Source organism: Martes martes, assembly GCF_963455335.1.
Source record: "Martes martes genome assembly, contig: scaffold_139, whole genome shotgun sequence".
Taxonomy (NCBI): Eukaryota; Metazoa; Chordata; class Mammalia; order Carnivora; family Mustelidae; genus Martes; species Martes martes.
In genome coordinates, this window is record NW_027666521.1 from 6,895 (window position 1) to 146,650 (window position 139,756).

The 139,756-nt window shown below is 61.9% G+C and overlaps 8 protein-coding genes across 8 annotated transcripts; all 8 read right to left on the reverse strand.

The window, feature by feature from the left end:
• Positions 1-14,099: 14,099 nt before the first annotated feature.
• LOC308337966 (testis-specific Y-encoded protein 10-like) lies at positions 14,100-21,623 on the reverse strand (the record flags this gene model as incomplete). The annotated part of the gene is made up of 7 exons (XM_080831520.1): positions 14,100-14,297; positions 14,999-15,083; positions 15,178-15,323; positions 15,423-15,534; positions 15,674-15,751; positions 16,182-16,484; positions 21,618-21,623. The coding sequence occupies 7 exons, from the start codon at positions 21,621-21,623 to the stop codon at positions 14,275-14,277; spliced, it is 753 nt and encodes a 250-aa protein (XP_080687646.1). The 3' UTR covers positions 14,100-14,274.
• An 8,754-nt stretch (positions 21,624-30,377) lies between these two features.
• Positions 30,378-37,909, reverse strand: LOC308337956 (testis-specific Y-encoded protein 10-like; the record flags this gene model as incomplete). The annotated part of the gene is made up of 7 exons (XM_080831511.1): positions 30,378-30,575; positions 31,277-31,361; positions 31,456-31,601; positions 31,701-31,812; positions 31,952-32,029; positions 32,460-32,762; positions 37,904-37,909. 7 exons carry the CDS (start codon positions 37,907-37,909, stop codon positions 30,553-30,555), a joined length of 753 nt encoding a protein of 250 aa, XP_080687637.1. The 3' UTR covers positions 30,378-30,552.
• An 8,661-nt stretch (positions 37,910-46,570) lies between these two features.
• On the reverse strand, positions 46,571-59,314 carry LOC308337957 (testis-specific Y-encoded protein 10-like; the record flags this gene model as incomplete). The annotated part of the gene is made up of 7 exons (XM_080831512.1): positions 46,571-46,768; positions 47,470-47,554; positions 47,649-47,794; positions 47,894-48,005; positions 48,145-48,222; positions 48,653-48,972; positions 59,236-59,314. The coding sequence occupies 7 exons, from the start codon at positions 59,312-59,314 to the stop codon at positions 46,746-46,748; spliced, it is 843 nt and encodes a 280-aa protein (XP_080687638.1). The 3' UTR covers positions 46,571-46,745.
• A 3,441-nt stretch (positions 59,315-62,755) lies between these two features.
• Positions 62,756-70,279, reverse strand: LOC308337958 (testis-specific Y-encoded protein 10-like; the record flags this gene model as incomplete). The annotated part of the gene is made up of 7 exons (XM_080831513.1): positions 62,756-62,953; positions 63,655-63,739; positions 63,834-63,979; positions 64,079-64,190; positions 64,330-64,407; positions 64,838-65,140; positions 70,274-70,279. 7 exons carry the CDS (start codon positions 70,277-70,279, stop codon positions 62,931-62,933), a joined length of 753 nt encoding a protein of 250 aa, XP_080687639.1. The 3' UTR covers positions 62,756-62,930.
• An 8,754-nt stretch (positions 70,280-79,033) lies between these two features.
• On the reverse strand, positions 79,034-86,567 carry LOC308337959 (testis-specific Y-encoded protein 10-like; the record flags this gene model as incomplete). The annotated part of the gene is made up of 7 exons (XM_080831514.1): positions 79,034-79,231; positions 79,933-80,017; positions 80,112-80,257; positions 80,357-80,468; positions 80,608-80,685; positions 81,116-81,418; positions 86,562-86,567. The coding sequence occupies 7 exons, from the start codon at positions 86,565-86,567 to the stop codon at positions 79,209-79,211; spliced, it is 753 nt and encodes a 250-aa protein (XP_080687640.1). The 3' UTR covers positions 79,034-79,208.
• An 8,661-nt stretch (positions 86,568-95,228) lies between these two features.
• On the reverse strand, positions 95,229-102,731 carry LOC308337960 (testis-specific Y-encoded protein 10-like; the record flags this gene model as incomplete). Its single annotated transcript, XM_080831515.1, has 7 exons — positions 95,229-95,426; positions 96,128-96,212; positions 96,307-96,452; positions 96,552-96,663; positions 96,803-96,880; positions 97,311-97,613; positions 102,726-102,731. 7 exons carry the CDS (start codon positions 102,729-102,731, stop codon positions 95,404-95,406), a joined length of 753 nt encoding a protein of 250 aa, XP_080687641.1. The 3' UTR covers positions 95,229-95,403.
• An 8,662-nt stretch (positions 102,732-111,393) lies between these two features.
• On the reverse strand, positions 111,394-124,114 carry LOC308337961 (testis-specific Y-encoded protein 10-like; the record flags this gene model as incomplete). Its single annotated transcript, XM_080831516.1, has 7 exons — positions 111,394-111,591; positions 112,293-112,377; positions 112,472-112,617; positions 112,717-112,828; positions 112,968-113,045; positions 113,476-113,795; positions 124,036-124,114. 7 exons carry the CDS (start codon positions 124,112-124,114, stop codon positions 111,569-111,571), a joined length of 843 nt encoding a protein of 280 aa, XP_080687642.1. The 3' UTR covers positions 111,394-111,568.
• Positions 124,115-127,559: 3,445 nt separating this feature from the next.
• LOC308337962 (testis-specific Y-encoded protein 10-like) lies at positions 127,560-135,089 on the reverse strand (the record flags this gene model as incomplete). Its single annotated transcript, XM_080831517.1, has 7 exons — positions 127,560-127,757; positions 128,459-128,543; positions 128,638-128,783; positions 128,883-128,994; positions 129,134-129,211; positions 129,642-129,944; positions 135,084-135,089. 7 exons carry the CDS (start codon positions 135,087-135,089, stop codon positions 127,735-127,737), a joined length of 753 nt encoding a protein of 250 aa, XP_080687643.1. The 3' UTR covers positions 127,560-127,734.
• Between the last annotated feature and the right edge of the window lie 4,667 nt (positions 135,090-139,756).

Genomic DNA, 139,756 nt, shown 5'->3' on the forward strand with positions numbered 1-139,756 from the left:
TTGGCCCAGAAGCCAGGGATGCCCCGGATGAGGGCGCTTCGGTGGTCCAGGTGACGCCGTCGCCTCTGCCAGAACCTGAGCTTGAGCCCAGAGTAGGCCCTGCTGGCGTCTTTGTTCATGGGCTCCAGCTCTGACTGCAGGGCCTCGAGGGCCTGGAGCAGGGACGGGGGCGGACCTGGCCGTGCCTCTGGCCGTTCTTCCCCTTCCTGCTTCTCCTGCAGCTCCTGCGCTTCTCGCTCCTTCTGGCTCTCCTCCCAGGCCTCTTCCCTCCTGTCTTCCTCCTCCTCATCCTCCTCCTCCTGCACCTCTGGTACCTCTGCAACCTCATCCTCAACAGCCTCATCCTCCTCCTCCCTCTGCTCCTCCTCCTCCTCCTCTTCCTCCTCCTCCTCCTCTTCCTCCTCCTCCTCTTCCTCCTCCTCCTCTTCCTCCTCCTCCTCCTCAGTCTCCTCGCCCTCCTCAGCCTCCCCCTCTTCTTCAGCCTCACTGCCAACCTCCCTAGCCTCGTCGTCCTCGTCCTCGTCCTCCTCCTCAGTCTCCCCGGGGTCCTCCGCCACCTGGACCACCGCAAGCTGCCACACCAACATTACGTCATCCCCCACTAGCACAAGCTCCACCACCAGGATGGCGCCCTCTCTCTCCCAACGGCCCTCCTCGTCCTGCGCTGGCTCTGCCGCCATCCCCACGCCTAGGCCCAGCAGCACCTTCACCTCTCTTCTGGGGGTGGGGCTATATGTCCGCGGACAGCCGCGTCCCGATGGACCCCTCCCTCGACGGAGTCGGTCAGGATTGGGGGGCAGTCCCGCGTCCCATGTGGCCCCCAGCTGGGGCAGCTGCGGAGGAACGGAGCAGGAGGGGTGAGCACGCGGCTCCCGCAGGCGGCCCGGCAGTGGAGCTCCGCGGCCCAGCGAAGGGGGGACGTCAGCCGTCTCCTCGCAGAAGCCACCGGAGTCTGGGACGCATGCGCACAAGGGCTTCCGGCCAGGAGGCCACGGGGCCGAGGTGGAGGTGGCACGCGTGGGGCCTCGGCGCGAAGGAGGCCTGATCCACGCCCAGGACAATGGCCGGACCCCAGGTGCTGCCAGCGGCAAGGCCGTGGGCGTGGCCGCCACAGGCCCCGCCCCTCACCCCCTGCGGGAGCCGGCCAGGGAGGCAGCCAGTGCGCCTCCTCCAGGGTGGCCTCGGGCTCTACCTAAGGCGCCCCAGGCCCCAGGGCCCACAACCCCCTCCCCTCCATCCCGTGGCCTCCTCCAGCCCGCTCTCCACCCGGTGTTTGTAGCCTGTCAATGCGAAACCGTCCCTTGCCCTTCCCCAACACGATCGTCCAAGACTGAGGACAGCGTATGCACCACCGGGAACCCTGGCCTAGCGTGCGTGGAAACGTCAGCCCAGGCATTGCGGAATAGGGCCATTCCAGGAGACAGAGGTCGGAAGCGGTCTGCCTGTTCGGGGCACGGGGCTAGGGGGCGGGGGTTCGGCCACAGTTTGCCCCCAGGCCACGTCCTTGGCTGCTCAGGAGAAGAGGGACCGAGAGTGCTCAATCCGTCTCTCCGCCTGTCCTTTCCCCATGCTCTGCTCTCCCTCTTCCCCCGACTCGGTGTTTGTCTTCAGGGCGCTGTTTCTCTGCCCACTCTCTGGCCACAGGGTCTCTGGAAGATGAAGGCTTCAGGAAGCAAGATGCAGAAGCCTGTCCGAGCACCTCCTTTCCCATGAAATAAAAGCCCTCTTCTCCTCTGTGACTAGCCACTGGTCACGTGACCAGGGAAAGGGTCCCAAGCTGGGTGCCCCCGACACAAACACACACAGACACACACACACACACACACACTTACCCACAGACACTCAGTGTGTTTGGCATGGAGCACAGAGGGAGGCGTGCCTTTCGTGCAGCCAAGGGCATCCGGCAACGTGAATCCGGATGCCCCTCCCCTGAGACAATGTCTGGGTGAACCCTGTGGATGGGCAGTTGGGCATTCTGTCTGGCGGCCAGGTGACTACAGTGTGCACCCTTTGGAGGCCGGAGGCAAGAAGCTGGGGCTGGCTCCCAGGTGACACAGCACGTACGCACGTACCTTCACTTCAAGAGACTGAGTGTCTTCCGTTGCATTCGGGCGAAACCACAAATGCCGTGGGGAAGGCCTGCAGAGGAGAACACATCTTCTCTAGCCTTCCCCTGCGGGCCACCAGGTCAGACCGTGAGCAGAACTTGAGGCTGGGCCGTCACGTCCCCAGGGCTGGCCCGTCACGTCCCCAGGGCTGGCCCCCACACGTGGAGAGAGGATACCCAACGTGTGGCTTTGGGCCAACAAGGTAGGCTTGGGGCAATTTTGGTGTGCAGCCAGTGCAAGCCGGTCTCCCCCAGCATTACAGGAACAGACGGGTTTCTTACACCACACCTCAGTCATCTCAGTCGTCAAAGGGCCACACGTGCCGCGTCCTGTACACGGAGGTGCCTGTCGTGGTTGCTCCGGCGGTTCTTCACCCTCCACGTGTCCCCGGCAGGTCCGTACCGACTCTTGAGGCCACGGCATCTTCTGTGCCCTCGCACAGGTCTTCTTCGGCTCCGTCTCCTGAACCGGCGGTGGATGCGTGGCTCTGCGCCATGGCTCCACTCCATGGGCGGCTGGACTAATGTTATCGCGGGGGTTCGAGCTGCGCAGAGTTCATGCCGGCTGCCTTCTAAGGTGCCAGCGGTGTTCAGTACAGCCGAGTGCTTACACACCCGTGTGTTCAGACCAAGGTTTCTTTGCGTGCCCACAGGTACCCGTGTGGGCAGCTGGCTGTAACACCGAGGGAAAGGGGTACACAGGCGTGGCCTTCCATGTACACACACGTGCATGTGGAAGCGCGTGCACGGACAGACCTATTCCGTTCCCGGCCGGGTCTGCGGTGGGTTTGCAGTGGACCGGATTTCATACGCACCCCCACGGCCTTGGACTGTGGTTTCCACGTGTTCGGCCATCATGTGGATGATCTCCACGTCCACTCGCAATCCAGGGAGACAGACATTCATGCAATGACAGACATCTGGCATTGCCCCTGCTAGGGAAGGAACAGGAGAGGGGCCAAAGGACAAGAGGTAAGCAGCCTGGAACGGAGACCTCACGGGAGGCTGGGTTTCAAGGGCACCTCCCTTGTTTCTTGTCCCGGTCGCCTCGACACACGTACACTGGAAAGCACACACGCATTCTGGGCGCCCCATCCCTTGCCTGCGAGACCACATCCGTGGAAGACCGTTGCCCTGGGTCCTCCAGTCCCGTAGCAAGCGTCCGTCTCCCAGCAGCTCTGGCCATTAAGCCCCTGGAGCGGGCGGTCTTCTTCAGGAGGCGCTCAGCCCTCTTGCGCCACGTACGTGTTTGCCCTGAAGCTGCCCTGAACTCCAGGCAGATGTGCACGAGCCACATCCCCTGGTTTGCACCCTAAGGCCCTGGGAGGAAACCCGATGTCCTTATGATGCGCCCAACAGCTTAAGCCATGCGACCTGCGGCAGGGGTCCAATCCTAAACACCTCTTTCCGGGGCAGGCGGGGCATCCCCCAGTCAAGGAAGCGGAGCGCCTGTGTTTATGGGAGATACCTGGGAGGCGCTTTAGCGGCACCGTCCAGCCTTTCCTCTCCCCTGTAGAGCTCGGCAGGCCCTTCCTAAAAGCCCCGAGGAGCGAGCCGCAGAGGGCTCTAGGGAAAGTGGGTGGGGCGAGCGCAGCACGTTCTGGGGTCCTCCACGTCCGGATCCCCGCGGGCAGCCCCGCTGCAACCGTCAGCATGCCTGGGACTTCCCCTCCATCTTGTCGACACGATGAATCCCACGGACTGGCCTGGGGGAGCTGTGAGGCTACTCTCCAGCTTAGGCGACAAGGAGACCAGAAGACGTGACGATGGCCCCAGCAGTCTTCCTTTGGCCCGTTGCTCTCCACCACCCTAGAATTCTCCCTGAGGGGCTGTATCGGACTTGAGATCCCCAACTTGAGATCTGACCAACCGCGGGCAGACTTGCTGACGTTCAGGCCCGAACCGTGAAGCCGGCAGGGTTCCCGAGCCCGAAGGCCAAACCCTCCTCGACCTACACCTAGCTGCCGGGGCCGCCAGGAGGGAACCCAGTTCCCCAAGGCAATGAGGTCAGGACTCCACAAACAGCATGAGATGTCGGCATAGCACCACAGGGGCCGCTGGGAGGCTCTGCCGGGATCCATTCGTGGGCACACGTTGCCAGATCCCAAGCCCAGCTGAGGTGCAGGCGGTGGGGAACGTCGAAGACGGGGTGAGTGCAGGGCGAGCGGACGGGGAGGGGCGAGCCCCGGACTGGTGAGAAGTGGTGCTGGGAAACCCCTGTTGGCTCAGGGAGCAACAAGCTGGGTGCCCCTCGCTGAGGCAGGGAACACGTGCCTGTGGGTTCAGCTCCTCTCCTTTTCGTCCTCCCCGCCTGGTACACAGGAGGTGGACAAGACCGGCCCAAACAGGAGAAGAACAGAGTCCAGGATGGCCTTTCTACTGGGAGGAGAGCTCCCCGCAGGGCTCTTTCCTCTGGAGGAACGTGCTGCTCACGGATTCTTTCTTATTCTTTGCTGCCTTTGGCTAATCAACACAGAGGCGGGTACAAGGTTTGAGCCCCTCTGTAACACACACTGAGACCCCTAGGGTTTTCCCACACCGGCACCATCCGTGCAAGCTGCCTCGATGGGTGGTGTGCTTGACACGTGCCTGCCTTGCCTTGGCCCGTGTGCGTTTTGCGGCGAGAGGGGACAGAGAACCCTGAGTAACCATGGAATGCACACAAGGTCTGTGTGTCAGGAGGGACGTGGCTGCACTCCGCCACTGGCCCCTTTCTCCATAATCAGCAGAGCGGGAAGTGCCATGGGCCCTCTCCTTTCCCGACCAGGGACTCCCAACACACTCATACACACGTGACCCTGTCCAAAGGCTTGGGCACACATCACAGACACACACACTCACACACACACACAGACTCTCGACACCCAGACGTGCATGAGGCCACACAAAATCACACTCACGTGTTCTTCTAAACACAGAGAAACACGTGATGCGTCTGTGCTCGTCCAAACACACGCACATACCCTGCACACCCACACATGATCCCTGAAACCAAGTCATCGAGATGGCACATGCATACCCCCCCCACACACAGACTCACGGCACCCAGGCGTGCATGAGGCCACACGTAACCAGACTCACATTTTCATCTAAACACAGAGTGACATACAAGACACGTGTGTTCGTGCAAACACATGCACATGCTACACGCACCCACACATTATCTCTGATACAAAGGCGTGGAGATGACACATGTGCACAGACACACACACACACACACACACACGAAAATGCAAACACACACCCACAAGCTCCATTCACACACACGCACACACACAAACACACACACGCTCAAGGAAACCTACTGAACACACTAAACTCACACTCATCGGTATTAAATTCAGGCTTGTAACAGCAGCCCTTGCATACAGACACATAGGGGCTTGTAAACACGAACACAGACACACACACACAATGCATACGACTCACAGAAGGTCTCCGGCAAAGGCCTACACATACAGTCCCGGCCCCAAAATACATACACACGTGTGTCGCGGAACCATCATACTCACACACGGAAATGACCACATCAAAAACCCCTGGCACAGAGGCATACACAACTGACGCCAACACATCTGAGCATGCACACTCACACACACACACACAGAACACACGCAACCACACACACACTCCCCTGAGGATAGAGAAGCACGTAAGCAAAACCCATGGTCTACGTCATCCTGGAACACACAAGTAGCCCATCAAGTGTGCACACACACACACACACACACACACACACATACTCTCCTCGAACCCACTGTACACACTGTGTACACACTCGCTCATATTGATCTGAAGCATGCACACCATCCCTTGCCTGCAGACACATAGGTGCTTGCAAAAACACCCAGAACAGACCCAATTCACACGAGGTGTCCGGCACAGGCATACGCATGTGGCACCACCATAAAAACCATTACACGGGTGTGCCCAAGAACACTAACACACACACCCCAACACATCCACAAACTCCAGCACGCAGGCATACGCTACTCACGACGTTACATCTGAGCACGACACACTCACACATAGTCCTGAGGGTACAGAAGCATGTAAGTAAAACACATGGTCTGTGTCATACAGGAACACACACGTAGCCACTCAAACAGGCACACAAACACACACACACAGGTTCATGCTTCTGCAATCACACAGAGCACACCACACACAGTACACCAAACACACACACAGAGCACACTCAGGCATGCATCCCTGCCTTCCCAAACACACACGTGCGCTTGCAAGCACACGTACACACAGACAACCCATACAAGGTCTCCGGCACAGGCGTACGCAGTTGACCTGCTCAAAAAGGAAGTATGCCCGTGATCCCCCGCAATCCAGAAACATCCACAGAATCTGACACGCAGGCATTCTCAAGGGTCCAAAACACACACTCATACGCGCACGCCCTGAGGATTCAGACACATGTGAGAAAACCACACGTCCTCCCTGATATAGAAATGCACAGTCAACCGCTACACTCACACGCACGTACGTGCACACGCGCTTAAGCCTGCCTAGGAAGGGTGGGGTTCTCTCCCCAGGCCCAGCCCTGCTGCGCCCGGCCCCCAAGCTCTCCATCACGCCCACCCATGGAATCCAACAGGATGGGGGCTGGAGGATCCCACCAGGCTGATTTCCTCCTTGCCATTTCCCGTGCCCCCGACAGAAGCCGACACATGGACCCAAAGGGCTCTGTAACTTGTTTATGGCCCTTCCCCCTGTCCCTGCAGCATTGGGCAGGATACTCTCTAGCGCCGCCCCTGCTGATCCTTGTCCCTGTTTCTGTCCCGTGCAGGCAGAGCACCACGGAGACGAGCCCATCCATGTCTCTCAACGGTGGAGGCCTCATCAAATTCGTCTCGGTGGTCAAACTCGGGTGCTCTCTGATGTCCACTTCCACACAGCGGCCATGCCCCGACACATACACACACGCATCACACACACACAGAGACAAACAGGAAAACACACACAAAAATCTTAGCTATTTGTGAAAACACATGCTGCCGGGATCGCCAACGTGATGTTGCGAGCCCGCCTCGTCCCCGTGGGATCCCTGTTCCTCCCCAGCGAGGGCGCCACGACCCTCCTGTGGACGGCCTAGGGCCATTTCCCAGGATGTCCGTATGGCTGCGGGAGGCCAGGCAGTGCTCAGGAACGTGGAGGGCAGCCCGGGAGTCGTGGCCCACGACGGGGACGGGACAAGGAGCCCGACTCCCCAAGATAGGCCGGCCATCCCCAACTGAAGGCGTTGGCAGGAGGACCGAGAGAGGGGCCGACAGCCACGGGAGACAGTTCAGGAAAAGGCGGTGGCGAAGCCTTGCTTCGCCCGATTGAGCAGGGATTTGCCGGCACACAGCATGGGGGGCAGGCACCTGCCGGACTAGACACCTCCTCCGCCCTGTGGGTGTGCTCTGAGTGGCCCCAGGCTCACTTCCCACCCTGCCAGCTGCTGCGTGGGCCCAGGCTCCTCTGAGCCTCAGTTTGCGCGCCATGAAACTGACTGTCCCCGGGCACCCTCCCCACACAGTTCAGGACCCAGCCCTCGGGGCTCCTTACCGACAGGTCTTCCTCTCAGCTCACTCCCATGGGCCGCCTTCCGGCCTAGGGTAGTACTGCAAGGGATTGGGCCACAGCTCTTCGATGATGATCTGGGAGGGGAAAAAAGGCCAGGTGAGCGTGGGGCCCCCGGCCCCGGTCCCCAGCAGCCGGGGCCCCAGCATCACCGTTGCGGACGAAGGCCGCAGGGGCCTCACCTCGGCCATCCTGTTGGGCCCCGGGCAGCTGGGGTCACACAACCAGTTGAAGAAGTTCAGGCTGCTGCTGTCTCGCCTGCGGCTGGCACCTCCACGTTCCTCATCCCAGAACCACTGGACTGGGGTGCAACGAGTCGCCCTATATCCTGCAGGACGAGGAAACTTAAGGGAGGCCGTCCATGGCCAGGGCCCCACGCCCGCTCTCGCTCCCAACCTACAACCTCTCCCCCTCCTGTGCCAAATCCCTCCCCCGCCCCCAGGACCCCATACACCTCCCTTCCCGTTCCCGGGGCCCACGTGCCCGGCGGCCCTCCGCCAGCTCCCCTGAAGCTCAGGCCCACTCTTACCGGCGATGCTAAGGTGATACTCCTTAACGATCACGTCGTTCTGGAAGTAGGGGTTGCTCCCAAAGGAAAACATCAGCCTGCAGCGGTACTTGGGATGACCCAGCTCCTCCACCTGGCCCAGCAAAGCGAGAGGAGGGGTAGGGGGAAGGGGACTGAGCGCGGCTCTGAGCAACCCTGCCGCAGCCCCTCCAGCTGCAACCCCACTCCCAAGGCACCACCGCCGGCCTCCGTCTCCAGGGCTAACCTCTAAATTGGTCATGTAGCTGAGCAGGTCTGCGTCCTGGTCACCTGTCACGGCTGATATCTGCGGGTGATTCAGGATCTGCCTTGGGTCAAGGAGCCTCGACGGCAAGTGCTCCGGAAAGAGAACCGGGAACCACCCGGGAACCCCCCGGCCCTTCCCGACCGAGAGCCAGGGACCGAATGGGGCCTGTGCACAAACAGAAGGCACCGCCACACTCCCAGCCTCCTCAGCGCTTGCCCTTTCGTCACCCATGCTCTGCCCTGGGGCGGCAATGGGCTTGGAGGATCAACAGGGTGAGGCCAGGAGCCTGCCTGCTTTGCCTTCCCACGTCCGTCTGGCCTGTGCCCGGGGCCGGCTGGGCCAGGAGGCGGTCAGTCACCACGCTGGATGTCTGGATGGGCTCGGTCCCCCGCTCACGGCCGTGTTTGCTTGTGTGCTCCCCTGAAGCCCTGGGCTCTTGAGGGACCTTCTGTGCCCACAAGGGGGCTGCTCCGCTCACTTGCAGCATGGCTGCACAGCCAGGGTGCCAAGCAAGAGCCTGGCAGGGTCAGCAAGAGAGGGAGGAAAGGGGTAGTGTGGGAGGACGGGGTGCGAAGGAGGAGAGAGAGAGAGACAGAGACACCCAAACCCCGAGGAAGAGACTTGCAGAGGGACGGCAGGCGGGGAGAGAGCGAGCCAGGGTGGGGGACGTGGAGACGGAGAGGCAGGGAGGCAGGAAACGTGTCTGTGAGCACCTGGGCCAGGGGCCTCGGCCCGCCTCAGTAGGACCTGCGGAGACAGAGTTTGTAGCACCCCTGCACCGTGTCCAGGGCCCCGGGGGCCGCTGAAGTCGGCCAGCCCGCTGACTGACCCTCAATGAGTGCAAGCGCACAGAACTCTAGGTCTGCCGTGACCTCGCCAAAAAGACAGGTTGGGAAGGACCGGGAAGGAGGCGCGCAGCCTCTCCATCTGCCCCACGCACCCCCCAAATCCTTTCCTTGCAGCATCTGCTCTGAGCCAAGTGGGACCGGGCTTCACTAGGAGTCCAGAGTGTTGACCCGGGTTCCGCGACCGCAGAGGCCTGTTGGGGTGCTGCAGCCCCAAAGCACTGGCCCGGACCTTCTGCTCAGGCAGCAATGCACAGGTCCCAGCCCCTGCCTTTCCCCCCAACGGCCCACTCCCTCCCCGCACCCACCTCCTCCGGGACCACCCTCTGCTGGCCCCTGCCCCTCTGCTGTGCAGGAGAAGGCTGGGGCCACTGCTCCCGCCTTGGGCCCACTGCTGCCTGGGCGGCCTACTGCCGCGAGGTGCCCAGCGCTAGAGGCCTGGGGCCCACGGCTGGGGGAGCGAGGCCCATCCCCGCAGCTCTCCTGCCCCTGGCTGAGGCTCTGCACCCTGCTGCCCTGCTCCCACTCTCCTCCACAGGTGCCCAAACCCAGCCAGCAGGCTGAAGGATACGGCGTGTGCCCAGAAGCCAGGGATGCCCTGGATGATGGCCCTTCTTCGAGCCAGGTGACCACTGCGCTTCCGATTCCTCCTGCGCTTCAGCCGCAAGTAGGCCCTGGAGGCTTGGGCATCCACAGAGCGGAGCGCTTCCTGAACCACCTCCAGCGCGGCAAGTGCGGCCCCGGCTGGGTCGGGCCGGGGCACCGGCTCTGCCTGCCACAGCTCCTTCGGCCTCTCGACCTGCTGTGCTTGCGCCGCCTCCTCGTCTTCCGCCGCCAGCACGTCCTCGACTTCCGCCGCCAGCACCTCCTCGACTTCCACCGCCAGCACCTCCTCGACTTCCACCGCCAGCACCTCCTCGTCTTCCGCCGCCAGCACCTCCTCGACTTCCACCGCCACCACCTCCACCACCAGCACCAACTCCGGCCCCGCGCCGGCCTCCTCTGTGCCCCCCTGGGCCTCAGCTGCCCGCACAGCCTCTGCCACCACACCCGCAGCCTCGAGGGCCAGAAGCGCCCCCGCGTGCCCGCAGGAGCCGGTCTCCCTGAGGGCCCCCGCCTCCTCACCGCCCCCGTCTGCGACCAAGGTGCTCCAGGATTCTGGGGCAGCCCCGCCTTCCCCGGACCTCGACTCACTCTCCATGTGGCCCTGGCCCTGAGCGCCGGCCGCTGGGGACTGAAGGCGAGGGAGGCGGCACCGGCAGTGTTCAGCTGCAGCGCCCTGGAACGCCGCTGGGCGGCAGCGCCTAGCAGAGTGCGCGGGCCTGGGGCACGCATGCGCACAGGCCCCCGGGGCGGGCGGTGACGGGGCAGACACGGGCGGGGCAGGGGTGTGGGGCGGGGGGAGGCACGCATGCGGCCTGGGCCGGATGGAGCCCCCGAGCCCCGCGCAGGACGCGGCGTGCTCCCGGGTCTAACCCGTGCCAGGGCAGTGGGCGTGGCCACCACCCGCCATGTCCCTTGGCCGCGCCAGAGCCCGCCTGGGAGCCCGCCCGAGCCCCTCCACCGCGGTGGCCTCCGCGCCTCTCAACCCCAAACGTTCTCTTCAGAGACCCCTGTCAGGCCTTTCCCGCAAGTGCCGTGGTATCCCAGCCCCACTCGTCCCTTTCTCGTCCGTCCGTCTGGGGCCCCTCGGCTGGCGCCAGGAATTGAAATCCGGCGGCTGAATGCCGTGTGTGCCCGCCGCGCGAAAGCCTCCCGCGCTCCTTCTTAGGGGACCTGGGGGAGAGCCCGGGGGGCATCAGCTGCTGCCCCACCTGCGCCCCGTCACTGCCACGTGGCTTTCGCCCTGGGCCTGCCCGGTGGTGCACGGCGCCAGGAGCCCGCCGCCAAGGTGCTGCGTGCAGGGGCCATCCGCCTCCCCAGCCCCCCACCCCCCATCCCCCGCCCCAGCTTTCCGGAAGAGAAGGGAACTGCACGCCAAGTACTTTCCCTGAAGTTACTCTGCAAAGAGCCGAGGTCCCTGGCCACCGGGGTGCCTACAGAGCTGCTAAGCCGGCCCCGGTGAGGTCCGTGATTGCGACTGGGCAGCATGCGACTGGGCCAGGCTTTCAGTCCAAAGAGAAACTCTGCAAATTCCTCTGCCCAAGCCAGTGGTAAAACTTGCTCCCAAGGTGCTTTCCTCTGAGCGGCCCCTTTCGCTTTGTTTCTGTGTCTCTTTTCCTCGTTGCGTTCTCCTTCTCCACCTGACTTGCATGCAAGGGCTCTTGTGTCTTTCTTCCAGCTCCGCTCCAAGTTCTCCCTTAGACTGTGTCGGTGGCTGAGTGGAGTACCGTGCGGGGAGGGGATGGCCAAGTGAGCATGCACAGCACAAGTGCCCTTTCTCTGGTACTCCCCACGTCCTTTGAGACAAGACCACACCTCACTGAGGTCTGCTCCGGGGGGCGGGGGCGGGTGCTGTGGCGGGATAGGATGCTTGCCGCCTGAGGTGTCAGGGAAGGCCTCGTGGGTGATGGCAAGGCCACCAGCGTTGCGGTTGCATCGTGGGAGGGCCTCCATTAGAAGGAGTGGGTCGGTGTGTCCTGGGGGATTTTGACCAGAAAGACGCAGGAGGAACTCCCTTGGCGTTAAGTGCAGGGGCTGTGGTCGCAACAAGTGTCACAAACGCCCCTGCAGGGAGTAAGATGCATGGCTGTCTATGGGGAGAAGAAACAAATGTCTGAGACAGTCCGTGAGACAGCTCAGACTTTGGAATTACTGGTATAATCCAAACTGACCCAGCACTTGCAACCTTGCCCAAACCACTAGAGGAGGCTCCTCTGGTGTTACCGCAGGAACAGGAGCACAGCCTTGGAGAGGGAGAAGGCTGGGGTGGTGACAGGGGGAGGGGGAGGAGAGGGAGACTGGGAGGAGAGGGAGAGAAGCCCAGAAGGAGAAGAAGAGCTGGGGGAGAGAGGGGGAATGGGAGGGAGGGAGAGAAGGGAAGAGAGGGACAGGGGCAGGAGGGAGAGCCGTGCGCAGGGATGGGGAGGGAGAGACAGGCAGGGCGCGGCGAGGAAGGGCGGAGGCGGGGAGGCAAGGACTGGTCTGCCCCCAGCTGAATTCATACTTTGCGAGGCATGTAGACCCAAAGGACACATCGCCTGTGAGGAAGGGGCCACCCACGCGTGGGGAAGCAACAAGTCGGCTGAGCAGAGCTGAATCCAGTGGTGTCAACCAGGGCAGCTGTCACGTTTCCCGAAAACATGAGACAGCAAATGGGGAAGTCACGGAGGAATAGAGGGTGGAAACAGCCAGGGAGTACACAGACACCAAGTACTGTGATTGTGGACTGCCCTGTGTCAGTAACGGGGCTGGTCAGTAACGGGGCTTCACAGCACTGGAGTAAGATGTGGACGACAGCAGAACGGGCAGGTGTTGAAAAGCTGGCCACATCTATGCTCCGTGCAAGAGACTGGCCTCTGAGTCCCAAAGTCACAAAGAATTTGAAAGTGGGAGGAGAGAGGCCAAGACCTCAGAAGATGGACGGTGCCCTACACGGTCAAAGCAGCCTGCGCGCACTTGGCCCTTAACCAGGGGAGCGTGCTCCGTGGGGTGTTGGTGAGGACTAGGGGTGCCCTTTGGTGGCATTTCCCTTTTGGGGTCTAACCGGATAGAGGGCATTGGGCACCTGCCTTCAGACCACGGAGAAGGAGGCAGATCAGCCTCGGGGTCAGCACGGGACAGACAGCACACGGGCGGGTGTCCTGGGTCTCGCATTCAGCAATACTCTGCCCTCTCCTCTGCTGACCATCTGGGGGACCCCAAGCCAACGTCCTAGGGAAGCCGGGAAGTGGGGATCACGGGGCTGCGTGGGGTTGTCAGTATGTGAGCGTGTCTCTGGACATGTGAGTGGGTGAAGGTTGTGTGCCTGGGAGGGTGAGTGAGTGTGTGCGTGTCAGGACATGAGGGTGACTGAATCACTGTGTGTTGGCTGGGGGGTGTTGGCTCTGCTCCTGAGTGGATGTGTCAGTGTATGTGAGTGGCTAAATATTCTGTGGCTTAGGGCGGTTGGAACCCGATGGTGTTCGTGTGTGTGCGCGCGCGCGTGCGTGCGTGTGCGCGCCCACGCGCGCGCGCGCGCCTTTCCCTGCAATTTATGCTTCCGCCCAGCTACCTGGGCCAGAACGACAGGGTGATCTTTCCTACCTTCCCTCCTCCCACTTTCCCCTCTCCGACAGTCCCTCCACAGGGCCTGGCCCCCACTCGCTCCCGCTGTATCTGGGGCTGAGAGGATGACTGTGTCAGCAAGGGCCTGGGCCCCTTGTTTAGAAGAAAGGAGAGCCCTGGCACTGGGGTTCAACGGAGTAATGAAACTACAGTCCCACCCGTGCTGTGTCTGAGGTCATCCACCAGGGAGCATCTCTGGGAGACGGTCATCGCCATCCACCAAAAGTTGACACTGGACATGTTTGGCCCTGGCTCGTCCTTCCCTTTCTTTGACCTCTGTCATTTCCCCAGGGAAGGCATGGGCCCTGTTAGCTGGCCTTTCGCTCATCTCCTCTCCCTGCCCACCTCCACCATCCCTAGGGGAAGGACCTCTGCCACGCTGGGATGCAGTCCCAGAGCTCGTGTGACCTGGACCTCTGGGCCAGCATACGGCCCCACCCCTTCCACGGAATAAGGATGCCGGGGCAGAGTAGTAAGCATCGACGGGAATCCCATGAGCTCAGGCTCCCCACCTGCCCCTTTCCATGAAGACGACCGTGTGTGAGCGTACACACAGTAACACACATAAACACGGTTGACGTCGTTTTTCCACATTTCAGTATTTTTACAGGGGGCCTCAATCGGCCCTGTGTTTCTCCCAGGCACCAGACTGGAGGTGTTCCCTGTGGGAGGGACCAGGCTGATCATCCGGCTCCATCTGAAGGTCCTGGACTCTTTCCGGGTCAAGGGCAAGGCTTCTGCGTATTCACCTCAACATGCTCAAGTTCCCTGGGAGAGACGGAGACACAGACACAGACACACGGGCACACAGTCACCCGGGCACACATGAGGCGGCCGGTGAGTATCCTCTACGGGCCACACGCAGGTTTGCTTGAGGGTTTCAAGGCCCTTTCGGGGAACGGAGGCCATTCTCCCCTGCCCCTCTCCCCGGCCCTTGATGGCGATCCCCCTACATTTCCTCCACCCACATAGCAACGGTATCTGTGCACGCTCTCCAGTGTTCTCTGGCTGATTGCGGTGGGCACAGGAGATTGCCCAGGGAGATGACTGGGAGGACTCTACCGATGAACACACAAAAGTGACGGGGTGACGCATGAGCCTTTACGCCAGGGAACGCAGACATCTGCGCCAAGGCTGGCAAGAGGTGCTTAGGTGGGCTCAAAGCTGAGGCGGTGGCGAGGAGACCTGAGGGCAGGAGTTCACGGCCAGGGAGTGGCACTTCCCGCAAGGCAGCTGCTGAGCCGACTGCTTCTCCGGCTCTGCTCACTGGTGTTGCCGGACCCGCCTGCCTCAAGCTTCCCAGGCAGAACCAGTTTGACACCGCCCTCCCCGACTCACGGTGATGCCCTTTGGACACGGGGTCACCGCCTCTTGAGTGTTCCTCTAAGCCTCCGTTTCTGCATTTGCGGAGCCCAGCTCCCACGGAGCCGCACGGAGCATTTTCAGCACCCACGCCCTGGGCGTCTCACCTGCCCTCCTCTCAGTTCCCTCTGCTGGGGCCTTCTTCCTCACGTAGTACTGCAGGGGATCGGGCCACAGGTCGTCCATGATGATCTGGCAGGGGAAACGGGGCAGGGCTCAGATGCACATCCCAGTCCGCTGGGGAGCACAGGCAGGTTCACGTGCGCGGTTTGTCACAGGGACCCACCTCAGCTATCCTGCTAGGCCCGGCAAAGCTGTGGTCAGAGAACCAGCTGAAGAAGTTAAGGCTGCTCTTGTGGCGTCTGCGGCTACAGGCCTCCTGTTCGTAACAGTGGTGCCACTGGATGGGAGTGGAATGAGACGGCTCGTACCCTGCAGGAAGAAGGGTCCGTGCGAAGGCGCTGGATGATGCATCAGGTTCAACCCTGCCGCCTCCACCTGCTGCCGCCCATCCACGCAGAGGCCCCTTACCAGCAGCCCTGAGGACATACTCCTTCTCAACGACGTCGTTGCGGAAGTAGGAGTTCTCGCGAAAGAAGAGCAGGATCTTGCGGCCATCACGGGGAGACTCGAGTTCCTCCACCTGCCGGGCGGCAAAGTGGGGGAGAGGGTTGAGATCTCTGTCCAGCAGACCCTTCCCCTCCTGGCCTTGGGGAGGAATCGCTTCTGTTACCCCCTCTTCTCCCATCCCCCAGGCCGGGCCTCCATCTCCCGGGCCAGACCTTCAAATCCGTCATGGAGCCAAGTATGCCTTCATCTTGCTCACTGAGCATGGCTGACATCTGCGGGTGGTTCACAAACTGCTTCGGGTCAAGGACTCTCCGAGGGCTGGAGAAGAAAGAGCTACAACAACAGAGCAGGTCTGCACAGCAAGTGCGCCCTGCATCTCCCCTCCTACCACCGGGACCCACTCCACCTCACAGATTGTGTCAAGGGCCCCTGCGCCCCCGCACGGCCTGCTGCATTAGCTAGTTAGGTAATTCCCTGCTGGGCACTAACACAGAAAGCTGGAAATCCTCGGTGACCTCCCTGCCCACCCACGGCCCCCTCCCCGGCACATCGAGGGCAACCTGCGGCCCCACCAGGGACCCCCACCCGGAAGCAGGGATTCGAAACTGTCGTGATCACCGAGGCATGAGCCAGGCCACCACAACGCAGGCCCCCTGCCACAGGAGTCTCCTGCGCTAGCCCGGCCACATCGGGGTCCCTCCGTGAAGGTATCAAGGATACAGCCTTGGCCCAGAAGCCAGGGATGCCCCGGATGAGGGCGCTTCGGTGGTCCAGGTGACGCCGTCGCCTCTGCCAGAACCTGAGCTTGAGCCCAGAGTAGGCCCTGCTGGCGTCTTTGTTCATGGGCTCCAGCTCTGACTGCAGGGCCTCGAGGGCCTGGAGCGGGGACGGGGGCGGACCTGGCCGTGCCTCTGGCCGTTCTTCCCCTTCCTGCTTCTCCTGCAGCTCCTGCGCTTCTCGCTCCTTCTGGCTCTCCTCCCAGGCCTCTTCCCTCCTGTCTTCCTCCTCCTCATCCTCCTCCTCCTGCACCTCTGGTACCTCTGCAACCTCATCCTCAACAGCCTCATCCTCCTCCTCCCTCTGCTCCTCCTCCTCCTCCTCTTCCTCCTCCTCCTCCTCTTCCTCCTCCTCCTCTTCCTCCTCCTCCTCTTCCTCCTCCTCCTCCTCAGTCTCCTCGCCCTCCTCAGCCTCCCCCTCTTCTTCAGCCTCACTGCCAACCTCCCTAGCCTCGTCGTCCTCGTCCTCGTCCTCCTCCTCAGTCTCCCCGGGGTCCTCCGCCACCTGGACCACCGCAAGCTGCCACACCAACATTACGTCATCCCCCACTAGCACAAGCTCCACCACCAGGATGGCGCCCTCTCTCTCCCAACGGCCCTCCTCGTCCTGCGCTGGCTCTGCCGCCATCCCCACGCCTAGGCCCAGCAGCACCTTCACCTCTCTTCTGGGGGTGGGGCTATATGTCCGCGGACAGCCGCGTCCCGATGGACCCCTCCCTCGACGGAGTCGGTCAGGATTGGGGGGCAGTCCCGCGTCCCATGTGGCCCCCAGCTGGGGCAGCTGCGGAGGAACGGAGCAGGAGGGGTGAGCACGCGGCTCCCGCAGGCGGCCCGGCAGTGGAGCTCCGCGGCCCAGCGAAGGGGGGACGTCAGCCGTCTCCTCGCAGAAGCCACCGGAGTCTGGGACGCATGCGCACAAGGGCTTCCGGCCAGGAGGCCACGGGGCCGAGGTGGAGGTGGCACGCGTGGGGCCTCGGCGCGAAGGAGGCCTGATCCACGCCCAGGACAATGGCCGGACCCCAGGTGCTGCCAGCGGCAAGGCCGTGGGCGTGGCCGCCACAGGCCCCGCCCCTCACCCCCTGCGGGAGCCGGCCAGGGAGGCAGCCAGTGCGCCTCCTCCAGGGTGGCCTCGGGCTCTACCTAAGGCGCCCCAGGCCCCAGGGCCCACAACCCCCTCCCCTCCATCCCGTGGCCTCCTCCAGCCCGCTCTCCACCCGGTGTTTGTAGCCTGTCAATGCGAAACCGTCCCTTGCCCTTCCCCAACACGATCGTCCAAGACTGAGGACAGCGTATGCACCACCGGGAACCCTGGCCTAGCGTGCGTGGAAACGTCAGCCCAGGCATTGCGGAATAGGGCCATTCCAGGAGACAGAGGTCGGAAGCGGTCTGCCTGTTCGGGGCACGGGGCTAGGGGGCGGGGGTTCGGCCACAGTTTGCCCCCAGGCCACGTCCTTGGCTGCTCAGGAGAAGAGGGACCGAGAGTGCTCAATCCGTCTCTCCGCCTGTCCTTTCCCCATGCTCTGCTCTCCCTCTTCCCCCGACTCGGTGTTTGTCTTCAGGGCGCTGTTTCTCTGCCCACTCTCTGGCCACAGGGTCTCTGGAAGATGAAGGCTTCAGGAAGCAAGATGCAGAAGCCTGTCCGAGCACCTCCTTTCCCATGAAATAAGAGCCCTCTTCTCCTCTGTGACTAGCCACTGGTCACGTGACCAGGGAAAGGGTCCCAAGCTGGGTGCCCCCGACACAAACACACACAGACACACACACACACACACACACACTTACCCACAGACACTCAGTGTGTTTGGCATGGAGCACAGAGGGAGGCGTGCCTTTCGTGCAGCCAAGGGCATCCGGCAACGTGAATCCGGATGCCCCTCCCCTGAGACAATGTCTGGGTGAACCCTGTGGATGGGCAGTTGGGCATTCTGTCTGGCGGCCAGGTGACTACAGTGTGCACCCTTTGGAGGCCGGAGGCAAGAAGCTGGGGCTGGCTCCCAGGTGACACAGCACGTACGCACGTACCTTCACTTCAAGAGACTGAGTGTCTTCCGTTGCATTCGGGCGAAACCACAAATGCCGTGGGGAAGGCCTGCAGAGGAGAACACATCTTCTCTAGCCTTCCCCTGCGGGCCACCAGGTCAGACCGTGAGCAGAACTTGAGGCTGGGCCGTCACGTCCCCAGGGCTGGCCCGTCACGTCCCCAGGGCTGGCCCCCACACGTGGAGAGAGGATACCCAACGTGTGGCTTTGGGCCAACAAGGTAGGCTTGGGGCAATTTTGGTGTGCAGCCAGTGCAAGCCGGTCTCCCCCAGCATTACAGGAACAGACGGGTTTCTTACACCACACCTCAGTCATCTCAGTCGTCAAAGGGCCACACGTGCCGCGTCCTGTACACGGAGGTGCCTGTCGTGGTTGCTCCGGCGGTTCTTCACCCTCCACGTGTCCCCGGCAGGTCCGTACCGACTCTTGAGGCCACGGCATCTTCTGTGCCCTCGCACAGGTCTTCTTCGGCTCCGTCTCCTGAACCGGCGGTGGATGCGTGGCTCTGCGCCATGGCTCCACTCCATGGGCGGCTGGACTAATGTTATCGCGGGGGTTCGAGCTGCGCAGAGTTCATGCCGGCTGCCTTCTAAGGTGCCAGCGGTGTTCAGTACAGCCGAGTGCTTACACACCCGTGTGTTCAGACCAAGGTTTCTTTGCGTGCCCACAGGTACCCGTGTGGGCAGCTGGCTGTAACACCGAGGGAAAGGGGTACACAGGCGTGGCCTTCCATGTACACACACGTGCATGTGGAAGCGCGTGCACGGACAGACCTATTCCGTTCCCGGCCGGGTCTGCGGTGGGTTTGCAGTGGACCGGATTTCATACGCACCCCCACGGCCTTGGACTGTGGTTTCCACGTGTTCGGCCATCATGTGGATGATCTCCACGTCCACTCGCAATCCAGGGAGACAGACATTCATGCAATGACAGACATCTGGCATTGCCCCTGCTAGGGAAGGAACAGGAGAGGGGCCAAAGGACAAGAGGTAAGCAGCCTGGAACGGAGACCTCACGGGAGGCTGGGTTTCAAGGGCACCTCCCTTGTTTCTTGTCCCCGTCGCCTCGACACACGTACACTGGAAAGCACACACGCATTCTGGGCGCCCCATCCCTTGCCTGCGAGACCACATCCGTGGAAGACCGTTGCCCTGGGTCCTCCAGTCCCGTAGCAAGCGTCCGTCTCCCAGCAGCTCTGGCCATTAAGCCCCTGGAGCGGGCGGTCTTCTTCAGGAGGCGCTCAGCCCTCTTGCGCCACGTACGTGTTTGCCCTGAAGCTGCCCTGAACTCCAGGCAGATGTGCACGAGCCACATCCCCTGGTTTGCACCCTAAGGCCCTGGGAGGAAACCCGATGTCCTTATGATGCGCCCAACAGCTTAAGCCATGCTACCTGCGGCAGGGGTCCAATCCTAAACACCTCTTTCCGGGGCAGGCGGGGCATCCCCCAGTCAAGGAAGCAGAGCGCCTGTGTTTATGGGAGATACCTGGGAGGCGCTTTAGCGGCACCGTCCAGCCTTTCCTCTCCCCTGTAGAGCTCGGCAGGCCCTTCCTAAAAGCCCCGAGGAGCGAGCCGCAGAGGGCTCTAGGGAAAGTGGGTGGGGCGAGCGCAGCACGTTCTGGGGTCCTCCACGTCCGGATCCCCGCGGGCAGCCCCGCTGCAACCGTCAGCATGCCTGGGACTTCCCCTCCATCTTGTCGACACGATGAATCCCACGGACTGGCCTGGGGGAGCTGTGAGGCTACTCTCCAGCTTAGGCGACAAGGAGACCAGAAGACGTGACGATGGCCCCAGCAGTCTTCCTTTGGCCCGTTGCTCTCCACCACCCTAGAATTCTCCCTGAGGGGCTGTATCGGACTTGAGATCCCCAACTTGAGATCTGACCAACCGCGGGCAGACTTGCTGACGTTCAGGCCCGAACCGTGAAGCCGGCAGGGTTCCCGAGCCCGAAGGCCAAACCCTCCTCGACCTACACCTAGCTGCCGGGGCCGCCAGGAGGGAACCCAGTTCCCCAAGGCAATGAGGTCAGGACTCCACAAACAGCATGAGATGTCGGCATAGCACCACAGGGGCCGCTGGGAGGCTCTGCCGGGATCCATTCGTGGGCACACGTTGCCAGATCCCAAGCCCAGCTGAGGTGCAGGCGGTGGGGAACGTCGAAGACGGGGTGAGTGCAGGGCGAGCGGATGGGGAGGGGCGAGCCCCGGACTGGTGAGAAGTGGTGCTGGGAAACCCCTGTTGGCTCAGGGAGCAACAAGCTGGGTGCCCCTCGCTGAGGCAGGGAACACGTGCCTGTGGGTTCAGCTCCTCTCCTTTTCGTCCTCCCCGCCTGGTACACAGGAGGTGGACAAGACCGGCCCAAACAGGAGAAGAACAGAGTCCAGGATGGCCTTTCTACTGGGAGGAGAGCTCCCCGCAGGGCTCTTTCCTCTGGAGGAACGTGCTGCTCACGGATTCTTTCTTATTCTTTGCTGCCTTTGGCTAATCAACACAGAGGCGGGTACAAGGTTTGAGCCCCTCTGTAACACACACTGAGACCCCTAGGGTTTTCCCACACCGGCACCATCCGTGCAAGCTGCCTCGATGGGTGGTGTGCTTGACACGTGCCTGCCTTGCCTTGGCCCGTGTGCGTTTTGCGGCGAGAGGGGACAGAGAACCCTGAGTAACCATGGAATGCACACAAGGTCTGTGTGTCAGGAGGGACGTGGCTGCACTCCGCCACTGGCCCCTTTCTCCATAATCAGCAGAGCGGGAAGTGCCATGGGCCCTCTCCTTTCCCGACCAGGGACTCCCAACACACTCATACACACGTGACCCTGTCCAAAGGCTTGGGCACACATCACAGACACACACACTCACACACACACACAGACTCTCGACACCCAGACGTGCATGAGGCCACACAAAATCACACTCACGTGTTCTTCTAAACACAGAGAAACACGTGATGCGTCTGTGCTCGTCCAAACACACGCACATACCCTGCACACCCACACATGATCCCTGAAACCAAGTCATCGAGATGGCACATGCATACCCCCCCCACACACAGACTCACGGCACCCAGGCGTGCATGAGGCCACACGTAACCAGACTCACATTTTCATCTAAACACAGAGTGACATACAAGACACGTGTGTTCGTGCAAACACATGCACATGCTACACGCACCCACACATTATCTCTGATACAAAGGCGTGGAGATGACACATGTGCACAGACACACACACACACACACACACACGAAAATGCAAACACACACCCACAAGCTCCATTCACACACACGCACACACACAAACACACACACGCTCAAGGAAACCTACTGAACACACTAAACTCACACTCATCGGTATTAAATTCAGGCTTGTAACAGCAGCCCTTGCATACAGACACATAGGGGCTTGTAAACACGAACACAGACACACACACACAATGCATACGACTCACAGAAGGTCTCCGGCAAAGGCCTACACATACAGTCCCGGCCCCAAAATACATACACACGTGTGTCGCGGAACCATCATACTCACACACGGAAATGACCACATCAAAAACCCCTGGCACAGAGGCATACACAACTGACGCCAACACATCTGAGCATGCACACTCACACACACACACACAGAACACACGCAACCACACACACACTCCCCTGAGGATAGAGAAGCACGTAAGCAAAACCCATGGTCTACGTCATCCTGGAACACAGAAGTAGCCCATCAAGTGTGCACACACACACACACACACACACACACATACTCTCCTCGAACCCACTGTACACACTGTGTACACACTCGCTCATATTGATCTGAAGCATGCACACCATCCCTTGCCTGCAGACACATAGGTGCTTGCAAAAACACCCAGAACAGACCCAATTCACACGAGGTGTCCGGCACAGGCATACGCATGTGGCACCACCATAAAAACCATTACACGGGTGTGCCCAAGAACACTAACACACACACCCCAACACATCCACAAACTCCAGCACGCAGGCATACGCTACTCACGACGTTACATCTGAGCACGACACACTCACACATAGTCCTGAGGGTACAGAAGCATGTAAGTAAAACACATGGTCTGTGTCATACAGGAACACACACGTAGCCACTCAAACAGGCACACAAACACACACACACAGGTTCATGCTTCTGCAATCACACAGAGCACACCACACACAGTACACCAAACACACACACAGAGCACACTCAGGCATGCATCCCTGCCTTCCCAAACACACACGTGCGCTTGCAAGCACACGTACACACAGACAACCCATACAAGGTCTCCGGCACAGGCGTACGCAGTTGACCTGCTCAAAAAGGAAGTATGCCCGTGATCCCCCGCAATCCAGAAACATCCACAGAATCTGACACGCAGGCATTCTCAAGGGTCCAAAACACACACTCATACGCGCACGCCCTGAGGATTCAGACACATGTGAGAAAACCACACGTCCTCCCTGATATAGAAATGCACAGTCAACCGCTACACTCACACGCACGTACGTGCACACGCGCTTAAGCCTGCCTAGGAAGGGTGGGGTTCTCTCCCCAGGCCCAGCCCTGCTGCGCCCGGCCCCCAAGCTCTCCATCACGCCCACCCATGGAATCCAACAGGATGGGGGCTGGAGGATCCCACCAGGCTGATTTCCTCCTTGCCATTTCCCGTGCCCCCGACAGAAGCCGACACATGGACCCAAAGGGCTCTGTAACTTGTTTATGGCCCTTCCCCCTGTCCCTGCAGCATTGGGCAGGATACTCTCTAGCGCCGCCCCTGCTGATCCTTGTCCCTGTTTCTGTCCCGTGCAGGCAGAGCACCACGGAGACGAGCCCATCCATGTCTCTCAACGGTGGAGGCCTCATCAAATTCGTCTCGGTGGTCAAACTCGGGTGCTCTCTGATGTCCACTTCCACACAGCGGCCATGCCCCGACACATACACACACGCATCACACACACACAGAGACAAACAGGAAAACACACACAAAAATCTTAGCTATTTGTGAAAACACATGCTGCCGGGATCGCCAACGTGATGTTGCGAGCCCGCCTCGTCCCCGTGGGATCCCTGTTCCTCCCCAGCGAGGGCGCCACGACCCTCCTGTGGACGGCCTAGGGCCATTTCCCAGGATGTCCGTATGGCTGCGGGAGGCCAGGCGGTGCTCAGGAACGTGGAGGGCAGCCCGGGAGTCGTGGCCCACGACGGGGACGGGACAAGGAGCCCGACTCCCCAAGATAGGCCGGCCATCCCCAACTGAAGGCGTTGGCAGGAGGACCGAGAGAGGGGCCGACAGCCACGGGAGACAGTTCAGGAAAAGGCGGTGGCGAAGCCTTGCTTCGCCCGATTGAGCAGGGATTTGCCGGCACACAGCATGGGGGGCAGGCACCTGCCGGACTAGACACCTCCTCCGCCCTGTGGGTGTGCTCTGAGTGGCCCCAGGCTCACTTCCCACCCTGCCAGCTGCTGCGTGGGCCCAGGCTCCTCTGAGCCTCAGTTTGCGCGCCATGAAACTGACTGTCCCCGGGCACCCTCCCCACACAGTTCAGGACCCAGCCCTCGGGGCTCCTTACCGACAGGTCTTCCTCTCAGCTCACTCCCATGGGCCGCCTTCCGGCCTAGGGTAGTACTGCAAGGGATTGGGCCACAGCTCTTCGATGATGATCTGGGAGGGGAAAAAAGGCCAGGTGAGCGTGGGGCCCCCGGCCCCGGTCCCCAGCAGCCGGGGCCCCAGCATCACCGTTGCGGACGAAGGCCGCAGGGGCCTCACCTCGGCCATCCTGTTGGGCCCCGGGCAGCTGGGGTCACACAACCAGTTGAAGAAGTTCAGGCTGCTGCTGTCTCGCCTGCGGCTGGCACCTCCACGTTCCTCATCCCAGAACCACTGGACTGGGGTGCAACGAGTCGCCCTATATCCTGCAGGACGAGGAAACTTAAGGGAGGCCGTCCATGGCCAGGGCCCCACGCCCGCTCTCGCTCCCAACCTACAACCTCTCCCCCTCCTGTGCCAAATCCCTCCCCCGCCCCCAGGACCCCATACACCTCCCTTCCCGTTCCCGGGGCCCACGTGCCCGGCGGCCCTCCGCCAGCTCCCCTGAAGCTCAGGCCCACTCTTACCGGCGATGCTAAGGTGATACTCCTTAACGATCACGTCGTTCTGGAAGTAGGGGTTGCTCCCAAAGGAAAACATCAGCCTGCAGCGGTACTTGGGATGACCCAGCTCCTCCACCTGGCCCAGCAAAGCGAGAGGAGGGGTAGGGGGAAGGGGACTGAGCGCGGCTCTGAGCAACCCTGCCGCAGCCCCTCCAGCTGCAACCCCACTCCCAAGGCACCACCGCCGGCCTCCGTCTCCAGGGCTAACCTCTAAATTGGTCATGTAGCTGAGCAGGTCTGCGTCCTGGTCACCTGTCACGGCTGATATCTGCGGGTGATTCAGGATCTGCCTTGGGTCAAGGAGCCTCGACGGCAAGTGCTCCGGAAAGAGAACCGGGAACCACCCGGGAACCCCCCGGCCCTTCCCGACCGAGAGCCAGGGACCGAATGGGGCCTGTGCACAAACAGAAGGCACCGCCACACTCCCAGCCTCCTCAGCGCTTGCCCTTTCGTCACCCATGCTCTGCCCTGGGGCGGCAATGGGCTTGGAGGATCAACAGGGTGAGGCCAGGAGCCTGCCTGCTTTGCCTTCCCACGTCCGTCTGGCCTGTGCCCGGGGCCGGCTGGGCCAGGAGGCGGTCAGTCACCACGCTGGATGTCTGGATGGGCTCGGTCCCCCGCTCACGGCCGTGTTTGCTTGTGTGCTCCCCTGAAGCCCTGGGCTCTTGAGGGACCTTCTGTGCCCACAAGGGGGCTGCTCCGCTCACTTGCAGCATGGCTGCACAGCCAGGGTGCCAAGCAAGAGCCTGGCAGGGTCAGCAAGAGAGGGAGGAAAGGGGTAGTGTGGGAGGACGGGGCGCGAAGGAGGAGAGAGAGAGAGACAGAGACACCCAAACCCCGAGGAAGAGACTTGCAGAGGGACGGCAGGCGGGGAGAGAGCGAGCCAGGGTGGGGGACGTGGAGACGGAGAGGCAGGGAGGCAGGAAACGTGTCTGTGAGCACCTGGGCCAGGGGCCTCGGCCCGCCTCAGTAGGACCTGCGGAGACAGAGTTTGTAGCACCCCTGCACCGTGTCCAGGGCCCCGGGGGCCGCTGAAGTCGGCCAGCCCGCTGACTGACCCTCAATGAGTGCAAGCGCACAGAACTCTAGGTCTGCCGTGACCTCGCCAAAAAGACAGGTTGGGAAGGACCGGGAAGGAGGCGCGCAGCCTCTCCATCTGCCCCACGCACCCCCCAAATCCTTTCCTTGCAGCATCTGCTCTGAGCCAAGTGGGACCGGGCTTCACTAGGAGTCCAGAGTGTTGACCCGGGTTCCGCGACCGCAGAGGCCTGTTGGGGTGCTGCAGCCCCAAAGCACTGGCCCGGACCTTCTGCTCAGGCAGCACTGCACAGGTCCCAGCCCCTGCCTTTCCCCCCAACGCCCACTCCCTCCCCGCACCCACCTCCTCCGGGACCACCCTCTGCTGGCCCCTGCCCCTCTGCTGTGCAGGAGAAGGCTGGGGCCACTGCTCCCGCCTTAGGCACACTGCTGCCTGGGCGGCCTACTGCCGCGAGGTGCCCAGCGCTAGAGGCCTGGGGCCCACGGCTGGGGGAGCGAGGCCCATCCCCGCAGCTCTCCTGCCCCTGGCTGAGGCTCTGCACCCTGCTGCCCTGCTCCCACTCTCCTCCACAGGTGCCCAAACCCAGCCAGCAGGCTGAAGGATACGGCGTGTGCCCAGAAGCCAGGGATGCCCTGGATGATGGCCCTTCTTCGAGCCAGGTGACCACTGCGCTTCCGATTCCTCCTGCGCTTCAGCCGCAAGTAGGCCCTGGAGGCTTGGGCATCCACAGAGCGGAGCGCTTCCTGAACCACCTCCAGCGCGGCAAGTGCGGCCCCGGCTGGGTCGGGCCGGGGCACCGGCTCTGCCTGCCACAGCTCCTTCGGCCTCTCGACCTGCTGTGCTTGCGCCGCCTCCTCGTCTTCCGCCGCCAGCACGTCCTCGACTTCCGCCGCCAGCACCTCCTCGACTTCCACCGCCAGCACCTCCTCGTCTTCCGCCGCCAGCACCTCCTCGTCTTCCGCCGCCAGCACCTCCTCGTCTTCCGCCGCCAGCACCTCCTCGACTTCCACCGCCAGCACCTCCTCGACTTCCAGCGCCAGCACCTCCTCGTCTTCCGCCGCCAGCACCTCCTCGACTTCCACCGCCACCACCTCCACCACCAGCACCAACTCCGGCCCCGCGCCGGCCTCCTCTGTGCCCCCCTGGGCCTCAGCTGCCCGCACAGCCTCTGCCACCACCCCCGCAGCCTCGAGGGCCAGAAGCGCCCCCGCGTGCCCGCAGGAGCCGGTCTCCCTGAGGGCCCCCGCCTCCTCACCGCCCCCGTCTGCGACCAAGGTGCTCCAGGATTCTGGGGCAGCCCCGCCTTCCCCGGACCTCGACTCACTCTCCATGTGGCCCTGGCCCTGAGCGCCGGCCGCTGGGGACTGAAGGCGACGGAGGCGGCACCAGCAGCTTCAGCTGCAGCGCCCAGGAACGCCGCTGGGCGGCAGGCCTATCAGAGTGCGCGGGCCTGGGGCACGCATGCGCACAGGCCCCCGGGGCGGGCGGTGACGGGGCAGACACGGGCGGGGCAGGGGTGTGGGGCGGGGGGAGGCACGCATGCGGCCTGGGCCGGATGGAGCCCCCGAGCCCCGCGCAGGACGCGGCGTGCTCCCGGGTCTAACCCGTGCCAGGGCAGTGGGCGTGGCCACCACCCGCCATGTCCCTTGGCCGCGCCAGAGCCCGCCTGGGAGCCCGCCCGAGCCCCTCCACCGCGGTGGCCTCCGCGCCTCTCAACCCCAAACGTTCTCTTCAGAGACCCCTGTCAGGCCTTTCCCGCAAGTGCCGTGGTATCCCAGCCCCACTCGTCCCTTTCTCGTCCGTCCGTCTGGGGCCCCTCGGCTGGCGCCAGGAATTGAAATCCGGCGGCTGAATGCCGTGTGTGCCCGCCGCGCGAAAGCCTCCCGCGCTCCTTCTTAGGGGACCTGGGGGAGAGCCCGGGGGGCATCAGCTGCTGCCCCACCTGCGCCCCGTCACTGCCACGTGGCTTTCGCCCTGGGCCTGCCCGGTGGTGCACGGCGCCAGGAGCCCGCCGCCAAGGTGCTGCGTGCAGGGGCCATCCGCCTCCCCAGCCCCCCACCCCCCATCCCCCGCCCCAGCTTTCCGGAAGAGAAGGGAACTGCACGCCAAGTACTTTCCCTGAAGTTACTCTGCAAAGAGCCGAGGTCCCTGGCCACCGGGGTGCCTACAGAGCTGCTAAGCCGGCCCCGGTGAGGTCCGTGATTGCGACTGGGCAGCATGCGACTGGGCCAGGCTTTCAGTCCAAAGAGAAACTCTGCAAATTCCTCTGCCCAAGCCAGTGGTAAAACTTGCTCCCAAGGTGCTTTCCTCTGAGCGGCCCCTTTCGCTTTGTTTCTGTGTCTCTTTTCCTCGTTGCGTTCTCCTTCTCCACCTGACTTGCATGCAAGGGCTCTTGTGTCTTTCTTCCAGCTCCGCTCCAAGTTCTCCCTTAGACTGTGTCGGTGGCTGAGTGGAGTACCGTGCGGGGAGGGGATGGCCAAGTGAGCATGCACAGCACAAGTGCCCTTTCTCTGGTACTCCCCACGTCCTTTGAGACAAGACCACACCTCACTGAGGTCTGCTCCGGGGGGCGGGGGCGGGTGCTGTGGCGGGATAGGATGCTTGCCGCCTGAGGTGTCAGGGAAGGCCTCGTGGGTGATGGCAAGGCCACCAGCGTTGCGGTTGCATCGTGGGAGGGCCTCCATTAGAAGGAGTGGGTCGGTGTGTCCTGGGGGATTTTGACCAGAAAGACGCAGGAGGAACTCCCTTGGCGTTAAGTGCAGGGGCTGTGGTCGCAACAAGTGTCACAAACGCCCCTGCAGGGAGTAAGATGCATGGCTGTCTATGGGGAGAAGAAACAAATGTCTGAGACAGTCCGTGAGACAGCTCAGACTTTGGAATTACTGGTACAATCCAAACTGACCCAGCACTTGCAACCTTGCCCAAACCACTAGAGGAGGCTCCTCTGGTGTTACCGCAGGAACAGGAGCACAGCCTTGGAGAGGGAGAAGGCTGGGGTGGTGACAGGGGGAGGGGGAGGAGAGGGAGACTGGGAGGAGAGGGAGAGAAGCCCAGAAGGAGAAGAAGAGCTGGGGGAGAGAGGGGGAATGGGAGGGAGGGAGAGAAGGGAAGAGAGGGACAGGGGCAGGAGGGAGAGCCGTGCGCAGGGATGGGGAGGGAGAGACAGGCAGGGCGCGGCGAGGAAGGGCGGAGGCGGGGAGGCAAGGACTGGTCTGCCCCCAGCTGAATTCATACTTTGCGAGGCATGTAGACCCAAAGGACACATCGCCTGTGAGGAAGGGGCCACCCACGCGTGGGGAAGCAACAAGTCGGCTGAGCAGAGCTGAATCCAGTGGTGTCAACCAGGGCAGCTGTCACGTTTCCCGAAAACATGAGACAGCAAATGGGGAAGTCACGGAGGAATAGAGGGTGGAAACAGCCAGGGAGTACACAGACACCAAGTACTGTGATTGTGGACTGCCCTGTGTCAGTAACGGGGCTGGTCAGTAACGGGGCTTCACAGCACTGGAGTAAGATGTGGACGACAGCAGAACGGGCAGGTGTTGAAAAGCTGGCCACATCTATGCTCCGTGCAAGAGACTGGCCTCTGAGTCCCAAAGTCACAAAGAATTTGAAAGTGGGAGGAGAGAGGCCAAGACCTCAGAAGATGGACGGTGCCCTACACGGTCAAAGCAGCCTGCGCGCACTTGGCCCTTAACCAGGGGAGCGTGCTCCGTGGGGTGTTGGTGAGGACTAGGGGTGCCCTTTGGTGGCATTTCCCTTTTGGGGTCTAACCGGATAGAGGGCATTGGGCACCTGCCTTCAGACCACGGAGAAGGAGGCAGATCAGCCTCGGGGTCAGCACGGGACAGACAGCACACGGGCGGGTGTCCTGGGTCTCGCATTCAGCAATACTCTGCCCTCTCCTCTGCTGACCATCTGGGGGACCCCAAGCCAACGTCCTAGGGAAGCCGGGAAGTGGGGATCACGGGGCTGCGTGGGGTTGTCAGTATGTGAGCGTGTCTCTGGACATGTGAGTGGGTGAAGGTTGTGTGCCTGGGAGGGTGAGTGAGTGTGTGCGTGTCAGGACATGAGGGTGACTGAATCACTGTGTGTTGGCTGGGGGGTGTTGGCTCTGCTCCTGAGTGGATGTGTCAGTGTATGTGAGTGGCTAAATATTCTGTGGCTTAGGGCGGTTGGAACCCGATGGTGTTCGTGTGTGTGCGCGCGCGCGTGCGTGCGTGTGCGCGCCCACGCGCGCGCGCGCGCCTTTCCCTGCAATTTATGCTTCCGCCCAGCTACCTGGGCCAGAACGACAGGGTGATCTTTCCTACCTTCCCTCCTCCCACTTTCCCCTCTCCGACAGTCCCTCCACAGGGCCTGGCCCCCACTCGCTCCCGCTGTATCTGGGGCTGAGAGGATGACTGTGTCAGCAAGGGCCTGGGCCCCTTGTTTAGAAGAAAGGAGAGCCCTGGCACTGGGGTTCAACGGAGTAATGAAACTACAGTCCCACCCGTGCTGTGTCTGAGGTCATCCACCAGGGAGCATCTCTGGGAGACGGTCATCGCCATCCACCAAAAGTTGACACTGGACATGTTTGGCCCTGGCTCGTCCTTCCCTTTCTTTGACCTCTGTCATTTCCCCAGGGAAGGCATGGGCCCTGTTAGCTGGCCTTTCGCTCATCTCCTCTCCCTGCCCACCTCCACCATCCCTAGGGGAAGGACCTCTGCCACGCTGGGATGCAGTCCCAGAGCTCGTGTGACCTGGACCTCTGGGCCAGCATACGGCCCCACCCCTTCCACGGAATAAGGATGCCGGGGCAGAGTAGTAAGCATCGACGGGAATCCCATGAGCTCAGGCTCCCCACCTGCCCCTTTCCATGAAGACGACCGTGTGTGAGCGTACACACAGTAACACACATAAACACGGTTGACGTCGTTTTTCCACATTTCAGTATTTTTACAGGGGGCCTCAATCGGCCCTGTGTTTCTCCCAGGCACCAGACTGGAGGTGTTCCCTGTGGGAGGGACCAGGCTGATCATCCGGCTCCATCTGAAGGTCCTGGACTCTTTCCGGGTCAAGGGCAAGGCTTCTGCGTATTCACCTCAACATGCTCAAGTTCCCTGGGAGAGACGGAGACACAGACACAGACACACGGGCACACAGTCACCCGGGCACACATGAGGCGGCCGGTGAGTATCCTCTACGGGCCACACGCAGGTTTGCTTGAGGGTTTCAAGGCCCTTTCGGGGAACGGAGGCCATTCTCCCCTGCCCCTCTCCCCGGCCCTTGATGGCGATCCCCCTACATTTCCTCCACCCACATAGCAACGGTATCTGTGCACGCTCTCCAGTGTTCTCTGGCTGATTGCGGTGGGCACAGGAGATTGCCCAGGGAGATGACTGGGAGGACTCTACCGATGAACACACAAAAGTGACGGGGTGACGCATGAGCCTTTACGCCAGGGAACGCAGACATCTGCGCCAAGGCTGGCAAGAGGTGCTTAGGTGGGCTCAAAGCTGAGGCGGTGGCGAGGAGACCTGAGGGCAGGAGTTCACGGCCAGGGAGTGGCACTTCCCGCAAGGCAGCTGCTGAGCCGACTGCTTCTCCGGCTCTGCTCACTGGTGTTGCCTGACCCGCCTGCCTCAAGCTTCCCAGGCAGAACCAGTTTGACACCGCCCTCCCCGACTCACGGTGATGCCCTTTGGACACGGGGTCACCGCCTCTTGAGTGTTCCTCTAAGCCTCCGTTTCTGCATTTGCGGAGCCCAGCTCCCACGGAGCCGCACGGAGCATTTTCAGCACCCACGCCCTGGGCGTCTCACCTGCCCTCCTCTCAGTTCCCTCTGCTGGGGCCTTCTTCCTCACGTAGTACTGCAGGGGATCGGGCCACAGGTCGTCCATGATGATCTGGCAGGGGAAACGGGGCAGGGCTCAGATGCACATCCCAGTCCGCTGGGGAGCACAGGCAGGTTCACGTGCGCGGTTTGTCACAGGGACCCACCTCAGCTATCCTGCTAGGCCCGGCAAAGCTGTGGTCAGAGAACCAGCTGAAGAAGTTAAGGCTGCTCTTGTGGCGTCTGCGGCTACAGGCCTCCTGTTCGTAACAGTGGTGCCACTGGATGGGAGTGGAATGAGACGGCTCGTACCCTGCAGGAAGAAGGGTCCGTGCGAAGGCGCTGGATGATGCATCAGGTTCAACCCTGCCGCCTCCACCTGCTGCCGCCCATGCACGCAGAGGCCCCTTACCAGCAGCCCTGAGGACATACTCCTTCTCAACGACGTCGTTGCGGAAGTAGGAGTTCTCGCGAAAGAAGAGCAGGATCTTGCGGCCATCACGGGGAGACTCGAGTTCCTCCACCTGCCGGGCGGCAAAGTGGGGGAGAGGGTTGAGATCTCTGTCCAGCAGACCCTTCCCCTCCTGGCCTTGGGGAGGAATCGCTTCTGTTACCCCCTCTTCTCCCATCCCCCAGGCCGGGCCTCCATCTCCCGGGCCAGACCTTCAAATCCGTCATGGAGCCAAGTATGCCTTCATCTTGCTCACTGAGCATGGCTGACATCTGCGGGTGGTTCACAAACTGCTTCGGGTCAAGGACTCTCCGAGGGCTGGAGAAGAAAGAGCTACAACAACAGAGCAGGTCTGCACAGCAAGTGCGCCCTGCATCTCCCCTCCTACCACCGGGACCCACTCCACCTCACAGATTGTGTCAAGGGCCCCTGCGCCCCCGCACGGCCTGCTGCATTAGTTAGTTAGGTAATTCCCTGCTGGGCACTAACACAGAAAGCTGGAAATCCTCGGTGACATCCCTGCCCACCCACGGCCCCCTCCCCGGCACATCGAGGGCAACCTGCGGCCCCACCAGGGACCCCCACCCGGAAGCAGGGATTCGAAACTGTCGTGATCACCGAGGCATGAGCCAGGCCACCACAACGCAGGCCCCCTGCCACAGGAGTCTCCTGCGCTAGCCCGGCCACATCGGGGTCCCTCCGTGAAGGTATCAAGGATACAGCCTTGGCCCAGAAGCCAGGGATGCCCCGGATGAGGGCGCTTCGGTGGTCCAGGTGACGCCGTCGCCTCTGCCAGAACCTGAGCTTGAGCCCAGAGTAGGCCCTGCTGGCGTCTTTGTTCATGGGCTCCAGCTCTGACTGCAGGGCCTCGAGGGCCTGGAGCGGGGACGGGGGCGGACCTGGCCGTGCCTCTGGCCGTTCTTCCCCTTCCTGCTTCTCCTGCAGCTCCTGCGCTTCTCGCTCCTTCTGGCTCTCCTCCCAGGCCTCTTCCCTCCTGTCTTCCTCCTCCTCATCCTCCTCCTCCTGCACCTCTGGTACCTCTGCAACCTCATCCTCAACAGCCTCATCCTCCTCCTCCCTCTGCTCCTCCTCCTCCTCCTCTTCCTCCTCCTCCTCCTCTTCCTCCTCCTCCTCTTCCTCCTCCTCCTCTTCCTCCTCCTCCTCCTCAGTCTCCTCGCCCTCCTCAGCCTCCCCCTCTTCTTCAGCCTCACTGCCAACCTCCCTAGCCTCGTCGTCCTCGTCCTCGTCCTCAGTCTCCCCGGGGTCCTCTGCCACCTGGACCACCGCAAGCTGCCACACCAACATTACGTCATCCCCCACTAGCACAAGCTCCACCACCAGGATGGCGCCCTCTCTCTCCCAACGGCCCTCCTCGTCCTGCGCTGGCTCTGCCGCCATCCCCACGCCTAGGCCCAGCAGCACCTTCGCCTCTCTTCTGGGGGTGGGGCTATATGTCCGCGGACAGCCGCGTCCCGATGGACCCCTCCCTCGACGGAGTCGGTCAGGATTGGGGGGCAGTCCCGCGTCCCATGTGGCCCCCAGCTGGGGCAGCTGCGGAGGAACGGAGCAGGAGGGGTGAGCACGCGGCTCCCGCAGGCGGCCCGGCAGTGGAGCTCCGCGGCCCAGCGAAGGGGGGACGTCAGCCGTCTCCTCGCAGAAGCCACCGGAGTCTGGGACGCATGCGCACAAGGGCTTCCGGCCAGGAGGCCACGGGGCCGAGGTGGAGGTGGCACGCGTGGGGCCTCGGCGCGAAGGAGGCCTGATCCACGCCCAGGACAATGGCCGGACCCCAGGTGCTGCCAGCGGCAAGGCCGTGGGCGTGGCCGCCACAGGCCCCGCCCCTCACCCCCTGCGGGAGCCGGCCAGGGAGGCAGCCAGTGCGCCTCCTCCAGGGTGGCCTCGGGCTCTACCTAAGGCGCCCCAGGCCCCAGGGCCCACAACCCCCTCCCCTCCATCCCGTGGCCTCCTCCAGCCCGCTCTCCACCCGGTGTTTGTAGCCTGTCAATGCGAAACCGTCCCTTGCCCTTCCCCAACACGATCGTCCAAGACTGAGGACAGCGTATGCACCACCGGGAACCCTGGCCTAGCGTGCGTGGAAACGTCAGCCCAGGCATTGCGGAATAGGGCCATTCCAGGAGACAGAGGTCGGAAGCGGTCTGCCTGTTCGGGGCACGGGGCTAGGGGGCGGGGGTTCGGCCACAGTTTGCCCCCAGGCCACGTCCTTGGCTGCTCAGGAGAAGAGGGACCGAGAGTGCTCAATCCGTCTCTCCGCCTGTCCTTTCCCCATGCTCTGCTCTCCCTCTTCCCCCGACTCGGTGTTTGTCTTCAGGGCGCTGTTTCTCTGCCCACTCTCTGGCCACAGGGTCTCTGGAAGATGAAGGCTTCAGGAAGCAAGATGCAGAAGCCTGTCCGAGCACCTCCTTTCCCATGAAATAAGAGCCCTCTTCTCCTCTGTGACTAGCCACTGGTCACGTGACCAGGGAAAGGGTCCCAAGCTGGGTGCCCCCGACACAAACACACACAGACACACACAGACACACACACACACACACACACTTACCCACAGACACTCAGTGTGTTTGGCATGGAGCACAGAGGGAGGCGTGCCTTTCGTGCAGCCAAGGGCATCCGGCAACGTGAATCCGGATGCCCCTCCCCTGAGACAATGTCTGGGTGAACCCTGTGGATGGGCAGTTGGGCATTCTGTCTGGCGGCCAGGTGACTACAGTGTGCACCCTTTGGAGGCCGGAGGCAAGAAGCTGGGGCTGGCTCCCAGGTGACACAGCACGTACGCACGTACCTTCACTTCAAGAGACTGAGTGTCTTCCGTTGCATTCGGGCGAAACCACAAATGCCGTGGGGAAGGCCTGCAGAGGAGAACACATCTTCTCTAGCCTTCCCCTGCGGGCCACCAGGTCAGACCGTGAGCAGAACTTGAGGCTGGGCCGTCACGTCCCCAGGGCTGGCCCGTCACGTCCCCAGGGCTGGCCCCCACACGTGGAGAGAGGATACCCAACGTGTGGCTTTGGGCCAACAAGGTAGGCTTGGGGCAATTTTGGTGTGCAGCCAGTGCAAGCCGGTCTCCCCCAGCATTACAGGAACAGACGGGTTTCTTACACCACACCTCAGTCATCTCAGTCGTCAAAGGGCCACACGTGCCGCGTCCTGTACACGGAGGTGCCTGTCGTGGTTGCTCCGGCGGTTCTTCACCCTCCACGTGTCCCCGGCAGGTCCGTACCGACTCTTGAGGCCACGGCATCTTCTGTGCCCTCGCACAGGTCTTCTTCGGCTCCGTCTCCTGAACCGGCGGTGGATGCGTGGCTCTGCGCCATGGCTCCACTCCATGGGCGGCTGGACTAATGTTATCGCGGGGGTTCGAGCTGCGCAGAGTTCATGCCGGCTGCCTTCTAAGGTGCCAGCGGTGTTCAGTACAGCCGAGTGCTTACACACCCGTGTGTTCAGACCAAGGTTTCTTTGCGTGCCCACAGGTACCCGTGTGGGCAGCTGGCTGTAACACCGAGGGAAAGGGGTACACAGGCGTGGCCTTCCATGTACACACACGTGCATGTGGAAGCGCGTGCACGGACAGACCTATTCCGTTCCCGGCCGGGTCTGCGGTGGGTTTGCAGTGGACCGGATTTCATACGCACCCCCACGGCCTTGGACTGTGGTTTCCACGTGTTCGGCCATCATGTGGATGATCTCCACGTCCACTCGCAATCCAGGGAGACAGACATTCATGCAATGACAGACATCTGGCATTGCCCCTGCTAGGGAAGGAACAGGAGAGGGGCCAAAGGACAAGAGGTAAGCAGCCTGGAACGGAGACCTCACGGGAGGCTGGGTTTCAAGGGCACCTCCCTTGTTTCTTGTCCCCGTCGCCTCGACACACGTACACTGGAAAGCACACACGCATTCTGGGCGCCCCATCCCTTGCCTGCGAGACCACATCCGTGGAAGACCGTTGCCCTGGGTCCTCCAGTCCCGTAGCAAGCGTCCGTCTCCCAGCAGCTCTGGCCATTAAGCCCCTGGAGCGGGCGGTCTTCTTCAGGAGGCGCTCAGCCCTCTTGCGCCACGTACGTGTTTGCCCTGAAGCTGCCCTGAACTCCAGGCAGATGTGCACGAGCCACATCCCCTGGTTTGCACCCTAAGGCCCTGGGAGGAAACCCGATGTCCTTATGATGCGCCCAACAGCTTAAGCCATGCGACCTGCGGCAGGGGTCCAATCCTAAACACCTCTTTCCGGGGCAGGCGGGGCATCCCCCAGTCAAGGAAGCGGAGCGCCTGTGTTTATGGGAGATACCTGGGAGGCGCTTTAGCGGCACCGTCCAGCCTTTCCTCTCCCCTGTAGAGCTTGGCAGGCCCTTCCTAAAAGCCCCGAGGAGCGAGCCGCAGAGGGCTCTAGGGAAAGTGGGTGGGGCGAGCGCAGCACGTTCTGGGGTCCTCCACGTCCGGATCCCCGCGGGCAGCCCCGCTGCAACCGTCAGCATGCCTGGGACTTCCCCTCCATCTTGTCGACACGATGAATCCCACGGACTGGCCTGGGGGAGCTGTGAGGCTACTCTCCAGCTTAGGCGACAAGGAGACCAGAAGACGTGACGATGGCCCCAGCAGTCTTCCTTTGGCCCGTTGCTCTCCACCACCCTAGAATTCTCCCTGAGGGGCTGTATCGGACTTGAGATCCCCAACTTGAGATCTGACCAACCGCGGGCAGACTTGCTGACGTTCAGGCCCGAACCGTGAAGCCGGCAGGGTTCCCGAGCCCGAAGGCCAAACCCTCCTCGACCTACACCTAGCTGCCGGGGCCGCCAGGAGGGAACCCAGTTCCCCAAGGCAATGAGGTCAGGACTCCACAAACAGCATGAGATGTCGGCATAGCACCACAGGGGCCGCTGGGAGGCTCTGCCGGGATCCATTCGTGGGCACACGTTGCCAGATCCCAAGCCCAGCTGAGGTGCAGGCGGTGGGGAACGTCGAAGACGGGGTGAGTGCAGGGCGAGCGGACGGGGAGGGGCGAGCCCCGGACTGGTGAGAAGTGGTGCTGGGAAACCCCTGTTGGCTCAGGGAGCAACAAGCTGGGTGCCCCTCGCTGAGGCAGGGAACACGTGCCTGTGGGTTCAGCTCCTCTCCTTTTCGTCCTCCCCGCCTGGTACACAGGAGGTGGACAAGACCGGCCCAAACAGGAGAAGAACAGAGTCCAGGATGGCCTTTCTACTGGGAGGAGAGCTCCCCGCAGGGCTCTTTCCTCTGGAGGAACGTGCTGCTCACGGATTCTTTCTTATTCTTTGCTGCCTTTGGCTAATCAACACAGAGGCGGGTACAAGGTTTGAGCCCCTCTGTAACACACACTGAGACCCCTAGGGTTTTCCCACACCGGCACCATCCGTGCAAGCTGCCTCGATGGGTGGTGTGCTTGACACGTGCCTGCCTTGCCTTGGCCCGTGTGCGTTTTGCGGCGAGAGGGGACAGAGAACCCTGAGTAACCATGGAATGCACACAAGGTCTGTGTGTCAGGAGGGACGTGGCTGCACTCCGCCACTGGCCCCTTTCTCCATAATCAGCAGAGCGGGAAGTGCCATGGGCCCTCTCCTTTCCCGACCAGGGACTCCCAACACACTCATACACACGTGACCCTGTCCAAAGGCTTGGGCACACATCACAGACACACACACTCACACACACACACAGACTCTCGACACCCAGACGTGCATGAGGCCACACAAAATCACACTCACGTGTTCTTCTAAACACAGAGAAACACGTGATGCGTCTGTGCTCGTCCAAACACACGCACATACCCTGCACACCCACACATGATCCCTGAAACCAAGTCATCGAGATGGCACATGCATACCCCCCCCACACACAGACTCACGGCACCCAGGCGTGCATGAGGCCACACGTAACCAGACTCACATTTTCATCTAAACACAGAGTGACATACAAGACACGTGTGTTCGTGCAAACACATGCACATGCTACACGCACCCACACATTATCTCTGATACAAAGGCGTGGAGATGACACATGTGCACAGACACACACACACACACACACACAGACACATGAAAATGCAAACACACACCCACAAGCTCCATTCACACACACGCACACACACAAACACACACACGCTCAAGGAAACCTACTGAACACACTAAACTCACACTCATCGGTATTAAATTCAGGCTTGTAACAGCAGCCCTTGCATACAGACACATAGGGGCTTGTAAACACGAACACAGACACACACACACAATGCATACGACTCACAGAAGGTCTCCGGCAAAGGCCTACACATACAGTCCCGGCCCCAAAATACATACACACGTGTGTCGCGGAACCATCATACTCACACACGGAAATGACCACATCAAAAACCCCTGGCACAGAGGCATACACAACTGACGCCAACACATCTGAGCATGCACACTCACACACACACACACAGAACACACGCAACCACACACACACTCCCCTGAGGATAGAGAAGCACGTAAGCAAAACCCATGGTCTACGTCATCCTGGAACACAGAAGTAGCCCATCAAGTGTGCACACACACACACACACACACATACACACATACTCTCCTCGAACCCACTGTACACACTGTGTACACACTCGCTCATATTGATCTGAAGCATGCACACCATCCCTTGCCTGCAGACACATAGGTGCTTGCAAAAACACCCAGAACAGACCCAATTCACACGAGGTGTCCGGCACAGGCATACGCATGTGGCACCACCATAAAAACCATTACACGGGTGTGCCCAAGAACACTAACACACACACCCCAACACATCCACAAACTCCAGCACGCAGGCATACGCTACTCACGACGTTACATCTGAGCACGACACACTCACACATAGTCCTGAGGGTACAGAAGCATGTAAGTAAAACACATGGTCTGTGTCATACAGGAACACACACGTAGCCACTCAAACAGGCACACAAACACACACACACAGGTTCATGCTTCTGCAATCACACAGAGCACACCACACACAGTACACCAAACACACACACAGAGCACACTCAGGCATGCATCCCTGCCTTCCCAAACACACACGTGCGCTTGCAAGCACACGTACACACAGACAACCCATACAAGGTCTCCGGCACAGGCGTACGCAGTTGACCTGCTCAAAAAGGAAGTATGCCCGTGATCCCCCGCAATCCAGAAACATCCACAGAATCTGACAAGCAGGCATTCTCAAGGGTCCAAAACACACACTCATACGCGCACGCCCTGAGGATTCAGACACATGTGAGAAAACCACACGTCCTCCCTGATATAGAAATGCACAGTCAACCGCTACACTCACACGCACGTACGTGCACACGCGCTTAAGCCTGCCTAGGAAGGGTGGGGTTCTCTCCCCAGGCCCAGCCCTGCTGCGCCCGGCCCCCAAGCTCTCCATCACGCCCACCCATGGAATCCAACAGGATGGGGGCTGGAGGATCCCACCAGGCTGATTTCCTCCTTGCCATTTCCCGTGCCCCCGACAGAAGCCGACACATGGACCCAAAGGGCTCTGTAACTTGTTTATGGCCCTTCCCCCTGTCCCTGCAGCATTGGGCAGGATACTCTCTAGCGCCGCCCCTGCTGATCCTTGTCCCTGTTTCTGTCCCGTGCAGGCAGAGCACCACGGAGACGAGCCCATCCATGTCTCTCAACGGTGGAGGCCTCATCAAATTCGTCTCGGTGGTCAAACTCGGGTGCTCTCTGATGTCCACTTCCACACAGCGGCCATGCCCCGACACATACACACACGCATCACACACACACAGAGACAAACAGGAAAACACACACAAAAATCTTAGCTATTTGTGAAAACACATGCTGCCGGGATCGCCAACGTGATGTTGCGAGCCCGCCTCGTCCCCGTGGGATCCCTGTTCCTCCCCAGCGAGGGCGCCACGACCCTCCTGTGGACGGCCTAGGGCCATTTCCCAGGATGTCCGTATGGCTGCGGGAGGCCAGGCGGTGCTCAGGAACGTGGAGGGCAGCCCGGGAGTCGTGGCCCACGACGGGGACGGGACAAGGAGCCCGACTCCCCAAGATAGGCCGGCCATCCCCAACTGAAGGCGTTGGCAGGAGGACCGAGAGAGGGGCCGACAGCCACGGGAGACAGTTCAGGAAAAGGCGGTGGCGAAGCCTTGCTTCGCCCGATTGAGCAGGGATTTGCCGGCACACAGCATGGGGGGCAGGCACCTGCCGGACTAGACACCTCCTCCGCCCTGTGGGTGTGCTCTGAGTGGCCCCAGGCTCACTTCCCACCCTGCCAGCTGCTGCGTGGGCCCAGGCTCCTCTGAGCCTCAGTTTCCGCGCCATGAAACTGACTGTCCCCGGGCACCCTCCCCACACAGTTCAGGACCCAGCCCTCGGGGCTCCTTACCGACAGGTCTTCCTCTCAGCTCACTCCCATGGGCCGCCTTCCGGCCTAGGGTAGTACTGCAAGGGATTGGGCCACAGCTCTTCGATGATGATCTGGGAGGGGAAAAAAGGCCAGGTGAGCGTGGGGCCCCCGGCCCCGGTCCCCAGCAGCCGGGGCCCCAGCATCACCGTTGCGGACGAAGGCCGCAGGGGCCTCACCTCGGCCATCCTGTTGGGCCCCGGGCAGCTGGGGTCACACAACCAGTTGAAGAAGTTCAGGCTGCTGCTGTCTCGCCTGCGGCTGGCACCTCCACGTTCCTCATCCCAGAACCACTGGACTGGGGTGCAACGAGTCGCCCTATATCCTGCAGGACGAGGAAACTTAAGGGAGGCCGTCCATGGCCAGGGCCCCACGCCCGCTCTCGCTCCCAACCTACAACCTCTCCCCCTCCTGTGCCAAATCCCTCCCCCGCCCCCAGGACCCCATACACCTCCCTTCCCGTTCCCGGGGCCCACGTGCCCGGCGGCCCTCCGCCAGCTCCCCTGAAGCTCAGGCCCACTCTTACCGGCGATGCTAAGGTGATACTCCTTAACGATCACGTCGTTCTGGAAGTAGGGGTTGCTCCCAAAGGAAAACATCAGCCTGCAGCGGTACTTGGGATGACCCAGCTCCTCCACCTGGCCCAGCAAAGTGAGAGGAGGGGTAGGGGGAAGGGGACTGAGCGCGGCTCTGAGCAACCCTGCTGCAGCCCCTCCAGCTGCAACCCCACTCCCAAGGCACCACCACCGGCCTCCGTCTCCAGGGCTAACCTCTAAATTGGTCATGTAGCTGAGCAGGTCTGCGTCCTGGTCACCTGTCACGGCTGATATCTGCGGGTGATTCAGGATCTGCCTTGGGTCAAGGAGCCTCGACGGCAAGTGCTCCGGAAAGAGAACCGGGAACCACCCGGGAACCCCCCGGCCCTTCCCGACCGAGAGCCAGGGACCGAATGGGGCCTGTGCACAAACAGAAGGCACCGCCACACTCCCAGCCTCCTCAGCGCTTGCCCTTTCGTCACCCATGCTCTGCCCTGGGGCGGCAATGGGCTTGGAGGATCAACAGGGTGAGGCCAGGAGCCTGCCTGCTTTGCCTTCCCACGTCCGTCTGGCCTGTGCCCGGGGCCGGCTGGGCCAGGAGGCGGTCAGTCACCACGCTGGATGTCTGGATGGGCTCGGTCCCCCGCTCACGGCCGTGTTTGCTTGTGTGCTCCCCTGAAGCCCTGGGCTCTTGAGGGACCTTCTGTGCCCACAAGGGGGCTGCTCCGCTCACTTGCAGCATGGCTGCACAGCCAGGGTGCCAAGCAAGAGCCTGGCAGGGTCAGCAAGAGAGGGAGGAAAGGGGTAGTGTGGGAGGACGGGGTGCGAAGGAGGAGAGAGAGAGAGACAGAGACACCCAAACCCCGAGGAAGAGACTTGCAGAGGGACGGCAGGCGGGGAGAGAGCGAGCCAGGGTGGGGGACGTGGAGACGGAGAGGCAGGGAGGCAGGAAACGTGTCTGTGAGCACCTGGGCCAGGGGCCTCGGCCCGCCTCAGTAGGACCTGCGGAGACAGAGTTTGTAGCACCCCTGCACCGTGTCCAGGGCCCCGGGGGCCGCTGAAGTCGGCCAGCCCGCTGACTGACCCTCAATGAGTGCAAGCGCACAGAACTCTAGGTCTGCCGTGACCTCGCCAAAAAGACAGGTTGGGAAGGACCGGGAAGGAGGCGCGCAGCCTCTCCATCTGCCCCACGCACCCCCCAAATCCTTTCCTTGCAGCATCTGCTCTGAGCCAAGTGGGACCGGGCTTCACTAGGAGTCCAGAGTGTTGACCCGGGTTCCGCGACCGCAGAGGCCTGTTGGGGTGCTGCAGCCCCAAAGCACTGGCCCGGACCTTCTGCTCAGGCAGCACTGCACAGGTCCCAGCCCCTGCCTTTCCCCCCAACGCCCACTCCCTCCCCGCACCCACCTCCTCCGGGACCACCCTCTGCTGGCCCCTGCCCCTCTGCTGTGCAGGAGAAGGCTGGGGCCACTGCTCCCGCCTTAGGCACACTGCTGCCTGGGCGGCCTACTGCCGCGAGGTGCCCAGCGCTAGAGGCCTGGGGCCCACGGCTGGGGGAGCGAGGCCCATCCCCGCAGCTCTCCTGCCCCTGGCTGAGGCTCTGCACCCTGCTGCCCTGCTCCCACTCTCCTCCACAGGTGCCCAAACCCAGCCAGCAGGCTGAAGGATACGGCGTGTGCCCAGAAGCCAGGGATGCCCTGGATGATGGCCCTTCTTCGAGCCAGGTGACCACTGCGCTTCCGATTCCTCCTGCGCTTCAGCCGCAAGTAGGCCCTGGAGGCTTGGGCATCCACAGAGCGGAGCGCTTCCTGAACCACCTCCAGCGCAGCAAGTGCGGCCCCGGCTGGGTCGGGCCGGGGCACCGGCTCTGCCTGCCACAGCTCCTTCGGCCTCTCGACCTGCTGTGCTTGCGCCGCCTCCTCGTCTTCCGCCGCCAGCACGTCCTCGACTTCCGCCGCCAGCACCTCCTCGACTTCCACCGCCAGCACCTCCTCGACTTCCACCGCCAGCACCTCCTCGTCTTCCGCCGCCAGCACCTCCTCGACTTCCACCGCCACCACCTCCACCACCAGCACCAACTCCGGCCCCGCGCCGGCCTCCTCTGTGCCCCCCTGGGCCTCAGCTTCCCGCACAGCCTCTGCCACCACCCCCGCAGCCTCGAGGGCCAGAAGCGCCCCCGCGTGCCCGCAGGAGCCGGTCTCCCTGAGGGCCCCCACCTCCTCACCGCCCTCGTCTGCGACCAAGGTGCTCCAGGATTCTGGGGCAGCCCCGCCTTCCCCGGACCTCGACTCACTCTCCATGTGGCCCTGGCCCTGAGCGCCGGCCGCTGGGGACTGAAGGCGAGGGAGGCGGCACCGGCAGCTTCAGCTGCAGCGCCCTGGAACGCCGCTGGGCGGCAGCGCCTAGCAGAGTGCGCGGGCCTGGGGCACGCATGCGCACAGGCCCCCGGGGCGGGCGGTGACGGGGCAGACACGGGCGGGGCAGGGGTGTGGGGCGGGGGGAGGCACGCATGCGGCCTGGGCCGGATGGAGCCCCCGAGCCCCGCGCAGGACGCGGCGTGCTCCCGGGTCTAACCCGTGCCAGGGCAGTGGGCGTGGCCACCACCCGCCATGTCCCTTGGCCGCGCCAGAGCCCGCCTGGGAGCCCGCCCGAGCCCCTCCACCGCGGTGGCCTCCGCGCCTCTCAACCCCAAACGTTCTCTTCAGAGACCCCTGTCAGGCCTTTCCCGCAAGTGCCGTGGTATCCCAGCCCCACTCGTCCCTTTCTCGTCCGTCCGTCTGGGGCCCCTCGGCTGGCGCCAGGAATTGAAATCCGGCGGCTGAATGCCGTGTGTGCCCGCCGCGCGAAAGCCTCCCGCGCTCCTTCTTAGGGGACCTGGGGGAGAGCCCGGGGGGCATCAGCTGCTGCCCCACCTGCGCCCCGTCACTGCCACGTGGCTTTCGCCCTGGGCCTGCCCGGTGGTGCACGGTGCCAGGAGCCCGCCGCCAAGGTGCTGCGTGCAGGGGCCATCCGCCTCCCCAGCCCCCCACCCCCCATCCCCCGCCCCAGCTTTCCGGAAGAGAAGGGAACTGCACGCCAAGTACTTTCCCTGAAGTTACTCTGCAAAGAGCCGAGGTCCCTGGCCACCGGGGTGCCTACAGAGCTGCTAAGCCGGCCCCGGTGAGGTCCGTGATTGCGACTGGGCAGCATGCGACTGGGCCAGGCTTTCAGTCCAAAGAGAAACTCTGCAAATTCCTCTGCCCAAGCCAGTGGTAAAACTTGCTCCCAAGGTGCTTTCCTCTGAGCGGCCCCTTTCGCTTTGTTTCTGTGTCTCTTTTCCTCGTTGCGTTCTCCTTCTCCACCTGACTTGCATGCAAGGGCTCTTGTGTCTTTCTTCCAGCTCCGCTCCAAGTTCTCCCTTAGACTGTGTCGGTGGCTGAGTGGAGTACCGTGCGGGGAGGGGATGGCCAAGTGAGCATGCACAGCACAAGTGCCCTTTCTCTGGTACTCCCCACGTCCTTTGAGACAAGACCACACCTCACTGAGGTCTGCTCCGGGGGGCGGGGGCGGGTGCTGTGGCGGGATAGGATGCTTGCCGCCTGAGGTGTCAGGGAAGGCCTCGTGGGTGATGGCAAGGCCACCAGCGTTGCGGTTGCATCGTGGGAGGGCCTCCATTAGAAGGAGTGGGTCGGTGTGTCCTGGGGGATTTTGACCAGAAAGACGCAGGAGGAACTCCCTTGGCGTTAAGTGCAGGGGCTGTGGTCGCAACAAGTGTCACAAACGCCCCTGCAGGGAGTAAGATGCATGGCTGTCTATGGGGAGAAGAAACAAATGTCTGAGACAGTCCGTGAGACAGCTCAGACTTTGGAATTACTGGTACAATCCAAACTGACCCAGCACTTGCAACCTTGCCCAAACCACTAGAGGAGGCTCCTCTGGTGTTACCGCAGGAACAGGAGCACAGCCTTGGAGAGGGAGAAGGCTGGGGTGGTGACAGGGGGAGGGGGAGGAGAGGGAGACTGGGAGGAGAGGGAGAGAAGCCCAGAAGGAGAAGAAGAGCTGGGGGAGAGAGGGGGAATGGGAGGGAGGGAGAGAAGGGAAGAGAGGGACAGGGGCAGGAGGGAGAGCCGTGCGCAGGGATGGGGAGGGAGAGACAGGCAGGGCGCGGCGAGGAAGGGCGGAGGCGGGGAGGCAAGGACTGGTCTGCCCCCAGCTGAATTCATACTTTGCGAGGCATGTAGACCCAAAGGACACATCGCCTGTGAGGAAGGGGCCACCCACGCGTGGGGAAGCAACAAGTCGGCTGAGCAGAGCTGAATCCAGTGGTGTCAACCAGGGCAGCTGTCACGTTTCCCGAAAACATGAGACAGCAAATGGGGAAGTCACGGAGGAATAGAGGGTGGAAACAGCCAGGGAGTACACAGACACCAAGTACTGTGATTGTGGACTGCCCTGTGTCAGTAACGGGGCTGGTCAGTAACGGGGCTTCACAGCACTGGAGTAAGATGTGGACGACAGCAGAACGGGCAGGTGTTGAAAAGCTGGCCACATCTATGCTCCGTGCAAGAGACTGGCCTCTGAGTCCCAAAGTCACAAAGAATTTGAAAGTGGGAGGAGAGAGGCCAAGACCTCAGAAGATGGACGGTGCCCTACACGGTCAAAGCAGCCTGCGCGCACTTGGCCCTTAACCAGGGGAGCGTGCTCCGTGGGGTGTTGGTGAGGACTAGGGGTGCCCTTTGGTGGCATTTCCCTTTTGGGGTCTAACCGGATAGAGGGCATTGGGCACCTGCCTTCAGACCACGGAGAAGGAGGCAGATCAGCCTCGGGGTCAGCACGGGACAGACAGCACACGGGCGGGTGTCCTGGGTCTCGCATTCAGCAATACTCTGCCCTCTCCTCTGCTGACCATCTGGGGGACCCCAAGCCAACGTCCTAGGGAAGCCGGGAAGTGGGGATCACGGGGCTGCGTGGGGTTGTCAGTATGTGAGCGTGTCTCTGGACATGTGAGTGGGTGAAGGTTTTGTGCCTGGGAGGGTGAGTGAGTGTGTGCGTGTCAGGACATGAGGGTGACTGAATCACTGTGTGTTGGCTGGGGGGTGTTGGCTCTGCTCCTGAGTGGATGTGTCAGTGTATGTGAGTGGCTAAATATTCTGTGGCTTAGGGCGGTTGGAACCCGATGGTGTTCGTGTGTGTGCGCGCGCGCGTGCGTGCGTGTGCGCGCCCACGCGCGCGCGCGCGCCTTTCCCTGCAATTTATGCTTCCGCCCAGCTACCTGGGCCAGAACGACAGGGTGATCTTTCCTACCTTCCCTCCTCCCACTTTCCCCTCTCCGACAGTCCCTCCACAGGGCCTGGCCCCCACTCGCTCCCGCTGTATCTGGGGCTGAGAGGATGACTGTGTCAGCAAGGGCCTGGGCCCCTTGTTTAGAAGAAAGGAGAGCCCTGGCACTGGGGTTCAACGGAGTAATGAAACTACAGTCCCACCCGTGCTGTGTCTGAGGTCATCCACCAGGGAGCATCTCTGGGAGACGGTCATCGCCATCCACCAAAAGTTGACACTGGACATGTTTGGCCCTGGCTCGTCCTTCCCTTTCTTTGACCTCTGTCATTTCCCCAGGGAAGGCATGGGCCCTGTTAGCTGGCCTTTCGCTCATCTCCTCTCCCTGCCCACCTCCACCATCCCTAGGGGAAGGACCTCTGCCACGCTGGGATGCAGTCCCAGAGCTCGTGTGACCTGGACCTCTGGGCCAGCATACGGCCCCACCCCTTCCACGGAATAAGGATGCCGGGGCAGAGTAGTAAGCATCGACGGGAATCCCATGAGCTCAGGCTCCCCACCTGCCCCTTTCCATGAAGACGACCGTGTGTGAGCGTACACACAGTAACACACATAAACACGGTTGACGTCGTTTTTCCACATTTCAGTATTTTTACAGGGGGCCTCAATCGGCCCTGTGTTTCTCCCAGGCACCAGACTGGAGGTGTTCCCTGTGGGAGGGACCAGGCTGATCATCCGGCTCCATCTGAAGGTCCTGGACTCTTTCCGGGTCAAGGGCAAGGCTTCTGCGTATTCACCTCAACATGCTCAAGTTCCCTGGGAGAGACGGAGACACAGACACAGACACACGGGCACACAGTCACCCGGGCACACATGAGGCGGCCGGTGAGTATCCTCTACGGGCCACACGCAGGTTTGCTTGAGGGTTTCAAGGCCCTTTCGGGGAACGGAGGCCATTCTCCCCTGCCCCTCTCCCCGGCCCTTGATGGCGATCCCCCTACATTTCCTCCACCCACATAGCAACGGTATCTGTGCACGCTCTCCAGTGTTCTCTGGCTGATTGCGGTGGGCACAGGAGATTGCCCAGGGAGATGACTGGGAGGACTCTACCGATGAACACACAAAAGCGACGGGGTGACGCATGAGCCTTTACGCCAGGGAACGCAGACATCTGCGCCAAGGCTGGCAAGAGGTGCTTAGGTGGGCTCAAAGCTGAGGCGGTGGCGAGGAGACCTGAGGGCAGGAGTTCACGGCCAGGGAGTGGCACTTCCCGCAAGGCAGCTGCTGAGCCGACTGCTTCTCCGGCTCTGCTCACTGGTGTTGCCTGACCCGCCTGCCTCAAGCTTCCCAGGCAGAACCAGTTTGACACCGCCCTCCCCGACTCACGGTGATGCCCTTTGGACACGGGGTCACCGCCTCTTGAGTGTTCCTCTAAGCCTCCGTTTCTGCATTTGCGGAGCCCAGCTCCCACGGAGCCGCACGGAGCATTTTCAGCACCCACGCCCTGGGCGTCTCACCTGCCCTCCTCTCAGTTCCCTCTGCTGGGGCCTTCTTCCTCACGTAGTACTGCAGGGGATCGGGCCACAGGTCGTCCATGATGATCTGGCAGGGGAAACGGGGCAGGGCTCAGATGCACATCCCAGTCCGCTGGGGAGCACAGGCAGGTTCACGTGCGCGGTTTGTCACAGGGACCCACCTCAGCTATCCTGCTAGGCCCGGCAAAGCTGTGGTCAGAGAACCAGCTGAAGAAGTTAAGGCTGCTCTTGTGGCGTCTGCGGCTACAGGCCTCCTGTTCGTAACAGTGGTGCCACTGGATGGGAGTGGAATGAGACGGCTCGTACCCTGCAGGAAGAAGGGTCCGTGCGAAGGCGCTGGATGATGCATCAGGTTCAACCCTGCCGCCTCCACCTGCTGCCGCCCATCCACGCAGAGGCCCCTTACCAGCAGCCCTGAGGACATACTCCTTCTCAACGACGTCGTTGCGGAAGTAGGAGTTCTCGCGAAAGAAGAGCAGGATCTTGCGGCCATCACGGGGAGACTCGAGTTCCTCCACCTGCCGGGCGGCAAAGTGGGGGAGAGGGTTGAGATCTCTGTCCAGCAGACCCTTCCCCTCCTGGCCTTGGGGAGGAATCGCTTCTGTTACCCCCTCTTCTCCCATCCCCCAGGCCGGGCCTCCATCTCCCGGGCCAGACCTTCAAATCCGTCATGGAGCCAAGTATGCCTTCATCTTGCTCACTGAGCATGGCTGACATCTGCGGGTGGTTCACAAACTGCTTCGGGTCAAGGACTCTCCGAGGGCTGGAGAAGAAAGAGCTACAACAACAGAGCAGGTCTGCACAGCAAGTGCGCCCTGCATCTCCCCTCCTACCACCGGGACCCACTCCACCTCACAGATTGTGTCAAGGGCCCCTGCGCCCCCGCACGGCCTGCTGCATTAGTTAGTTAGGTAATTCCCTGCTGGGCACTAACACAGAAAGCTGGAAATCCTCGGTGACATCCCTGCCCACCCACGGCCCCCTCCCCGGCACATCGAGGGCAACCTGCGGCCCCACCAGGGACCCCCACCCGGAAGCAGGGATTCGAAACTGTCGTGATCACCGAGGCATGAGCCAGGCCACCACAACGCAGGCCCCCTGCCACAGGAGTCTCCTGCGCTAGCCCGGCCACATTGGGGTCCCTCCGTGAAGGTATCAAGGATACAGCCTTGGCCCAGAAGCCAGGGATGCCCCGGATGAGGGCGCTTCGGTGGTCCAGGTGACGCCGTCGCCTCTGCCAGAACCTGAGCTTGAGCCCAGAGTAGGCCCTGCTGGCGTCTTTGTTCATGGGCTCCAGCTCTGACTGCAGGGCCTCGAGGGCCTGGAGCGGGGACGGGGGCGGACCTGGCCGTGCCTCTGGCCGTTCTTCCCCTTCCTGCTTCTCCTGCAGCTCCTGCGCTTCTCGCTCCTTCTGGCTCTCCTCCCAGGCCTCTTCCCTCCTGTCTTCCTCCTCCTCATCCTCCTCCTCCTGCACCTCTGGTACCTCTGCAACCTCATCCTCAACAGCCTCATCCTCCTCCTCCCTCTGCTCCTCCTCCTCCTCCTCTTCCTCCTCCTCCTCCTCTTCCTCCTCCTCCTCTTCCTCCTCCTCCTCTTCCTCCTCCTCCTCCTCAGTCTCCTCGCCCTCCTCAGCCTCCCCCTCTTCTTCAGCCTCACTGCCAACCTCCCTAGCCTCGTCGTCCTCGTCCTCGTCCTCCTCCTCAGTCTCCCCGGGGTCCTCCGCCACCTGGACCACCGCAAGCTGCCACACCAACATTACGTCATCCCCCACTAGCACAAGCTCCACCACCAGGATGGCGCCCTCTCTCTCCCAACGGCCCTCCTCGTCCTGCGCTGGCTCTGCCGCCATCCCCACGCCTAGGCCCAGCAGCACCTTCACCTCTCTTCTGGGGGTGGGGCTATATGTCCGCGGACAGCCGCGTCCCGATGGACCCCTCCCTCGACGGAGTCGGTCAGGATTGGGGGGCAGTCCCGCGTCCCATGTGGCCCCCAGCTGGGGCAGCTGCGGAGGAACGGAGCAGGAGGGGTGAGCACGCGGCTCCCGCAGGCGGCCCGGCAGTGGAGCTCCGCGGCCCAGCGAAGGGGGGACGTCAGCCGTCTCCTCGCAGAAGCCACCGGAGTCTGGGACGCATGCGCACAAGGGCTTCCGGCCAGGAGGCCACGGGGCCGAGGTGGAGGTGGCACGCGTGGGGCCTCGGCGCGAAGGAGGCCTGATCCACGCCCAGGACAATGGCCGGACCCCAGGTGCTGCCAGCGGCAAGGCCGTGGGCGTGGCCGCCACAGGCCCCGCCCCTCACCCCCTGCGGGAGCCGGCCAGGGAGGCAGCCAGTGCGCCTCCTCCAGGGTGGCCTCGGGCTCTACCTAAGGCGCCCCAGGCCCCAGGGCCCACAACCCCCTCCCCTCCATCCCGTGGCCTCCTCCAGCCCGCTCTCCACCCGGTGTTTGTAGCCTGTCAATGCGAAACCGTCCCTTGCCCTTCCCCAACACGATCGTCCAAGACTGAGGACAGCGTATGCACCACCGGGAACCCTGGCCTAGCGTGCGTGGAAACGTCAGCCCAGGCATTGCGGAATAGGGCCATTCCAGGAGACAGAGGTCGGAAGCGGTCTGCCTGTTCGGGGCACGGGGCTAGGGGGCGGGGGTTCGGCCACAGTTTGCCCCCAGGCCACGTCCTTGGCTGCTCAGGAGAAGAGGGACCGAGAGTGCTCAATCCGTCTCTCCGCCTGTCCTTTCCCCATGCTCTGCTCTCCCTCTTCCCCCGACTCGGTGTTTGTCTTCAGGGCGCTGTTTCTCTGCCCACTCTCTGGCCACAGGGTCTCTGGAAGATGAAGGCTTCAGGAAGCAAGATGCAGAAGCCTGTCCGAGCACCTCCTTTCCCATGAAATAAAAGCCCTCTTCTCCTCTGTGACTAGCCACTGGTCACGTGACCAGGGAAAGGGTCCCAAGCTGGGTGCCCCCGACACAAACACACACAGACACACACACACACACACACACTTACCCACAGACACTCAGTGTGTTTGGCATGGAGCACAGAGGGAGGCGTGCCTTTCGTGCAGCCAAGGGCATCCGGCAACGTGAATCCGGATGCCCCTCCCCTGAGACAATGTCTGGGTGAACCCTGTGGATGGGCAGTTGGGCATTCTGTCTGGCGGCCAGGTGACTACAGTGTGCACCCTTTGGAGGCCGGAGGCAAGAAGCTGGGGCTGGCTCCCAGGTGACACAGCACGTACGCACGTACCTTCACTTCAAGAGACTGAGTGTCTTCCGTTGCATTCGGGCGAAACCACAAATGCCGTGGGGAAGGCCTGCAGAGGAGAACACATCTTCTCTAGCCTTCCCCTGCGGGCCACCAGGTCAGACCGTGAGCAGAACTTGAGGCTGGGCCGTCACGTCCCCAGGGCTGGCCCGTCACGTCCCCAGGGCTGGCCCCCACACGTGGAGAGAGGATACCCAACGTGTGGCTTTGGGCCAACAAGGTAGGCTTGGGGCAATTTTGGTGTGCAGCCAGTGCAAGCCGGTCTCCCCCAGCATTACAGGAACAGACGGGTTTCTTACACCACACCTCAGTCATCTCAGTCGTCAAAGGGCCACACGTGCCGCGTCCTGTACACGGAGGTGCCTGTCGTGGTTGCTCCGGCGGTTCTTCACCCTCCACGTGTCCCCGGCAGGTCCGTACCGACTCTTGAGGCCACGGCATCTTCTGTGCCCTCGCACAGGTCTTCTTCGGCTCCGTCTCCTGAACCGGCGGTGGATGCGTGGCTCTGCGCCATGGCTCCACTCCATGGGCGGCTGGACTAATGTTATCGCGGGGGTTCGAGCTGCGCAGAGTTCATGCCGGCTGCCTTCTAAGGTGCCAGCGGTGTTCAGTACAGCCGAGTGCTTACACACCCGTGTGTTCAGACCAAGGTTTCTTTGCGTGCCCACAGGTACCCGTGTGGGCAGCTGGCTGTAACACCGAGGGAAAGGGGTACACAGGCGTGGCCTTCCATGTACACACACGTGCATGTGGAAGCGCGTGCACGGACAGACCTATTCCGTTCCCGGCCGGGTCTGCGGTGGGTTTGCAGTGGACCGGATTTCATACGCACCCCCACGGCCTTGGACTGTGGTTTCCACGTGTTCGGCCATCATGTGGATGATCTCCACGTCCACTCGCAATCCAGGGAGACAGACATTCATGCAATGACAGACATCTGGCATTGCCCCTGCTAGGGAAGGAACAGGAGAGGGGCCAAAGGACAAGAGGTAAGCAGCCTGGAACGGAGACCTCACGGGAGGCTGGGTTTCAAGGGCACCTCCCTTGTTTCTTGTCCCGGTCGCCTCGACACACGTACACTGGAAAGCACACACGCATTCTGGGCGCCCCATCCCTTGCCTGCGAGACCACATCCGTGGAAGACCGTTGCCCTGGGTCCTCCAGTCCCGTAGCAAGCGTCCGTCTCCCAGCAGCTCTGGCCATTAAGCCCCTGGAGCGGGCGGTCTTCTTCAGGAGGCGCTCAGCCCTCTTGCGCCACGTACGTGTTTGCCCTGAAGCTGCCCTGAACTCCAGGCAGATGTGCACGAGCCACATCCCCTGGTTTGCACCCTAAGGCCCTGGGAGGAAACCCGATGTCCTTATGATGCGCCCAACAGCTTAAGCCATGCGACCTGCGGCAGGGGTCCAATCCTAAACACCTCTTTCCGGGGCAGGCGGGGCATCCCCCAGTCAAGGAAGCGGAGCGCCTGTGTTTATGGGAGATACCTGGGAGGCGCTTTAGCGGCACCGTCCAGCCTTTCCTCTCCCCTGTAGAGCTCGGCAGGCCCTTCCTAAAAGCCCCGAGGAGCGAGCCGCAGAGGGCTCTAGGGAAAGTGGGTGGGGCGAGCGCAGCACGTTCTGGGGTCCTCCACGTCCGGATCCCCGCGGGCAGCCCCGCTGCAACCGTCAGCATGCCTGGGACTTCCCCTCCATCTTGTCGACACGATGAATCCCACGGACTGGCCTGGGGGAGCTGTGAGGCTACTCTCCAGCTTAGGCGACAAGGAGACCAGAAGACGTGACGATGGCCCCAGCAGTCTTCCTTTGGCCCGTTGCTCTCCACCACCCTAGAATTCTCCCTGAGGGGCTGTATCGGACTTGAGATCCCCAACTTGAGATCTGACCAACCGCGGGCAGACTTGCTGACGTTCAGGCCCGAACCGTGAAGCCGGCAGGGTTCCCGAGCCCGAAGGCCAAACCCTCCTCGACCTACACCTAGCTGCCGGGGCCGCCAGGAGGGAACCCAGTTCCCCAAGGCAATGAGGTCAGGACTCCACAAACAGCATGAGATGTCGGCATAGCACCACAGGGGCCGCTGGGAGGCTCTGCCGGGATCCATTCGTGGGCACACGTTGCCAGATCCCAAGCCCAGCTGAGGTGCAGGCGGTGGGGAACGTCGAAGACGGGGTGAGTGCAGGGCGAGCGGACGGGGAGGGGCGAGCCCCGGACTGGTGAGAAGTGGTGCTGGGAAACCCCTGTTGGCTCAGGGAGCAACAAGCTGGGTGCCCCTCGCTGAGGCAGGGAACACGTGCCTGTGGGTTCAGCTCCTCTCCTTTTCGTCCTCCCCGCCTGGTACACAGGAGGTGGACAAGACCGGCCCAAACAGGAGAAGAACAGAGTCCAGGATGGCCTTTCTACTGGGAGGAGAGCTCCCCGCAGGGCTCTTTCCTCTGGAGGAACGTGCTGCTCACGGATTCTTTCTTATTCTTTGCTGCCTTTGGCTAATCAACACAGAGGCGGGTACAAGGTTTGAGCCCCTCTGTAACACACACTGAGACCCCTAGGGTTTTCCCACACCGGCACCATCCGTGCAAGCTGCCTCGATGGGTGGTGTGCTTGACACGTGCCTGCCTTGCCTTGGCCCGTGTGCGTTTTGCGGCGAGAGGGGACAGAGAACCCTGAGTAACCATGGAATGCACACAAGGTCTGTGTGTCAGGAGGGACGTGGCTGCACTCCGCCACTGGCCCCTTTCTCCATAATCAGCAGAGCGGGAAGTGCCATGGGCCCTCTCCTTTCCCGACCAGGGACTCCCAACACACTCATACACACGTGACCCTGTCCAAAGGCTTGGGCACACATCACAGACACACACACTCACACACACACACAGACTCTCGACACCCAGACGTGCATGAGGCCACACAAAATCACACTCACGTGTTCTTCTAAACACAGAGAAACACGTGATGCGTCTGTGCTCGTCCAAACACACGCACATACCCTGCACACCCACACATGATCCCTGAAACCAAGTCATCGAGATGGCACATGCATACCCCCCCCACACACAGACTCACGGCACCCAGGCGTGCATGAGGCCACACGTAACCAGACTCACATTTTCATCTAAACACAGAGTGACATACAAGACACGTGTGTTCGTGCAAACACATGCACATGCTACACGCACCCACACATTATCTCTGATACAAAGGCGTGGAGATGACACATGTGCACAGACACACACACACACACACACACACGAAAATGCAAACACACACCCACAAGCTCCATTCACACACACGCACACACACAAACACACACACGCTCAAGGAAACCTACTGAACACACTAAACTCACACTCATCGGTATTAAATTCAGGCTTGTAACAGCAGCCCTTGCATACAGACACATAGGGGCTTGTAAACACGAACACAGACACACACACACAATGCATACGACTCACAGAAGGTCTCCGGCAAAGGCCTACACATACAGTCCCGGCCCCAAAATACATACACACGTGTGTCGCGGAACCATCATACTCACACACGGAAATGACCACATCAAAAACCCCTGGCACAGAGGCATACACAACTGACGCCAACACATCTGAGCATGCACACTCACACACACACACACAGAACACACGCAACCACACACACACTCCCCTGAGGATAGAGAAGCACGTAAGCAAAACCCATGGTCTACGTCATCCTGGAACACACAAGTAGCCCATCAAGTGTGCACACACACACACACACACACACACACACATACTCTCCTCGAACCCACTGTACACACTGTGTACACACTCGCTCATATTGATCTGAAGCATGCACACCATCCCTTGCCTGCAGACACATAGGTGCTTGCAAAAACACCCAGAACAGACCCAATTCACACGAGGTGTCCGGCACAGGCATACGCATGTGGCACCACCATAAAAACCATTACACGGGTGTGCCCAAGAACACTAACACACACACCCCAACACATCCACAAACTCCAGCACGCAGGCATACGCTACTCACGACGTTACATCTGAGCACGACACACTCACACATAGTCCTGAGGGTACAGAAGCATGTAAGTAAAACACATGGTCTGTGTCATACAGGAACACACACGTAGCCACTCAAACAGGCACACAAACACACACACACAGGTTCATGCTTCTGCAATCACACAGAGCACACCACACACAGTACACCAAACACACACACAGAGCACACTCAGGCATGCATCCCTGCCTTCCCAAACACACACGTGCGCTTGCAAGCACACGTACACACAGACAACCCATACAAGGTCTCCGGCACAGGCGTACGCAGTTGACCTGCTCAAAAAGGAAGTATGCCCGTGATCCCCCGCAATCCAGAAACATCCACAGAATCTGACACGCAGGCATTCTCAAGGGTCCAAAACACACACTCATACGCGCACGCCCTGAGGATTCAGACACATGTGAGAAAACCACACGTCCTCCCTGATATAGAAATGCACAGTCAACCGCTACACTCACACGCACGTACGTGCACACGCGCTTAAGCCTGCCTAGGAAGGGTGGGGTTCTCTCCCCAGGCCCAGCCCTGCTGCGCCCGGCCCCCAAGCTCTCCATCACGCCCACCCATGGAATCCAACAGGATGGGGGCTGGAGGATCCCACCAGGCTGATTTCCTCCTTGCCATTTCCCGTGCCCCCGACAGAAGCCGACACATGGACCCAAAGGGCTCTGTAACTTGTTTATGGCCCTTCCCCCTGTCCCTGCAGCATTGGGCAGGATACTCTCTAGCGCCGCCCCTGCTGATCCTTGTCCCTGTTTCTGTCCCGTGCAGGCAGAGCACCACGGAGACGAGCCCATCCATGTCTCTCAACGGTGGAGGCCTCATCAAATTCGTCTCGGTGGTCAAACTCGGGTGCTCTCTGATGTCCACTTCCACACAGCGGCCATGCCCCGACACATACACACACGCATCACACACACACAGAGACAAACAGGAAAACACACACAAAAATCTTAGCTATTTGTGAAAACACATGCTGCCGGGATCGCCAACGTGATGTTGCGAGCCCGCCTCGTCCCCGTGGGATCCCTGTTCCTCCCCAGCGAGGGCGCCACGACCCTCCTGTGGACGGCCTAGGGCCATTTCCCAGGATGTCCGTATGGCTGCGGGAGGCCAGGCGGTGCTCAGGAACGTGGAGGGCAGCCCGGGAGTCGTGGCCCACGACGGGGACGGGACAAGGAGCCCGACTCCCCAAGATAGGCCGGCCATCCCCAACTGAAGGCGTTGGCAGGAGGACCGAGAGAGGGGCCGACAGCCACGGGAGACAGTTCAGGAAAAGGCGGTGGCGAAGCCTTGCTTCGCCCGATTGAGCAGGGATTTGCCGGCACACAGCATGGGGGGCAGGCACCTGCCGGACTAGACACCTCCTCCGCCCTGTGGGTGTGCTCTGAGTGGCCCCAGGCTCACTTCCCACCCTGCCAGCTGCTGCGTGGGCCCAGGCTCCTCTGAGCCTCAGTTTGCGCGCCATGAAACTGACTGTCCCCGGGCACCCTCCCCACACAGTTCAGGACCCAGCCCTCGGGGCTCCTTACCGACAGGTCTTCCTCTCAGCTCACTCCCATGGGCCGCCTTCCGGCCTAGGGTAGTACTGCAAGGGATTGGGCCACAGCTCTTCGATGATGATCTGGGAGGGGAAAAAAGGCCAGGTGAGCGTGGGGCCCCCGGCCCCGGTCCCCAGCAGCCGGGGCCCCAGCATCACCGTTGCGGACGAAGGCCGCAGGGGCCTCACCTCGGCCATCCTGTTGGGCCCCGGGCAGCTGGGGTCACACAACCAGTTGAAGAAGTTCAGGCTGCTGCTGTCTCGCCTGCGGCTGGCACCTCCACGTTCCTCATCCCAGAACCACTGGACTGGGGTGCAACGAGTCGCCCTATATCCTGCAGGACGAGGAAACTTAAGGGAGGCCGTCCATGGCCAGGGCCCCACGCCCGCTCTCGCTCCCAACCTACAACCTCTCCCCCTCCTGTGCCAAATCCCTCCCCCGCCCCCAGGACCCCATACACCTCCCTTCCCGTTCCCGGGGCCCACGTGCCCGGCGGCCCTCCGCCAGCTCCCCTGAAGCTCAGGCCCACTCTTACCGGCGATGCTAAGGTGATACTCCTTAACGATCACGTCGTTCTGGAAGTAGGGGTTGCTCCCAAAGGAAAACATCAGCCTGCAGCGGTACTTGGGATGACCCAGCTCCTCCACCTGGCCCAGCAAAGCGAGAGGAGGGGTAGGGGGAAGGGGACTGAGCGCGGCTCTGAGCAACCCTGCCGCAGCCCCTCCAGCTGCAACCCCACTCCCAAGGCACCACCGCCGGCCTCCGTCTCCAGGGCTAACCTCTAAATTGGTCATGTAGCTGAGCAGGTCTGCGTCCTGGTCACCTGTCACGGCTGATATCTGCGGGTGATTCAGGATCTGCCTTGGGTCAAGGAGCCTCGACGGCAAGTGCTCCGGAAAGAGAACCGGGAACCACCCGGGAACCCCCCGGCCCTTCCCGACCGAGAGCCAGGGACCGAATGGGGCCTGTGCACAAACAGAAGGCACCGCCACACTCCCAGCCTCCTCAGCGCTTGCCCTTTCGTCACCCATGCTCTGCCCTGGGGCGGCAATGGGCTTGGAGGATCAACAGGGTGAGGCCAGGAGCCTGCCTGCTTTGCCTTCCCACGTCCGTCTGGCCTGTGCCCGGGGCCGGCTGGGCCAGGAGGCGGTCAGTCACCACGCTGGATGTCTGGATGGGCTCGGTCCCCCGCTCACGGCCGTGTTTGCTTGTGTGCTCCCCTGAAGCCCTGGGCTCTTGAGGGACCTTCTGTGCCCACAAGGGGGCTGCTCCGCTCACTTGCAGCATGGCTGCACAGCCAGGGTGCCAAGCAAGAGCCTGGCAGGGTCAGCAAGAGAGGGAGGAAAGGGGTAGTGTGGGAGGACGGGGTGCGAAGGAGGAGAGAGAGAGAGACAGAGACACCCAAACCCCGAGGAAGAGACTTGCAGAGGGACGGCAGGCGGGGAGAGAGCGAGCCAGGGTGGGGGACGTGGAGACGGAGAGGCAGGGAGGCAGGAAACGTGTCTGTGAGCACCTGGGCCAGGGGCCTCGGCCCGCCTCAGTAGGACCTGCGGAGACAGAGTTTGTAGCACCCCTGCACCGTGTCCAGGGCCCCGGGGGCCGCTGAAGTCGGCCAGCCCGCTGACTGACCCTCAATGAGTGCAAGCGCACAGAACTCTAGGTCTGCCGTGACCTCGCCAAAAAGACAGGTTGGGAAGGACCGGGAAGGAGGCGCGCAGCCTCTCCATCTGCCCCACGCACCCCCCAAATCCTTTCCTTGCAGCATCTGCTCTGAGCCAAGTGGGACCGGGCTTCACTAGGAGTCCAGAGTGTTGACCCGGGTTCCGCGACCGCAGAGGCCTGTTGGGGTGCTGCAGCCCCAAAGCACTGGCCCGGACCTTCTGCTCAGGCAGCAATGCACAGGTCCCAGCCCCTGCCTTTCCCCCCAACGGCCCACTCCCTCCCCGCACCCACCTCCTCCGGGACCACCCTCTGCTGGCCCCTGCCCCTCTGCTGTGCAGGAGAAGGCTGGGGCCACTGCTCCCGCCTTGGGCCCACTGCTGCCTGGGCGGCCTACTGCCGCGAGGTGCCCAGCGCTAGAGGCCTGGGGCCCACGGCTGGGGGAGCGAGGCCCATCCCCGCAGCTCTCCTGCCCCTGGCTGAGGCTCTGCACCCTGCTGCCCTGCTCCCACTCTCCTCCACAGGTGCCCAAACCCAGCCAGCAGGCTGAAGGATACGGCGTGTGCCCAGAAGCCAGGGATGCCCTGGATGATGGCCCTTCTTCGAGCCAGGTGACCACTGCGCTTCCGATTCCTCCTGCGCTTCAGCCGCAAGTAGGCCCTGGAGGCTTGGGCATCCACAGAGCGGAGCGCTTCCTGAACCACCTCCAGCGCGGCAAGTGCGGCCCCGGCTGGGTCGGGCCGGGGCACCGGCTCTGCCTGCCACAGCTCCTTCGGCCTCTCGACCTGCTGTGCTTGCGCCGCCTCCTCGTCTTCCGCCGCCAGCACGTCCTCGACTTCCGCCGCCAGCACCTCCTCGACTTCCACCGCCAGCACCTCCTCGACTTCCACCGCCAGCACCTCCTCGTCTTCCGCCGCCAGCACCTCCTCGACTTCCACCGCCACCACCTCCACCACCAGCACCAACTCCGGCCCCGCGCCGGCCTCCTCTGTGCCCCCCTGGGCCTCAGCTTCCCGCACAGCCTCTGCCACCACACCCGCAGCCTCGAGGGCCAGAAGCGCCCCCGCGTGCCCGCAGGAGCCGGTCTCCCTGAGGGCCCCCGCCTCCTCACCGCCCCCGTCTGCGACCAAGGTGCTCCAGGATTCTGGGGCAGCCCCGCCTTCCCCGGACCTCGACTCACTCTCCATGTGGCCCTGGCCCTGAGCGCCGGCCGCTGGGGACTGAAGGCGAGGGAGGCGGCACCGGCAGTGTTCAGCTGCAGCGCCCTGGAACGCCGCTGGGCGGCAGCGCCTAGCAGAGTGCGCGGGCCTGGGGCACGCATGCGCACAGGCCCCCGGGGCGGGCGGTGACGGGGCAGACACGGGCGGGGCAGGGGTGTGGGGCGGGGGGAGGCACGCATGCGGCCTGGGCCGGATGGAGCCCCCGAGCCCCGCGCAGGACGCGGCGTGCTCCCGGGTCTAACCCGTGCCAGGGCAGTGGGCGTGGCCACCACCCGCCATGTCCCTTGGCCGCGCCAGAGCCCGCCTGGGAGCCCGCCCGAGCCCCTCCACCGCGGTGGCCTCCGCGCCTCTCAACCCCAAACGTTCTCTTCAGAGACCCCTGTCAGGCCTTTCCCGCAAGTGCCGTGGTATCCCAGCCCCACTCGTCCCTTTCTCGTCCGTCCGTCTGGGGCCCCTCGGCTGGCGCCAGGAATTGAAATCCGGCGGCTGAATGCCGTGTGTGCCCGCCGCGCGAAAGCCTCCCGCGCTCCTTCTTAGGGGACCTGGGGGAGAGCCCGGGGGGCATCAGCTGCTGCCCCACCTGCGCCCCGTCACTGCCACGTGGCTTTCGCCCTGGGCCTGCCCGGTGGTGCACGGCGCCAGGAGCCCGCCGCCAAGGTGCTGCGTGCAGGGGCCATCCGCCTCCCCAGCCCCCCACCCCCCATCCCCCGCCCCAGCTTTCCGGAAGAGAAGGGAACTGCACGCCAAGTACTTTCCCTGAAGTTACTCTGCAAAGAGCCGAGGTCCCTGGCCACCGGGGTGCCTACAGAGCTGCTAAGCCGGCCCCGGTGAGGTCCGTGATTGCGACTGGGCAGCATGCGACTGGGCCAGGCTTTCAGTCCAAAGAGAAACTCTGCAAATTCCTCTGCCCAAGCCAGTGGTAAAACTTGCTCCCAAGGTGCTTTCCTCTGAGCGGCCCCTTTCGCTTTGTTTCTGTGTCTCTTTTCCTCGTTGCGTTCTCCTTCTCCACCTGACTTGCATGCAAGGGCTCTTGTGTCTTTCTTCCAGCTCCGCTCCAAGTTCTCCCTTAGACTGTGTCGGTGGCTGAGTGGAGTACCGTGCGGGGAGGGGATGGCCAAGTGAGCATGCACAGCACAAGTGCCCTTTCTCTGGTACTCCCCACGTCCTTTGAGACAAGACCACACCTCACTGAGGTCTGCTCCGGGGGGCGGGGGCGGGTGCTGTGGCGGGATAGGATGCTTGCCGCCTGAGGTGTCAGGGAAGGCCTCGTGGGTGATGGCAAGGCCACCAGCGTTGCGGTTGCATCGTGGGAGGGCCTCCATTAGAAGGAGTGGGTCGGTGTGTCCTGGGGGATTTTGACCAGAAAGACGCAGGAGGAACTCCCTTGGCGTTAAGTGCAGGGGCTGTGGTCGCAACAAGTGTCACAAACGCCCCTGCAGGGAGTAAGATGCATGGCTGTCTATGGGGAGAAGAAACAAATGTCTGAGACAGTCCGTGAGACAGCTCAGACTTTGGAATTACTGGTATAATCCAAACTGACCCAGCACTTGCAACCTTGCCCAAACCACTAGAGGAGGCTCCTCTGGTGTTACCGCAGGAACAGGAGCACAGCCTTGGAGAGGGAGAAGGCTGGGGTGGTGACAGGGGGAGGGGGAGGAGAGGGAGACTGGGAGGAGAGGGAGAGAAGCCCAGAAGGAGAAGAAGAGCTGGGGGAGAGAGGGGGAATGGGAGGGAGGGAGAGAAGGGAAGAGAGGGACAGGGGCAGGAGGGAGAGCCGTGCGCAGGGATGGGGAGGGAGAGACAGGCAGGGCGCGGCGAGGAAGGGCGGAGGCGGGGAGGCAAGGACTGGTCTGCCCCCAGCTGAATTCATACTTTGCGAGGCATGTAGACCCAAAGGACACATCGCCTGTGAGGAAGGGGCCACCCACGCGTGGGGAAGCAACAAGTCGGCTGAGCAGAGCTGAATCCAGTGGTGTCAACCAGGGCAGCTGTCACGTTTCCCGAAAACATGAGACAGCAAATGGGGAAGTCATGGAGGAATAGAGGGTGGAAACAGCCAGGGAGTACACAGACACCAAGTACTGTGATTGTGGACTGCCCTGTGTCAGTAACGGGGCTGGTCAGTAACGGGGCTTCACAGCACTGGAGTAAGATGTGGACGACAGCAGAACGGGCAGGTGTTGAAAAGCTGGCCACATCTATGCTCCGTGCAAGAGACTGGCCTCTGAGTCCCAAAGTCACAAAGAATTTGAAAGTGGGAGGAGAGAGGCCAAGACCTCAGAAGATGGACGGTGCCCTACACGGTCAAAGCAGCCTGCGCGCACTTGGCCCTTAACCAGGGGAGCGTGCTCCGTGGGGTGTTGGTGAGGACTAGGGGTGCCCTTTGGTGGCATTTCCCTTTTGGGGTCTAACCGGATAGAGGGCATTGGGCACCTGCCTTCAGACCACGGAGAAGGAGGCAGATCAGCCTCGGGGTCAGCACGGGACAGACAGCACACGGGCGGGTGTCCTGGGTCTCGCATTCAGCAATACTCTGCCCTCTCCTCTGCTGACCATCTGGGGGACCCCAAGCCAACGTCCTAGGGAAGCCGGGAAGTGGGGATCACGGGGCTGCGTGGGGTTGTCAGTATGTGAGCGTGTCTCTGGACATGTGAGTGGGTGAAGGTTGTGTGCCTGGGAGGGTGAGTGAGTGTGTGCGTGTCAGGACATGAGGGTGACTGAATCACTGTGTGTTGGCTGGGGGGTGTTGGCTCTGCTCCTGAGTGGATGTGTCAGTGTATGTGAGTGGCTAAATATTCTGTGGCTTAGGGCGGTTGGAACCCGATGGTGTTCGTGTGTGTGCGCGCGCGCGTGCGTGCGTGTGCGCGCCCACGCGCGCGCGCGCGCCTTTCCCTGCAATTTATGCTTCCGCCCAGCTACCTGGGCCAGAACGACAGGGTGATCTTTCCTACCTTCCCTCCTCCCACTTTCCCCTCTCCGACAGTCCCTCCACAGGGCCTGGCCCCCACTCGCTCCCGCTGTATCTGGGGCTGAGAGGATGACTGTGTCAGCAAGGGCCTGGGCCCCTTGTTTAGAAGAAAGGAGAGCCCTGGCACTGGGGTTCAACGGAGTAATGAAACTACAGTCCCACCCGTGCTGTGTCTGAGGTCATCCACCAGGGAGCATCTCTGGGAGACGGTCATCGCCATCCACCAAAAGTTGACACTGGACATGTTTGGCCCTGGCTCGTCCTTCCCTTTCTTTGACCTCTGTCATTTCCCCAGGGAAGGCATGGGCCCTGTTAGCTGGCCTTTCGCTCATCTCCTCTCCCTGCCCACCTCCACCATCCCTAGGGGAAGGACCTCTGCCACGCTGGGATGCAGTCCCAGAGCTCGTGTGACCTGGACCTCTGGGCCAGCATACGGCCCCACCCCTTCCACGGAATAAGGATGCCGGGGCAGAGTAGTAAGCATCGACGGGAATCCCATGAGCTCAGGCTCCCCACCTGCCCCTTTCCATGAAGACGACCGTGTGTGAGCGTACACACAGTAACACACATAAACACGGTTGACGTCGTTTTTCCACATTTCAGTATTTTTACAGGGGGCCTCAATCGGCCCTGTGTTTCTCCCAGGCACCAGACTGGAGGTGTTCCCTGTGGGAGGGACCAGGCTGATCATCCGGCTCCATCTGAAGGTCCTGGACTCTTTCCGGGTCAAGGGCAAGGCTTCTGCGTATTCACCTCAACATGCTCAAGTTCCCTGGGAGAGACGGAGACACAGACACAGACACACGGGCACACAGTCACCCGGGCACACATGAGGCGGCCGGTGAGTATCCTCTACGGGCCACACGCAGGTTTGCTTGAGGGTTTCAAGGCCCTTTCGGGGAACGGAGGCCATTCTCCCCTGCCCCTCTCCCCGGCCCTTGATGGCGATCCCCCTACATTTCCTCCACCCACATAGCAACGGTATCTGTGCACGCTCTCCAGTGTTCTCTGGCTGATTGCGGTGGGCACAGGAGATTGCCCAGGGAGATGACTGGGAGGACTCTACCGATGAACACACAAAAGTGACGGGGTGACGCATGAGCCTTTACGCCAGGGAACGCAGACATCTGCGCCAAGGCTGGCAAGAGGTGCTTAGGTGGGCTCAAAGCTGAGGCGGTGGCGAGGAGACCTGAGGGCAGGAGTTCACGGCCAGGGAGTGGCACTTCCCGCAAGGCAGCTGCTGAGCCGACTGCTTCTCCGGCTCTGCTCACTGGTGTTGCCGGACCCGCCTGCCTCAAGCTTCCCAGGCAGAACCAGTTTGACACCGCCCTCCCCGACTCACGGTGATGCCCTTTGGACACGGGGTCACCGCCTCTTGAGTGTTCCTCTAAGCCTCCGTTTCTGCATTTGCGGAGCCCAGCTCCCACGGAGCCGCACGGAGCATTTTCAGCACCCACGCCCTGGGCGTCTCACCTGCCCTCCTCTCAGTTCCCTCTGCTGGGGCCTTCTTCCTCACGTAGTACTGCAGGGGATCGGGCCACAGGTCGTCCATGATGATCTGGCAGGGGAAACGGGGCAGGGCTCAGATGCACATCCCAGTCCGCTGGGGAGCACAGGCAGGTTCACGTGCGCGGTTTGTCACAGGGACCCACCTCAGCTATCCTGCTAGGCCCGGCAAAGCTGTGGTCAGAGAACCAGCTGAAGAAGTTAAGGCTGCTCTTGTGGCGTCTGCGGCTACAGGCCTCCTGTTCGTAACAGTGGTGCCACTGGATGGGAGTGGAATGAGACGGCTCGTACCCTGCAGGAAGAAGGGTCCGTGCGAAGGCGCTGGATGATGCATCAGGTTCAACCCTGCCGCCTCCACCTGCTGCCGCCCATGCACGCAGAGGCCCCTTACCAGCAGCCCTGAGGACATACTCCTTCTCAACGACGTCGTTGCGGAAGTAGGAGTTCTCGCGAAAGAAGAGCAGGATCTTGCGGCCATCACGGGGAGACTCGAGTTCCTCCACCTGCCGGGCGGCAAAGTGGGGGAGAGGGTTGAGATCTCTGTCCAGCAGACCCTTCCCCTCCTGGCCTTGGGGAGGAATCGCTTCTGTTACCCCCTCTTCTCCCATCCCCCAGGCCGGGCCTCCATCTCCCGGGCCAGACCTTCAAATCCGTCATGGAGCCAAGTATGCCTTCATCTTGCTCACTGAGCATGGCTGACATCTGCGGGTGGTTCACAAACTGCTTCGGGTCAAGGACTCTCCGAGGGCTGGAGAAGAAAGAGCTACAACAACAGAGCAGGTCTGCACAGCAAGTGCGCCCTGCATCTCCCCTCCTACCACCGGGACCCACTCCACCTCACAGATTGTGTCAAGGGCCCCTGCGCCCCCGCACGGCCTGCTGCATTAGCTAGTTAGGTAATTCCCTGCTGGGCACTAACACAGAAAGCTGGAAATCCTCGGTGACCTCCCTGCCCACCCACGGCCCCCTCCCCGGCACATCGAGGGCAACCTGCGGCCCCACCAGGGACCCCCACCCGGAAGCAGGGATTCGAAACTGTCGTGATCACCGAGGCATGAGCCAGGCCACCACAACGCAGGCCCCCTGCCACAGGAGTCTCCTGCGCTAGCCCGGCCACATCGGGGTCCCTCCGTGAAGGTATCAAGGATACAGCCTTGGCCCAGAAGCCAGGGATGCCCCGGATGAGGGCGCTTCGGTGGTCCAGGTGACGCCGTCGCCTCTGCCAGAACCTGAGCTTGAGCCCAGAGTAGGCCCTGCTGGCGTCTTTGTTCATGGGCTCCAGCTCTGACTGCAGGGCCTCGAGGGCCTGGAGCGGGGACGGGGGCGGACCTGGCCGTGCCTCTGGCCGTTCTTCCCCTTCCTGCTTCTCCTGCAGCTCCTGCGCTTCTCGCTCCTTCTGGCTCTCCTCCCAGGCCTCTTCCCTCCTGTCTTCCTCCTCCTCATCCTCCTCCTCCTGCACCTCTGGTACCTCTGCAACCTCATCCTCAACAGCCTCATCCTCCTCCTCCCTCTGCTCCTCCTCCTCCTCCTCTTCCTCCTCCTCCTCCTCTTCCTCCTCCTCCTCTTCCTCCTCCTCCTCTTCCTCCTCCTCCTCCTCAGTCTCCTCGCCCTCCTCAGCCTCCCCCTCTTCTTCAGCCTCACTGCCAACCTCCCTAGCCTCGTCGTCCTCGTCCTCGTCCTCCTCCTCAGTCTCCCCGGGGTCCTCCGCCACCTGGACCACCGCAAGCTGCCACACCAACATTACGTCATCCCCCACTAGCACAAGCTCCACCACCAGGATGGCGCCCTCTCTCTCCCAACGGCCCTCCTCGTCCTGCGCTGGCTCTGCCGCCATCCCCACGCCTAGGCCCAGCAGCACCTTCACCTCTCTTCTGGGGGTGGGGCTATATGTCCGCGGACAGCCGCGTCCCGATGGACCCCTCCCTCGACGGAGTCGGTCAGGATTGGGGGGCAGTCCCGCGTCCCATGTGGCCCCCAGCTGGGGCAGCTGCGGAGGAACGGAGCAGGAGGGGTGAGCACGCGGCTCCCGCAGGCGGCCCGGCAGTGGAGCTCCGCGGCCCAGCGAAGGGGGGACGTCAGCCGTCTCCTCGCAGAAGCCACCGGAGTCTGGGACGCATGCGCACAAGGGCTTCCGGCCAGGAGGCCACGGGGCCGAGGTGGAGGTGGCACGCGTGGGGCCTCGGCGCGAAGGAGGCCTGATCCACGCCCAGGACAATGGCCGGACCCCAGGTGCTGCCAGCGGCAAGGCCGTGGGCGTGGCCGCCACAGGCCCCGCCCCTCACCCCCTGCGGGAGCCGGCCAGGGAGGCAGCCAGTGCGCCTCCTCCAGGGTGGCCTCGGGCTCTACCTAAGGCGCCCCAGGCCCCAGGGCCCACAACCCCCTCCCCTCCATCCCGTGGCCTCCTCCAGCCCGCTCTCCACCCGGTGTTTGTAGCCTGTCAATGCGAAACCGTCCCTTGCCCTTCCCCAACACGATCGTCCAAGACTGAGGACAGCGTATGCACCACCGGGAACCCTGGCCTAGCGTGCGTGGAAACGTCAGCCCAGGCATTGCGGAATAGGGCCATTCCAGGAGACAGAGGTCGGAAGCGGTCTGCCTGTTCGGGGCACGGGGCTAGGGGGCGGGGGTTCGGCCACAGTTTGCCCCCAGGCCACGTCCTTGGCTGCTCAGGAGAAGAGGGACCGAGAGTGCTCAATCCGTCTCTCCGCCTGTCCTTTCCCCATGCTCTGCTCTCCCTCTTCCCCCGACTCGGTGTTTGTCTTCAGGGCGCTGTTTCTCTGCCCACTCTCTGGCCACAGGGTCTCTGGAAGATGAAGGCTTCAGGAAGCAAGATGCAGAAGCCTGTCCGAGCACCTCCTTTCCCATGAAATAAGAGCCCTCTTCTCCTCTGTGACTAGCCACTGGTCACGTGACCAGGGAAAGGGTCCCAAGCTGGGTGCCCCCGACACAAACACACACAGACACACACACACACACACACACACTTACCCACAGACACTCAGTGTGTTTGGCATGGAGCACAGAGGGAGGCGTGCCTTTCGTGCAGCCAAGGGCATCCGGCAACGTGAATCCGGATGCCCCTCCCCTGAGACAATGTCTGGGTGAACCCTGTGGATGGGCAGTTGGGCATTCTGTCTGGCGGCCAGGTGACTACAGTGTGCACCCTTTGGAGGCCGGAGGCAAGAAGCTGGGGCTGGCTCCCAGGTGACACAGCACGTACGCACGTACCTTCACTTCAAGAGACTGAGTGTCTTCCGTTGCATTCGGGCGAAACCACAAATGCCGTGGGGAAGGCCTGCAGAGGAGAACACATCTTCTCTAGCCTTCCCCTGCGGGCCACCAGGTCAGACCGTGAGCAGAACTTGAGGCTGGGCCGTCACGTCCCCAGGGCTGGCCCGTCACGTCCCCAGGGCTGGCCCCCACACGTGGAGAGAGGATACCCAACGTGTGGCTTTGGGCCAACAAGGTAGGCTTGGGGCAATTTTGGTGTGCAGCCAGTGCAAGCCGGTCTCCCCCAGCATTACAGGAACAGACGGGTTTCTTACACCACACCTCAGTCATCTCAGTCGTCAAAGGGCCACACGTGCCGCGTCCTGTACACGGAGGTGCCTGTCGTGGTTGCTCCGGCGGTTCTTCACCCTCCACGTGTCCCCGGCAGGTCCGTACCGACTCTTGAGGCCACGGCATCTTCTGTGCCCTCGCACAGGTCTTCTTCGGCTCCGTCTCCTGAACCGGCGGTGGATGCGTGGCTCTGCGCCATGGCTCCACTCCATGGGCGGCTGGACTAATGTTATCGCGGGGGTTCGAGCTGCGCAGAGTTCATGCCGGCTGCCTTCTAAGGTGCCAGCGGTGTTCAGTACAGCCGAGTGCTTACACACCCGTGTGTTCAGACCAAGGTTTCTTTGCGTGCCCACAGGTACCCGTGTGGGCAGCTGGCTGTAACACCGAGGGAAAGGGGTACACAGGCGTGGCCTTCCATGTACACACACGTGCATGTGGAAGCGCGTGCACGGACAGACCTATTCCGTTCCCGGCCGGGTCTGCGGTGGGTTTGCAGTGGACCGGATTTCATACGCACCCCCACGGCCTTGGACTGTGGTTTCCACGTGTTCGGCCATCATGTGGATGATCTCCACGTCCACTCGCAATCCAGGGAGACAGACATTCATGCAATGACAGACATCTGGCATTGCCCCTGCTAGGGAAGGAACAGGAGAGGGGCCAAAGGACAAGAGGTAAGCAGCCTGGAACGGAGACCTCACGGGAGGCTGGGTTTCAAGGGCACCTCCCTTGTTTCTTGTCCCCGTCGCCTCGACACACGTACACTGGAAAGCACACACGCATTCTGGGCGCCCCATCCCTTGCCTGCAAGACCACATCCGTGGAAGACCGTTGCCCTGGGTCCTCCAGTCCCGTAGCAAGCGTCCGTCTCCCAGCAGCTCTGGCCATTAAGCCCCTGGAGCGGGCGGTCTTCTTCAGGAGGCGCTCAGCCCTCTTGCGCCACGTACGTGTTTGCCCTGAAGCTGCCCTGAACTCCAGGCAGATGTGCACGAGCCACATCCCCTGGTTTGCACCCTAAGGCCCTGGGAGGAAACCCGATGTCCTTATGATGCGCCCAACAGCTTAAGCCATGCTACCTGCGGCAGGGGTCCAATCCTAAACACCTCTTTCCGGGGCAGGCGGGGCATCCCCCAGTCAAGGAAGCAGAGCGCCTGTGTTTATGGGAGATACCTGGGAGGCGCTTTAGCGGCACCGTCCAGCCTTTCCTCTCCCCTGTAGAGCTCGGCAGGCCCTTCCTAAAAGCCCCGAGGAGCGAGCCGCAGAGGGCTCTAGGGAAAGTGGGTGGGGCGAGCGCAGCACGTTCTGGGGTCCTCCACGTCCGGATCCCCGCGGGCAGCCCCGCTGCAACCGTCAGCATGCCTGGGACTTCCCCTCCATCTTGTCGACACGATGAATCCCACGGACTGGCCTGGGGGAGCTGTGAGGCTACTCTCCAGCTTAGGCGACAAGGAGACCAGAAGACGTGACGATGGCCCCAGCAGTCTTCCTTTGGCCCGTTGCTCTCCACCACCCTAGAATTCTCCCTGAGGGGCTGTATCGGACTTGAGATCCCCAACTTGAGATCTGACCAACCGCGGGCAGACTTGCTGACGTTCAGGCCCGAACCGTGAAGCCGGCAGGGTTCCCGAGCCCGAAGGCCAAACCCTCCTCGACCTACACCTAGCTGCCGGGGCCGCCAGGAGGGAACCCAGTTCCCCAAGGCAATGAGGTCAGGACTCCACAAACAGCATGAGATGTCGGCATAGCACCACAGGGGCCGCTGGGAGGCTCTGCCGGGATCCATTCGTGGGCACACGTTGCCAGATCCCAAGCCCAGCTGAGGTGCAGGCGGTGGGGAACGTCGAAGACGGGGTGAGTGCAGGGCGAGCGGATGGGGAGGGGCGAGCCCCGGACTGGTGAGAAGTGGTGCTGGGAAACCCCTGTTGGCTCAGGGAGCAACAAGCTGGGTGCCCCTCGCTGAGGCAGGGAACACGTGCCTGTGGGTTCAGCTCCTCTCCTTTTCGTCCTCCCCGCCTGGTACACAGGAGGTGGACAAGACCGGCCCAAACAGGAGAAGAACAGAGTCCAGGATGGCCTTTCTACTGGGAGGAGAGCTCCCCGCAGGGCTCTTTCCTCTGGAGGAACGTGCTGCTCACGGATTCTTTCTTATTCTTTGCTGCCTTTGGCTAATCAACACAGAGGCGGGTACAAGGTTTGAGCCCCTCTGTAACACACACTGAGACCCCTAGGGTTTTCCCACACCGGCACCATCCGTGCAAGCTGCCTCGATGGGTGGTGTGCTTGACACGTGCCTGCCTTGCCTTGGCCCGTGTGCGTTTTGCGGCGAGAGGGGACAGAGAACCCTGAGTAACCATGGAATGCACACAAGGTCTGTGTGTCAGGAGGGACGTGGCTGCACTCCGCCACTGGCCCCTTTCTCCATAATCAGCAGAGCGGGAAGTGCCATGGGCCCTCTCCTTTCCCGACCAGGGACTCCCAACACACTCATACACACGTGACCCTGTCCAAAGGCTTGGGCACACATCACAGACACACACACTCACACACACACACAGACTCTCGACACCCAGACGTGCATGAGGCCACACAAAATCACACTCACGTGTTCTTCTAAACACAGAGAAACACGTGATGCGTCTGTGCTCGTCCAAACACACGCACATACCCTGCACACCCACACATGATCCCTGAAACCAAGTCATCGAGATGGCACATGCATACCCCCCACACACACAGACTCACGGCACCCAGGCGTGCATGAGGCCACACGTAACCAGACTCACATTTTCATCTAAACACAGAGTGACATACAAGACACGTGTGTTCGTGCAAACACATGCACATGCTACACGCACCCACACATTATCTCTGATACAAAGGCGTGGAGATGACACATGTGCACAGACACACACACACACACACACACACGAAAATGCAAACACACACCCACAAGCTCCATTCACACACACGCACACACACAAACACACACACGCTCAAGGAAACCTACTGAACACACTAAACTCACACTCATCGGTATTAAATTCAGGCTTGTAACAGCAGCCCTTGCATACAGACACATAGGGGCTTGTAAACACGAACACAGACACACACACACAATGCATACGACTCACAGAAGGTCTCCGGCAAAGGCCTACACATACAGTCCCGGCCCCAAAATACATACACACGTGTGTCGCGGAACCATCATACTCACACACGGAAATGACCACATCAAAAACCCCTGGCACAGAGGCATACACAACTGACGCCAACACATCTGAGCATGCACACTCACACACACACACACAGAACACACGCAACCACACACACACTCCCCTGAGGATAGAGAAGCACGTAAGCAAAACCCATGGTCTACGTCATCCTGGAACACACAAGTAGCCCATCAAGTGTGCACACACACACACACACACACACACACATACTCTCCTCGAACCCACTGTACACACTGTGTACACACTCGCTCATATTGATCTGAAGCATGCACACCATCCCTTGCCTGCAGACACATAGGTGCTTGCAAAAACACCCAGAACAGACCCAATTCACACGAGGTGTCCGGCACAGGCATACGCATGTGGCACCACCATAAAAACCATTACACGGGTGTGCCCAAGAACACTAACACACACACCCCAACACATCCACAAACTCCAGCACGCAGGCATACGCTACTCACGACGTTACATCTGAGCACGACACACTCACACATAGTCCTGAGGGTACAGAAGCATGTAAGTAAAACACATGGTCTGTGTCATACAGGAACACACACGTAGCCACTCAAACAGGCACACAAACACACACACACAGGTTCATGCTTCTGCAATCACACAGAGCACACCACACACAGTACACCAAACACACACACAGAGCACACTCAGGCATGCATCCCTGCCTTCCCAAACACACACGTGCGCTTGCAAGCACACGTACACACAGACAACCCATACAAGGTCTCCGGCACAGGCGTACGCAGTTGACCTGCTCAAAAAGGAAGTATGCCCGTGATCCCCCGCAATCCAGAAACATCCACAGAATCTGACACGCAGGCATTCTCAAGGGTCCAAAACACACACTCATACGCGCACGCCCTGAGGATTCAGACACATGTGAGAAAACCACACGTCCTCCCTGATATAGAAATGCACAGTCAACCGCTACACTCACACGCACGTACGTGCACACGCGCTTAAGCCTGCCTAGGAAGGGTGGGGTTCTCTCCCCAGGCCCAGCCCTGCTGCGCCCGGCCCCCAAGCTCTCCATCACGCCCACCCATGGAATCCAACAGGATGGGGGCTGGAGGATCCCACCAGGCTGATTTCCTCCTTGCCATTTCCCGTGCCCCCGACAGAAGCCGACACATGGACCCAAAGGGCTCTGTAACTTGTTTATGGCCCTTCCCCCTGTCCCTGCAGCATTGGGCAGGATACTCTCTAGCGCCGCCCCTGCTGATCCTTGTCCCTGTTTCTGTCCCGTGCAGGCAGAGCACCACGGAGACGAGCCCATCCATGTCTCTCAACGGTGGAGGCCTCATCAAATTCGTCTCGGTGGTCAAACTCGGGTGCTCTCTGATGTCCACTTCCACACAGCGGCCATGCCCCGACACATACACACACGCATCACACACACACAGAGACAAACAGGAAAACACACACAAAAATCTTAGCTATTTGTGAAAACACATGCTGCCGGGATCGCCAACGTGATGTTGCGAGCCCGCCTCGTCCCCGTGGGATCCCTGTTCCTCCCCAGCGAGGGCGCCACGACCCTCCTGTGGACGGCCTAGGGCCATTTCCCAGGATGTCCGTATGGCTGCGGGAGGCCAGGCGGTGCTCAGGAACGTGGAGGGCAGCCCGGGAGTCGTGGCCCACGACGGGGACGGGACAAGGAGCCCGACTCCCCAAGATAGGCCGGCCATCCCCAACTGAAGGCGTTGGCAGGAGGACCGAGAGAGGGGCCGACAGCCACGGGAGACAGTTCAGGAAAAGGCGGTGGCGAAGCCTTGCTTCGCCCGATTGAGCAGGGATTTGCCGGCACACAGCATGGGGGGCAGGCACCTGCCGGACTAGACACCTCCTCCGCCCTGTGGGTGTGCTCTGAGTGGCCCCAGGCTCACTTCCCACCCTGCCAGCTGCTGCGTGGGCCCAGGCTCCTCTGAGCCTCAGTTTGCGCGCCATGAAACTGACTGTCCCCGGGCACCCTCCCCACACAGTTCAGGACCCAGCCCTCGGGGCTCCTTACCGACAGGTCTTCCTCTCAGCTCACTCCCATGGGCCGCCTTCCGGCCTAGGGTAGTACTGCAAGGGATTGGGCCACAGCTCTTCGATGATGATCTGGGAGGGGAAAAAAGGCCAGGTGAGCGTGGGGCCCCCGGCCCCGGTCCCCAGCAGCCGGGGCCCCAGCATCACCGTTGCGGACGAAGGCCGCAGGGGCCTCACCTCGGCCATCCTGTTGGGCCCCGGGCAGCTGGGGTCACACAACCAGTTGAAGAAGTTCAGGCTGCTGCTGTCTCGCCTGCGGCTGGCACCTCCACGTTCCTCATCCCAGAACCACTGGACTGGGGTGCAACGAGTCGCCCTATATCCTGCAGGACGAGGAAACTTAAGGGAGGCCGTCCATGGCCAGGGCCCCACGCCCGCTCTCGCTCCCAACCTACAACCTCTCCCCCTCCTGTGCCAAATCCCTCCCCCGCCCCCAGGACCCCATACACCTCCCTTCCCGTTCCCGGGGCCCACGTGCCCGGCGGCCCTCCGCCAGCTCCCCTGAAGCTCAGGCCCACTCTTACCGGCGATGCTAAGGTGATACTCCTTAACGATCACGTCGTTCTGGAAGTAGGGGTTGCTCCCAAAGGAAAACATCAGCCTGCAGCGGTACTTGGGATGACCCAGCTCCTCCACCTGGCCCAGCAAAGCGAGAGGAGGGGTAGGGGGAAGGGGACTGAGCGCGGCTCTGAGCAACCCTGCCGCAGCCCCTCCAGCTGCAACCCCACTCCCAAGGCACCACCGCCGGCCTCCGTCTCCAGGGCTAACCTCTAAATTGGTCATGTAGCTGAGCAGGTCTGCGTCCTGGTCACCTGTCACGGCTGATATCTGCGGGTGATTCAGGATCTGCCTTGGGTCAAGGAGCCTCGACGGCAAGTGCTCCGGAAAGAGAACCGGGAACCACCCGGGAACCCCCCGGCCCTTCCCGACCGAGAGCCAGGGACCGAATGGGGCCTGTGCACAAACAGAAGGCACCGCCACACTCCCAGCCTCCTCAGCGCTTGCCCTTTCGTCACCCATGCTCTGCCCTGGGGCGGCAATGGGCTTGGAGGATCAACAGGGTGAGGCCAGGAGCCTGCCTGCTTTGCCTTCCCACGTCCGTCTGGCCTGTGCCCGGGGCCGGCTGGGCCAGGAGGCGGTCAGTCACCACGCTGGATGTCTGGATGGGCTCGGTCCCCCGCTCACGGCCGTGTTTGCTTGTGTGCTCCCCTGAAGCCCTGGGCTCTTGAGGGACCTTCTGTGCCCACAAGGGGGCTGCTCCGCTCACTTGCAGCATGGCTGCACAGCCAGGGTGCCAAGCAAGAGCCTGGCAGGGTCAGCAAGAGAGGGAGGAAAGGGGTAGTGTGGGAGGACGGGGCGCGAAGGAGGAGAGAGAGAGAGACAGAGACACCCAAACCCCGAGGAAGAGACTTGCAGAGGGACGGCAGGCGGGGAGAGAGCGAGCCAGGGTGGGGGACGTGGAGACGGAGAGGCAGGGAGGCAGGAAACGTGTCTGTGAGCACCTGGGCCAGGGGCCTCGGCCCGCCTCAGTAGGACCTGCGGAGACAGAGTTTGTAGCACCCCTGCACCGTGTCCAGGGCCCCGGGGGCCGCTGAAGTCGGCCAGCCCGCTGACTGACCCTCAATGAGTGCAAGCGCACAGAACTCTAGGTCTGCCGTGACCTCGCCAAAAAGACAGGTTGGGAAGGACCGGGAAGGAGGCGCGCAGCCTCTCCATCTGCCCCACGCACCCCCCAAATCCTTTCCTTGCAGCATCTGCTCTGAGCCAAGTGGGACCGGGCTTCACTAGGAGTCCAGAGTGTTGACCCGGGTTCCGCGACCGCAGAGGCCTGTTGGGGTGCTGCAGCCCCAAAGCACTGGCCCGGACCTTCTGCTCAGGCAGCACTGCACAGGTCCCAGCCCCTGCCTTTCCCCCCAACGCCCACTCCCTCCCCGCACCCACCTCCTCCGGGACCACCCTCTGCTGGCCCCTGCCCCTCTGCTGTGCAGGAGAAGGCTGGGGCCACTGCTCCCGCCTTAGGCACACTGCTGCCTGGGCGGCCTACTGCCGCGAGGTGCCCAGCGCTAGAGGCCTGGGGCCCACGGCTGGGGGAGCGAGGCCCATCCCCGCAGCTCTCCTGCCCCTGGCTGAGGCTCTGCACCCTGCTGCCCTGCTCCCACTCTCCTCCACAGGTGCCCAAACCCAGCCAGCAGGCTGAAGGATACGGCGTGTGCCCAGAAGCCAGGGATGCCCTGGATGATGGCCCTTCTTCGAGCCAGGTGACCACTGCGCTTCCGATTCCTCCTGCGCTTCAGCCGCAAGTAGGCCCTGGAGGCTTGGGCATCCACAGAGCGGAGCGCTTCCTGAACCACCTCCAGCGCGGCAAGTGCGGCCCCGGCTGGGTCGGGCCGGGGCACCGGCTCTGCCTGCCACAGCTCCTTCGGCCTCTCGACCTGCTGTGCTTGCGCCGCCTCCTCGTCTTCCGCCGCCAGCACGTCCTCGACTTCCGCCGCCAGCACCTCCTCGACTTCCACCGCCAGCACCTCCTCGTCTTCCGCCGCCAGCACCTCCTCGTCTTCCGCCGCCAGCACCTCCTCGTCTTCCGCCGCCAGCACCTCCTCGACTTCCACCGCCAGCACCTCCTCGACTTCCAGCGCCAGCACCTCCTCGTCTTCCGCCGCCAGCACCTCCTCGACTTCCACCGCCACCACCTCCACCACCAGCACCAACTCCGGCCCCGCGCCGGCCTCCTCTGTGCCCCCCTGGGCCTCAGCTGCCCGCACAGCCTCTGCCACCACCCCCGCAGCCTCGAGGGCCAGAAGCGCCCCCGCGTGCCCGCAGGAGCCGGTCTCCCTGAGGGCCCCCGCCTCCTCACCGCCCCCGTCTGCGACCAAGGTGCTCCAGGATTCTGGGGCAGCCCCGCCTTCCCCGGACCTCGACTCACTCTCCATGTGGCCCTGGCCCTGAGCGCCGGCCGCTGGGGACTGAAGGCGACGGAGGCGGCACCAGCAGCTTCAGCTGCAGCGCCCAGGAACGCCGCTGGGCGGCAGGCCTATCAGAGTGCGCGGGCCTGGGGCACGCATGCGCACAGGCCCCCGGGGCGGGCGGTGACGGGGCAGACACGGGCGGGGCAGGGGTGTGGGGCGGGGGGAGGCACGCATGCGGCCTGGGCCGGATGGAGCCCCCGAGCCCCGCGCAGGACGCGGCGTGCTCCCGGGTCTAACCCGTGCCAGGGCAGTGGGCGTGGCCACCACCCGCCATGTCCCTTGGCCGCGCCAGAGCCCGCCTGGGAGCCCGCCCGAGCCCCTCCACCGCGGTGGCCTCCGCGCCTCTCAACCCCAAACGTTCTCTTCAGAGACCCCTGTCAGGCCTTTCCCGCAAGTGCCGTGGTATCCCAGCCCCACTCGTCCCTTTCTCGTCCGTCCGTCTGGGGCCCCTCGGCTGGCGCCAGGAATTGAAATCCGGCGGCTGAATGCCGTGTGTGCCCGCCGCGCGAAAGCCTCCCGCGCTCCTTCTTAGGGGACCTGGGGGAGAGCCCGGGGGGCATCAGCTGCTGCCCCACCTGCGCCCCGTCACTGCCACGTGGCTTTCGCCCTGGGCCTGCCCGGTGGTGCACGGCGCCAGGAGCCCGCCGCCAAGGTGCTGCGTGCAGGGGCCATCCGCCTCCCCAGCCCCCCACCCCCCATCCCCCGCCCCAGCTTTCCGGAAGAGAAGGGAACTGCACGCCAAGTACTTTCCCTGAAGTTACTCTGCAAAGAGCCGAGGTCCCTGGCCACCGGGGTGCCTACAGAGCTGCTAAGCCGGCCCCGGTGAGGTCCGTGATTGCGACTGGGCAGCATGCGACTGGGCCAGGCTTTCAGTCCAAAGAGAAACTCTGCAAATTCCTCTGCCCAAGCCAGTGGTAAAACTTGCTCCCAAGGTGCTTTCCTCTGAGCGGCCCCTTTCGCTTTGTTTCTGTGTCTCTTTTCCTCGTTGCGTTCTCCTTCTCCACCTGACTTGCATGCAAGGGCTCTTGTGTCTTTCTTCCAGCTCCGCTCCAAGTTCTCCCTTAGACTGTGTCGGTGGCTGAGTGGAGTACCGTGCGGGGAGGGGATGGCCAAGTGAGCATGCACAGCACAAGTGCCCTTTCTCTGGTACTCCCCACGTCCTTTGAGACAAGACCACACCTCACTGAGGTCTGCTCCGGGGGGCGGGGGCGGGTGCTGTGGCGGGATAGGATGCTTGCCGCCTGAGGTGTCAGGGAAGGCCTCGTGGGTGATGGCAAGGCCACCAGCGTTGCGGTTGCATCGTGGGAGGGCCTCCATTAGAAGGAGTGGGTCGGTGTGTCCTGGGGGATTTTGACCAGAAAGACGCAGGAGGAACTCCCTTGGCGTTAAGTGCAGGGGCTGTGGTCGCAACAAGTGTCACAAACGCCCCTGCAGGGAGTAAGATGCATGGCTGTCTATGGGGAGAAGAAACAAATGTCTGAGACAGTCCGTGAGACAGCTCAGACTTTGGAATTACTGGTACAATCCAAACTGACCCAGCACTTGCAACCTTGCCCAAACCACTAGAGGAGGCTCCTCTGGTGTTACCGCAGGAACAGGAGCACAGCCTTGGAGAGGGAGAAGGCTGGGGTGGTGACAGGGGGAGGGGGAGGAGAGGGAGACTGGGAGGAGAGGGAGAGAAGCCCAGAAGGAGAAGAAGAGCTGGGGGAGAGAGGGGGAATGGGAGGGAGGGAGAGAAGGGAAGAGAGGGACAGGGGCAGGAGGGAGAGCCGTGCGCAGGGATGGGGAGGGAGAGACAGGCAGGGCGCGGCGAGGAAGGGCGGAGGCGGGGAGGCAAGGACTGGTCTGCCCCCAGCTGAATTCATACTTTGCGAGGCATGTAGACCCAAAGGACACATCGCCTGTGAGGAAGGGGCCACCCACGCGTGGGGAAGCAACAAGTCGGCTGAGCAGAGCTGAATCCAGTGGTGTCAACCAGGGCAGCTGTCACGTTTCCCGAAAACATGAGACAGCAAATGGGGAAGTCACGGAGGAATAGAGGGTGGAAACAGCCAGGGAGTACACAGACACCAAGTACTGTGATTGTGGACTGCCCTGTGTCAGTAACGGGGCTGGTCAGTAACGGGGCTTCACAGCACTGGAGTAAGATGTGGACGACAGCAGAACGGGCAGGTGTTGAAAAGCTGGCCACATCTATGCTCCGTGCAAGAGACTGGCCTCTGAGTCCCAAAGTCACAAAGAATTTGAAAGTGGGAGGAGAGAGGCCAAGACCTCAGAAGATGGACGGTGCCCTACACGGTCAAAGCAGCCTGCGCGCACTTGGCCCTTAACCAGGGGAGCGTGCTCCGTGGGGTGTTGGTGAGGACTAGGGGTGCCCTTTGGTGGCATTTCCCTTTTGGGGTCTAACCGGATAGAGGGCATTGGGCACCTGCCTTCAGACCACGGAGAAGGAGGCAGATCAGCCTCGGGGTCAGCACGGGACAGACAGCACACGGGCGGGTGTCCTGGGTCTCGCATTCAGCAATACTCTGCCCTCTCCTCTGCTGACCATCTGGGGGACCCCAAGCCAACGTCCTAGGGAAGCCGGGAAGTGGGGATCACGGGGCTGCGTGGGGTTGTCAGTATGTGAGCGTGTCTCTGGACATGTGAGTGGGTGAAGGTTGTGTGCCTGGGAGGGTGAGTGAGTGTGTGCGTGTCAGGACATGAGGGTGACTGAATCACTGTGTGTTGGCTGGGGGGTGTTGGCTCTGCTCCTGAGTGGATGTGTCAGTGTATGTGAGTGGCTAAATATTCTGTGGCTTAGGGCGGTTGGAACCCGATGGTGTTCGTGTGTGTGTGCGCGCGCGTGCGTGTGTGTGCGCGCCCACGCGCGCGCGCGCGCCTTTCCCTGCAATTTATGCTTCCGCCCAGCTACCTGGGCCAGAACGACAGGGTGATCTTTCCTACCTTCCCTCCTCCCACTTTCCCCTCTCCGACAGTCCCTCCACAGGGCCTGGCCCCCACTCGCTCCCGCTGTATCTGGGGCTGAGAGGATGACTGTGTCAGCAAGGGCCTGGGCCCCTTGTTTAGAAGAAAGGAGAGCCCTGGCACTGGGGTTCAACGGAGTAATGAAACTACAGTCCCACCCGTGCTGTGTCTGAGGTCATCCACCAGGGAGCATCTCTGGGAGACGGTCATCGCCATCCACCAAAAGTTGACACTGGACATGTTTGGCCCTGGCTCGTCCTTCCCTTTCTTTGACCTCTGTCATTTCCCCAGGGAAGGCATGGGCCCTGTTAGCTGGCCTTTCGCTCATCTCCTCTCCCTGCCCACCTCCACCATCCCTAGGGGAAGGACCTCTGCCACGCTGGGATGCAGTCCCAGAGCTCGTGTGACCTGGACCTCTGGGCCAGCATACGGCCCCACCCCTTCCACGGAATAAGGATGCCGGGGCAGAGTAGTAAGCATCGACGGGAATCCCATGAGCTCAGGCTCCCCACCTGCCCCTTTCCATGAAGACGACCGTGTGTGAGCGTACACACAGTAACACACATAAACACGGTTGACGTCGTTTTTCCACATTTCAGTATTTTTACAGGGGGCCTCAATCGGCCCTGTGTTTCTCCCAGGCACCAGACTGGAGGTGTTCCCTGTGGGAGGGACCAGGCTGATCATCCGGCTCCATCTGAAGGTCCTGGACTCTTTCCGGGTCAAGGGCAAGGCTTCTGCGTATTCACCTCAACATGCTCAAGTTCCCTGGGAGAGACGGAGACACAGACACAGACACACGGGCACACAGTCACCCGGGCACACATGAGGCGGCCGGTGAGTATCCTCTACGGGCCACACGCAGGTTTGCTTGAGGGTTTCAAGGCCCTTTCGGGGAACGGAGGCCATTCTCCCCTGCCCCTCTCCCCGGCCCTTGATGGCGATCCCCCTACATTTCCTCCACCCACATAGCAACGGTATCTGTGCACGCTCTCCAGTGTTCTCTGGCTGATTGCGGTGGGCACAGGAGATTGCCCAGGGAGATGACTGGGAGGACTCTACCGATGAACACACAAAAGTGACGGGGTGACGCATGAGCCTTTACGCCAGGGAACGCAGACATCTGCGCCAAGGCTGGCAAGAGGTGCTTAGGTGGGCTCAAAGCTGAGGCGGTGGCGAGGAGACCTGAGGGCAGGAGTTCACGGCCAGGGAGTGGCACTTCCCGCAAGGCAGCTGCTGAGCCGACTGCTTCTCCGGCTCTGCTCACTGGTGTTGCCTGACCCGCCTGCCTCAAGCTTCCCAGGCAGAACCAGTTTGACACCGCCCTCCCCGACTCACGGTGATGCCCTTTGGACACGGGGTCACCGCCTCTTGAGTGTTCCTCTAAGCCTCCGTTTCTGCATTTGCGGAGCCCAGCTCCCACGGAGCCGCACGGAGCATTTTCAGCACCCACGCCCTGGGCGTCTCACCTGCCCTCCTCTCAGTTCCCTCTGCTGGGGCCTTCTTCCTCACGTAGTACTGCAGGGGATCGGGCCACAGGTCGTCCATGATGATCTGGCAGGGGAAACGGGGCAGGGCTCAGATGCACATCCCAGTCCGCTGGGGAGCACAGGCAGGTTCACGTGCGCGGTTTGTCACAGGGACCCACCTCAGCTATCCTGCTAGGCCCGGCAAAGCTGTGGTCAGAGAACCAGCTGAAGAAGTTAAGGCTGCTCTTGTGGCGTCTGCGGCTACAGGCCTCCTGTTCGTAACAGTGGTGCCACTGGATGGGAGTGGAATGAGACGGCTCGTACCCTGCAGGAAGAAGGGTCCGTGCGAAGGCGCTGGATGATGCATCAGGTTCAACCCTGCCGCCTCCACCTGCTGCCGCCCATGCACGCAGAGGCCCCTTACCAGCAGCCCTGAGGACATACTCCTTCTCAACGACGTCGTTGCGGAAGTAGGAGTTCTCGCGAAAGAAGAGCAGGATCTTGCGGCCATCACGGGGAGACTCGAGTTCCTCCACCTGCCGGGCGGCAAAGTGGGGGAGAGGGTTGAGATCTCTGTCCAGCAGACCCTTCCCCTCCTGGCCTTGGGGAGGAATCGCTTCTGTTACCCCCTCTTCTCCCATCCCCCAGGCCGGGCCTCCATCTCCCGGGCCAGACCTTCAAATCCGTCATGGAGCCAAGTATGCCTTCATCTTGCTCACTGAGCATGGCTGACATCTGCGGGTGGTTCACAAACTGCTTCGGGTCAAGGACTCTCCGAGGGCTGGAGAAGAAAGAGCTACAACAACAGAGCAGGTCTGCACAGCAAGTGCGCCCTGCATCTCCCCTCCTACCACCGGGACCCACTCCACCTCACAGATTGTGTCAAGGGCCCCTGCGCCCCCGCACGGCCTGCTGCATTAGTTAGTTAGGTAATTCCCTGCTGGGCACTAACACAGAAAGCTGGAAATCCTCGGTGACATCCCTGCCCACCCACGGCCCCCTCCCCGGCACATCGAGGGCAACCTGCGGCCCCACCAGGGACCCCCACCCGGAAGCAGGGATTCGAAACTGTCGTGATCACCGAGGCATGAGCCAGGCCACCACAACGCAGGCCCCCTGCCACAGGAGTCTCCTGCGCTAGCCCGGCCACATCGGGGTCCCTCCGTGAAGGTATCAAGGATACAGCCTTGGCCCAGAAGCCAGGGATGCCCCGGATGAGGGCGCTTCGGTGGTCCAGGTGACGCCGTCGCCTCTGCCAGAACCTGAGCTTGAGCCCAGAGTAGGCCCTGCTGGCGTCTTTGTTCATGGGCTCCAGCTCTGACTGCAGGGCCTCGAGGGCCTGGAGCGGGGACGGGGGCGGACCTGGCCGTGCCTCTGGCCGTTCTTCCCCTTCCTGCTTCTCCTGCAGCTCCTGCGCTTCTCGCTCCTTCTGGCTCTCCTCCCAGGCCTCTTCCCTCCTGTCTTCCTCCTCCTCATCCTCCTCCTCCTGCACCTCTGGTACCTCTGCAACCTCATCCTCAACAGCCTCATCCTCCTCCTCCCTCTGCTCCTCCTCCTCCTCCTCTTCCTCCTCCTCCTCCTCTTCCTCCTCCTCCTCTTCCTCCTCCTCCTCTTCCTCCTCCTCCTCCTCAGTCTCCTCGCCCTCCTCAGCCTCCCCCTCTTCTTCAGCCTCACTGCCAACCTCCCTAGCCTCGTCGTCCTCGTCCTCGTCCTCAGTCTCCCCGGGGTCCTCTGCCACCTGGACCACCGCAAGCTGCCACACCAACATTACGTCATCCCCCACTAGCACAAGCTCCACCACCAGGATGGCGCCCTCTCTCTCCCAACGGCCCTCCTCGTCCTGCGCTGGCTCTGCCGCCATCCCCACGCCTAGGCCCAGCAGCACCTTCGCCTCTCTTCTGGGGGTGGGGCTATATGTCCGCGGACAGCCGCGTCCCGATGGACCCCTCCCTCGACGGAGTCGGTCAGGATTGGGGGGCAGTCCCGCGTCCCATGTGGCCCCCAGCTGGGGCAGCTGCGGAGGAACGGAGCAGGAGGGGTGAGCACGCGGCTCCCGCAGGCGGCCCGGCAGTGGAGCTCCGCGGCCCAGCGAAGGGGGGACGTCAGCCGTCTCCTCGCAGAAGCCACCGGAGTCTGGGACGCATGCGCACAAGGGCTTCCGGCCAGGAGGCCACGGGGCCGAGGTGGAGGTGGCACGCGTGGGGCCTCGGCGCGAAGGAGGCCTGATCCACGCCCAGGACAATGGCCGGACCCCAGGTGCTGCCAGCGGCAAGGCCGTGGGCGTGGCCGCCACAGGCCCCGCCCCTCACCCCCTGCGGGAGCCGGCCAGGGAGGCAGCCAGTGCGCCTCCTCCAGGGTGGCCTCGGGCTCTACCTAAGGCGCCCCAGGCCCCAGGGCCCACAACCCCCTCCCCTCCATCCCGTGGCCTCCTCCAGCCCGCTCTCCACCCGGTGTTTGTAGCCTGTCAATGCGAAACCGTCCCTTGCCCTTCCCCAACACGATCGTCCAAGACTGAGGACAGCGTATGCACCACCGGGAACCCTGGCCTAGCGTGCGTGGAAACGTCAGCCCAGGCATTGCGGAATAGGGCCATTCCAGGAGACAGAGGTCGGAAGCGGTCTGCCTGTTCGGGGCACGGGGCTAGGGGGCGGGGGTTCGGCCACAGTTTGCCCCCAGGCCACGTCCTTGGCTGCTCAGGAGAAGAGGGACCGAGAGTGCTCAATCCGTCTCTCCGCCTGTCCTTTCCCCATGCTCTGCTCTCCCTCTTCCCCCGACTCGGTGTTTGTCTTCAGGGCGCTGTTTCTCTGCCCACTCTCTGGCCACAGGGTCTCTGGAAGATGAAGGCTTCAGGAAGCAAGATGCAGAAGCCTGTCCGAGCACCTCCTTTCCCATGAAATAAGAGCCCTCTTCTCCTCTGTGACTAGCCACTGGTCACGTGACCAGGGAAAGGGTCCCAAGCTGGGTGCCCCCGACACAAACACACACAGACACACACACACACACACACACACACACACACTTACCCACAGACACTCAGTGTGTTTGGCATGGAGCACAGAGGGAGGCGTGCCTTTCGTGCAGCCAAGGGCATCCGGCAACGTGAATCCGGATGCCCCTCCCCTGAGACAATGTCTGGGTGAACCCTGTGGATGGGCAGTTGGGCATTCTGTCTGGCGGCCAGGTGACTACAGTGTGCACCCTTTGGAGGCCGGAGGCAAGAAGCTGGGGCTGGCTCCCAGGTGACACAGCACGTACGCACGTACCTTCACTTCAAGAGACTGAGTGTCTTCCGTTGCATTCGGGCGAAACCACAAATGCCGTGGGGAAGGCCTGCAGAGGAGAACACATCTTCTCTAGCCTTCCCCTGCGGGCCACCAGGTCAGACCGTGAGCAGAACTTGAGGCTGGGCCGTCACGTCCCCAGGGCTGGCCCGTCACGTCCCCAGGGCTGGCCCCCACACGTGGAGAGAGGATACCCAACGTGTGGCTTTGGGCCAACAAGGTAGGCTTGGGGCAATTTTGGTGTGCAGCCAGTGCAAGCCGGTCTCCCCCAGCATTACAGGAACAGACGGGTTTCTTACACCACACCTCAGTCATCTCAGTCGTCAAAGGGCCACACGTGCCGCGTCCTGTACACGGAGGTGCCTGTCGTGGTTGCTCCGGCGGTTCTTCACCCTCCACGTGTCCCCGGCAGGTCCGTACCGACTCTTGAGGCCACGGCATCTTCTGTGCCCTCGCACAGGTCTTCTTCGGCTCCGTCTCCTGAACCGGCGGTGGATGCGTGGCTCTGCGCCATGGCTCCACTCCATGGGCGGCTGGACTAATGTTATCGCGGGGGTTCGAGCTGCGCAGAGTTCATGCCGGCTGCCTTCTAAGGTGCCAGCGGTGTTCAGTACAGCCGAGTGCTTACACACCCGTGTGTTCAGACCAAGGTTTCTTTGCGTGCCCACAGGTACCCGTGTGGGCAGCTGGCTGTAACACCGAGGGAAAGGGGTACACAGGCGTGGCCTTCCATGTACACACACGTGCATGTGGAAGCGCGTGCACGGACAGACCTATTCCGTTCCCGGCCGGGTCTGCGGTGGGTTTGCAGTGGACCGGATTTCATACGCACCCCCACGGCCTTGGACTGTGGTTTCCACGTGTTCGGCCATCATGTGGATGATCTCCACGTCCACTCGCAATCCAGGGAGACAGACATTCATGCAATGACAGACATCTGGCATTGCCCCTGCTAGGGAAGGAACAGGAGAGGGGCCAAAGGACAAGAGGTAAGCAGCCTGGAACGGAGACCTCACGGGAGGCTGGGTTTCAAGGGCACCTCCCTTGTTTCTTGTCCCCGTCGCCTCGACACACGTACACTGGAAAGCACACACGCATTCTGGGCGCCCCATCCCTTGCCTGCGAGACCACATCCGTGGAAGACCGTTGCCCTGGGTCCTCCAGTCCCGTAGCAAGCGTCCGTCTCCCAGCAGCTCTGGCCATTAAGCCCCTGGAGCGGGCGGTCTTCTTCAGGAGGCGCTCAGCCCTCTTGCGCCACGTACGTGTTTGCCCTGAAGCTGCCCTGAACTCCAGGCAGATGTGCACGAGCCACATCCCCTGGTTTGCACCCTAAGGCCCTGGGAGGAAACCCGATGTCCTTATGATGCGCCCAACAGCTTAAGCCATGCGACCTGCGGCAGGGGTCCAATCCTAAACACCTCTTTCCGGGGCAGGCGGGGCATCCCCCAGTCAAGGAAGCGGAGCGCCTGTGTTTATGGGAGATACCTGGGAGGCGCTTTAGCGGCACCGTCCAGCCTTTCCTCTCCCCTGTAGAGCTTGGCAGGCCCTTCCTAAAAGCCCCGAGGAGCGAGCCGCAGAGGGCTCTAGGGAAAGTGGGTGGGGCGAGCGCAGCACGTTCTGGGGTCCTCCACGTCCGGATCCCCGCGGGCAGCCCCGCTGCAACCGTCAGCATGCCTGGGACTTCCCCTCCATCTTGTCGACACGATGAATCCCACGGACTGGCCTGGGGGAGCTGTGAGGCTACTCTCCAGCTTAGGCGACAAGGAGACCAGAAGACGTGACGATGGCCCCAGCAGTCTTCCTTTGGCCCGTTGCTCTCCACCACCCTAGAATTCTCCCTGAGGGGCTGTATCGGACTTGAGATCCCCAACTTGAGATCTGACCAACCGCGGGCAGACTTGCTGACGTTCAGGCCCGAACCGTGAAGCCGGCAGGGTTCCCGAGCCCGAAGGCCAAACCCTCCTCGACCTACACCTAGCTGCCGGGGCCGCCAGGAGGGAACCCAGTTCCCCAAGGCAATGAGGTCAGGACTCCACAAACAGCATGAGATGTCGGCATAGCACCACAGGGGCCGCTGGGAGGCTCTGCCGGGATCCATTCGTGGGCACACGTTGCCAGATCCCAAGCCCAGCTGAGGTGCAGGCGGTGGGGAACGTCGAAGACGGGGTGAGTGCAGGGCGAGCGGACGGGGAGGGGCGAGCCCCGGACTGGTGAGAAGTGGTGCTGGGAAACCCCTGTTGGCTCAGGGAGCAACAAGCTGGGTGCCCCTCGCTGAGGCAGGGAACACGTGCCTGTGGGTTCAGCTCCTCTCCTTTTCGTCCTCCCCGCCTGGTACACAGGAGGTGGACAAGACCGGCCCAAACAGGAGAAGAACAGAGTCCAGGATGGCCTTTCTACTGGGAGGAGAGCTCCCCGCAGGGCTCTTTCCTCTGGAGGAACGTGCTGCTCACGGATTCTTTCTTATTCTTTGCTGCCTTTGGCTAATCAACACAGAGGCGGGTACAAGGTTTGAGCCCCTCTGTAACACACACTGAGACCCCTAGGGTTTTCCCACACCGGCACCATCCGTGCAAGCTGCCTCGATGGGTGGTGTGCTTGACACGTGCCTGCCTTGCCTTGGCCCGTGTGCGTTTTGCGGCGAGAGGGGACAGAGAACCCTGAGTAACCATGGAATGCACACAAGGTCTGTGTGTCAGGAGGGACGTGGCTGCACTCCGCCACTGGCCCCTTTCTCCATAATCAGCAGAGCGGGAAGTGCCATGGGCCCTCTCCTTTCCCGACCAGGGACTCCCAACACACTCATACACACGTGACCCTGTCCAAAGGCTTGGGCACACATCACAGACACACACACTCACACACACACACAGACTCTCGACACCCAGACGTGCATGAGGCCACACAAAATCACACTCACGTGTTCTTCTAAACACAGAGAAACACGTGATGCGTCTGTGCTCGTCCAAACACACGCACATACCCTGCACACCCACACATGATCCCTGAAACCAAGTCATCGAGATGGCACATGCATACCCCCCCCACACACAGACTCACGGCACCCAGGCGTGCATGAGGCCACACGTAACCAGACTCACATTTTCATCTAAACACAGAGTGACATACAAGACACGTGTGTTCGTGCAAACACATGCACATGCTACACGCACCCACACATTATCTCTGATACAAAGGCGTGGAGATGACACATGTGCACAGACACACACACACACACACACACACAGACACATGAAAATGCAAACACACACCCACAAGCTCCATTCACACACACGCACACACACAAACACACACACGCTCAAGGAAACCTACTGAACACACTAAACTCACACTCATCGGTATTAAATTCAGGCTTGTAACAGCAGCCCTTGCATACAGACACATAGGGGCTTGTAAACACGAACACAGACACACACACACAATGCATACGACTCACAGAAGGTCTCCGGCAAAGGCCTACACATACAGTCCCGGCCCCAAAATACATACACACGTGTGTCGCGGAACCATCATACTCACACACGGAAATGACCACATCAAAAACCCCTGGCACAGAGGCATACACAACTGACGCCAACACATCTGAGCATGCACACTCACACACACACACACAGAACACACGCAACCACACACACACTCCCCTGAGGATAGAGAAGCACGTAAGCAAAACCCATGGTCTACGTCATCCTGGAACACAGAAGTAGCCCATCAAGTGTGCACACACACACACACACACACATACACACATACTCTCCTCGAACCCACTGTACACACTGTGTACACACTCGCTCATATTGATCTGAAGCATGCACACCATCCCTTGCCTGCAGACACATAGGTGCTTGCAAAAACACCCAGAACAGACCCAATTCACACGAGGTGTCCGGCACAGGCATACGCATGTGGCACCACCATAAAAACCATTACACGGGTGTGCCCAAGAACACTAACACACACACCCCAACACATCCACAAACTCCAGCACGCAGGCATACGCTACTCACGACGTTACATCTGAGCACGACACACTCACACATAGTCCTGAGGGTACAGAAGCATGTAAGTAAAACACATGGTCTGTGTCATACAGGAACACACACGTAGCCACTCAAACAGGCACACAAACACACACACACAGGTTCATGCTTCTGCAATCACACAGAGCACACCACACACAGTACACCAAACACACACACAGAGCACACTCAGGCATGCATCCCTGCCTTCCCAAACACACACGTGCGCTTGCAAGCACACGTACACACAGACAACCCATACAAGGTCTCCGGCACAGGCGTACGCAGTTGACCTGCTCAAAAAGGAAGTATGCCCGTGATCCCCCGCAATCCAGAAACATCCACAGAATCTGACAAGCAGGCATTCTCAAGGGTCCAAAACACACACTCATACGCGCACGCCCTGAGGATTCAGACACATGTGAGAAAACCACACGTCCTCCCTGATATAGAAATGCACAGTCAACCGCTACACTCACACGCACGTACGTGCACACGCGCTTAAGCCTGCCTAGGAAGGGTGGGGTTCTCTCCCCAGGCCCAGCCCTGCTGCGCCCGGCCCCCAAGCTCTCCATCACGCCCACCCATGGAATCCAACAGGATGGGGGCTGGAGGATCCCACCAGGCTGATTTCCTCCTTGCCATTTCCCGTGCCCCCGACAGAAGCCGACACATGGACCCAAAGGGCTCTGTAACTTGTTTATGGCCCTTCCCCCTGTCCCTGCAGCATTGGGCAGGATACTCTCTAGCGCCGCCCCTGCTGATCCTTGTCCCTGTTTCTGTCCCGTGCAGGCAGAGCACCACGGAGACGAGCCCATCCATGTCTCTCAACGGTGGAGGCCTCATCAAATTCGTCTCGGTGGTCAAACTCGGGTGCTCTCTGATGTCCACTTCCACACAGCGGCCATGCCCCGACACATACACACACGCATCACACACACACAGAGACAAACAGGAAAACACACACAAAAATCTTAGCTATTTGTGAAAACACATGCTGCCGGGATCGCCAACGTGATGTTGCGAGCCCGCCTCGTCCCCGTGGGATCCCTGTTCCTCCCCAGCGAGGGCGCCACGACCCTCCTGTGGACGGCCTAGGGCCATTTCCCAGGATGTCCGTATGGCTGCGGGAGGCCAGGCGGTGCTCAGGAACGTGGAGGGCAGCCCGGGAGTCGTGGCCCACGACGGGGACGGGACAAGGAGCCCGACTCCCCAAGATAGGCCGGCCATCCCCAACTGAAGGCGTTGGCAGGAGGACCGAGAGAGGGGCCGACAGCCACGGGAGACAGTTCAGGAAAAGGCGGTGGCGAAGCCTTGCTTCGCCCGATTGAGCAGGGATTTGCCGGCACACAGCATGGGGGGCAGGCACCTGCCGGACTAGACACCTCCTCCGCCCTGTGGGTGTGCTCTGAGTGGCCCCAGGCTCACTTCCCACCCTGCCAGCTGCTGCGTGGGCCCAGGCTCCTCTGAGCCTCAGTTTCCGCGCCATGAAACTGACTGTCCCCGGGCACCCTCCCCACACAGTTCAGGACCCAGCCCTCGGGGCTCCTTACCGACAGGTCTTCCTCTCAGCTCACTCCCATGGGCCGCCTTCCGGCCTAGGGTAGTACTGCAAGGGATTGGGCCACAGCTCTTCGATGATGATCTGGGAGGGGAAAAAAGGCCAGGTGAGCGTGGGGCCCCCGGCCCCGGTCCCCAGCAGCCGGGGCCCCAGCATCACCGTTGCGGACGAAGGCCGCAGGGGCCTCACCTCGGCCATCCTGTTGGGCCCCGGGCAGCTGGGGTCACACAACCAGTTGAAGAAGTTCAGGCTGCTGCTGTCTCGCCTGCGGCTGGCACCTCCACGTTCCTCATCCCAGAACCACTGGACTGGGGTGCAACGAGTCGCCCTATATCCTGCAGGACGAGGAAACTTAAGGGAGGCCGTCCATGGCCAGGGCCCCACGCCCGCTCTCGCTCCCAACCTACAACCTCTCCCCCTCCTGTGCCAAATCCCTCCCCCGCCCCCAGGACCCCATACACCTCCCTTCCCGTTCCCGGGGCCCACGTGCCCGGCGGCCCTCCGCCAGCTCCCCTGAAGCTCAGGCCCACTCTTACCGGCGATGCTAAGGTGATACTCCTTAACGATCACGTCGTTCTGGAAGTAGGGGTTGCTCCCAAAGGAAAACATCAGCCTGCAGCGGTACTTGGGATGACCCAGCTCCTCCACCTGGCCCAGCAAAGCGAGAGGAGGGGTAGGGGGAAGGGGACTGAGCGCGGCTCTGAGCAACCCTGCCGCAGCCCCTCCAGCTGCAACCCCACTCCCAAGGCACCACCGCCGGCCTCCGTCTCCAGGGCTAACCTCTAAATTGGTCATGTAGCTGAGCAGGTCTGCGTCCTGGTCACCTGTCACGGCTGATATCTGCGGGTGATTCAGGATCTGCCTTGGGTCAAGGAGCCTCGACGGCAAGTGCTCCGGAAAGAGAACCGGGAACCACCCGGGAACCCCCCGGCCCTTCCCGACCGAGAGCCAGGGACCGAATGGGGCCTGTGCACAAACAGAAGGCACCGCCACACTCCCAGCCTCCTCAGCGCTTGCCCTTTCGTCACCCATGCTCTGCCCTGGGGCGGCAATGGGCTTGGAGGATCAACAGGGTGAGGCCAGGAGCCTGCCTGCTTTGCCTTCCCACGTCCGTCTGGCCTGTGCCCGGGGCCGGCTGGGCCAGGAGGCGGTCAGTCACCACGCTGGATGTCTGGATGGGCTCGGTCCCCCGCTCACGGCCGTGTTTGCTTGTGTGCTCCCCTGAAGCCCTGGGCTCTTGAGGGACCTTCTGTGCCCACAAGGGGGCTGCTCCGCTCACTTGCAGCATGGCTGCACAGCCAGGGTGCCAAGCAAGAGCCTGGCAGGGTCAGCAAGAGAGGGAGGAAAGGGGTAGTGTGGGAGGACGGGGCGCGAAGGAGGAGAGAGAGAGAGACAGAGACACCCAAACCCCGAGGAAGAGACTTGCAGAGGGACGGCAGGCGGGGAGAGAGCGAGCCAGGGTGGGGGACGTGGAGACGGAGAGGCAGGGAGGCAGGAAACGTGTCTGTGAGCACCTGGGCCAGGGGCCTCGGCCCGCCTCAGTAGGACCTGCGGAGACAGAGTTTGTAGCACCCCTGCACCGTGTCCAGGGCCCCGGGGGCCGCTGAAGTCGGCCAGCCCGCTGACTGACCCTCAATGAGTGCAAGCGCACAGAACTCTAGGTCTGCCGTGACCTCGCCAAAAAGACAGGTTGGGAAGGACCGGGAAGGAGGCGCGCAGCCTCTCCATCTGCCCCACGCACCCCCCAAATCCTTTCCTTGCAGCATCTGCTCTGAGCCAAGTGGGACCGGGCTTCACTAGGAGTCCAGAGTGTTGACCCGGGTTCCGCGACCGCAGAGGCCTGTTGGGGTGCTGCAGCCCCAAAGCACTGGCCCGGACCTTCTGCTCAGGCAGCACTGCACAGGTCCCAGCCCCTGCCTTTCCCCCCAACGCCCACTCCCTCCCCGCACCCACCTCCTCCGGGACCACCCTCTGCTGGCCCCTGCCCCTCTGCTGTGCAGGAGAAGGCTGGGGCCACTGCTCCCGCCTTAGGCACACTGCTGCCTGGGCGGCCTACTGCCGCGAGGTGCCCAGCGCTAGAGGCCTGGGGCCCACGGCTGGGGGAGCGAGGCCCATCCCCGCAGCTCTCCTGCCCCTGGCTGAGGCTCTGCACCCTGCTGCCCTGCTCCCACTCTCCTCCACAGGTGCCCAAACCCAGCCAGCAGGCTGAAGGATACGGCGTGTGCCCAGAAGCCAGGGATGCCCTGGATGATGGCCCTTCTTCGAGCCAGGTGACCACTGCGCTTCCGATTCCTCCTGCGCTTCAGCCGCAAGTAGGCCCTGGAGGCTTGGGCATCCACAGAGCGGAGCGCTTCCTGAACCACCTCCAGCGCAGCAAGTGCGGCCCCGGCTGGGTCGGGCCGGGGCACCGGCTCTGCCTGCCACAGCTCCTTCGGCCTCTCGACCTGCTGTGCTTGCGCCGCCTCCTCGTCTTCCGCCGCCAGCACGTCCTCGACTTCCGCCGCCAGCACCTCCTCGACTTCCACCGCCAGCACCTCCTCGACTTCCACCGCCAGCACCTCCTCGTCTTCCGCCGCCAGCACCTCCTCGACTTCCACCGCCACCACCTCCACCACCAGCACCAACTCCGGCCCCGCGCCGGCCTCCTCTGTGCCCCCCTGGGCCTCAGCTTCCCGCACAGCCTCTGCCACCACCCCCGCAGCCTCGAGGGCCAGAAGCGCCCCCGCGTGCCCGCAGGAGCCGGTCTCCCTGAGGGCCCCCACCTCCTCACCGCCCTCGTCTGCGACCAAGGTGCTCCAGGATTCTGGGGCAGCCCCGCCTTCCCCGGACCTCGACTCACTCTCCATGTGGCCCTGGCCCTGAGCGCCGGCCGCTGGGGACTGAAGGCGAGGGAGGCGGCACCGGCAGCTTCAGCTGCAGCGCCCTGGAACGCCGCTGGGCGGCAGCGCCTAGCAGAGTGCGCGGGCCTGGGGCACGCATGCGCACAGGCCCCCGGGGCGGGCGGTGACGGGGCAGACACGGGCGGGGCAGGGGTGTGGGGCGGGGGGAGGCACGCATGCGGCCTGGGCCGGATGGAGCCCCCGAGCCCCGCGCAGGACGCGGCGTGCTCCCGGGTCTAACCCGTGCCAGGGCAGTGGGCGTGGCCACCACCCGCCATGTCCCTTGGCCGCGCCAGAGCCCGCCTGGGAGCCCGCCCGAGCCCCTCCACCGCGGTGGCCTCCGCGCCTCTCAACCCCAAACGTTCTCTTCAGAGACCCCTGTCAGGCCTTTCCCGCAAGTGCCGTGGTATCCCAGCCCCACTCGTCCCTTTCTCGTCCGTCCGTCTGGGGCCCCTCGGCTGGCGCCAGGAATTGAAATCCGGCGGCTGAATGCCGTGTGTGCCCGCCGCGCGAAAGCCTCCCGCGCTCCTTCTTAGGGGACCTGGGGGAGAGCCCGGGGGGCATCAGCTGCTGCCCCACCTGCGCCCCGTCACTGCCACGTGGCTTTCGCCCTGGGCCTGCCCGGTGGTGCACGGCGCCAGGAGCCCGCCGCCAAGGTGCTGCGTGCAGGGGCCATCCGCCTCCCCAGCCCCCCACCCCCCATCCCCCGCCCCAGCTTTCCGGAAGAGAAGGGAACTGCACGCCAAGTACTTTCCCTGAAGTTACTCTGCAAAGAGCCGAGGTCCCTGGCCACCGGGGTGCCTACAGAGCTGCTAAGCCGGCCCCGGTGAGGTCCGTGATTGCGACTGGGCAGCATGCGACTGGGCCAGGCTTTCAGTCCAAAGAGAAACTCTGCAAATTCCTCTGCCCAAGCCAGTGGTAAAACTTGCTCCCAAGGTGCTTTCCTCTGAGCGGCCCCTTTCGCTTTGTTTCTGTGTCTCTTTTCCTCGTTGCGTTCTCCTTCTCCACCTGACTTGCATGCAAGGGCTCTTGTGTCTTTCTTCCAGCTCCGCTCCAAGTTCTCCCTTAGACTGTGTCGGTGGCTGAGTGGAGTACCGTGCGGGGAGGGGATGGCCAAGTGAGCATGCACAGCACAAGTGCCCTTTCTCTGGTACTCCCCACGTCCTTTGAGACAAGACCACACCTCACTGAGGTCTGCTCCGGGGGGCGGGGGCGGGTGCTGTGGCGGGATAGGATGCTTGCCGCCTGAGGTGTCAGGGAAGGCCTCGTGGGTGATGGCAAGGCCACCAGCGTTGCGGTTGCATCGTGGGAGGGCCTCCATTAGAAGGAGTGGGTCGGTGTGTCCTGGGGGATTTTGACCAGAAAGACGCAGGAGGAACTCCCTTGGCGTTAAGTGCAGGGGCTGTGGTCGCAACAAGTGTCACAAACGCCCCTGCAGGGAGTAAGATGCATGGCTGTCTATGGGGAGAAGAAACAAATGTCTGAGACAGTCCGTGAGACAGCTCAGACTTTGGAATTACTGGTACAATCCAAACTGACCCAGCACTTGCAACCTTGCCCAAACCACTAGAGGAGGCTCCTCTGGTGTTACCGCAGGAACAGGAGCACAGCCTTGGAGAGGGAGAAGGCTGGGGTGGTGACAGGGGGAGGGGGAGGAGAGGGAGACTGGGAGGAGAGGGAGAGAAGCCCAGAAGGAGAAGAAGAGCTGGGGGAGAGAGGGGGAATGGGAGGGAGGGAGAGAAGGGAAGAGAGGGACAGGGGCAGGAGGGAGAGCCGTGCGCAGGGATGGGGAGGGAGAGACAGGCAGGGCGCGGCGAGGAAGGGCGGAGGCGGGGAGGCAAGGACTGGTCTGCCCCCAGCTGAATTCATACTTTGCGAGGCATGTAGACCCAAAGGACACATCGCCTGTGAGGAAGGGGCCACCCACGCGTGGGGAAGCAACAAGTCGGCTGAGCAGAGCTGAATCCAGTGGTGTCAACCAGGGCAGCTGTCACGTTTCCCGAAAACATGAGACAGCAAATGGGGAAGTCACGGAGGAATAGAGGGTGGAAACAGCCAGGGAGTACACAGACACCAAGTACTGTGATTGTGGACTGCCCTGTGTCAGTAACGGGGCTGGTCAGTAACGGGGCTTCACAGCACTGGAGTAAGATGTGGACGACAGCAGAACGGGCAGGTGTTGAAAAGCTGGCCACATCTATGCTCCGTGCAAGAGACTGGCCTCTGAGTCCCAAAGTCACAAAGAATTTGAAAGTGGGAGGAGAGAGGCCAAGACCTCAGAAGATGGACGGTGCCCTACACGGTCAAAGCAGCCTGCGCGCACTTGGCCCTTAACCAGGGGAGCGTGCTCCGTGGGGTGTTGGTGAGGACTAGGGGTGCCCTTTGGTGGCATTTCCCTTTTGGGGTCTAACCGGATAGAGGGCATTGGGCACCTGCCTTCAGACCACGGAGAAGGAGGCAGATCAGCCTCGGGGTCAGCACGGGACAGACAGCACACGGGCGGGTGTCCTGGGTCTCGCATTCAGCAATACTCTGCCCTCTCCTCTGCTGACCATCTGGGGGACCCCAAGCCAACGTCCTAGGGAAGCCGGGAAGTGGGGATCACGGGGCTGCGTGGGGTTGTCAGTATGTGAGCGTGTCTCTGGACATGTGAGTGGGTGAAGGTTTTGTGCCTGGGAGGGTGAGTGAGTGTGTGCGTGTCAGGACATGAGGGTGACTGAATCACTGTGTGTTGGCTGGGGGGTGTTGGCTCTGCTCCTGAGTGGATGTGTCAGTGTATGTGAGTGGCTAAATATTCTGTGGCTTAGGGCGGTTGGAACCCGATGGTGTTCGTGTGTGTGCGCGCGCGCGTGCGTGCGTGTGCGCGCCCACGCGCGCGCGCGCGCCTTTCCCTGCAATTTATGCTTCCGCCCAGCTACCTGGGCCAGAACGACAGGGTGATCTTTCCTACCTTCCCTCCTCCCACTTTCCCCTCTCCGACAGTCCCTCCACAGGGCCTGGCCCCCACTCGCTCCCGCTGTATCTGGGGCTGAGAGGATGACTGTGTCAGCAAGGGCCTGGGCCCCTTGTTTAGAAGAAAGGAGAGCCCTGGCACTGGGGTTCAACGGAGTAATGAAACTACAGTCCCACCCGTGCTGTGTCTGAGGTCATCCACCAGGGAGCATCTCTGGGAGACGGTCATCGCCATCCACCAAAAGTTGACACTGGACATGTTTGGCCCTGGCTCGTCCTTCCCTTTCTTTGACCTCTGTCATTTCCCCAGGGAAGGCATGGGCCCTGTTAGCTGGCCTTTCGCTCATCTCCTCTCCCTGCCCACCTCCACCATCCCTAGGGGAAGGACCTCTGCCACGCTGGGATGCAGTCCCAGAGCTCGTGTGACCTGGACCTCTGGGCCAGCATACGGCCCCACCCCTTCCACGGAATAAGGATGCCGGGGCAGAGTAGTAAGCATCGACGGGAATCCCATGAGCTCAGGCTCCCCACCTGCCCCTTTCCATGAAGACGACCGTGTGTGAGCGTACACACAGTAACACACATAAACACGGTTGACGTCGTTTTTCCACATTTCAGTATTTTTACAGGGGGCCTCAATCGGCCCTGTGTTTCTCCCAGGCACCAGACTGGAGGTGTTCCCTGTGGGAGGGACCAGGCTGATCATCCGGCTCCATCTGAAGGTCCTGGACTCTTTCCGGGTCAAGGGCAAGGCTTCTGCGTATTCACCTCAACATGCTCAAGTTCCCTGGGAGAGACGGAGACACAGACACAGACACACGGGCACACAGTCACCCGGGCACACATGAGGCGGCCGGTGAGTATCCTCTACGGGCCACACGCAGGTTTGCTTGAGGGTTTCAAGGCCCTTTCGGGGAACGGAGGCCATTCTCCCCTGCCCCTCTCCCCGGCCCTTGATGGCGATCCCCCTACATTTCCTCCACCCACATAGCAACGGTATCTGTGCACGCTCTCCAGTGTTCTCTGGCTGATTGCGGTGGGCACAGGAGATTGCCCAGGGAGATGACTGGGAGGACTCTACCGATGAACACACAAAAGCGACGGGGTGACGCATGAGCCTTTACGCCAGGGAACGCAGACATCTGCGCCAAGGCTGGCAAGAGGTGCTTAGGTGGGCTCAAAGCTGAGGCGGTGGCGAGGAGACCTGAGGGCAGGAGTTCACGGCCAGGGAGTGGCACTTCCCGCAAGGCAGCTGCTGAGCCGACTGCTTCTCCGGCTCTGCTCACTGGTGTTGCCTGACCCGCCTGCCTCAAGCTTCCCAGGCAGAACCAGTTTGACACCGCCCTCCCCGACTCACGGTGATGCCCTTTGGACACGGGGTCACCGCCTCTTGAGTGTTCCTCTAAGCCTCCGTTTCTGCATTTGCGGAGCCCAGCTCCCACGGAGCCGCACGGAGCATTTTCAGCACCCACGCCCTGGGCGTCTCACCTGCCCTCCTCTCAGTTCCCTCTGCTGGGGCCTTCTTCCTCACGTAGTACTGCAGGGGATCGGGCCACAGGTCGTCCATGATGATCTGGCAGGGGAAACGGGGCAGGGCTCAGATGCACATCCCAGTCCGCTGGGGAGCACAGGCAGGTTCACGTGCGCGGTTTGTCACAGGGACCCACCTCAGCTATCCTGCTAGGCCCGGCAAAGCTGTGGTCAGAGAACCAGCTGAAGAAGTTAAGGCTGCTCTTGTGGCGTCTGCGGCTACAGGCCTCCTGTTCGTAACAGTGGTGCCACTGGATGGGAGTGGAATGAGACGGCTCGTACCCTGCAGGAAGAAGGGTCCGTGCGAAGGCGCTGGATGATGCATCAGGTTCAACCCTGCCGCCTCCACCTGCTGCCGCCCATCCACGCAGAGGCCCCTTACCAGCAGCCCTGAGGACATACTCCTTCTCAACGACGTCGTTGCGGAAGTAGGAGTTCTCGCGAAAGAAGAGCAGGATCTTGCGGCCATCACGGGGAGACTCGAGTTCCTCCACCTGCCGGGCGGCAAAGTGGGGGAGAGGGTTGAGATCTCTGTCCAGCAGACCCTTCCCCTCCTGGCCTTGGGGAGGAATCGCTTCTGTTACCCCCTCTTCTCCCATCCCCCAGGCCGGGCCTCCATCTCCCGGGCCAGACCTTCAAATCCGTCATGGAGCCAAGTATGCCTTCATCTTGCTCACTGAGCATGGCTGACATCTGCGGGTGGTTCACAAACTGCTTCGGGTCAAGGACTCTCCGAGGGCTGGAGAAGAAAGAGCTACAACAACAGAGCAGGTCTGCACAGCAAGTGCGCCCTGCATCTCCCCTCCTACCACCGGGACCCACTCCACCTCACAGATTGTGTCAAGGGCCCCTGCGCCCCCGCACGGCCTGCTGCATTAGTTAGTTAGGTAATTCCCTGCTGGGCACTAACACAGAAAGCTGGAAATCCTCGGTGACATCCCTGCCCACCCACGGCCCCCTCCCCGGCACATCGAGGGCAACCTGCGGCCCCACCAGGGACCCCCACCCGGAAGCAGGGATTCGAAACTGTCGTGATCACCGAGGCATGAGCCAGGCCACCACAACGCAGGCCCCCTGCCACAGGAGTCTCCTGCGCTAGCCCGGCCACATTGGGGTCCCTCCGTGAAGGTATCAAGGATACAGCCTTGGCCCAGAAGCCAGGGATGCCCCGGATGAGGGCGCTTCGGTGGTCCAGGTGACGCCGTCGCCTCTGCCAGAACCTGAGCTTGAGCCCAGAGTAGGCCCTGCTGGCGTCTTTGTTCATGGGCTCCAGCTCTGACTGCAGGGCCTCGAGGGCCTGGAGCGGGGACGGGGGCGGACCTGGCCGTGCCTCTGGCCGTTCTTCCCCTTCCTGCTTCTCCTGCAGCTCCTGCGCTTCTCGCTCCTTCTGGCTCTCCTCCCAGGCCTCTTCCCTCCTGTCTTCCTCCTCCTCATCCTCCTCCTCCTGCACCTCTGGTACCTCTGCAACCTCATCCTCAACACCCTCATCCTCCTCCTCCCTCTGCTCCTCCTCCTCCTCCTCTTCCTCCTCCTCCTCCTCTTCCTCCTCCTCCTCCTCCTCTTCCTCCTCCTCAGCCTCCTCAGCCTCCCCCTCTTCTTCAGCCTCACTGCCAACCTCCCTAGCCTCGTCGTCCTCGTCCTCGTCCTCCTCCTCAGTCTCCCCGGGGTCCTCTGCCACCTGGACCACCGCAAGCTGCCACACCAACATTACGTCATCCCCCACTAGCACAAGCTCCACCACCAGGATGGCGCCCTCTCTCCCCCAACGGCCCTCCTCGTCCTGCGCTGGCTCTGCCGCCATCCCCACGCCTAGGCCCAGCAGCACCTTCGCCTCTCTTCTGGGGGTGGGGCTATATGTCCGCGGACAGCCGCGTCCCGATGGACCCCTCCCTCGACGGAGTCGGTCAGGATTGGGGGGCAGTCCCGCGTCCCATGTGGCCCCCAGCTGGGGCAGCTGCGGAGGAACGGAGCAGGAGGGGTGAGCACGCGGCTCCCGCAGGCGGCCCGGCAGTGGAGCTCCGCGGCCCAGCGAAGGGGGGACGTCAGCCGTCTCCTCGCAGAAGCCACTGGAGTCTGGGACGCATGCGCACAAGGGCTTCCGGCCAGGAGGCCACGGGGCCGAGGTGGAGGTGGCACGCGTGGGGCCTCGGCGCGAAGGAGGCCTGATCCACGCCCAGGACAATGGCCGGACCCCAGGTGCTGCCAGCGGCAAGGCCGTGGGCGTGGCCGCCACAGGCCCCGCCCCTCACCCCCTGCGGGAGCCGGCCAGGGAGGCAGCCAGTGCGCCTCCTCCAGGGTGGCCTCGGGCTCTACCTAAGGCGCCCCAGGCCCCAGGGCCCACAACCCCCTCCCCTCCATCCCGTGGCCTCCTCCAGCCCGCTCTCCACCCGGTGTTTGTAGCCTGTCAATGCGAAACCGTCCCTTGCCCTTCCCCAACACGATCGTCCAAGACTGAGGACAGCGTATGCACCACCGGGAACCCTGGCCTAGCGTGCGTGGAAACGTCAGCCCAGGCATTGCGGAATAGGGCCATTCCAGGAGACAGAGGTCGGAAGCGGTCTGCCTGTTCGGGGCACGGGGCTAGGGGGCGGGGGTTCGGCCACAGTTTGCCCCCAGGCCACGTCCTTGGCTGCTCAGGAGAAGAGGGACCGAGAGTGCTCAATCCGTCTCTCCGCCTGTCCTTTCCCCATGCTCTGCTCTCCCTCTTCCCCCGACTCGGTGTTTGTCTTCAGGGCGCTGTTTCTCTGCCCACTCTCTGGCCACAGGGTCTCTGGAAGATGAAGGCTTCAGGAAGCAAGATGCAGAAGCCTGTCCGAGCACCTCCTTTCCCATGAAATAAGAGCCCTCTTCTCCTCTGTGACTAGCCACTGGTCACGTGACCAGGGAAAGGATCCCAAGCTGGGTGCCCCCGACACAAACACACACAGACACACACACACACACACACACACACACACTTACCCACAGACACTCAGTGTGTTTGGCATGGAGCACAGAGGGAGGCGTGCCTTTCGTGCAGCCAAGGGCATCCGGCAACGTGAATCCGGATGCCCCTCCCCTGAGACAATGTCTGGGTGAACCCTGTGGATGGGCAGTTGGGCATTCTGTCTGGCGGCCAGGTGACTACAGTGTGCACCCTTTGGAGGCCGGAGGCAAGAAGCTGGGGCTGGCTCCCAGGTGACACAGCACGTACGCACGTACCTTCAAGAGACTGAGTGTCTTCCGTTGCATTCGGGCGAAACCACAAATGCCGTGGGGAAGGCCTGCAGAGGAGAACACATCTTCTCTAGCCTTCCCCTGCGGGCCACCAGGTCAGACCGTGAGCAGAACTTGAGGCTGGGCCGTCACGTCCCCAGGGCTGGCCCGTCACGTCCCCAGGGCTGGCCCCCACACGTGGAGAGAGGATACCCAACGTGTGGCTTTGGGCCAACAAGGTAGGCTTGGGGCAATTTTGGTGTGCAGCCAGTGCAAGCCGGTCTCCCCCAGCATTACAGGAACAGACGGGTTTCTTACACCACACGTCAGTCATCTCAGTCGTCAAAGGGCCACACGTGCCGCGTCCTGTACACGGAGGTGCCTGTCGTGGTTGCTCCGGCGGTTCTTCACCCTCCACGTGTCCCCGGCAGGTCCGTACCGACTCTTGAGGCCACGGCATCTTCTGTGCCCTCGCACAGGTCTTCTTCGGCTCCGTCTCCTGAACCGGCGGTGGATGCGTGGCTCTGCGCCATGGCTCCACTCCATGGGCGGCTGGACTAATGTTATCGCGGGGGTTCGAGCTGCGCAGAGTTCATGCCGGCTGCCTTCTAAGGTGCCAGCGGTGTTCAGTACAGCCGAGTGCTTACACACCCGTGTGTTCAGACCAAGGTTTCTTTGCGTGCCCACAGGTACCCGTGTGGGCAGCTGGCTGTAACACCGAGGGAAAGGGGTACACAGGCGTGGCCTTCCATGTACACACACGTGCATGTGGAAGCGCGTGCACGGACAGACCTATTCCGTTCCCGGCCGGGTCTGCGGTGGGTTTGCAGTGGACCGGATTTCATACGCACCCCCACGGCCTTGGACTGTGGTTTCCACGTGTTCGGCCATCATGTGGATGATCTCCACGTCCACTCGCAATCCAGGGAGACAGACATTCATGCAATGACAGACATCTGGCATTGCCCCTGCTAGGGAAGGAACAGGAGAGGGGCCAAAGGACAAGAGGTAAGCAGCCTGGAACGGAGACCTCACGGGAGGCTGGGTTTCAAGGGCACCTCCCTTGTTTCTTGTCCCCGTCGCCTCGACACACGTACACTGGAAAGCACACACGCATTCTGGGCGCCCCATCCCTTGCCTGCGAGACCACATCCGTGGAAGACCGTTGCCCTGGGTCCTCCAGTCCCGTAGCAAGCGTCCGTCTCCCAGCAGCTCTGGCCATTAAGCCCCTGGAGCGGGCGGTCTTCTTCAGGAGGCGCTCAGCCCTCTTGCGCCACGTACGTGTTTGCCCTGAAGCTGCCCTGAACTCCAGGCAGATGTGCACGAGCCACATCCCCTGGTTTGCACCCTAAGGCCCTGGGAGGAAACCCGATGTCCTTATGATGCGCCCAACAGCTTAAGCCATGCGACCTGCGGCAGGGGTCCAATCCTAAACACCTCTTTCCGGGGCAGGCGGGGCATCCCCCAGTCAAGGAAGCGGAGCGCCTGTGTTTATGGGAGACACCTGGGAGGCGCTTTAGCGGCACCGTCCAGCCTTTCCTCTCCCCTGTAGAGCTCGGCAGGCCCTTCCTAAAAGCCCCGAGGAGCGAGCCGCAGAGGGCTCTAGGGAAAGTGGGTGGGGCGAGCGCAGCACGTTCTGGGGTCCTCCACGTCCGGATCCCCGCGGGCAGCCCCGCTGCAACCGTCAGCATGCCTGGGACTTCCCCTCCATCTTGTCGACACGATGAATCCCACGGACTGGCCTGGGGGAGCTGTGAGGCTACTCTCCAGCTTAGGCGACAAGGAGACCAGAAGACGTGACGATGGCCCCAGCAGTCTTCCTTTGGCCCGTTGCTCTCCACCACCCTAGAATTCTCCCTGAGGGGCTGTATCGGACTTGAGATCCCCAACTTGAGATCTGACCAACCGCGGGCAGACTTGCTGACGTTCAGGCCCGAACCGTGAAGCCGGCAGGGTTCCCGAGCCCGAAGGCCAAACCCTCCTCGACCTACACCTAGCTGCCGGGGCCGCCAGGAGGGAACCCAGTTCCCCAAGGCAATGAGGTCAGGACTCCACAAACAGCATGAGATGTCGGCATAGCACCACAGGGGCCGCTGGGAGGCTCTGCCGGGATCCATTCGTGGGCACACGTTGCCAGATCCCAAGCCCAGCTGAGGTGCAGGCGGTGGGGAACGTCGAAGACGGGGTGAGTGCAGGGCGAGCGGACGGGGAGGGGCGAGCCCCGGACTGGTGAGAAGTGGTGCTGGGAAACCCCTGTTGGCTCAGGGAGCAACAAGCTGGGTGCCCCTCGCTGAGGCAGGGAACACGTGCCTGTGGGTTCAGCTCCTCTCCTTTTCGTCCTCCCCGCCTGGTACACAGGAGGTGGACAAGACCGGCCCAAACAGGAGAAGAACAGAGTCCAGGATGGCCTTTCTACTGGGAGGAGAGCTCCCCGCAGGGCTCTTTCCTCTGGAGGAACGTGCTGCTCACGGATTCTTTCTTATTCTTTGCTGCCTTTGGCTAATCAACACAGAGGCGGGTACAAGGTTTGAGCCCCTCTGTAACACACACTGAGACCCCTAGGGTTTTCCCACACCGGCACCATCCGTGCAAGCTGCCTCGATGGGTGGTGTGCTTGACACGTGCCTGCCTTGCCTTGGCCCGTGTGCGTTTTGCGGCGAGAGGGGACAGAGAACCCTGAGTAACCATGGAATGCACACAAGGTCTGTGTGTCAGGAGGGACGTGGCTGCACTCCGCCACTGGCCCCTTTCTCCATAATCAGCAGAGCGGGAAGTGCCATGGGCCCTCTCCTTTCCCGACCAGGGACTCCCAACACACTCATACACACGTGACCCTGTCCAAAGGCTTGGGCACACATCACAGACACACACACTCACACACACACACAGACTCTCGACACCCAGACGTGCATGAGGCCACACAAAATCACACTCACGTGTTCTTCTAAACACAGAGAAACACGTGATGCGTCTGTGCTCGTCCAAACACACGCACATACCCTGCACACCCACACATGATCCCTGAAACCAAGTCATCGAGATGGCACATGCATACCCCCCCCACACACAGACTCACGGCACCCAGGCGTGCATGAGGCCACACGTAACCAGACTCACATTTTCATCTAAACACAGAGTGACATACAAGACACGTGTGTTCGTGCAAACACATGCACATGCTACACGCACCCACACATTATCTCTGATACAAAGGCGTGGAGATGACACATGTGCACAGACACACACACACACACACACACACACGAAAATGCAAACACACACCCACAAGCTCCATTCACACACACGCACACACACAAACACACACACGCTCAAGGAAACCTACTGAACACACTAAACTCACACTCATCGGTATTAAATTCAGGCTTGTAACAGCAGCCCTTGCATACAGACACATAGGGGCTTGTAAACACGAACACAGACACACACACACAATGCATACGACTCACAGAAGGTCTCCGGCAAAGGCCTACACATACAGTCCCGGCCCCAAAATACATACACACGTGTGTCGCGGAACCATCATACTCACACACGGAAATGACCACATCAAAAACCCCTGGCACAGAGGCATACACAACTGACGCCAACACATCTGAGCATGCACACTCACACACACACACACAGAACACACGCAACCACACACACACTCCCCTGAGGATAGAGAAGCACGTAAGCAAAACCCATGGTCTACGTCATCCTGGAACACAGAAGTAGCCCATCAAGTGTGCACACACACACACACACACACACACACACACATACTCTCCTCGAACCCACTGTACACACTGTGTACACACTCGCTCATATTGATCTGAAGCATGCACACCATCCCTTGCCTGCAGACACATAGGTGCTTGCAAAAACACCCAGAACAGACCCAATTCACACGAGGTGTCCGGCACAGGCATACGCATGTGGCACCACCATAAAAACCATTACACGGGTGTGCCCAAGAACACTAACACACACACCCCAACACATCCACAAACTCCAGCACGCAGGCATACGCTACTCACGACGTTACATCTGAGCACGACACACTCACACATAGTCCTGAGGGTACAGAAGCATGTAAGTAAAACACATGGTCTGTGTCATACAGGAACACACACGTAGCCACTCAAACAGGCACACAAACACACACACACAGGTTCATGCTTCTGCAATCACACAGAGCACACCACACACAGTACACCAAACACACACACAGAGCACACTCAGGCATGCATCCCTGCCTTCCCAAACACACACGTGCGCTTGCAAGCACACGTACACACAGACAACCCATACAAGGTCTCCGGCACAGGCGTACGCAGTTGACCTGCTCAAAAAGGAAGTATGCCCGTGATCCCCCGCAATCCAGAAACATCCACAGAATCTGACACGCAGGCATTCTCAAGGGTCCAAAACACACACTCATACGCGCACGCCCTGAGGATTCAGACACATGTGAGAAAACCACACGTCCTCCCTGATATAGAAATGCACAGTCAACCGCTACACTCACACGCACGTACGTGCACACGCGCTTAAGCCTGCCTAGGAAGGGTGGGGTTCTCTCCCCAGGCCCAGCCCTGCTGCGCCCGGCCCCCAAGCTCTCCATCACGCCCACCCATGGAATCCAACAGGATGGGGGCTGGAGGATCCCACCAGGCTGATTTCCTCCTTGCCATTTCCCGTGCCCCCGACAGAAGCCGACACATGGACCCAAAGGGCTCTGTAACTTGTTTATGGCCCTTCCCCCTGTCCCTGCAGCATTGGGCAGGATACTCTCTAGCGCCGCCCCTGCTGATCCTTGTCCCTGTTTCTGTCCCGTGCAGGCAGAGCACCACGGAGACGAGCCCATCCATGTCTCTCAACGGTGGAGGCCTCATCAAATTCGTCTCGGTGGTCAAACTCGGGTGCTCTCTGATGTCCACTTCCACACAGCGGCCATGCCCCGACACATACACACACGCATCACACACACACAGAGACAAACAGGAAAACACACACAAAAATCTTAGCTATTTGTGAAAACACATGCTGCCGGGATCGCCAACGTGATGTTGCGAGCCCGCCTCGTCCCCGTGGGATCCCTGTTCCTCCCCAGCGAGGGCGCCACGACCCTCCTGTGGACGGCCTAGGGCCATTTCCCAGGATGTCCGTATGGCTGCGGGAGGCCAGGCGGTGCTCAGGAACGTGGAGGGCAGCCCGGGAGTCGTGGCCCACGACGGGGACGGGACAAGGAGCCCGACTCCCCAAGATAGGCCAGCCATCCCCAACTGAAGGCGTTGGCAGGAGGACCGAGAGAGGGGCCGACAGCCACGGGAGACAGTTCAGGAAAAGGCGGTGGCGAAGCCTTGCTTCGCCCGATTGAGCAGGGATTTGCCGGCACACAGCATGGGGGGCAGGCACCTGCCGGACTAGACACCTCCTCCGCCCTGTGGGTGTGCTCTGAGTGGCCCCAGGCTCACTTCCCACCCTGCCAGCTGCTGCGTGGGCCCAGGCTCCTCTGAGCCTCAGTTTGCGCGCCATGAAACTGACTGTCCCCGGGCACCCTCCCCACACAGTTCAGGACCCAGCCCTCGGGGCTCCTTACCGACAGGTCTTCCTCTCAGCTCACTCCCATGGGCCGCCTTCCGGCCTAGGGTAGTACTGCAAGGGATTGGGCCACAGCTCTTCGATGATGATCTGGGAGGGGAAAAAAGGCCAGGTGAGCGTGGGGCCCCCGGCCCCGGTCCCCAGCAGCCGGGGCCCCAGCATCACCGTTGCGGACGAAGGCCGCAGGGGCCTCACCTCGGCCATCCTGTTGGGCCCCGGGCAGCTGGGGTCACACAACCAGTTGAAGAAGTTCAGGCTGCTGCTGTCTCGCCTGCGGCTGGCACCTCCACGTTCCTCATCCCAGAACCACTGGACTGGGGTGCAACGAGTCGCCCTATATCCTGCAGGACGAGGAAACTTAAGGGAGGCCGTCCATGGCCAGGGCCCCACGCCCGCTCTCGCTCCCAACCTACAACCTCTCCCCCTCCTGTGCCAAATCCCTCCCCCGCCCCCAGGACCCCATACACCTCCCTTCCCGTTCCCGGGGCCCACGTGCCCGGCGGCCCTCCGCCAGCTCCCCTGAAGCTCAGGCCCACTCTTACCGGCGATGCTAAGGTGATACTCCTTAACGATCACGTCGTTCTGGAAGTAGGGGTTGCTCCCAAAGGAAAACATCAGCCTGCAGCGGTACTTGGGATGACCCAGCTCCTCCACCTGGCCCAGCAAAGCGAGAGGAGGGGTAGGGGGAAGGGGACTGAGCGCGGCTCTGAGCAACCCTGCCGCAGCCCCTCCTGCTGCAACCCCACTCCCAAGGCACCACCGCCGGCCTCCGTCTCCAGGGCTAACCTCTAAATTGGTCATGTAGCTGAGCAGGTCTGCGTCCTGGTCACCTGTCACGGCTGATATCTGCGGGTGATTCAGGATCTGCCTTGGGTCAAGGAGCCTCGACGGCAAGTGCTCCGGAAAGAGAACCGGGAACCACCCGGGAACCCCCCGGCCCTTCCCGACCGAGAGCCAGGGACCGAATGGGGCCTGTGCACAAACAGAAGGCACCGCCACACTCCCAGCCTCCTCAGCGCTTGCCCTTTCGTCACCCATGCTCTGCCCTGGGGCGGCAATGGGCTTGGAGGATCAACAGGGTGAGGCCAGGAGCCTGCCTGCTTTGCCTTCCCACGTCCGTCTGGCCTGTGCCCGGGGCCGGCTGGGCCAGGAGGCGGTCAGTCACCACGCTGGATGTCTGGATGGGCTCGGTCCCCCGCTCACGGCCGTGTTTGCTTGTGTGCTCCCCTGAAGCCCTGGGCTCTTGAGGGACCTTCTGTGCCCACAAGGGGGCTGCTCCGCTCACTTGCAGCATGGCTGCACAGCCAGGGTGCCAAGCAAGAGCCTGGCAGGGTCAGCAAGAGAGGGAGGAAAGGGGTAGTGTGGGAGGACGGGGTGCGAAGGAGGAGAGAGAGAGAGACAGAGACACCCAAACCCCGAGGAAGAGACTTGCAGAGGGACGGCAGGCGGGGAGAGAGCGAGCCAGGGTGGGGGACGTGGAGACGGAGAGGCAGGGAGGCAGGAAACGTGTCTGTGAGCACCTGGGCCAGGGGCCTCGGCCCGCCTCAGTAGCACCTGCGGAGACAGAGTTTGTAGCACCCCTGCACCGTGTCCAGGGCCCCGGGGGCCGCTGAAGTCGGCCAGCCCGCTGACTGACCCTCAATGAGTGCAAGCGCACAGAACTCTAGGTCTGCCGTGACCTCGCCAAAAAGACAGGTTGGGAAGGACCGGGAAGGAGGCGCGCAGCCTCTCCATCTGCCCCACGCACCCCCCAAATCCTTTCCTTGCAGCATCTGCTCTGAGCCAAGTGGGACCGGGCTTCACTAGGAGTCCAGAGTGTTGACCCGGGTTCCGCGACCGCAGAGGCCTGTTGGGGTGCTGCAGCCCCAAAGCACTGGCCCGGACCTTCTGCTCAGGCAGCACTGCACAGGTCCCAGCCCCTGCCTTTCCCCCCAACGCCCACTCCCTCCCCGCACCCACCTCCTCCGGGACCACCCTCTGCTGGCCCCTGCCCCTCTGCTGTGCAGGAGAAGGCTGGGGCCACTGCTCCCGCCTTGGGCACACTGCTGCCTGGGCGGCCTACTGCCGCGAGGTGCCCAGCGCTAGAGGCCTGGGGCCCACGGCTGGGGGAGCGAGGCCCATCCCCGCAGCTCTCCTGCCCCTGGCTGAGGCTCTGCACCCTGCTGCCCTGCTCCCACTCTCCTCCACAGGTGCCCAAACCCAGCCAGCAGGCTGAAGGATACGGCGTGTGCCCAGAAGCCAGGGATGCCCTGGATGATGGCCCTTCTTCGAGCCAGGTGACCACTGCGCTTCCGATTCCTCCTGCGCTTCAGCCGCAAGTAGGCCCTGGAGGCTTGGGCATCCACAGAGCGGAGCGCTTCCTGAACCACCTCCAGCGCGGCAAGTGCGGCCCCGGCTGGGTCGGGCCGGGGCACCGGCTCTGCCTGCCACAGCTCCTTCGGCCTCTCGACCTGCTGTGCTTGCGCCGCCTCCTCGTCTTCCGCCGCCAGCACGTCCTCGACTTCCGCCGCCAGCACCTCCTCGACTTCCACCGCCAGCACCTCCTCGACTTCCACCGCCAGCACCTCCTCGTCTTCCGCCGCCAGCACCTCCTCGACTTCCACCGCCACCACCTCCACCACCAGCACCAACTCCGGCCCCGCGCCGGCCTCCTCTGTGCCCCCCTGGGCCTCAGCTTCCCGCACAGCCTCTGCCACCACCCCCGCAGCCTCGAGGGCCAGAAGCGCCCCCGCGTGCCCGCAGGAGCCGGTCTCCCTGAGGGCCCCCGCCTCCTCACCGCCCCCGTCTGCGACCAAGGTGCTCCAGGATTCTGGGGCAGCCCCGCCTTCCCCGGACCTCGACTCACTCTCCATGTGGCCCTGGCCCTGAGCGCCGGCCGCTGGGGACTGAAGGCGACGGAGGCGGCACCAGCAGCTTCAGCTGCAGCGCCCAGGAACGCCGCTGGGCGGCAGGCCTATCAGAGTGCGCGGGCCTGGGGCACGCATGCGCACAGGCCCCCGGGGCGGGCGGTGACGGGGCAGACACGGGCGGGGCAGGGGTGTGGGGCGGGGGGAGGCACGCATGCGGCCTGGGCCGGATGGAGCCCCCGAGCCCCGCGCAGGACGCGGCGTGCTCCCGGGTCTAACCCGTGCCAGGGCAGTGGGCGTGGCCACCACCCGCCCTGTGTCTTGGCCGCACCAGAGCCCGCCCGGGAGCCCGCCCGAGCCCCTCCACCGCGGTGGCCTCCGCGCCTCTCAACCCCAAACGTTCTCTTCAGAGACCCCTGTCAGGCCTTTCCCGCAAGTGCCGTGGTATCCCAGCCCCACTCGTCCCTTTCTCGTCCGTCCGTCTGGGGCCCCTCGGCTGGCGCCAGGAATTGAAATCCGGCGGCTGAATGCCGAGTGTGCCCGCCGCGCGAAAGCCTCCCGCGCTCCTTCTTAGGGGACCTGGGGGAGAGCCCGGGGGGCATCAGCTGCTGCCCCACCTGCGCCCCGTCACTGCCACGTGGCTTTCGCCCTGGGCCTGCCCGGTGGTGCACGGCGCCAGGAGCCCGCCGCCAAGGTGCTGCGTGCAGGGGCCATCCGCCTCCCCAGCCCCCCACCCCCCATCCCCCGCCCCAGCTTTCCGGAAGAGAAGGGAACTGCACGCCAAGTACTTTCCCTGAAGTTACTCTGCAAAGAGCCGAGGTCCCTGGCCACCGGGGTGCCTACAGAGCTGCTAAGCCGGCCCCGGTGAGGTCCGTGATTGCGACTGGGCAGCATGCGACTGGGCCAGGCTTTCAGTCCAAAGAGAAACTCTGCAAATTCCTCTGCCCAAGCCAGTGGTAAAACTTGCTCCCAAGGTGCTTTCCTCTGAGCGGCCCCTTTCGCTTTGTTTCTGTGTCTCTTTTCCTCGTTGCGTTCTCCTTCTCCACCTGACTTGCATGCAAGGGCTCTTGTGTCTTTCTTCCAGCTCCGCTCCAAGTTCTCCCTTAGACTGTGTCGGTGGCTGAGTGGAGTACCGTGCGGGGAGGGGATGGCCAAGTGAGCATGCACAGCACAAGTGCCCTTTCTCTGGTACTCCCCACGTCCTTTGAGACAAGACCACACCTCACTGAGGTCTGCTCCGGGGGGCGGGGGCGGGTGCTGTGGCGGGATAGGATGCTTGCCGCCTGAGGTGTCAGGGAAGGCCTCGTGGGTGATGGCAAGGCCACCAGCGTTGCGGTTGCATCGTGGGAGGGCCTCCATTAGAAGGAGTGGGTCGGTGTGTCCTGGGGGATTTTGACCAGAAAGACGCAGGAGGAACTCCCTTGGCGTTAAGTGCAGGGGCTGTGGTCGCAACAAGTGTCACAAACGCCCCTGCAGGGAGTAAGATGCATGGCTGTCTATGGGGAGAAGAAACAAATGTCTGAGACAGTCCGTGAGACAGCTCAGACTTTGGAATTACTGGTACAATCCAAACTGACCCAGCACTTGCAACCTTGCCCAAACCACTAGAGGAGGCTCCTCTGGTGTTACCGCAGGAACAGGAGCACAGCCTTGGAGAGGGAGAAGGCTGGGGTGGTGACAGGGGGAGGGGGAGGAGAGGGAGACTGGGAGGAGAGGGAGAGAAGCCCAGAAGGAGAAGAAGAGCTGGGGGAGAGAGGGGGAATGGGAGGGAGGGAGAGAAGGGAAGAGAGGGACAGGGGCAGGAGGGAGAGCCGTGCGCAGGGATGGGGAGGGAGAGACAGGCAGGGCGCGGCGAGGAAGGGCGGAGGCGGGGAGGCAAGGACTGGTCTGCCCCCAGCTGAATTCATACTTTGCGAGGCATGTAGACCCAAAGGACACATCGCCTGTGAGGAAGGGGCCACCCACGCGTGGGGAAGCAACAAGTCGGCTGAGCAGAGCTGAATCCAGTGGTGTCAACCAGGGCAGCTGTCACGTTTCCCGAAAACATGAGACAGCAAATGGGGAAGTCACGGAGGAATAGAGGGTGGAAACAGCCAGGGAGTACACAGACACCAAGTACTGTGATTGTGGACTGCCCTGTGTCAGTAACGGGGCTGGTCAGTAACGGGGCTTCACAGCACTGGAGTAAGATGTGGACGACAGCAGAACGGGCAGGTGTTGAAAAGCTGGCCACATCTATGCTCCGTGCAAGAGACTGGCCTCTGAGTCCCAAAGTCACAAAGAATTTGAAAGTGGGAGGAGAGAGGCCAAGACCTCAGAAGATGGACGGTGCCCTACACGGTCAAAGCAGCCTGCGCGCACTTGGCCCTTAACCAGGGGAGCGTGCTCCGTGGGGTGTTGGTGAGGACTAGGGGTGCCCTTTGGTGGCATTTCCCTTTTGGGGTCTAACCGGATAGAGGGCATTGGGCACCTGCCTTCAGACCACGGAGAAGGAGGCAGATCAGCCTCGGGGTCAGCACGGGACAGACAGCACACGGGCGGGTGTCCTGGGTCTCGCATTCAGCAATACTCTGCCCTCTCCTCTGCTGACCATCTGGGGGACCCCAAGCCAACGTCCTAGGGAAGCCGGGAAGTGGGGATCACGGGGCTGCGTGGGGTTGTCAGTATGTGAGCGTGTCTCTGGACATGTGAGTGGGTGAAGGTTGTGTGCCTGGGAGGGTGAGTGAGTGTGTGCGTGTCAGGACATGAGGGTGACTGAATCACTGTGTGTTGGCTGGGGGGTGTTGGCTCTGCTCCTGAGTGGATGTGTCAGTGTATGTGAGTGGCTAAATATTCTGTGGCTTAGGGCGGTTGGAACCCGATGGTGTTCGTGTGTGTGTGCGCGCGCGTGCGTGTGTGTGCGCGCCCACGCGCGCGCGCGCGCCTTTCCCTGCAATTTATGCTTCCGCCCAGCTACCTGGGCCAGAACGACAGGGTGATCTTTCCTACCTTCCCTCCTCCCACTTTCCCCTCTCCGACAGTCCCTCCACAGGGCCTGGCCCCCACTCGCTCCCGCTGTATCTGGGGCTGAGAGGATGACTGTGTCAGCAAGGGCCTGGGCCCCTTGTTTAGAAGAAAGGAGAGCCCTGGCACTGGGGTTCAACGGAGTAATGAAACTACAGTCCCACCCGTGCTGTGTCTGAGGTCATCCACCAGGGAGCATCTCTGGGAGACGGTCATCGCCATCCACCAAAAGTTGACACTGGACATGTTTGGCCCTGGCTCGTCCTTCCCTTTCTTTGACCTCTGTCATTTCCCCAGGGAAGGCATGGGCCCTGTTAGCTGGCCTTTCGCTCATCTCCTCTCCCTGCCCACCTCCACCATCCCTAGGGGAAGGACCTCTGCCACGCTGGGATGCAGTCCCAGAGCTCGTGTGACCTGGACCTCTGGGCCAGCATACGGCCCCACCCCTTCCACGGAATAAGGATGCCGGGGCAGAGTAGTAAGCATCGACGGGAATCCCATGAGCTCAGGCTCCCCACCTGCCCCTTTCCATGAAGACGACCGTGTGTGAGCGTACACACAGTAACACACATAAACACGGTTGACGTCGTTTTTCCACATTTCAGTATTTTTACAGGGGGCCTCAATCGGCCCTGTGTTTCTCCCAGGCACCAGACTGGAGGTGTTCCCTGTGGGAGGGACCAGGCTGATCATCCGGCTCCATCTGAAGGTCCTGGACTCTTTCCGGGTCAAGGGCAAGGCTTCTGCGTATTCACCTCAACATGCTCAAGTTCCCTGGGAGAGACGGAGACACAGACACAGACACACGGGCACACAGTCACCCGGGCACACATGAGGCGGCCGGTGAGTATCCTCTACGGGCCACACGCAGGTTTGCTTGAGGGTTTCAAGGCCCTTTCGGGGAACGGAGGCCATTCTCCCCTGCCCCTCTCCCCGGCCCTTGATGGCGATCCCCCTACATTTCCTCCACCCACATAGCAACGGTATCTGTGCACGCTCTCCAGTGTTCTCTGGCTGATTGCGGTGGGCACAGGAGATTGCCCAGGGAGATGACTGGGAGGACTCTACCGATGAACACACAAAAGTGACGGGGTGACGCATGAGCCTTTACGCCAGGGAACGCAGACATCTGCGCCAAGGCTGGCAAGAGGTGCTTAGGTGGGCTCAAAGCTGAGGCGGTGGCGAGGAGACCTGAGGGCAGGAGTTCACGGCCAGGGAGTGGCACTTCCCGCAAGGCAGCTGCTGAGCCGACTGCTTCTCCGGCTCTGCTCACGGGTGTTGCCTGACCCGCCTGCCTCAAGCTTCCCAGGCAGAACCAGTTTGACACCGCCCTCCCCGACTCACGGTGATGCCCTTTGGACACGGGGTCACCGCCTCTTGAGTGTTCCTCTAAGCCTCCGTTTCTGCATTTGCGGAGCCCAGCTCCCACGGAGCCGCACGGAGCATTTTCAGCACCCACGCCCTGGGCGTCTCACCTGCCCTCCTCTCAGTTCCCTCTGCTGGGGCCTTCTTCCTCACGTAGTACTGCAGGGGATCGGGCCACAGGTCGTCCATGATGATCTGGCAGGGGAAACGGGGCAGGGCTCAGATGCACATCCCAGTCCGCTGGGGAGCACAGGCAGGTTCACGTGCGCGGTTTGTCACAGGGACCCACCTCAGCTATCCTGCTAGGCCCGGCAAAGCTGTGGTCAGAGAACCAGCTGAAGAAGTTAAGGCTGCTCTTGTGGCGTCTGCGGCTACAGGCCTCCTGTTCGTAACAGTGGTGCCACTGGATGGGAGTGGAATGAGACGGCTCGTACCCTGCAGGAAGAAGGGTCCGTGCGAAGGCGCTGGATGATGCATCAGGTTCAACCCTGCCGCCTCCACCTGCTGCCGCCCATGCACGCAGAGGCCCCTTACCAGCAGCCCTGAGGACATACTCCTTCTCAACGACGTCGTTGCGGAAGTAGGAGTTCTCGCGAAAGAAGAGCAGGATCTTGCGGCCATCACGGGGAGACTCGAGTTCCTCCACCTGCCGGGCGGCAAAGTGGGGGAGAGGGTTGAGATCTCTGTCCAGCAGACCCTTCCCCTCCTGGCCTTGGGGAGGAATCGCTTCTGTTACCCCCTCTTCTCCCATCCCCCAGGCCGGGCCTCCATCTCCCGGGCCAGACCTTCAAATCCGTCATGGAGCCAAGTATGCCTTCATCTTGCTCACTGAGCATGGCTGACATCTGCGGGTGGTTCACAAACTGCTTCGGGTCAAGGACTCTCCGAGGGCTGGAGAAGAAAGAGCTACAACAACAGAGCAGGTCTGCACAGCAAGTGCGCCCTGCATCTCCCCTCCTACCACCGGGACCCACTCCACCTCACAGATTGTGTCAAGGGCCCCTGCGCCCCCGCACGGCCTGCTGCATTAGTTAGTTAGGTAATTCCCTGCTGGGCACTAACACAGAAAGCTGGAAATCCTCGGTGACATCCCTGCCCACCCACGGCCCCCTCCCCGGCACATCGAGGGCAACCTGCGGCCCCACCAGGGACCCCCACCCGGAAGCAGGGATTCGAAACTGTCGTGATCACCGAGGCATGAGCCAGGCCACCACAACGCAGGCCCCCTGCCACAGGAGTCTCCTGCGCTAGCCCGGCCACATCGGGGTCCCTCCGTGAAGGTATCAAGGATACAGCCTTGGCCCAGAAGCCAGGGATGCCCCGGATGAGGGCGCTTCGGTGGTCCAGGTGACGCCGTCGCCTCTGCCAGAACCTGAGCTTGAGCCCAGAGTAGGCCCTGCTGGCGTCTTTGTTCATGGGCTCCAGCTCTGACTGCAGGGCCTCGAGGGCCTGGAGCGGGGACGGGGGCGGACCTGGCCGTGCCTCTGGCCGTTCTTCCCCTTCCTGCTTCTCCTGCAGCTCCTGCGCTTCTCGCTCCTTCTGGCTCTCCTCCCAGGCCTCTTCCCTCCTGTCTTCCTCCTCCTCATCCTCCTCCTCCTGCACCTCTGGTACCTCTGCAACCTCATCCTCAACACCCTCATCCTCCTCCTCCCTCTGCTCCTCCTCCTCCTCCTCTTCCTCCTCCTCCTCCTCTTCCTCCTCCTCCTCCTCCTCTTCCTCCTCCTCAGCCTCCTCAGCCTCCCCCTCTTCTTCAGCCTCACTGCCAACCTCCCTAGCCTCGTCGTCCTCGTCCTCGTCCTCCTCCTCAGTCTCCCCGGGGTCCTCTGCCACCTGGACCACCGCAAGCTGCCACACCAACATTACGTCATCCCCCACTAGCACAAGCTCCACCACCAGGATGGCGCCCTCTCTCCCCCAACGGCCCTCCTCGTCCTGCGCTGGCTCTGCCGCCATCCCCACGCCTAGGCCCAGCAGCACCTTCGCCTCTCTTCTGGGGGTGGGGCTATATGTCCGCGGACAGCCGCGTCCCGATGGACCCCTCCCTCGACGGAGTCGGTCAGGATTGGGGGGCAGTCCCGCGTCCCATGTGGCCCCCAGCTGGGGCAGCTGCGGAGGAACGGAGCAGGAGGGGTGAGCACGCGGCTCCCGCAGGCGGCCCGGCAGTGGAGCTCCGCGGCCCAGCGAAGGGGGCACGTCAGCCGTCTCCTCGCAGAAGCCACCGGAGTCTGGGACGCATGCGCACAAGGGCTTCCGGCCAGGAGGCCACGGGGCCGAGGTGGAGGTGGCACGCGTGGGGCCTCGGCGCGAAGGAGGCCTGATCCACGCCCAGGACAATGGCCGGACCCCAGGTGCTGCCAGCGGCAAGGCCGTGGGCGTGGCCGCCACAGGCCCCGCCCCTCACCCCCTGCGGGAGCCGGCCAGGGAGGCAGCCAGTGCGCCTCCTCCAGGGTGGCCTCGGGCTCTACCTAAGGCGCCCCAGGCCCCAGGGCCCACAACCCCCTCCCCTCCATCCCGTGGCCTCCTCCAGCCCGCTCTCCACCCGGTGTTTGTAGCCTGTCAATGCGAAACCGTCCCTTGCCCTTCCCCAACACGATCGTCCAAGACTGAGGACAGCGTATGCACCACCGGGAACCCTGGCCTAGCGTGCGTGGAAACGTCAGCCCAGGCATTGCGGAATAGGGCCATTCCAGGAGACAGAGGTCGGAAGCGGTCTGCCTGTTCGGGGCACGGGGCTAGGGGGCGGGGGTTCGGCCACAGTTTGCCCCCAGGCCACGTCCTTGGCTGCTCAGGAGAAGAGGGACCGAGAGTGCTCAATCCGTCTCTCCGCCTGTCCTTTCCCCATGCTCTGCTCTCCCTCTTCCCCCGACTCGGTGTTTGTCTTCAGGGCGCTGTTTCTCTGCCCACTCTCTGGCCACAGGGTCTCTGGAAGATGAAGGCTTCAGGAAGCAAGATGCAGAAGCCTGTCCGAGCACCTCCTTTCCCATGAAATAAGAGCCCTCTTCTCCTCTGTGACTAGCCACTGGTCACGTGACCAGGGAAAGGATCCCAAGCTGGGTGCCCCCGACACAAACACACACAGACACACACACACACACACACACACACTTACCCACAGACACTCAGTGTGTTTGGCATGGAGCACAGAGGGAGGCGTGCCTTTCGTGCAGCCAAGGGCATCCGGCAACGTGAATCCGGATGCCCCTCCCCTGAGACAATGTCTGGGTGAACCCTGTGGATGGGCAGTTGGGCATTCTGTCTGGCGGCCAGGTGACTACAGTGTGCACCCTTTGGAGGCCGGAGGCAAGAAGCTGGGGCTGGCTCCCAGGTGACACAGCACGTACGCACGTACCTTCAAGAGACTGAGTGTCTTCCGTTGCATTCGGGCGAAACCACAAATGCCGTGGGGAAGGCCTGCAGAGGAGAACACATCTTCTCTAGCCTTCCCCTGCGGGCCACCAGGTCAGACCGTGAGCAGAACTTGAGGCTGGGCCGTCACGTCCCCAGGGCTGGCCCGTCACGTCCCCAGGGCTGGCCCCCACACGTGGAGAGAGGATACCCAACGTGTGGCTTTGGGCCAACAAGGTAGGCTTGGGGCAATTTTGGTGTGCAGCCAGTGCAAGCCGGTCTCCCCCAGCATTACAGGAACAGACGGGTTTCTTACACCACACGTCAGTCATCTCAGTCGTCAAAGGGCCACACGTGCCGCGTCCTGTACACGGAGGTGCCTGTCGTGGTTGCTCCGGCGGTTCTTCACCCTCCACGTGTCCCCGGCAGGTCCGTACCGACTCTTGAGGCCACGGCATCTTCTGTGCCCTCGCACAGGTCTTCTTCGGCTCCGTCTCCTGAACCGGCGGTGGATGCGTGGCTCTGCGCCATGGCTCCACTCCATGGGCGGCTGGACTAATGTTATCGCGGGGGTTCGAGCTGCGCAGAGTTCATGCCGGCTGCCTTCTAAGGTGCCAGCGGTGTTCAGTACAGCCGAGTGCTTACACACCCGTGTGTTCAGACCAAGGTTTCTTTGCGTGCCCACAGGTACCCGTGTGGGCAGCTGGCTGTAACACCGAGGGAAAGGGGTACACAGGCGTGGCCTTCCATGTACACACACGTGCATGTGGAAGCGCGTGCACGGACAGACCTATTCCGTTCCCGGCCGGGTCTGCGGTGGGTTTGCAGTGGACCGGATTTCATACGCACCCCCACGGCCTTGGACTGTGGTTTCCACGTGTTCGGCCATCATGTGGATGATCTCCACGTCCACTCGCAATCCAGGGAGACAGACATTCATGCAATGACAGACATCTGGCATTGCCCCTGCTAGGGAAGGAACAGGAGAGGGGCCAAAGGACAAGAGGTAAGCAGCCTGGAACGGAGACCTCACGGGAGGCTGGGTTTCAAGGGCACCTCCCTTGTTTCTTGTCCCCGTCGCCTCGACACACGTACACTGGAAAGCACACACGCATTCTGGGCGCCCCATCCCTTGCCTGCGAGACCACATCCGTGGAAGACCGTTGCCCTGGGTCCTCCAGTCCCGTAGCAAGCGTCCGTCTCCCAGCAGCTCTGGCCATTAAGCCCCTGGAGCGGGCGGTCTTCTTCAGGAGGCGCTCAGCCCTCTTGCGCCACGTACGTGTTTGCCCTGAAGCTGCCCTGAACTCCAGGCAGATGTGCATGAGCCACATCCCCTGGTTTGCACCCTAAGGCCCTGGGAGGAAACCCGATGTCCTTATGATGCGCCCAACAGCTTAAGCCATGCGACCTGCGGCAGGGGTCCAATCCTAAACACCTCTTTCCGGGGCAGGCGGGGCATCCCCCAGTCAAGGAAGCGGAGCGCCTGTGTTTATGGGAGACACCTGGGAGGCGCTTTAGCGGCACCGTCCAGCCTTTCCTCTCCCCTGTAGAGCTCGGCAGGCCCTTCCTAAAAGCCCCGAGGAGCGAGCCGCAGAGGGCTCTAGGGAAAGTGGGTGGGGCGAGCGCAGCACGTTCTGGGGTCCTCCACGTCCGGATCCCCGCGGGCAGCCCCGCTGCAACCGTCAGCATGCCTGGGACTTCCCCTCCATCTTGTCGACACGATGAATCCCACGGACTGGCCTGGGGGAGCTGTGAGGCTACTCTCCAGCTTAGGCGACAAGGAGACCAGAAGACGTGACGATGGCCCCAGCAGTCTTCCTTTGGCCCGTTGCTCTCCACCACCCTAGAATTCTCCCTGAGGGGCTGTATCGGACTTGAGATCCCCAACTTGAGATCTGACCAACCGCGGGCAGACTTGCTGACGTTCAGGCCCGAACCGTGAAGCCGGCAGGGTTCCCGAGCCCGAAGGCCAAACCCTCCTCGACCTACACCTAGCTGCCGGGGCCGCCAGGAGGGAACCCAGTTCCCCAAGGCAATGAGGTCAGGACTCCACAAACAGCATGAGATGTCGGCATAGCACCACAGGGGCCGCTGGGAGGCTCTGCCGGGATCCATTCGTGGGCACACGTTGCCAGATCCCAAGCCCAGCTGAGGTGCAGGCGGTGGGGAACGTCGAAGACGGGGTGAGTGCAGGGCGAGCGGACGGGGAGGGGCGAGCCCCGGACTGGTGAGAAGTGGTGCTGGGAAACCCCTGTTGGCTCAGGGAGCAACAAGCTGGGTGCCCCTCGCTGAGGCAGGGAACACGTGCCTGTGGGTTCAGCTCCTCTCCTTTTCGTCCTCCCCGCCTGGTACACAGGAGGTGGACAAGACCGGCCCAAACAGGAGAAGAACAGAGTCCAGGATGGCCTTTCTACTGGGAGGAGAGCTCCCCGCAGGGCTCTTTCCTCTGGAGGAACGTGCTGCTCACGGATTCTTTCTTATTCTTTGCTGCCTTTGGCTAATCAACACAGAGGCGGGTACAAGGTTTGAGCCCCTCTGTAACACACACTGAGACCCCTAGGGTTTTCCCACACCGGCACCATCCGTGCAAGCTGCCTCGATGGGTGGTGTGCTTGACACGTGCCTGCCTTGCCTTGGCCCGTGTGCGTTTTGCGGCGAGAGGGGACAGAGAACCCTGAGTAACCATGGAATGCACACAAGGTCTGTGTGTCAGGAGGGACGTGGCTGCACTCCGCCACTGGCCCCTTTCTCCATAATCAGCAGAGCGGGAAGTGCCATGGGCCCTCTCCTTTCCCGACCAGGGACTCCCAACACACTCATACACACGTGACCCTGTCCAAAGGCTTGGGCACACATCACAGACACACACACTCACACACACACACAGACTCTCGACACCCAGACGTGCATGAGGCCACACAAAATCACACTCACGTGTTCTTCTAAACACAGAGAAACACGTGATGCGTCTGTGCTCGTCCAAACACACGCACATACCCTGCACACCCACACATGATCCCTGAAACCAAGTCATCGAGATGGCACATGCATACCCCCCCCACACACAGACTCACGGCACCCAGGCGTGCATGAGGCCACACGTAACCAGACTCACATTTTCATCTAAACACAGAGTGACATACAAGACACGTGTGTTCGTGCAAACACATGCACATGCTACACGCACCCACACATTATCTCTGATACAAAGGCGTGGAGATGACACATGTGCACAGACACACACACACACACACACACACACGAAAATGCAAACACACACCCACAAGCTCCATTCACACACACGCACACACACAAACACACACACGCTCAAGGAAACCTACTGAACACACTAAACTCACACTCATCGGTATTAAATTCAGGCTTGTAACAGCAGCCCTTGCATACAGACACATAGGGGCTTGTAAACACGAACACAGACACACACACACAATGCATACGACTCACAGAAGGTCTCCGGCAAAGGCCTACACATACAGTCCCGGCCCCAAAATACATACACACGTGTGTCGCGGAACCATCATACTCACACACGGAAATGACCACATCAAAAACCCCTGGCACAGAGGCATACACAACTGACGCCAACACATCTGAGCATGCACACTCACACACACACACACAGAACACACGCAACCACACACACACTCCCCTGAGGATAGAGAAGCACGTAAGCAAAACCCATGGTCTACGTCATCCTGGAACACACAAGTAGCCCATCAAGTGTGCACACACACACACACACACACACACACACATACTCTCCTCGAACCCACTGTACACACTGTGTACACACTCGCTCATATTGATCTGAAGCATGCACACCATCCCTTGCCTGCAGACACATAGGTGCTTGCAAAAACACCCAGAACAGACCCAATTCACACGAGGTGTCCGGCACAGGCATACGCATGTGGCACCACCATAAAAACCATTACACGGGTGTGCCCAAGAACACTAACACACACACCCCAACACATCCACAAACTCCAGCACGCAGGCATACGCTACTCACGACGTTACATCTGAGCACGACACACTCACACATAGTCCTGAGGGTACAGAAGCATGTAAGTAAAACACATGGTCTGTGTCATACAGGAACACACACGTAGCCACTCAAACAGGCACACAAACACACACACACAGGTTCATGCTTCTGCAATCACACAGAGCACACCACACACAGTACACCAAACACACACACAGAGCACACTCAGGCATGCATCCCTGCCTTCCCAAACACACACGTGCGCTTGCAAGCACACGTACACACAGACAACCCATACAAGGTCTCCGGCACAGGCGTACGCAGTTGACCTGCTCAAAAAGGAAGTATGCCCGTGATCCCCCGCAATCCAGAAACATCCACAGAATCTGACACGCAGGCATTCTCAAGGGTCCAAAACACACACTCATACGCGCACGCCCTGAGGATTCAGACACATGTGAGAAAACCACACGTCCTCCCTGATATAGAAATGCACAGTCAACCGCTACACTCACACGCACGTACGTGCACACGCGCTTAAGCCTGCCTAGGAAGGGTGGGGTTCTCTCCCCAGGCCCAGCCCTGCTGCGCCCGGCCCCCAAGCTCTCCATCACGCCCACCCATGGAATCCAACAGGATGGGGGCTGGAGGATCCCACCAGGCTGATTTCCTCCTTGCCATTTCCCGTGCCCCCGACAGAAGCCGACACATGGACCCAAAGGGCTCTGTAACTTGTTTATGGCCCTTCCCCCTGTCCCTGCAGCATTGGGCAGGATACTCTCTAGCGCCGCCCCTGCTGATCCTTGTCCCTGTTTCTGTCCCGTGCAGGCAGAGCACCACGGAGACGAGCCCATCCATGTCTCTCAACGGTGGAGGCCTCATCAAATTCGTCTCGGTGGTCAAACTCGGGTGCTCTCTGATGTCCACTTCCACACAGCGGCCATGCCCCGACACATACACACACGCATCACACACACACAGAGACAAACAGGAAAACACACACAAAAATCTTAGCTATTTGTGAAAACACATGCTGCCGGGATCGCCAACGTGATGTTGCGAGCCCGCCTCGTCCCCGTGGGATCCCTGTTCCTCCCCAGCGAGGGCGCCACGACCCTCCTGTGGACGGCCTAGGGCCATTTCCCAGGATGTCCGTATGGCTGCGGGAGGCCAGGCGGTGCTCAGGAACGTGGAGGGCAGCCCGGGAGTCGTGGCCCACGACGGGGACGGGACAAGGAGCCCGACTCCCCAAGATAGGCCGGCCATCCCCAACTGAAGGCGTTGGCAGGAGGACCGAGAGAGGGGCCGACAGCCACGGGAGACAGTTCAGGAAAAGGCGGTGGCGAAGCCTTGCTTCGCCCGATTGAGCAGGGATTTGCCGGCACACAGCATGGGGGGCAGGCACCTGCCGGACTAGACACCTCCTCCGCCCTGTGGGTGTGCTCTGAGTGGCCCCAGGCTCACTTCCCACCCTGCCAGCTGCTGCGTGGGCCCAGGCTCCTCTGAGCCTCAGTTTGCGCGCCATGAAACTGACTGTCCCCGGGCACCCTCCCCACACAGTTCAGGACCCAGCCCTCGGGGCTCCTTACCGACAGGTCTTCCTCTCAGCTCACTCCCATGGGCCGCCTTCCGGCCTAGGGTAGTACTGCAAGGGATTGGGCCACAGCTCTTCGATGATGATCTGGGAGGGGAAAAAAGGCCAGGTGAGCGTGGGGCCCCCGGCCCCGGTCCCCAGCAGCCGGGGCCCCAGCATCACCGTTGCGGACGAAGGCCGCAGGGGCCTCACCTCGGCCATCCTGTTGGGCCCCGGGCAGCTGGGGTCACACAACCAGTTGAAGAAGTTCAGGCTGCTGCTGTCTCGCCTGCGGCTGGCACCTCCACGTTCCTCATCCCAGAACCACTGGACTGGGGTGCAACGAGTCGCCCTATATCCTGCAGGACGAGGAAACTTAAGGGAGGCCGTCCATGGCCAGGGCCCCACGCCCGCTCTCGCTCCCAACCTACAACCTCTCCCCCTCCTGTGCCAAATCCCTCCCCCGCCCCCAGGACCCCATACACCTCCCTTCCCGTTCCCGGGGCCCACGTGCCCGGCGGCCCTCCGCCAGCTCCCCTGAAGCTCAGGCCCACTCTTACCGGCGATGCTAAGGTGATACTCCTTAACGATCACGTCGTTCTGGAAGTAGGGGTTGCTCCCAAAGGAAAACATCAGCCTGCAGCGGTACTTGGGATGACCCAGCTCCTCCACCTGGCCCAGCAAAGCGAGAGGAGGGGTAGGGGGAAGGGGACTGAGCGCGGCTCTGAGCAACCCTGCCGCAGCCCCTCCAGCTGCAACCCCACTCCCAAGGCACCACCGCCGGCCTCCGTCTCCAGGGCTAACCTCTAAATTGGTCATGTAGCTGAGCAGGTCTGCGTCCTGGTCACCTGTCACGGCTGATATCTGCGGGTGATTCAGGATCTGCCTTGGGTCAAGGAGCCTCGACGGCAAGTGCTCCGGAAAGAGAACCGGGAACCACCCGGGAACCCCCCGGCCCTTCCCGACCGAGAGCCAGGGACCGAATGGGGCCTGTGCACAAACAGAAGGCACCGCCACACTCCCAGCCTCCTCAGCGCTTGCCCTTTCGTCACCCATGCTCTGCCCTGGGGCGGCAATGGGCTTGGAGGATCAACAGGGTGAGGCCAGGAGCCTGCCTGCTTTGCCTTCCCACGTCCGTCTGGCCTGTGCCCGGGGCCGGCTGGGCCAGGAGGCGGTCAGTCACCACGCTGGATGTCTGGATGGGCTCGGTCCCCCGCTCACGGCCGTGTTTGCTTGTGTGCTCCCCTGAAGCCCTGGGCTCTTGAGGGACCTTCTGTGCCCACAAGGGGGCTGCTCCGCTCACTTGCAGCATGGCTGCACAGCCAGGGTGCCAAGCAAGAGCCTGGCAGGGTCAGCAAGAGAGGGAGGAAAGGGGTAGTGTGGGAGGACGGGGTGCGAAGGAGGAGAGAGAGAGAGACAGAGACACCCAAACCCCGAGGAAGAGACTTGCAGAGGGACGGCAGGCGGGGAGAGAGCGAGCCAGGGTGGGGGACGTGGAGACGGAGAGGCAGGGAGGCAGGAAACGTGTCTGTGAGCACCTGGGCCAGGGGCCTCGGCCCGCCTCAGTAGGACCTGCGGAGACAGAGTTTGTAGCACCCCTGCACCGTGTCCAGGGCCCCGGGGGCCGCTGAAGTCGGCCAGCCCGCTGACTGACCCTCAATGAGTGCAAGCGCACAGAACTCTAGGTCTGCCGTGACCTCGCCAAAAAGACAGGTTGGGAAGGACCGGGAAGGAGGCGCGCAGCCTCTCCATCTGCCCCACGCACCCCCCAAATCCTTTCCTTGCAGCATCTGCTCTGAGCCAAGTGGGACCGGGCTTCACTAGGAGTCCAGAGTGTTGACCCGGGTTCCGCGACCGCAGAGGCCTGTTGGGGTGCTGCAGCCCCAAAGCACTGGCCCGGACCTTCTGCTCAGGCAGCAATGCACAGGTCCCAGCCCCTGCCTTTCCCCCCAACGGCCCACTCCCTCCCCGCACCCACCTCCTCCGGGACCACCCTCTGCTGGCCCCTGCCCCTCTGCTGTGCAGGAGAAGGCTGGGGCCACTGCTCCCGCCTTGGGCCCACTGCTGCCTGGGCGGCCTACTGCCGCGAGGTGCCCAGCGCTAGAGGCCTGGGGCCCACGGCTGGGGGAGCGAGGCCCATCCCCGCAGCTCTCCTGCCCCTGGCTGAGGCTCTGCACCCTGCTGCCCTGCTCCCACTCTCCTCCACAGGTGCCCAAACCCAGCCAGCAGGCTGAAGGATACGGCGTGTGCCCAGAAGCCAGGGATGCCCTGGATGATGGCCCTTCTTCGAGCCAGGTGACCACTGCGCTTCCGATTCCTCCTGCGCTTCAGCCGCAAGTAGGCCCTGGAGGCTTGGGCATCCACAGAGCGGAGCGCTTCCTGAACCACCTCCAGCGCGGCAAGTGCGGCCCCGGCTGGGTCGGGCCGGGGCACCGGCTCTGCCTGCCACAGCTCCTTCGGCCTCTCGACCTGCTGTGCTTGCGCCGCCTCCTCGTCTTCCGCCGCCAGCACGTCCTCGACTTCCGCCGCCAGCACCTCCTCGACTTCCACCGCCAGCACCTCCTCGACTTCCACCGCCAGCACCTCCTCGTCTTCCGCCGCCAGCACCTCCTCGACTTCCACCGCCACCACCTCCACCACCAGCACCAACTCCGGCCCCGCGCCGGCCTCCTCTGTGCCCCCCTGGGCCTCAGCTTCCCGCACAGCCTCTGCCACCACACCCGCAGCCTCGAGGGCCAGAAGCGCCCCCGCGTGCCCGCAGGAGCCGGTCTCCCTGAGGGCCCCCGCCTCCTCACCGCCCCCGTCTGCGACCAAGGTGCTCCAGGATTCTGGGGCAGCCCCGCCTTCCCCGGACCTCGACTCACTCTCCATGTGGCCCTGGCCCTGAGCGCCGGCCGCTGGGGACTGAAGGCGAGGGAGGCGGCACCGGCAGTGTTCAGCTGCAGCGCCCTGGAACGCCGCTGGGCGGCAGCGCCTAGCAGAGTGCGCGGGCCTGGGGCACGCATGCGCACAGGCCCCCGGGGCGGGCGGTGACGGGGCAGACACGGGCGGGGCAGGGGTGTGGGGCGGGGGGAGGCACGCATGCGGCCTGGGCCGGATGGAGCCCCCGAGCCCCGCGCAGGACGCGGCGTGCTCCCGGGTCTAACCCGTGCCAGGGCAGTGGGCGTGGCCACCACCCGCCATGTCCCTTGGCCGCGCCAGAGCCCGCCTGGGAGCCCGCCCGAGCCCCTCCACCGCGGTGGCCTCCGCGCCTCTCAACCCCAAACGTTCTCTTCAGAGACCCCTGTCAGGCCTTTCCCGCAAGTGCCGTGGTATCCCAGCCCCACTCGTCCCTTTCTCGTCCGTCCGTCTGGGGCCCCTCGGCTGGCGCCAGGAATTGAAATCCGGCGGCTGAATGCCGTGTGTGCCCGCCGCGCGAAAGCCTCCCGCGCTCCTTCTTAGGGGACCTGGGGGAGAGCCCGGGGGGCATCAGCTGCTGCCCCACCTGCGCCCCGTCACTGCCACGTGGCTTTCGCCCTGGGCCTGCCCGGTGGTGCACGGCGCCAGGAGCCCGCCGCCAAGGTGCTGCGTGCAGGGGCCATCCGCCTCCCCAGCCCCCCACCCCCCATCCCCCGCCCCAGCTTTCCGGAAGAGAAGGGAACTGCACGCCAAGTACTTTCCCTGAAGTTACTCTGCAAAGAGCCGAGGTCCCTGGCCACCGGGGTGCCTACAGAGCTGCTAAGCCGGCCCCGGTGAGGTCCGTGATTGCGACTGGGCAGCATGCGACTGGGCCAGGCTTTCAGTCCAAAGAGAAACTCTGCAAATTCCTCTGCCCAAGCCAGTGGTAAAACTTGCTCCCAAGGTGCTTTCCTCTGAGCGGCCCCTTTCGCTTTGTTTCTGTGTCTCTTTTCCTCGTTGCGTTCTCCTTCTCCACCTGACTTGCATGCAAGGGCTCTTGTGTCTTTCTTCCAGCTCCGCTCCAAGTTCTCCCTTAGACTGTGTCGGTGGCTGAGTGGAGTACCGTGCGGGGAGGGGATGGCCAAGTGAGCATGCACAGCACAAGTGCCCTTTCTCTGGTACTCCCCACGTCCTTTGAGACAAGACCACACCTCACTGAGGTCTGCTCCGGGGGGCGGGGGCGGGTGCTGTGGCGGGATAGGATGCTTGCCGCCTGAGGTGTCAGGGAAGGCCTCGTGGGTGATGGCAAGGCCACCAGCGTTGCGGTTGCATCGTGGGAGGGCCTCCATTAGAAGGAGTGGGTCGGTGTGTCCTGGGGGATTTTGACCAGAAAGACGCAGGAGGAACTCCCTTGGCGTTAAGTGCAGGGGCTGTGGTCGCAACAAGTGTCACAAACGCCCCTGCAGGGAGTAAGATGCATGGCTGTCTATGGGGAGAAGAAACAAATGTCTGAGACAGTCCGTGAGACAGCTCAGACTTTGGAATTACTGGTACAATCCAAACTGACCCAGCACTTGCAACCTTGCCCAAACCACTAGAGGAGGCTCCTCTGGTGTTACCGCAGGAACAGGAGCACAGCCTTGGAGAGGGAGAAGGCTGGGGTGGTGACAGGGGGAGGGGGAGGAGAGGGAGACTGGGAGGAGAGGGAGAGAAGCCCAGAAGGAGAAGAAGAGCTGGGGGAGAGAGGGGGAATGGGAGGGAGGGAGAGAAGGGAAGAGAGGGACAGGGGCAGGAGGGAGAGCCGTGCGCAGGGATGGGGAGGGAGAGACAGGCAGGGCGCGGCGAGGAAGGGCGGAGGCGGGGAGGCAAGGACTGGTCTGCCCCCAGCTGAATTCATACTTTGCGAGGCATGTAGACCCAAAGGACACATCGCCTGTGAGGAAGGGGCCACCCACGCGTGGGGAAGCAACAAGTCGGCTGAGCAGAGCTGAATCCAGTGGTGTCAACCAGGGCAGCTGTCACGTTTCCCGAAAACATGAGACAGCAAATGGGGAAGTCACGGAGGAATAGAGGGTGGAAACAGCCAGGGAGTACACAGACACCAAGTACTGTGATTGTGGACTGCCCTGTGTCAGTAACGGGGCTGGTCAGTAACGGGGCTTCACAGCACTGGAGTAAGATGTGGACGACAGCAGAACGGGCAGGTGTTGAAAAGCTGGCCACATCTATGCTCCGTGCAAGAGACTGGCCTCTGAGTCCCAAAGTCACAAAGAATTTGAAAGTGGGAGGAGAGAGGCCAAGACCTCAGAAGATGGACGGTGCCCTACACGGTCAAAGCAGCCTGCGCGCACTTGGCCCTTAACCAGGGGAGCGTGCTCCGTGGGGTGTTGGTGAGGACTAGGGGTGCCCTTTGGTGGCATTTCCCTTTTGGGGTCTAACCGGATAGAGGGCATTGGGCACCTGCCTTCAGACCACGGAGAAGGAGGCAGATCAGCCTCGGGGTCAGCACGGGACAGACAGCACACGGGCGGGTGTCCTGGGTCTCGCATTCAGCAATACTCTGCCCTCTCCTCTGCTGACCATCTGGGGGACCCCAAGCCAACGTCCTAGGGAAGCCGGGAAGTGGGGATCACGGGGCTGCGTGGGGTTGTCAGTATGTGAGCGTGTCTCTGGACATGTGAGTGGGTGAAGGTTGTGTGCCTGGGAGGGTGAGTGAGTGTGTGCGTGTCAGGACATGAGGGTGACTGAATCACTGTGTGTTGGCTGGGGGGTGTTGGCTCTGCTCCTGAGTGGATGTGTCAGTGTATGTGAGTGGCTAAATATTCTGTGGCTTAGGGCGGTTGGAACCCGATGGTGTTCGTGTGTGTGCGCGCGCGCGTGCGTGCGTGTGCGCGCCCACGCGCGCGCGCGCGCGCGCCTTTCCCTGCAATTTATGCTTCCGCCCAGCTACCTGGGCCAGAACGACAGGGTGATCTTTCCTACCTTCCCTCCTCCCACTTTCCCCTCTCCGACAGTCCCTCCACAGGGCCTGGCCCCCACTCGCTCCCGCTGTATCTGGGGCTGAGAGGATGACTGTGTCAGCAAGGGCCTGGGCCCCTTGTTTAGAAGAAAGGAGAGCCCTGGCACTGGGGTTCAACGGAGTAATGAAACTACAGTCCCACCCGTGCTGTGTCTGAGGTCATCCACCAGGGAGCATCTCTGGGAGACGGTCATCGCCATCCACCAAAAGTTGACACTGGACATGTTTGGCCCTGGCTCGTCCTTCCCTTTCTTTGACCTCTGTCATTTCCCCAGGGAAGGCATGGGCCCTGTTAGCTGGCCTTTCGCTCATCTCCTCTCCCTGCCCACCTCCACCATCCCTAGGGGAAGGACCTCTGCCACGCTGGGATGCAGTCCCAGAGCTCGTGTGACCTGGACCTCTGGGCCAGCATACGGCCCCACCCCTTCCACGGAATAAGGATGCCGGGGCAGAGTAGTAAGCATCGACGGGAATCCCATGAGCTCAGGCTCCCCACCTGCCCCTTTCCATGAAGACGACCGTGTGTGAGCGTACACACAGTAACACACATAAACACGGTTGACGTCGTTTTTCCACATTTCAGTATTTTTACAGGGGGCCTCAATCGGCCCTGTGTTTCTCCCAGGCACCAGACTGGAGGTGTTCCCTGTGGGAGGGACCAGGCTGATCATCCGGCTCCATCTGAAGGTCCTGGACTCTTTCCGGGTCAAGGGCAAGGCTTCTGCGTATTCACCTCAACATGCTCAAGTTCCCTGGGAGAGACGGAGACACAGACACAGACACACGGGCACACAGTCACCCGGGCACACATGAGGCGGCCGGTGAGTATCCTCTACGGGCCACACGCAGGTTTGCTTGAGGGTTTCAAGGCCCTTTCGGGGAACGGAGGCCATTCTCCCCTGCCCCTCTCCCCGGCCCTTGATGGCGATCCCCCTACATTTCCTCCACCCACATAGCAACGGTATCTGTGCACGCTCTCCAGTGTTCTCTGGCTGATTGCGGTGGGCACAGGAGATTGCCCAGGGAGATGACTGGGAGGACTCTACCGATGAACACACAAAAGTGACGGGGTGACGCATGAGCCTTTACGCCAGGGAACGCAGACATCTGCGCCAAGGCTGGCAAGAGGTGCTTAGGTGGGCTCAAAGCTGAGGCGGTGGCGAGGAGACCTGAGGGCAGGAGTTCACGGCCAGGGAGTGGCACTTCCCGCAAGGCAGCTGCTGAGCCGACTGCTTCTCCGGCTCTGCTCACTGGTGTTGCCTGACCCGCCTGCCTCAAGCTTCCCAGGCAGAACCAGTTTGACACCGCCCTCCCCGACTCACGGTGATGCCCTTTGGACACGGGGTCACCGCCTCTTGAGTGTTCCTCTAAGCCTCCGTTTCTGCATTTGCGGAGCCCAGCTCCCACGGAGCCGCACGGAGCATTTTCAGCACCCACGCCCTGGGCGTCTCACCTGCCCTCCTCTCAGTTCCCTCTGCTGGGGCCTTCTTCCTCACGTAGTACTGCAGGGGATCGGGCCACAGGTCGTCCATGATGATCTGGCAGGGGAAACGGGGCAGGGCTCAGATGCACATCCCAGTCCGCTGGGGAGCACAGGCAGGTTCACGTGCGCGGTTTGTCACAGGGACCCACCTCAGCTATCCTGCTAGGCCCGGCAAAGCTGTGGTCAGAGAACCAGCTGAAGAAGTTAAGGCTGCTCTTGTGGCGTCTGCGGCTACAGGCCTCCTGTTCGTAACAGTGGTGCCACTGGATGGGAGTGGAATGAGACGGCTCGTACCCTGCAGGAAGAAGGGTCCGTGCGAAGGCGCTGGATGATGCATCAGGTTCAACCCTGCCGCCTCCACCTGCTGCCGCCCATCCACGCAGAGGCCCCTTACCAGCAGCCCTGAGGACATACTCCTTCTCAACGACGTCGTTGCGGAAGTAGGAGTTCTCGCGAAAGAAGAGCAGGATCTTGCGGCCATCACGGGGAGACTCGAGTTCCTCCACCTGCCGGGCGGCAAAGTGGGGGAGAGGGTTGAGATCTCTGTCCAGCAGACCCTTCCCCTCCTGGCCTTGGGGAGGAATCGCTTCTGTTACCCCCTCTTCTCCCATCCCCCAGGCCGGGCCTCCATCTCCCGGGCCAGACCTTCAAATCCGTCATGGAGCCAAGTATGCCTTCATCTTGCTCACTGAGCATGGCTGACATCTGCGGGTGGTTCACAAACTGCTTCGGGTCAAGGACTCTCCGAGGGCTGGAGAAGAAAGAGCTACAACAACAGAGCAGGTCTGCACAGCAAGTGCGCCCTGCATCTCCCCTCCTACCACCGGGACCCACTCCACCTCACAGATTGTGTCAAGGGCCCCTGCGCCCCCGCACGGCCTGCTGCATTAGCTAGTTAGGTAATTCCCTGCTGGGCACTAACACAGAAAGCTGGAAATCCTCGGTGACCTCCCTGCCCACCCACGGCCCCCTCCCCGGCACATCGAGGGCAACCTGCGGCCCCACCAGGGACCCCCACCCGGAAGCAGGGATTCGAAACTGTCGTGATCACCGAGGCATGAGCCAGGCCACCACAACGCAGGCCCCCTGCCACAGGAGTCTCCTGCGCTAGCCCGGCCACATCGGGGTCCCTCCGTGAAGGTATCAAGGATACAGCCTTGGCCCAGAAGCCAGGGATGCCCCGGATGAGGGCGCTTCGGTGGTCCAGGTGACGCCGTCGCCTCTGCCAGAACCTGAGCTTGAGCCCAGAGTAGGCCCTGCTGGCGTCTTTGTTCATGGGCTCCAGCTCTGACTGCAGGGCCTCGAGGGCCTGGAGCGGGGACGGGGGCGGACCTGGCCGTGCCTCTGGCCGTTCTTCCCCTTCCTGCTTCTCCTGCAGCTCCTGCGCTTCTCGCTCCTTCTGGCTCTCCTCCCAGGCCTCTTCCCTCCTGTCTTCCTCCTCCTCATCCTCCTCCTCCTGCACCTCTGGTACCTCTGCAACCTCATCCTCAACAGCCTCATCCTCCTCCTCCCTCTGCTCCTCCTCCTCCTCCTCTTCCTCCTCCTCCTCCTCTTCCTCCTCCTCCTCTTCCTCCTCCTCCTCTTCCTCCTCCTCCTCCTCAGTCTCCTCGCCCTCCTCAGCCTCCCCCTCTTCTTCAGCCTCACTGCCAACCTCCCTAGCCTCGTCGTCCTCGTCCTCGTCCTCCTCCTCAGTCTCCCCGGGGTCCTCCGCCACCTGGACCACCGCAAGCTGCCACACCAACATTACGTCATCCCCCACTAGCACAAGCTCCACCACCAGGATGGCGCCCTCTCTCTCCCAACGGCCCTCCTCGTCCTGCGCTGGCTCTGCCGCCATCCCCACGCCTAGGCCCAGCAGCACCTTCACCTCTCTTCTGGGGGTGGGGCTATATGTCCGCGGACAGCCGCGTCCCGATGGACCCCTCCCTCGACGGAGTCGGTCAGGATTGGGGGGCAGTCCCGCGTCCCATGTGGCCCCCAGCTGGGGCAGCTGCGGAGGAACGGAGCAGGAGGGGTGAGCACGCGGCTCCCGCAGGCGGCCCGGCAGTGGAGCTCCGCGGCCCAGCGAAGGGGGGACGTCAGCCGTCTCCTCGCAGAAGCCACCGGAGTCTGGGACGCATGCGCACAAGGGCTTCCGGCCAGGAGGCCACGGGGCCGAGGTGGAGGTGGCACGCGTGGGGCCTCGGCGCGAAGGAGGCCTGATCCACGCCCAGGACAATGGCCGGACCCCAGGTGCTGCCAGCGGCAAGGCCGTGGGCGTGGCCGCCACAGGCCCCGCCCCTCACCCCCTGCGGGAGCCGGCCAGGGAGGCAGCCAGTGCGCCTCCTCCAGGGTGGCCTCGGGCTCTACCTAAGGCGCCCCAGGCCCCAGGGCCCACAACCCCCTCCCCTCCATCCCGTGGCCTCCTCCAGCCCGCTCTCCACCCGGTGTTTGTAGCCTGTCAATGCGAAACCGTCCCTTGCCCTTCCCCAACACGATCGTCCAAGACTGAGGACAGCGTATGCACCACCGGGAACCCTGGCCTAGCGTGCGTGGAAACGTCAGCCCAGGCATTGCGGAATAGGGCCATTCCAGGAGACAGAGGTCGGAAGCGGTCTGCCTGTTCGGGGCACGGGGCTAGGGGGCGGGGGTTCGGCCACAGTTTGCCCCCAGGCCACGTCCTTGGCTGCTCAGGAGAAGAGGGACCGAGAGTGCTCAATCCGTCTCTCCGCCTGTCCTTTCCCCATGCTCTGCTCTCCCTCTTCCCCCGACTCGGTGTTTGTCTTCAGGGCGCTGTTTCTCTGCCCACTCTCTGGCCACAGGGTCTCTGGAAGATGAAGGCTTCAGGAAGCAAGATGCAGAAGCCTGTCCGAGCACCTCCTTTCCCATGAAATAAAAGCCCTCTTCTCCTCTGTGACTAGCCACTGGTCACGTGACCAGGGAAAGGGTCCCAAGCTGGGTGCCCCCGACACAAACACACACAGACACACACACACACACACACACTTACCCACAGACACTCAGTGTGTTTGGCATGGAGCACAGAGGGAGGCGTGCCTTTCGTGCAGCCAAGGGCATCCGGCAACGTGAATCCGGATGCCCCTCCCCTGAGACAATGTCTGGGTGAACCCTGTGGATGGGCAGTTGGGCATTCTGTCTGGCGGCCAGGTGACTACAGTGTGCACCCTTTGGAGGCCGGAGGCAAGAAGCTGGGGCTGGCTCCCAGGTGACACAGCACGTACGCACGTACCTTCACTTCAAGAGACTGAGTGTCTTCCGTTGCATTCGGGCGAAACCACAAATGCCGTGGGGAAGGCCTGCAGAGGAGAACACATCTTCTCTAGCCTTCCCCTGCGGGCCACCAGGTCAGACCGTGAGCAGAACTTGAGGCTGGGCCGTCACGTCCCCAGGGCTGGCCCGTCACGTCCCCAGGGCTGGCCCCCACACGTGGAGAGAGGATACCCAACGTGTGGCTTTGGGCCAACAAGGTAGGCTTGGGGCAATTTTGGTGTGCAGCCAGTGCAAGCCGGTCTCCCCCAGCATTACAGGAACAGACGGGTTTCTTACACCACACCTCAGTCATCTCAGTCGTCAAAGGGCCACACGTGCCGCGTCCTGTACACGGAGGTGCCTGTCGTGGTTGCTCCGGCGGTTCTTCACCCTCCACGTGTCCCCGGCAGGTCCGTACCGACTCTTGAGGCCACGGCATCTTCTGTGCCCTCGCACAGGTCTTCTTCGGCTCCGTCTCCTGAACCGGCGGTGGATGCGTGGCTCTGCGCCATGGCTCCACTCCATGGGCGGCTGGACTAATGTTATCGCGGGGGTTCGAGCTGCGCAGAGTTCATGCCGGCTGCCTTCTAAGGTGCCAGCGGTGTTCAGTACAGCCGAGTGCTTACACACCCGTGTGTTCAGACCAAGGTTTCTTTGCGTGCCCACAGGTACCCGTGTGGGCAGCTGGCTGTAACACCGAGGGAAAGGGGTACACAGGCGTGGCCTTCCATGTACACACACGTGCATGTGGAAGCGCGTGCACGGACAGACCTATTCCGTTCCCGGCCGGGTCTGCGGTGGGTTTGCAGTGGACCGGATTTCATACGCACCCCCACGGCCTTGGACTGTGGTTTCCACGTGTTCGGCCATCATGTGGATGATCTCCACGTCCACTCGCAATCCAGGGAGACAGACATTCATGCAATGACAGACATCTGGCATTGCCCCTGCTAGGGAAGGAACAGGAGAGGGGCCAAAGGACAAGAGGTAAGCAGCCTGGAACGGAGACCTCACGGGAGGCTGGGTTTCAAGGGCACCTCCCTTGTTTCTTGTCCCCGTCGCCTCGACACACGTACACTGGAAAGCACACACGCATTCTGGGCGCCCCATCCCTTGCCTGCGAGACCACATCCGTGGAAGACCGTTGCCCTGGGTCCTCCAGTCCCGTAGCAAGCGTCCGTCTCCCAGCAGCTCTGGCCATTAAGCCCCTGGAGCGGGCGGTCTTCTTCAGGAGGCGCTCAGCCCTCTTGCGCCACGTACGTGTTTGCCCTGAAGCTGCCCTGAACTCCAGGCAGATGTGCACGAGCCACATCCCCTGGTTTGCACCCTAAGGCCCTGGGAGGAAACCCGATGTCCTTATGATGCGCCCAACAGCTTAAGCCATGCGACCTGCGGCAGGGGTCCAATCCTAAACACCTCTTTCCGGGGCAGGCGGGGCATCCCCCAGTCAAGGAAGCGGAGCGCCTGTGTTTATGGGAGATACCTGGGAGGCGCTTTAGCGGCACCGTCCAGCCTTTCCTCTCCCCTGTAGAGCTCGGCAGGCCCTTCCTAAAAGCCCCGAGGAGCGAGCCGCAGAGGGCTCTAGGGAAAGTGGGTGGGGCGAGCGCAGCACGTTCTGGGGTCCTCCACGTCCGGATCCCCGCGGGCAGCCCCGCTGCAACCGTCAGCATGCCTGGGACTTCCCCTCCATCTTGTCGACACGATGAATCCCACGGACTGGCCTGGGGGAGCTGTGAGGCTACTCTCCAGCTTAGGCGACAAGGAGACCAGAAGACGTGACGATGGCCCCAGCAGTCTTCCTTTGGCCCGTTGCTCTCCACCACCCTAGAATTCTCCCTGAGGGGCTGTATCGGACTTGAGATCCCCAACTTGAGATCTGACCAACCGCGGGCAGACTTGCTGACGTTCAGGCCCGAACCGTGAAGCCGGCAGGGTTCCCGAGCCCGAAGGCCAAACCCTCCTCGACCTACACCTAGCTGCCGGGGCCGCCAGGAGGGAACCCAGTTCCCCAAGGCAATGAGGTCAGGACTCCACAAACAGCATGAGATGTCGGCATAGCACCACAGGGGCCGCTGGGAGGCTCTGCCGGGATCCATTCGTGGGCACACGTTGCCAGATCCCAAGCCCAGCTGAGGTGCAGGCGGTGGGGAACGTCGAAGACGGGGTGAGTGCAGGGCGAGCGGACGGGGAGGGGCGAGCCCCGGACTGGTGAGAAGTGGTGCTGGGAAACCCCTGTTGGCTCAGGGAGCAACAAGCTGGGTGCCCCTCGCTGAGGCAGGGAACACGTGCCTGTGGGTTCAGCTCCTCTCCTTTTCGTCCTCCCCGCCTGGTACACAGGAGGTGGACAAGACCGGCCCAAACAGGAGAAGAACAGAGTCCAGGATGGCCTTTCTACTGGGAGGAGAGCTCCCCGCAGGGCTCTTTCCTCTGGAGGAACGTGCTGCTCACGGATTCTTTCTTATTCTTTGCTGCCTTTGGCTAATCAACACAGAGGCGGGTACAAGGTTTGAGCCCCTCTGTAACACACACTGAGACCCCTAGGGTTTTCCCACACCGGCACCATCCGTGCAAGCTGCCTCGATGGGTGGTGTGCTTGACACGTGCCTGCCTTGCCTTGGCCCGTGTGCGTTTTGCGGCGAGAGGGGACAGAGAACCCTGAGTAACCATGGAATGCACACAAGGTCTGTGTGTCAGGAGGGACGTGGCTGCACTCCGCCACTGGCCCCTTTCTCCATAATCAGCAGAGCGGGAAGTGCCATGGGCCCTCTCCTTTCCCGACCAGGGACTCCCAACACACTCATACACACGTGACCCTGTCCAAAGGCTTGGGCACACATCACAGACACACACACTCACACACACACACAGACTCTCGACACCCAGACGTGCATGAGGCCACACAAAATCACACTCACGTGTTCTTCTAAACACAGAGAAACACGTGATGCGTCTGTGCTCGTCCAAACACACGCACATACCCTGCACACCCACACATGATCCCTGAAACCAAGTCATCGAGATGGCACATGCATACCCCCCACACACACAGACTCACGGCACCCAGGCGTGCATGAGGCCACACGTAACCAGACTCACATTTTCATCTAAACACAGAGTGACATACAAGACACGTGTGTTCGTGCAAACACATGCACATGCTACACGCACCCACACATTATCTCTGATACAAAGGCGTGGAGATGACACATGTGCACAGACACACACACACACACACACACACAGACACATGAAAATGCAAACACACACCCACAAGCTCCATTCACACACACGCACACACACAAACACACACACGCTCAAGGAAACCTACTGAACACACTAAACTCACACTCATCGGTATTAAATTCAGGCTTGTAACAGCAGCCCTTGCATACAGACACATAGGGGCTTGTAAACACGAACACAGACACACACACACAATGCATACGACTCACAGAAGGTCTCCGGCAAAGGCCTACACATACAGTCCCGGCCCCAAAATACATACACACGTGTGTCGCGGAACCATCATACTCACACACGGAAATGACCACATCAAAAACCCCTGGCACAGAGGCATACACAACTGACGCCAACACATCTGAGCATGCACACTCACACACACACACACAGAACACACGCAACCACACACACACTCCCCTGAGGATAGAGAAGCACGTAAGCAAAACCCATGGTCTACGTCATCCTGGAACACACAAGTAGCCCATCAAGTGTGCACACACACACACACACACACACACACACACATACTCTCCTCGAACCCACTGTACACACTGTGTACACACTCGCTCATATTGATCTGAAGCATGCACACCATCCCTTGCCTGCAGACACATAGGTGCTTGCAAAAACACCCAGAACAGACCCAATTCACACGAGGTGTCCGGCACAGGCATACGCATGTGGCACCACCATAAAAACCATTACACGGGTGTGCCCAAGAACACTAACACACACACCCCAACACATCCACAAACTCCAGCACGCAGGCATACGCTACTCACGACGTTACATCTGAGCACGACACACTCACACATAGTCCTGAGGGTACAGAAGCATGTAAGTAAAACACATGGTCTGTGTCATACAGGAACACACACGTAGCCACTCAAACAGGCACACAAACACACACACACAGGTTCATGCTTCTGCAATCACACAGAGCACACCACACACAGTACACCAAACACACACACAGAGCACACTCAGGCATGCATCCCTGCCTTCCCAAACACACACGTGCGCTTGCAAGCACACGTACACACAGACAACCCATACAAGGTCTCCGGCACAGGCGTACGCAGTTGACCTGCTCAAAAAGGAAGTATGCCCGTGATCCCCCGCAATCCAGAAACATCCACAGAATCTGACACGCAGGCATTCTCAAGGGTCCAAAACACACACTCATACGCGCACGCCCTGAGGATTCAGACACATGTGAGAAAACCACACGTCCTCCCTGATATAGAAATGCACAGTCAACCGCTACACTCACACGCACGTACGTGCACACGCGCTTAAGCCTGCCTAGGAAGGGTGGGGTTCTCTCCCCAGGCCCAGCCCTGCTGCGCCCGGCCCCCAAGCTCTCCATCACGCCCACCCATGGAATCCAACAGGATGGGGGCTGGAGGATCCCACCAGGCTGATTTCCTCCTTGCCATTTCCCGTGCCCCCGACAGAAGCCGACACATGGACCCAAAGGGCTCTGTAACTTGTTTATGGCCCTTCCCCCTGTCCCTGCAGCATTGGGCAGGATACTCTCTAGCGCCGCCCCTGCTGATCCTTGTCCCTGTTTCTGTCCCGTGCAGGCAGAGCACCACGGAGACGAGCCCATCCATGTCTCTCAACGGTGGAGGCCTCATCAAATTCGTCTCGGTGGTCAAACTCGGGTGCTCTCTGATGTCCACTTCCACACAGCGGCCATGCCCCGACACATACACACACGCATCACACACACACAGAGACAAACAGGAAAACACACACAAAAATCTTAGCTATTTGTGAAAACACATGCTGCCGGGATCGCCAACGTGATGTTGCGAGCCCGCCTCGTCCCCGTGGGATCCCTGTTCCTCCCCAGCGAGGGCGCCACGACCCTCCTGTGGACGGCCTAGGGCCATTTCCCAGGATGTCCGTATGGCTGCGGGAGGCCAGGCGGTGCTCAGGAACGTGGAGGGCAGCCCGGGAGTCGTGGCCCACGACGGGGACGGGACAAGGAGCCCGACTCCCCAAGATAGGCCGGCCATCCCCAACTGAAGGCGTTGGCAGGAGGACCGAGAGAGGGGCCGACAGCCACGGGAGACAGTTCAGGAAAAGGCGGTGGCGAAGCCTTGCTTCGCCCGATTGAGCAGGGATTTGCCGGCACACAGCATGGGGGGCAGGCACCTGCCGGACTAGACACCTCCTCCGCCCTGTGGGTGTGCTCTGAGTGGCCCCAGGCTCACTTCCCACCCTGCCAGCTGCTGCGTGGGCCCAGGCTCCTCTGAGCCTCAGTTTGCGCGCCATGAAACTGACTGTCCCCGGGCACCCTCCCCACACAGTTCAGGACCCAGCCCTCGGGGCTCCTTACCGACAGGTCTTCCTCTCAGCTCACTCCCATGGGCCGCCTTCCGGCCTAGGGTAGTACTGCAAGGGATTGGGCCACAGCTCTTCGATGATGATCTGGGAGGGGAAAAAAGGCCAGGTGAGCGTGGGGCCCCCGGCCCCGGTCCCCAGCAGCCGGGGCCCCAGCATCACCGTTGCGGACGAAGGCCGCAGGGGCCTCACCTCGGCCATCCTGTTGGGCCCCGGGCAGCTGGGGTCACACAACCAGTTGAAGAAGTTCAGGCTGCTGCTGTCTCGCCTGCGGCTGGCACCTCCACGTTCCTCATCCCAGAACCACTGGACTGGGGTGCAATGAGTCGCCCTATATCCTGCAGGACGAGGAAACTTAAGGGAGGCCGTCCATGGCCAGGGCCCCACGCCCGCTCTCGCTCCCAACCTACAACCTCTCCCCCTCCTGTGCCAAATCCCTCCCCCGCCCCCAGGACCCCATACACCTCCCTTCCCGTTCCCGGGGCCCACGTGCCCGGCGGCCCTCCGCCAGCTCCCCTGAAGCTCAGGCCCACTCTTACCGGCGATGCTAAGGTGATACTCCTTAACGATCACGTCGTTCTGGAAGTAGGGGTTGCTCCCAAAGGAAAACATCAGCCTGCAGCGGTACTTGGGATGACCCAGCTCCTCCACCTGGCCCAGCAAAGCGAGAGGAGGGGTAGGGGGAAGGGGACTGAGCGCGGCTCTGAGCAACCCTGCTGCAGCCCCTCCAGCTGCAACCCCACTCCCAAGGCACCACCACCGGCCTCCGTCTCCAGGGCTAACCTCTAAATTGGTCATGTAGCTGAGCAGGTCTGCGTCCTGGTCACCTGTCACGGCTGATATCTGCGGGTGATTCAGGATCTGCCTTGGGTCAAGGAGCCTCGACGGCAAGTGCTCCGGAAAGAGAACCGGGAACCACCCGGGAACCCCCCGGCCCTTCCCGACCGAGAGCCAGGGACCGAATGGGGCCTGTGCACAAACAGAAGGCACCGCCACACTCCCAGCCTCCTCAGCGCTTGCCCTTTCGTCACCCATGCTCTGCCCTGGGGCGGCAATGGGCTTGGAGGATCAACAGGGTGAGGCCAGGAGCCTGCCTGCTTTGCCTTCCCACGTCCGTCTGGCCTGTGCCCGGGGCCGGCTGGGCCAGGAGGCGGTCAGTCACCACGCTGGATGTCTGGATGGGCTCGGTCCCCCGCTCACGGCCGTGTTTGCTTGTGTGCTCCCCTGAAGCCCTGGGCTCTTGAGGGACCTTCTGTGCCCACAAGGGGGCTGCTCCGCTCACTTGCAGCATGGCTGCACAGCCAGGGTGCCAAGCAAGAGCCTGGCAGGGTCAGCAAGAGAGGGAGGAAAGGGGTAGTGTGGGAGGACGGGGTGCGAAGGAGGAGAGAGAGAGAGACAGAGACACCCAAACCCCGAGGAAGAGACTTGCAGAGGGACGGCAGGCGGGGAGAGAGCGAGCCAGGGTGGGGGACGTGGAGACGGAGAGGCAGGGAGGCAGGAAACGTGTCTGTGAGCACCTGGGCCAGGGGCCTCGGCCCGCCTCAGTAGGACCTGCGGAGACAGAGTTTGTAGCACCCCTGCACCGTGTCCAGGGCCCCGGGGGCCGCTGAAGTCGGCCAGCCCGCTGACTGACCCTCAATGAGTGCAAGCGCACAGAACTCTAGGTCTGCCGTGACCTCGCCAAAAAGACAGGTTGGGAAGGACCGGGAAGGAGGCGCGCAGCCTCTCCATCTGCCCCACGCACCCCCCAAACCCTTTCCTTGCAGCATCTGCTCTGAGCCAAGTGGGACCGGGCTTCACTAGGAGTCCAGAGTGTTGACCCGGGTTCCGCGACCGCAGAGGCCTGTTGGGGTGCTGCAGCCCCAAAGCACTGGCCCGGACCTTCTGCTCAGGCAGCAATGCACAGGTCCCAGCCCCTGCCTTTCCCCCCAACGCCCACTCCCTCCCCGCACCCACCTCCTCCGGGACCACCCTCTGCTGGCCCCTGCCCCTCTGCTGTGCAGGAGAAGGCTGGGGCCACTGCTCCCGCCTTGGGCCCACTGCTGCCTGGGCGGCCTACTGCCGCGAGGTGCCCAGCGCTAGAGGCCTGGGGCCCACGGCTGGGGGAGCGAGGCCCATCCCCGCAGCTCTCCTGCCCCTGGCTGAGGCTCTGCACCCTGCTGCCCTGCTCCCACTCTCCTCCACAGGTGCCCAAACCCAGCCAGCAGGCTGAAGGATACGGCGTGTGCCCAGAAGCCAGGGATGCCCTGGATGATGGCCCTTCTTCGAGCCAGGTGACCACTGCGCTTCCGATTCCTCCTGCGCTTCAGCCGCAAGTAGGCCCTGGAGGCTTGGGCATCCACAGAGCGGAGCGCTTCCTGAACCACCTCCAGCGCGGCAAGTGCGGCCCCGGCTGGGTCGGGCCGGGGCACAGGCTCTGCCTGCCAC